General features: G+C 45.9%; 1 protein-coding gene and 1 long non-coding RNA gene across 4 annotated transcripts; both read left to right on the forward strand.

Moving 5' to 3' along the window:
- Positions 1–385: 385 nt before the first annotated feature.
- On the forward strand, positions 386–43738 carry LOC138728522 (uncharacterized). Of its 3 annotated transcripts, none has more exons than XR_011338714.1 (3): positions 386–516; positions 983–1141; positions 43330–43738. It is a non-coding gene; the product is annotated as an uncharacterized lncRNA (long non-coding RNA). The 3 variants fall into 3 exon arrangements; XR_011338716.1 differs by lacking the exon at positions 43330–43738 and adding an exon at positions 13394–13650; XR_011338715.1 differs by lacking the exon at positions 386–516 and adding an exon at positions 806–842.
- Positions 43739–70816: 27078 nt separating this feature from the next.
- SLCO4A1 (solute carrier organic anion transporter family member 4A1) lies at positions 70817–98909 on the forward strand. Its single transcript, XM_069872155.1, has 12 exons — positions 70817–70866; positions 83691–84667; positions 85622–85712; positions 86513–86634; positions 86916–87027; positions 92222–92376; positions 93028–93223; positions 93783–93948; positions 94557–94729; positions 95028–95092; positions 95608–95756; positions 96527–98909. Exons 2-12 carry the CDS (start codon positions 83845–83847, stop codon positions 96674–96676), a joined length of 2202 nt encoding a protein of 733 aa, XP_069728256.1. The 5' UTR covers positions 70817–70866; positions 83691–83844; the 3' UTR covers positions 96677–98909.
- The last annotated feature ends 21367 nt before the right edge of the window (positions 98910–120276 follow it).

Below are 120276 nucleotides of genomic sequence, written 5' to 3' on the forward strand. Positions count from 1 at the left end.
CAGTTTTTCCCCCTGGAAGGTGAAAATCAGGATCCCTCAACCTTTTCGCCTGGATACCTTTCTGTGGTGGAGGAAGAAATACAGATGAAAGAGGGAAAAGGGGAGGAAAAGAATAAATATATGAGGGAGCCAAAGGTCTTCTGGTACGGACAAGGTCTCCGCTCCTCATCTCCCAACGCCAGCGCTTACCAAACATAGCCAGGACCCTGCGAAACCTCGGGCCAGCGGAGAGTACAGTAAGATGAGCTCCCTCTTGATTTGGCCTGGCTAAAAATAGCAGAGGGGGATAAAAAAAAAAAAAAAAAAAAAAAAAGGCAGAGTCAGGACCCTGCAGGACCAGTAGTCAATGGGCTGCGAGGAGCGATTGAAGTCCAAATACTGCTCAGCAGCCTCCAGCTGACAGGCTATTTTTTGCAGTGCTTGACTAAATATGGTCAGGGAGGGAAGAGCAGGAGCAGGGGCCACTCGCCCAGTGCGTGTTTCGGATGCTTCGCTGGGTATATAAGCACTGGAAAGGTGGACTCGCCTTCTCACCGGCTCTATCCCCCCCTCCCCTCCGCACCTTCCCCCCCCCCACCCCGTGTGCATCCTCCGGGGTGCGTGTGCATCCCCCGGGATGGAGCTGGGGGCGGCGGGGAGGAGCGGGGTTGGGGGGGGTGGGGGGGGGCGCAGGCACCTCTGCAGGCGCATCCCCCTCGCACCAAGGTGTGCGGCAAGCCGGGCGGGCAGGGCTGCGTTAACCCCTGCCTCCCCGGAGCCCCGCTCCTCTCCCCCCCCGCCTCCCCCCGGCTCGGGAGGCGCCCGCGGGGGCTGGAGCCGGAGCGGAGCCGGCGTGGGGCGAGGTAAGGGTGGATGGGGAGGGGACGCCTTGCCTCAGCTTTTTTTTTTTTTTTTTCCCGATTTTTTTTTTTTTTTTTTCCCTCCTCCAAGTGAGGACTAATACCGTTCCTGGGCCTGCTCTCTTTTTCCCTTCCTGCATTAGAGATTGGCTATAAGGAGAAGGCTGACGGCTGCAGCATGAAGCGCATTATTACCTTGTGATTCCATGACCCTCCTCTATGCATCCCTAACTCTCGAAAGCTGATTCAGCTTTCAGCTAGTGCTCTGGTGAGTCCTCTGCTGCAACAGAAGCTCCTAACTGGTATGTCTTTTTTTTTTTTTTTTTTTTTTTTCTTCTTTCCTCTCTCCCCCTCTCTTCTGCTCCCTGCCTTGCCTTTAACCGCTACCAGCTCAGCTCGTTTTCAAACACTTTTTCTGGCCAACGCAGGACTGAGTGCCCATCCAACTTACCCGGGGACTTAACCGTGGGCTTTTGCATCCGTGTGACCGGCTCTGTGTGTCTGTGCGGGGATGTGCTGGGTGTGTGTTTAATCTGTGGATGGGTTAGGAGACCTTCCCCACAACCCTACCCCATCACCCTACCCCCCCACCCTTTTTTTTTTTCTTTTTTTTGTTCTGCTCTGCCATACTCTGCATTTAAAAAAAAAAAAAATAAAAAATCAGCCTAACGAACTGCAGAGCAAGCAGTGCACTAGAATAATCTGAACTGAAATGTTAGAACTTTGACATGCAACCGTTCTGCAAGGTTAAACCGGCCTTTAAATGCCTAATTCAGACACAGGCTGGTTAATGACACCTGGGGGGATCGGGATTTTATTTATTTATTTGCAGCAAACTAATGCTATGAGCTAATATCAGCCAGAGTAAAAGGGTGAAATGTGGTTAAACTTAGCCTAACTTGCAATGATCTCAATGCTGTGGTGATTAACTGTTAAAATGCCGAGAAATGAGCATTAATTACAGGCTTATGGTTTGTGGATGATTGGAAATGGAATATGAGGAGGAGGAGAAGTTAGGTTTTCCCTGCAAGGGTTTGGAATTCAGGTTACACTTCATACATCAATCGACTGTTATTGCTTCTGCAGCTCAGAGTTGACTATGGTCATTATATTTTATATGATAGTGGTGATACCTAGTCACATAAATATACAGACATCAGTACTGTGAGATGGATACTGTGGCACATGCCCACACGCATACAAATTTAGGTATTTTATAGCATGCATATGTATATTTTACACATCTTTATACATAGGTATATAAATGCTATATATAAGCAGGTGTAACGGATCAGCCAAACACAACACATCTCCAGGCTATGTTTAGGGTATGGATACATGCATATGTCTGTGTCAGAGAGAGTGTACGCTCAGCAATCGTGTGTAATTGTATAGGCAGAAATCTGTGATTTGTGCTGTCAGTTTAATCGCTGGGTTTCTCTCAAGTGGATGGTTGTGTCTGTGTCTCCCAAGGACTGAGTCCTGCGCCCAGCCCAGCCCCTCTGCCTCTGGCTGCACTGAGGTGAGCACACGCCTCTGCCTCGGCCACACTTGCCTCTCTTTTCTCCGGTGTCTAGCCTGAAATACGGTCTGTCTCAAAAGTCCCCAAAGTTTTGTGCTGCACAGCTCCAGCTTGACTTTGTCACCTGGACCTGAGCAGCACCTCGAGCCTGGGGCAGAGCAGGGATATGTCACCATGCTTCCCATCCCTCCCACCATCCTCCTTCCCCATCCGCCTCCAGGCAGTACCTCAGGCTCTTCCCTTCCCTTTTATTTGCTCCTTTGCTTCTGCACTATCTAGGTCTCCATCCATTTTTCTCCCCAGAAGAGCTACAATATTCTTGCGTGTGATTTCCTGCAAGCCCAGGAGCTCAGCAGGCTGAGGTGGGTTGAGGATGTTGGATGATGCTCGCCCACCACCGCTTGCTCTTGGTGGTAGCTGCGGGATGGGAACCACAGGATGCCTCTGGTGTCACTGTTAAAAGCACCATCACACCATTTCTCTGCTCCTCCACCAAGAGACACAATCCTGGAAAGCATGAGCTTCCACACAGCCTCAAAGCAAATTTAAATCTCTAAGATGAACTTTGCTGCTGTGGTTGTGTCATTGTCTTCAGTTATAGTCGGGATTTTAAAGGTCATTTTTTTAGATCTACCACAGCGCTCTCTTGAGTGGCCTACAGCCACTGTCCCACTCATCTGCCGAAGCTGGGGACCGTTCAGGACAGCCTATGCCAAATGCATTTGAAGAAAGCAAATTGGTATGATTTGCAGATATTTAATGGGCCAAGAAGACCAGTAGCTGTCCTACTGTTGTCTGTCTGAAGGAAATTCAATACCATGGAGGGCCTTGGCTGTGCAAAACCCCCCACCAGCACTTTGATTTCCATTCCGGATTTTTTTTTTAATCTTAAGCACTCAGACTTTCCCTTGCACTCCTCAGCTCTCCCTTTGCTTTAATTTCACTGCAGTCATGCATTACAATGGTACCACAGCTCCATCTCTCTTCCCCTTAATCCAAACTAAAGGTTGAAATTTGCCTTGAAATGAGAGAAATAATGGTGGTGAAAAGGGCCAACAGACTCTGGGAATGAGGAGGGGAGCTGCCCGGAGCCAGGACCGAGGCGTGTGCTGGTGTTGCACGAGTGGTATGAAGCCCTTTTGGAGGCTGGGTGCTGAGCACAGTGGATTTACACTCCGGTTCTGCGCGGCCTTTGCTTTTTGGTGGTGCGAGAAGTCGATGGAGCGCCGGGAAATATTTACTTCCCAGCTGGCAGTGATATTTTAAAAGCAGTGGAAAAGCATCGATGCAATTAGGTATTCCAAAGCGCTTAGTTTGCCACTTGCTAAGTTTACTTAAACCCTCTTTAAAGGGTTCATTAGAAGACTGGGAGAAACGGTAAAATTCATTAACACGAAGGCAGCCATTCTGCATTTGCCTGTAAATTGGTATCGATCAGCGGTGACAGGGCGAGGGGTGGTGGATGCAGGTGTGCGTGTCCTGCCCGCCGTGCTGAGCGTGCAGGCAGCGAGCAGGCAGTGCCCGGCGTGACCTCCCTGCCTAAATCCTGCCTATAATAGTCTCCTATTCAGCCCGGGCGGCGTTTGCAGCCCTGCCACTCGGCCCACATTGTTCATGGAGCTTTAAAGCTCAGCGCGGCTGCGAGGAGGCGAGGGAGAGGGGGAGAGGCAGTGGCTGCGTGCGGGACCCAGTCCCATGGGTGCACAGGCGTGCGGCAGCGTGCACGGGCGCGCATCCCATGGGGGCTGTGGAAATAACTCAGAAAGACTTTGGCCTGAGCTCCTGGCACCTGGCTCTGGCTGCCTTTTCTGTTGCATATCTGCAGGTGTCTCCATGAAAACCCTTAGGTGGCGCGGAGCTCAACCGGATGACTTATTAGAAGCGATTTTTAATTATTTTTGGTTTTAAATACCCTGAACTGCCCCAAAAGCGTGTGCTGTTTTTTGGCGGTTGCTTATCTGCGAGGTAGTGTCTCGCTCACAGTGACCAGTGGAGGAAAAATCATTGGATTCACTAGGTAAGATGCTTTCTTCTTCCTATGCTTTAATCTCTACTTACTGATGAAAGCAATTGCTTGTCTGGAGCTGATGAGTTTTCTTACTCTGGCAAATGGAGCAGTCCTTCCCAGTGTCATTTGTAAATCAGTAGCTGGGCATTTGATTTTTGGCTTTCTGAACACAAATTGGCTTTTTGTTTCCAAATTGCAGGATGGAAGCAACTGGGAATTAATATCATATTCAACTTTCCCCTATATGACTTTATCTAAAATTGTATCTATACGCATAGAAAGCGAATCCCTTCCACTGAACTGCATTTTGGTCTTTTTAATTGCTGAAAGTCTATGATTTTAAATGAAACACCTACTTTTTAGGTAGAGTGGGAGGTTAGCTTTTGACTCTGTGCCATTTACGTGACAAAGAGCCCCTGCCAGGGCAGCCACCGGACCGCTGCCGCTTTGCGTCCGCTGAATTATCCAGCTCCTCTTCCCAGCGACCAAAATCCATCACCTGCCGAGGGCAAAGCCTGGGATTACCAGCAAGGAGTGGGAGCCGGGGGGAGGTGTATGTCTCTGCACATGGGCTGGGCAGGAGGAAAGTCTGCTGGTTTAAACTGAGCCATAACTCACTCTCGGGCTGTAAATTGTAAATCAGCGCTATTTTTCCTCCTGTGACCATATAAATGCGCATATTGAAACTACCTGCTTGAGAGACATACTTCTTTATATGCCCATATGAACCTGGCAAGCTATGGAATGTAAAGAAGTATGTATTTCAGGTGGGAACCCTTCTCAGAGGAGCAATGTGTGACCCTGGGCAAAGCAGGGGAGAAAGACAGACAGATTATTTTATATTATTTTTTTTTTAACTGCCTGACCTGGTAGACCGACTGGGGAGTCAATTGATGATCTTGTTCCAGCGCGTGTATTGTTCTGTCACTTTGCCTGTGTCAGCAGGTGGAAATGCTCATCAGGACATTAAATATTCAATATGCTGACTGCGGCATGGGCTTTGAAAGGCGATGCCAGAGGAAAGCTGGCTGTCCACTCCTGGGTTTTCACAGGGATGCAGGCCAATCGTTCCTTTTTCCTGCTTTCCCGTCAACCCTTTTTTTCCTGAAAATAAGGCTAGATAGCAAGCTGAGCTGGCTGGTCTTTAAATCTAGGAAAAACAAAAGGAGATGGAGGGTGGGAGAAGAGAGAGGAAAAGGATACAACACTTGTGATCCTGGTGCGCAGTGTTTTAGCTTTGAATTAATGTGCAAATTCCACTTTTTGACTCTTTCCCATGTGAAAACTTTTTGTACTTAAAACTGGAGAGAGGGGGATCATCCTTGTTGGTGTGATGAGCCATCGAGTCAGCTAAAGGTAGAGGAGTGCTCTGAATATGCAGCTATTATTTTCCCAAAGGAAAAAAGGAAAATCAGCTCCTTTAATTCTGGAAGTCTTCGCTGGTTTTCGCTTTTCCTTTTTAACCTTTTCCAATGTGAAATAGTTAGCTGTTTTTCCAGGATCCTACAATAATTAAGCAAGGTGAAAGATACGCGGTTTAAGTACAAGTGTAATGTTCTGCCTAGATGGGAATCGTGTCTGAGGGTGTAAAGTTCTCAGCCCCAAACATCCTGTAGTGACAGGCAAAGCCAAACTCTTTGGAAAGCCACTCCCTATCTCCCCAAACTTACTTTCCCATCTCTTCAGGGAAGCTGAAAGCAACATTTTGCTTTTGAGGGACCTCCTTGCGATCGCAACACCTCTCTTCTCTTGGCTAATGGGCTCCTAAGGCGTCATTTGGAAGGTGTGATGCCTCAGCATCCCACACCAAGGTTAATCAAGTCTTACCACACGCAGCATCCTCTCCTGGGTGCGGAGATCGGGTGAGACACCGAGTTTAGATTTTGCAGAGACTTTATCCGGCTCTATTCATGGAGAGCGCGGTTGCCACTTGTTACACATGCGCCAAAGGGGATTTAACTGTAAGCAGGCACTCGTGAATAGGCAGACTGGGCGATCAGGGAGATTTCCTATGTGTAAGATTCAGTGGGGTTTATTAAGAGCTTTTTTTTTTTATTTATTTAAAGTAAATACTGTGGTTGGTGGAGGCATGGGAAGCACCGAGCCCCTTCTGAGCAGAGGAGCCTTTTCTTTGCCAGGTGGCTTTGGGGAGGCCAGGTTTGTGCTGGAGAATGGCTGATTTGCACATCATCCCGTTCGCATTTTAGGATGCTCTGGTTAAACCAAGCCCTACAAAGTGAGGGCTCTCCTGGCTGGGTGCGGTGGGGTCTCCCATGACCTGGCTGCGGGGATGCAGCTTCCCCTGTGCTCAGCCCCACCAGCTGCCACCCTGCACGAGGATGGTACCAACTCCCAGGCCCCCGCAAGGGTGGGTCCTGGAGGTGTCAGGCCCCATTTTTGGGGGCCAATTTAAATACAAAGCTGGTGGGTGCTGGAAAAAAAAGCTGAGTCTGAACAGGAAAGCTCTGGTGCCCAAACAGAGATGCAGTTTCACTCCCCTGTAAACCACCAATGTTAGCTTGAATTTCTGGATGAAAAATGAAGACAATTTTAACCATTCTGGGTATAACATTAAATTATATGTTCTATATAGTTTATAGATAAAATTTTCTTCCTTTCCTTGCTGCCCCCTTGCCACACCTCTACTCCTTTTCCTCCTTCTTTCTTCTCTTTCCTGCCTTCTTTCCTTGTCTTTTTCTTGCTTGGTTTTTTTTCACTTTCTTTCCCTCTTTCCCATTTTCTTTCCCTCTTTCCCATTTTCTTTCCCTCTTTCTTCCCTTCCTTTCTTTCCCCAGCACAGATTTTACCAAAACTCCTGTACCACTGAGCATTGCTCTCATGAAGGTGCTCGTGGTCTGATTTACAGCAGATACCTGCATTCCTAATGCAATTTTTATCTCTTCCCCCCCCACCACCTCTGAATTAATACGCCTGTTAATCACACGGAATTGCTAACTTTAGGAAGTCGCTAAGTGCTCAGATTTATTTTTTATGTAAATATTTTCAAAGCTGTAATTCTGAGCACTGTCTCGCAGCGTGGGAGCGGAGGTGGCAGGGGAGGCTTTGCCATGGAACATGTCCTGTGGCACCCAGGCTTGGGTGATGTTAAAAATGAAATGAGTTCACGTGTGGCCCCTGCAGAGCCATGATGTTGGTGTTGGTGGAAGCAGATGATGGCCTTCAGCAACTGGTTTGCGCCGTTCTGCTCTGTGGCAGCTTCTTCTTCCTTTTATACCTCTTTGGATTAAAGCTGTGACCATTACAATGCACTAGGTCTGCTCTAATTGGTAGCTAGAATTAAGCCACTTCTCTTTTGCTTTTTATAAACTGTTGATCCTCTCCTTGAGTGCCGTCGTGGGTGCACTGTGAGGAGCAGCTATGTTGGACCCGCTGCGCGCAGCAGCGCCGGGATGCTCAGGTGCGCCCATCCATCCATCTCGCAAAGCCAGGACTGTGCAGTGGCAGGTGTGGAAAGAAGAGCTTTGAGTATTGTAAAAGCCATAAATCCAGTGGACCAAATTAGTTAAATTTTTCTATTCTATGCCTCACAAAACCCAGCCGTTCTCGAGATGAATTCTCCGCATGTAAGCGGAACTACCGGCAGGTATAAGATGGATATTTTGCACACGCACACGAGAGCACAGGGACAAATTTGTGCCATGCTGTTTCTCCCAGCGGGTTTCTTTCTTTTTTTCAGTTTTGTGTGTTAGCTACATTGATGATCTATTCTTACTGTCGTTACTATTACTTAATATCAGAAGACAGGTGGTCCCATAAATTCCAGCACCCTCTTTTGAAAAAAAAAAAAAGAGGGGGGGAGGGGGACATGTTTGCAATTCAAGTTTAATAGTGCATTCATCAAGAGCAATAAAGCATTTTATTGCACAAGTATTTCAAGGGATGTGCTGGCCCTGGTAAAAGCATTAGTAAAGGGGTGCATCAGCAATCTCATTTAAAACTGTCGACCCAACGTGAAAAATGTTGCGTTGAAGAATAAACTGCTATTAAGCATGATTAGATTGACCTGCAGGACAGATATTTTAGCTGCAGCAGCACAAGTCGATCAAAGTGAGCATCGCTTAGATTGCAAATTTTTTTTTTTTAATGCCCTAAATTAAAAATGAAAGAGGCTCCGAATATTTAGGACCAGAGAGTGACTTTTGGGGGTGAGATTCGTGCATTCGATTCAAAGTGGTTTCAAATGGTGGGGAAAGGGGGAAAACGTATTAATTGCTGCCCCTTTAGCATACATTGAAAGTATGTTACTCAGATCAACCAATCAAAAAAGAAATTGTGCTGACTCAGCATTCGGGCTAGTCTGCACGTCCGATTGCAGGAGAGATCAGCACTGCACTGCAGTATCTTTCCCTGCCTTTGACACTAGCCTAGCTGGGCAGGGCTTCCCTTGTGTTTCCCAGGACTGGTTTAGGCCAAGAACAAGAGAAGGCCCTGAAGAGAGGAGGAGACAGTCAAGGTTGCACGAGCCTCAAGCTGCTAACGATCCTTTTTAGTCAGTAAGCAAGAGCTTCCATGCGAGGTTCGCCCTGCCAGATGCAAGCGGCATGAATTGCTTGGGAATCTATCTATTTTTAAAGACTTTCACCACATCTTGCACTTAGCAGTGACTGTGGGCGAGGGGGTGGTGTGTTCCTCGCAAGAGAAATATCCTCGCTTCTCAGCTCTGATCCCTCCTCTGAAAGCCCAGGGCTGATTTAAGTATGTAAAGATGGTAGCTTTAACATTTGCTGCTTGATGCTGAAGTTGCTCTTGACCTCGGCCAAGTACGCAGCAATGCTGTGAGATACTTTCCCACTGGGATGTGGGGGCTGATGGCAAGAGCAGCCCAGTGCTCCAAGGATGGAAGTCAAGGGCACGGGCTCCACTGCCTGCTTGCTGGGCTTACAGACAAGTTGTGTAGCTCCCCTGCCTCAGTTTCCCCCAGAGACAGAGTAGGTGCTCATCATTGAATTGCTGAAGCTGTTACTTGCCTTAAAGACCCGGAGGGGACCAAGCCAGGCTGATACGACTACCCAAGGATGAGCTCATTGTGAGTTTGTAAGGACTTCCTTGCTTTGCTGTTGGCTTGTACAGTGATGTCCAGTGTGTGTTTGGGGGAGATGGCACAGCCTGACTGGACGGTGCCCCCTCTGCCCTCATGCAGGAATGGAAGGGACTGTCTGGACTCCCCAACACCTCTGAGCAGGTGCAGGGAGTGAGGTGGCCAGGGCCAGATTGCAACCAGGGCCTCGCGGGGCTGCAGCTACCTGGGGGATATCCGAGCAGGTGCGAGCTGGGCAGTGCAGTCCATGAGATGCTCCAGTGCCACGGGGATGCTCACTGCCTCACGGATGCTGGTAGTCATTCTGGGTGCAATACTGCGCAGTGCCGCACTGCTGGTGACTCTGCCAGTGCCAGGGAGCTTGTGCAATGCCAGTGCAGCCCCTGGGCTGGCCCAGCCATGAGCGCGTCGATGGTCACCTGCATGGGCAGGTGGAGCAGTGTCCCCATGGGCCGCCTGCTCCTCACCACTGCTGCACCCCGTGATGCTCTGAAGGCATTTTTGCTTGCACTGTCTCACCAGGATCAGCGTACACCCCTGGTTTAGTTTGTATTTTTGCCTTGTGGTCTCTATGGAGGAGAGGCTGATGGTGGGTATCCTTGTGTGCAAGTGGAACGCCTTCAGACACAGATTTGCCTTGAATAAAGGACAATTTAACAGCTAAAGGTTTAAGCAGCTGGAGCGGTTGCTGGTAGTGCTCACTAGGCGAGCTCTGCGCTGGGGCTCAGGGGAAGCAGCGCGACTGACATCTCGAACAGATGCAGGGTTTTCCTTTTTTTTTTTTTTTTCCTTTTTTTTTTCCTGAAGCACACGGCCGTGCCTGTAAACGCCTCACCATGCCCAGATATGGCTTGCGCTCAGATCTGTGCCGCTATCTAAAAAAGCCCTGGGCAGACCGATGAGCCTGGGGAGACCAGGGAACAACTGCTATAAATAGTGCTCATTCTCAGCTGCCCTTCTGGTGGGACCGAATTAGGTGGCATCTGGGCAGCCAAGAGGCGCGGGACTCGTGACCACCGACTGCAGAAGTCACCCAGCAGCTGTAAGGACAGGAGCCATTCCCGCAAAGCCCTTACATAGGCAAGTCAACCCTGGCATTTGGGGAGCCGGATAAAGCTATGGGAGCAGGAATTCAGTGACCTAAGAGCAATCAAGAATAAAGTTCATCGTGATGGCTGGGGCAGCACTTCCAATCTGGGAAGTAACCAAGGTCAGAGGCAGGACTTGGCCTTCAGCTGTTGAAGCTGTTCAGTCCAAGCAAAGGAAGGTGTTGGGAGGGAGATGGCAAGACAGGAAGCAAAGCATCGCAAGGAGTTGCTGAGATAAAGTACTAGTGTCCCCTTCTGGGATGCTGGGGGTTAATTTGCTGGCAGTGAGATTATTGGAAGCTCTGATTTAATATTTGTATTTACTTCGGGTAAACAAATTAACAGAAAACCCACAAATCTTACTAATTTAAGGCACCGCTTGATTGAGGCTAGTAGAAAATAATGAATCTCATGCAGTAATTTCACTCCTAACCATGCAGAAGGTGCACAACGTGTGTAGCTTCTGTCCCTGCGGATGCAATATAAGTGGTCCCTATACACAAAGGGTGCGTGTAGTTATAGGCTGCAGGAATGCGATCCAGCTCCCATAACAGCAGTGGAAAAGGTCTGTGTATTGCTTGTATTAAGCTCAGCTTTGGGTATTTGAAGGGAAAAGAGGGAACAAGGGTAGTTTGGCTAAGCAGAGGAGATGGCTGTGCAGGCAGTACCTGGAGGGGATGTTCTGAAATATGTGCAACAGGGGATTGGCGATAAAAAGCAGGGAGTGATGCTGCAGCTTGTCCCTGAGCGGATCTGCTGTGGGACAGGGACAGGGTCCACAGGGCAGGCAGGGTGAGAGATGTATTTATACTGGGGCGTTGTCCCTTCCCCAGCGGTGGCAGGGCAGTGATGTACGGGGAGCTGCACCACTTTGCTTTCTTTAAATTAAGCCAGCTTTGTCCTAAAGCCTTGTCTTTGAGACAATAAGACGCACCCACTAAAATCTATTGTGCCATTTTTGCAAAGACCAGCAAAAGTCGCCTGTGTGCCTTCCCCTCCCTGTCCTCCACGCTCATTTGGCCTACTTGAAACTGAATTTATTCCTGGGAAGGTCCCCATCAATTTGCCTTGCTCTTTTGTTGACAAGTTTATTAAAAACCCGGGCAACTACATATTAAACTTTTATCAGTGTCGAGGAAGAATACGTCCTTTGAGCAGCCACAAAAGTTATGGATTGGGTCTTAACGTTTCTTGTTCCACTGTTCGGCTGAGTCAGCGTAACAAATAAAAGCTGCCACTTCTTTTTTTTCTGCTTTCTTGAGAGACAGTTCCCCTAACGTTGTAAGTAACAGTGTCCAACAATGCAAAAAGATTTAAAGTCTGGATAAACATGAGCTGGTTGGTTTTTGTGTGTGGCCATGAGTCTTTAGTAATTTGAATTATTAACTTAAAATGGGAATAAAACTTGAACTTCGGAGCACCTGCCACATGAGGCCGGGCTGAGAGAGTTGGGCTTGTCCAGCCTGGAGAAGAAAAGGCTCCAGGGAGACCTTTGAGCAGCTTCCAGTGCTGAAAGGGGCTCCAGGGAAGCTGAGGAGGGGCTCTTGATCAGGGAGGGCAGGGAGAGGATGAGGGGAAATGGTTTTAAGCTGAAAGAGAGGAGACTGAGATGAGATCTTAGTAAGAAATGTTTTCTTGTGAGGGTGGGGAGGCCCTGGCCCAGGTTACCCAGAGCAGGGGTGGCTGCCCCATCCCTGGAGGGGTTCAGGGCCAGGTTGGATGGGGCTGGGAGCCCCTGATCCAGAGGGAGGTGTCCCTGCCCATGGCAGGGAGTGGGACTGGATGGGCTTTGAGGCCCCTTCCAATCCAAACCATTCTATGATTCTATGAAGGTTATTACTTCTTAGCTCTGAGCCAATAGTTTTGGTAAAACAAGTGACACTTAATAGCATTTATATGAAAAAGTGCCCCCCTCAAATTAAAGATGTTTGTTGTACTACAAGTGATGTTCTTCCACCCTCTGTGAGGGTGTGAAGGGGCTGACGCGACGCTTGGCTGGGGATGTACCTTTTGTGCTGCTGCAATATGGGATCTTTACTCTTTTTCTTTAGTCATAAGATGAAACAAAGAGGGAGCCAATATGTTGCACCAAAGATGTTAAAAATAAAGCGTTAGAATCACATAACCTAGTTCCCATTTTGCAATGCAGCTGAGTTTTTAGGAGTTGAAAGAAGCCTGAAAAATAATTGGTGAAAAGGAGTTTGAACTGATATAACAACAGACAGGCAGGGAGAAAAGTATTCCTGGGACTGAGCCGCAGTTCTTAAATCCTGCTGGATAAATAAATAAATAACTGCTCCCAAACAGCATCTTTCTCTGCCTGTCACTGTGTCCAAGGATTTTTTAGTCCTTAAACAGGTTTGCTGGCATAATTTGTCAAGTCCAACAGGGAGGTTTCAGTGTGACAGAGGATCATTTTTCACCATGCACAGTGGTGCACCAAAGCAGTCCTGCAGGCTCAGAGCAACTCCATAATTAGATAACAGTTAACATACGTGTATTAGATGGATCATCATTCATCCTATAGGATACAGCAGAGCCCGCCACTGCCGATACCGCGCCGTGCTGAAAGCAGGCAGGGAGCATTCTGGACAAATACATCTTCCTCCAGAAGTTTATCTGCATCACCATTTGCTCCAATTATAACTAATTGGACACATATTGCATTTTCATAGCATCTAATTTTCTATTGATTTTAACGGGACTGCTGGTGTTTTGCACTATTAAGTGGTATCTCGTATCACTTGCTGTTTAAAAACGCTGAGTACACTCCCCTGTATGGAATTATGCAGTCAGCAGATGTTTTAAAACCTATTTAATTGTTTGGTCCATAAAATGCACGAACTGTATTAGGGAACGGCTTTGTTCTCTTTTCAGTGGGCGAGTTGAAAAAACAAAAATCCAACCCCACAACTATTTCCACTGCTGGTTTGGGGAGGTGCAGCTCCCAGAGACCCGCTCAGAACCTTGCATTTCAGGCAAACAGCTTCAGAGGGTTTGTCCCAGTCCTGCTTGGAGCCAGAGCAGTTGCAGCTCCCTCCAGGTATCGATGCTCTGCGTAGCCAGGACAGATCAGGTCTGTGCTCAAAATGAGATTTAATGAGGCCTAGGACCAAAATTTGAGTTAAAACAGAGAGTCTCCTATTAAGAACAAAGGCTTTGATAAGGGATAAGTTGATAATTGCAGGGTTTGGGGCTTTACTTTCTAACATGGATATTGCTGCGTACCTCGGCAATATATTCAAATAAAACGAGGCTATCAAATTAGCCATTGCATTTCACCAAGTACTCAGTGAAGCAGGATGAAGGCAATAGTCCTCTGTTCAGCATCATTTAAAGAAGATTTAAAAGATTTAGGGAAGGAGCAGAGAGGTGGCCTGGCAAAAAGTGTTTCCAGCAATGCGCGGTGGGTCATTTGATCATGGATATTGGATAATGGTATTAGTGGCAAAGAAGGCAGATAAAAGGTGATGGAAATGATGCTGTGGGGCAGCTGAGTTACCCCAGAATGTTGGTGACTTTGCCATCAGGGTGCTGCCTTCGCTAGCCGTTAGCAAGGACTATGTTGGATCTGTGGGAGACAGGTGAGTTCATAGGGATGTATAAATTAAACAGACACTTTATTAAGTTCAGGTAATAGTTTTGGTTTGAAAGACTGAGTGGCTACTGCAATGTCAGCAACTACTTTAGTGCACAAAAGAACTGAGTGCTTTTTAATTAAGTCAAATAAAATGCGAGTGGAAGACTCCCGAGCCTCGTCTGGAGTCTGCTTTTTGGGTTGAATATCTATAATTTTAGAAATGTTAATAAAACATGGTCCACTTTCCCTGTAATAATATAAGTGAAATTAATATTTGATGCCTGTAAGGAAAAGGATAAAAGTGGCGAGGTTGTATTTTCTGGTTTACAAATGGCACATTGTGCAGAATACAGCGACTGTGGCATTGATTTAAGCATCCTTGCAAAGACACCATGCAATAAAGTTGAATCATCTGCAGTACAAGTATGGCTGTTTGGTGGAAAAAATAGCAAAGCGAGGGAGGAAACATTTTCCTGCATTATCAAAAGCCACTTCATTTTGGGGAAATTTCCTCCAATTTAGCAACGTTTGGATAGAAATCAAATAACACATTAGCTCGAGGAAAGGGGGGAAAAACCTTCCAAAGCTAATTACAAAGGGAATGTGCACTTCATTAAGATAAAGCTGTAGGAAATCAATGTTCTGTATTGTTGTTTTTCCCTTTTGATTGGATTTTAGAATGATAAATTGTTAATGCATTTGATCTGAAAATGATTTGTTTATTCAGATGAAGAGCAACAGTACTTTGTCTCATTTGGCCTTTTAGCTTATAATGATAATGGCTTTGAGGGAGGCTCATTTCTCAAAAGGGTATTGGACTGGAATAGGCAGGAGATTTCTGGACTCAGAAGGATGGGCCCTATGTAAAGGTTCGTTGTAGGCTAATTCTATTGCATGTTGAATCTTCTGCTTCATTAGGAATATCGACAAATGCTGATAAATTCTTTGGCTTTTCTGTACTGTCTATAACACATCTTTATTAGAATATTGAGGCTAAAGCAGAAGGGTCTTCAACAGAGCAAATCCTTTTACGTTGCCTTCTACTGATCCTACTTGCAGGGCCCTGTGAAGGGTGGCACCAGCTCCCAGTCCTGGCCCCAGGGGCCAGAAAGGGGCTTCCAGTGTGAGACCCGGTTGCACGAGGAAATTACTGGACCCGGCTTCACTTTGGACAGCAAACCTGAATTTGGTGGCGTCAGCTGTCATGAGTTTTTGAACCGGAGGCATGGTGCTGTCACAGCCTGCACTTGCAAACATCAGCACAGGCAGGAAGGGAGAGGGACTGTTAGGGCTTGGTGAAGCTCTCCAGCCAGATCCCACCTGCTGGATCCTGCAGTGCTGAGCACACCGTACCCCGACATCATAGAATCATAGAATCACCAGGTTGGAAAAGACCCACGGGATCATCGAGTCCAACCATTCCTATCAAACACTAAACCATGTCCCTCAGCGCCTCGTCCACCCGTGCCTTAAACACCTCCAGGGAAAGTGACTCAAGCCCCTCCCTGGGCAGCCTCTGCCAGTGCCCAATGACCCTTTCTGTGAAAAATTTTTTCCTAATGTTCAGCCTGAACCTCCCCTGGTGGAGCTTGAGGCCATTCCCTCTCGTCCTGTCCCCTGTCACTTGGGAGAAGAGGCCAGCTCCCTCCTCTCCACAACCTCCTTTCAGGTAGTTGTAGAGAGCAATGAGGTCTCCCCTCAGGGCTGTGGGCTCACAGGCACTCAGGGGATGAGCACTGCTCGTAGGAGAGATCAGGAGTTTCAACACAGCTCAGACCTTTGAAACCTCTGTAATTCATCTCTCTGGGATGGCTTGTACAGCCTCAGAGCCCAACCTGGTGGTTACCTGGACTGGCAGAGAGCTGTGTTCTCCCTGCCGGGAGGCTACAAACCTGGTGTGTTACATCCCTCTCTAGCCGATAATGCAGGCTGCTCTTTCTCAGCTGCCGGGAAAGCCTCACCACCAGAGAGACATCATTAGTTTTGATAAATGGCATCCAGGAGAGAAAAACTAATTTTCTAAAAAGAAAAACCTCACTCATAACTCACTGCAGAGAATTTAAACAAAACGTTACAGAACATCCACGCCAACTCGCATTGATTTCAAATGTGTTCCTGGGCACCCCTCGAAGCTAAGCGGGGGGAGTGAGGAGAGCACTTGTCCCTGGCTGGAGATGCTTGTTGTAACCCCTGCATCGCTCTCCCACAGCACTGCTTTTAAATTATTCTCCCCAGATTGATGATGCTGGGACAGAGCAAGCGTACTGGGGGAGCAGAGTGTGTTTTAAGTGTGTGGTGGTGATGCTCAGGTGGCTTGGTGCATGCTGACCCCGTATCCATGTGTCCATCAGACTTCAGTTTGCAGGTTCAGCGCAACATCGGTCACAGATGGCACGTCCACCTACCCCAATCACCAGTAAATAATTACTTTCCCTTGCCTCCTGTAACTCACCAAAGGATGAATTTAATACTTCCAGGTCTTCACTGTCTAAGTTTCCATTTAGTTCCTTGGCTTGATTGTCTCTTGAAAAGGTACCTAGAGATAACTCGATTAAATTAATTGTTGAGCTCTTTTTAAAAAGCTATTCTCTCTCTTTCTCTCTCTCTGTCTCTCTCTCTCCATTTATTTATAGGCAGCTTAGAGTAACGGTTCTGGGCAGTTAAGTGATCTGCAGTACTTACTGTTACAATGCAAAGCCTGTATTTCTTGGGGAGCTGTAACGCTGGCCCGCTTGCACTATTCCTGCATGCAGTGGTTATAAGCGCAGGTGCTTTTTCCTACTATCATCTTGCAGCATGGTGGGCTGCGAGGAAGAGAGGGGAAAAGTCACCTTTGCCTTATGACGCATGTAAATTCTTTAAATAGGTTATGCACATGGCAATGTGCAATATCTGCGCGTGGCTCTAGGTTAAGAAGGAAAGGCCCGACTTTATTGGCTCCCACGGCAGAAGTGATCGGAGCTGCTGCGATTTTTAAATTTGATTTACCGAGTTATTTTTAGCAGTGGGGTGGTCATGCTGCAGGGCTCTCCAGGAGAAATCAACTCCCCAGTGCTGCAACACGAACCATCGCGTGAGTCACTTGGGCAGCGACAGCGTGTCCGGGGCTCGCTTTGGCCATTTGGGGACAAATTGCTTGATTATGAGATTGCAAGAAAGAAAAACCGTTTTTTCTCCATTTCTCTTCCCTCTTCCTTTCCCTTTCCACCTCTTTCCAGTTGGTTTCTGGTGATGGCAAATACAACCGTTGCTTTTCTTAAGCAGATCTTGAAAGCCACTGTTTTTAATGCCAGATGAGAAAACATGGGAGGCTGCAGGGAGGGGAGGCAGAGGTTGCTCATCTCTAAGAAAGGTTTCAGGTATTTCAGCCCTGTCCCCGGCCATTTTCCAAGGAGAGCCCTGAGGGGAGAAGAGCTCTGCAGCCCCGAGTTACTTGTCTGCAGTCTGGTCAGAGCAGAGAACATCTCTGCCTCACCTGCTGCTGCGTGTTAGGTGGCACTTCAGACACTGAAACACAGGGCACGGAGGAGGACAGCAGACCATAAAACACTGAAAGGAAGATGGCAGGAGGTAACAATTAATGTATCTGGATTAAAACAATAGCCTTTACTTATGTCATGCTGTAATAGCAAGGTGGCTCTCAACACAGACAGAGCCAAATATCAAGTTTAAAAATGCTCCAGGCTGGTGGTTACTGCTGCAAAGTGTTCCACTGCTATTAAACCTGCCTTTTTAATTCAGACCCGCTCTTCAGCTGTAGCTGCTAAGAAGCTTAAATAAATCCTGACTGCCTGAAAGTGCCATTTGAACCAGTGCAACGTCAGGCAGCAAGTTCAGAAGAGGTCCCAGCAGCTGGGAAAGAAAAGCTCCCGAGGAATTCCCCTCTTTGCTGGCCGCAGCTCATGAGGCCAAATGCTTTGCTAAAGCTGGTAAAATGGAACCAAATCAACTGTTCAATGGATTTGGTCCCCTTCAACCAGCTGTAGCTGTGCATTGATCTCTCAGACACACCTTGGACCAAGGCAACTCAGGTAGCAGAAGACAAACAGCCACGTGAACACTGCCGATAAGGAAATTATGATGACTGGCATCTGCAGATCTATCACTCGAGCTCTAAACTGGTGGGCTGAGCCTGAGTCATTATGTGGTTGCCAGTCAATTCTGCCTAACGGAGACCACTCAAGATTGATAATCTCTATCGTCCTCCCATATTGATCTCAGCTGTAATTCAGGACTGTGTATTTCACCTGCAAATGCTGTGCATTTTCGTATGTATTCACTCATGCCCACCCGCAAGCCCCGTGCCTCAGCATTTCATCTGCTGCAATGAAGAATAAATGTTTTGATCTGAAGTTCCCTCCTTGTGTTTTGTACCATGCGCCGAGCTGCTCGTTCAATAGGCTCTAGTGAAGAAATGGGTTGCTATGGGGCTACCAGAGCTGGGAATGAGTTGGGAATACCAGCTGCTTCCTAATTGCCCCTGATTGCATATATATCCACAGCCTGTACTAGCCAGGAACATAAAAGTTATGTTCCTAAATAAGGGTCCCAAGTTTGATTTTCTTGATCTAAAAGGCTTGTAAGGTGTCTACCCCAGTCTGGTCCTTATAAGCATTAACATCATGTTGGTGGACTTAAAGAAAATCGCTCCCTTTCCCATGTAATAATGATTGTGGGAAAGTAAGCCAGGCATCTTCTTTTCCTGACCATCGTAAATCTATAGGACTATCACAAACTGTGGTATAACTGTGCTGGTATAATGAGCCATTTGGATGCAAAAGTCTGATATGAGATTATTCATGTCCTTACTTCTTTACAACACATGGCCCAGGTTAACCCCTGGCATGACAGAGTGCAGGGATTTGTCTCTTTTCAAAGACACCTGAAATTTGGTTCACTTGATTCCACTTCTCTGGTCCTTCAGGTTCCATTTAAATGTTCTTACTAGGGCCAAGAGTGTTCACGTACTTTAGGATAAGGAGAAATTTGCTAGATCTGAGGCTTAACATGCATCTAATATTTATGTCACTGGATATTTAAAAGGCAAAGACACCAGGAGCAATGCAACTGCAGGAGCACCGTTCCCCAGCTAAAAGGAAAACAGTGCTTACTCAATTCTGCTAGCTCATTTTCCTGCACTATAACAGTGCCTAATCATCCATGCTAAAATCCTACTGAAGTCTACATGGGTTTATTTCCCCCACATACTTCAATTAGATCAGGCATATACCCAGTACTTCTGCCTGAGAGCAAGTTCAGATTGAAAAGCACGCATGGAGCTGAGAGCTCAGGTCTCCAGCTCTCTCTTTCAGATGCAGTGATCAGTTCTCACACTGAAAAGACTTCTAAGACGTCAAAACTTCACTAAATGTGACCCATGCCTCTACAGCTTCCATACAGTGAGACCATCTTCCACAGTGAACCCCCTTTTGCTGGAGCACGGATCTGTACGACAGAGATGACCGATATGTTTCCAGATTGCTGCTGAGAAGATGTAGGTACAACGTTGTTGTGTGACTTTCTTCTCTTCCTTTGATTCATCACTACTGAGGTGTTGAGACACCTGCAAGGAGAGGTGGTTGTGTCTGAACTGATCACAAATATTTCCTACTTTAAAACAAAAAAAAAAAGCAAAAGCGTGAAGCTATGGATGAGCTCTCAGAAAAAAATGTTTTTCTTCCTGCCATCAGTTGATTTCTTGGAAATATGTAAAAGAAATTACTGGCTTATTTATTTATTTGTTTCTCACAAACGCAACATCTTTACAAACTCCCAACAATGCACCCAAAAGGGCCTTGACCTGGCCTGATGGGAGAGGTGCGAGCCTTCACAATACGCATTTGCTGACATTTGTGCCTGCAAACACAGGAAAATGAGCAGCTCCACCAAATCCCCACAGTAGCATGGAGACAGTTTGTCACTGTGGGTAGTAAAGATGCTCATAGCTTTCCCGTTACAGCCACACAGCACAGCTCTGCCCTTGGCAAAGCAGCCGAGTGGCCACCACCTTTGTAGCTCCAAGTCACATCTTGACACATTGTCTTTCCCAGTCAATTATTTGTTTTGCAATTAGCAGTGCTGGTTTCTGAGCACTACCCAATCCCACCTCCTAATTTCCGTCTCAGAAGCATCAAGCGAAGGCATCGGCTGAGACAGGAATGACTGTGAACAGCAGTCGCTGAGGAAACATCACCTTAGAGTTGACATTGTCCATCCCGAGATTCAGGAAAAAGGAAGGATGGGGACAAAAGCACAAGGGAAGGAGAATCCTCAGCATAAGTCCCTAATTGTTTGCAGTCTGGGCTGTGAATGATATCGGGACTCTAGAGGAAAAGGTTGAGTAGAAACAGATGCTTCCAGCAGGCTGTGGCCTGGGTTTCCAAAATACCACGCTCCTCCCTCCTGCTCCCACAATCTGGGTTATTCTCTCTCATTCCCCAGGGCTGCATCCAATGTAAACAGCACCATTATTAAAATTCTTCCTTGGTAGTGATAATTAAGTTACTAAAAAAATGTCAGATGGGGAAGGTGAAAGCATTGCAACTTGAACAAATCACAGAATCATTTAGGTTGGAAAAGACCTTCAAGATCTTCAAGTTCAACTGTAAAACATTGGAATGTAAATGAAAATGCTTTGTCTTTAAAGAAGTGTGGTCCATATTGAGGTACCTTCAAAGCCACCTGAGCCTTGAATAGCACAAAAGCTTCCAGTTACCTTGAAGCAAGACAAGATGTGAACACATAGGGATGCTAGAAGTTGGGCCATGTATTTAGATGCTTAAATGTGGATCCCACCTTCAGGCACCCATGCTTGAAGATTTCTGCCAGCATTTTTATTACCTAATTATATCTTTATGGAATGAGAAATTCAATTCACTTAGCGAGTAATTTCTATAACAGCAAAGCTAGTCTAGCTGAGGAAATACAAGGTCTAAGGAGAAGGCAGCAGGTAGACTTAAGGAAAACTCTCTAGGGACTGCGAATATACGAACATACCTAAGGCATGGGTGAAAAATTACAAATATCCTTCCCAACAGTTTGTGTTTCAGCCCTGCTTACTCCCAAATCCTTCCTGATGCAACTGGAGGGGTTTGGAGCAAATGGAGCTTGCTCGCATCTGCTCATTTCAGCCAGGAGCTGCCCAGGTCGCAAACCTGTCCATGATCTGAAAACTGGATCTGCTTTCATCAGTTTCTCATAAAGATCAGCTCTGAGTGGAAGTTTTACTGCTGGCTTTGAAAACCCCAGGATCAGGTCCTCGCTAGGGCATTGTCAGCCTTTAGCCAACCACCCTTAACTATATCAAATCTAATTGTCCTCCATATCCACTAAGAGGCTGCTCTGGTGGCCACCAGAAACTGCTTGTTTCCTGGAAACCCTATTAACTTCTCAAACAAGGTAATCCTTAGGACTCAGTCCTGCAAACCTTTTGTGCAAGTATTAAATAATGGTGACTAATTAGCAGGAATAATCCTTTTTTGCTTGACCCTCTTCTGTAACAAAGACCTTTGTCAGCAAATGCAAACGTTATTTTGAGGAGCAATTCATATTCTAGAGCTGCTAAACACATCAGCCTAAATACACAAATACTCTAATATCCATATTTATGCAGGACTTAAGACAGATAAAAACAGGCACATTATCTGTCCCAAAGACCTGAGAGTCAAGTCAAGTGTAGGAAAAAAAGGTGATAAAAAGGTCATAACGAAGGGATCCACTTCTACCTTTGATACATCTTCAAGCACATCCCTGGGTGGATTCTGGATCAGCTGGGATGATTCTGGATCATCCAGATCAACTGGATTCTGTCTGTGGAGTTTTATTATGTGTGTCCTTTTCCTTCATCTGTTTTTTTCTTTTCCTGAGATGAGAGAAAAGAAAGGACAAGCAAACCAACAGGCAGATAATTGTTCTGTGCTGACAGTTCGTCAAGTGAAGGAAGCACAATTTTAGTCAAGAGATCTGCGTTACTGCGGCACTTGAGCAGAAGTCTCTCCTTCTCCTCCCAGATGGCATTGACATATAGCCTGAAGGGGCTATCAGGATACAAAGCTAAAGATGGTTAAAGACATTAAAAACTGTACAATCTGAGCAGCGTCTACACCAGGACCGTCATCTAGGACGAAGATTCATCCTGACGTATTGGGCAGGAGGCAGACCTGCTGGTGTTATGTATAGCTGTGGAGCCAAAGGTATTTTTGAGATAGACGAAAAAAAAAATATATTCCTGCTACTAACCGTGCCTTTTCTAGTGGGTCTTTATTGACTCTTGAAAAACTATGACAAATAAATGCAATGATCTGCCTTCTTCTTTCTTTCCGGGTGAATGATAGCTCCTGCAGGGTGTTTATCACTGAGTGCAATGACTGGCTTGAGCCGTTCATGTCTAACTCCACTTCCCAGAGAGCTATTCAATGCATCCTCTTCATCATAGGACCACCAGTGTTTCCCAGGTCCTGCCAGGGCTTCTGTTAATAATAAATATTGCACTCGGAATAAGATTGTAAATCTTGCAATAGAATGGAGGGAATTTGAATTTCTGCATTCCTTGAGTCTGGTGCCACATAAGTCGCTGTAATTTACTTGCACAGAGAATGGGCTTAATACTCTTGCACTTGTTTAATAAGCTGCACAGCCCTTTCATAGAGTGGGTGCAGCTGGAGGGATAAAGAGCTGCAAAGAGAGGACTTCACCTACAGGAAAATATCCTCTACTTCCCCCCAAAGTGATGAAAATGTCAACACTATTGACACAACCCCTAATTAAAAATGACTACCATAATAATGCATATGATAGCCGTAGGATATTAGATTGGATTAAACATAAACAGTGAGATGCACTGCACACGTTTTCCATAGGAATAAAGGGCAGGGTAATAGTATCATCTGTACATCCAAGCAAGAACAGAAGAAGGGCTCCCTGGCTCCTATGCATGAGCTGCTCCTTTGCCACCCAGCCCCGGTGAGCTGTGCAACAGCAACTGCCTGCACAGCCTGAGCTATTTGCAACCATGAGATAAAACAAGTCCACGTATATTTCTTTGGCTGAGGTTTAAGAGAACGTCCTTTACTTTGTGTTTGACGTGGCCAGACAGCACGTGCATGGCTGGTCGTAGCAGCTTGGCGGGTTCGTGCATTACCTCGGCTACTGCAGCAGCGCTGAGCTGTAGTAACACCCCAGATTGGGGTGTGGATAAGTTCTTTTTTTCCTCCTAGGGAATAAAATCCTTCTTTTTGGGGTATTCAACAAACAGAATTACAACGGGAAATAGCTCATGAATGCCCCATGGAAATGATTTTCTTATGCAACTGCTCTGCCTGGATCGGGCAGGTTATTTTAATGTTCATCTGCTCTTACCCTACGCTTGTGACATTAAGGTAGGCCCAGATGTCTCAGCTGGCTACGGGTAGTTGCCTTTTATTGTACAACACCAAAAATAAACACTGTGATGTTCTGTGTAGTCCCAGGGCAGCAAGGTAGGATTGCACCACAGAGATGGGGCTGGGAACAGAAGCACGATCTGTTACAGGTGGGCTACAACGAGCTGCATGAGCGATGGGAGCAGAGCATGGCCAGTCTTTGTCTTGAAGGTACAAGAGACTGAACACCAAGGACTTCTTTTCCACCTCCATCTGGGACAGGTATTTCACATCCCTTAATACCCACCTCTGATAACATTTGCTGGCCCTTCACAAGCGTAAGGATCCTGAGCCCAAAACCACTATTGTAGAGGCTTAAGAGTTGTATCCTTCTTCTTTCTAAAGTAGACAATGAAGTGTGAAGCAGTCAGTAAAAAGAAAGGATTTGGGTAAACCAGGAAACAGACAGAACTGTTAGCTGGGCAGAGACTCAAACTGACTCCAGACCTGGTACGTCTTAAACCTGGGAGAAAAGTTGAAGCTGGCTTCAGAGTTTTTGCATCGTGGCTCAGGTCCATCGCTGGCAACCGCAGGGGATTTATCCAGTGAATGTGCCCAACCTGACTATGCAGATTCCCTGTGGGCAAATGCCCCCCTTGACGTCTGAGGGAGCCTCACCATCTATCCAAGCTGCAGAGTTATTGCAGGATCTGTCTGATGCTCACTGCAGCCTTGCTGCCCCATCTTTGGGCTTCTAACAGGTTGTCACACTCTGTGGTGCAGTTAGGATAGAGCTGGCAGGTGTCTGGACTCTTGTTTTAGACACTATTGGTCTCCAGAGCTCTTCTGCTTGCAGTTGTTGGTGCAGTTTGCACTTCGAAATAGCCAGTATGAGGCTGAAAAGTTTCCTGCGCTGAAGTTGATGGATGCGATTCCATGACTTTACTAAGACAGCTTCATCTCCTGCAAGTGAAGCTGGAGTTAAGGCTGGTGTCACATCCTCGCTTCATTTTGGTGTTGAGCATTTCTTTCTCAGCTCTGCTGGAAGTGCTAAAGGCATCTTAATAATAAGCTTTCTTCATTTTAAAACTTTGATTGTTGTATCCAGCGTGCATTTTGACATTGAAAATTTTTATGTGGGGTGTCAATAGGTTTCCAAGCATGGACAAGTTGATTCATGAGTGGATTAATATGACAGATCTTTTAAACAGAAAACTAACACACATCTTCCATCAGAGACTTGCTAATGAAGCACATTTACTTGGGTAATCCATTTTTTTCTGTACTAAGTGCACTACATAAGGTATAAAAGTATCAAATCAATAGCCAAAGAGTATATAAAAAAGAGACTGGGTGATCAGAAACCATGTGTGAGCCACCCTCTCTTTGCCTTCTTGGAGGACTGCAATTTCTGTTTGTGCTGCTGAAAGTCTCATTTCCAAAGTCGCTCCAGGATGACAAGGCTGCAAAACCCCAGGTGTCTTTGCAAGTCCCAGAGGGGAGCGGGTGCAATGAGCCACCTGCTTCCAGGGGTCTCACAGCTTCGGCTCTCCTGCAGCCCTCTCTATTTTTAGCAGAAGCTGGTTTAAAGTCATTGGGCTTTTCTTCTTTGTTAGTTTCTTTTATTATTATTGCAGCAGGAGCTGGGGAGCAGGAACGTGTGTAAAAGACAACGGCATCTTCCAGTACATTTGTGCAGAGAGCCCATCCCAGCCTGCCTGGGAATATGCACAAACTCCGCTTTTTTATTTTTCCATTGGAGTACAGCAGTGTTATTTCAAAGAAAATGCCTGCACAGCCTTCTCTCTGCAAACACTGCAACCATCATTCGATCAGGGCAACTCTCTCGTGTGAGCTAATTTAACAAGCGGGTGCTTTGCAGGCTGTGGAGAATTGCCTCTTACCTAATAATTCTGCTAATTTGCTTAACTTTCCCAGATTGCAAACGGCCCTGCTGTGAACGAGCAGCTTTCTAAATGAACCCCTAGACAATTTCTTGACAAGAGAGGAAAGGAAAGGTGGATGGCTTGGGAGGTTGAAGCTCACAGGCTTTTATTTTTGACCTTTGGGCCAGCGTTCAGATTTGCTTGTTGGGAAAACTGCATTCAGGATCTATTTTCTTCAGGGATTTACGCTACCTTTTTGCTTGTAATTATTCTCACTTGATGCCTTCCATAAATTAAAGATGTTTCTGTTAGGGAGTTCCAGTCCTCTCAATTATCTTGCTAAAGTTTCTTTGTTTATGGTTGTGAGCTACACCACCAGCTTTGCCATCCTTTCAAAGCCCCTGGTCAGTGGCTGCAGGCAGAGAAAGACAGGATGTATGTGGGTAATACAAATATCTGAGTAATCACAGGAAGAAATGAAAACTGCAGTAAAGGTAAATGTCAGAGTATTTAAAGACAATGTTAACTATTGATTTTTCAGAGGAGACTACCTCTTCAAAGGATGGCAAGCACGCTGTCAGGTACAACCTAGATGGATGGAGGAGAGAGGGAGGCAAGTGAACTGGGAAGACTGATATTTTCCCAGAGAGCAAAATGAACCCTTTACAAAGCCTTCGGGATTAAAGAGGTGGCTTAGTACTTTCACAAAGTCTACCCTTCATCCCATTTAAGTACCATGCCTTTTCTAAGAACTGAAGGGCAAAGAAGCACTGATGAGCAATAAAGAGATAAGCAACAAAGTACTCGTTTCACCGGTGTTTTCCAGTGAGAAATGAACCCTCAAGCACACCCAGTGATTTGTTGTCTAAGTGGCAAAGCTCACCCAAGTTCCTGATTTAGCTTCCAGCAGAGATGCTCATTGCTCATTCTCACACCCTGGAGCAACTCAGAGTCATTACGCAGAGCTCGCTTTTCCCACCTGCATCTGCTTGTTGTATGTGGGGTGGGATCAGCATCACCGCAGCAGAGATCGCCGATGCGGAGATGCAAAAAGCGGGGAGAAAACTGTCTTTCTCCCTGTACCTATGACTTGGAACTTGTGGGAAATTATAACCAACCAACCCGGCAGTTTTTTTTATCCTTTGTTACAGTAGGATACACTATGATTTCATATGGTTTAAGAGAAAATCAAGCCTGAAATAAAAACATTTCTTTTTAAGAAATATGTGTGTGTGCGTATATATTAGAAATAATATCTATATATATCTACATATATATATTTACATATATATTTATATATATACCTGTCTTATGGCCCATGCTGTGATACCTCTGCCAAGGCACCCTGGAGCAGATACTCCTGGCCTCGGCTGCGTGCATCTGTTGGGGATTGTTCCTTTAGAGCTGTACTGCAGAGACAATTCTATACATGGTGCTTTGGGAAAATGGCATGACAAGAATTTAGTTGGGGGATTTAAAGGTCTTCCAGACCTGCATTTTCAAAAGGGGAAACTTCTTATCTCAATGGGTGTTTGGAACAAGAGGAGTGAAGGGTCTAATCCAGTCAACTATAATGTCAGCCTGGGCAAATTAATTTTGCTTTTGGATACAGTGCCTTTTTGAGAGGATAATTTGAGTTCTAGAAGAAAAATAATTATACATATCCATGGAACCAAGCAAGTGGATGATGCTGGGGAGTCACTGCTGACCATGGCAGGTTTTGAAGAGGGTATATGAGAGGAACAGACCCTCACAGTGGGTTCCCCTGAGTCTTCCCCCTCCCCAAGTCTTTTGGGTACTTCATTTTGAAGATACGCATAGGGCTTATAACCCCTGCTCACCTCCTTTGGCAGCCAGCAGAACCCCCCGATTCCTGGTAGATGCTAAACACAGCAAAATACAGTATTACTACCTGGGGTAACTTTTGGGTTAGATTTATTATTCCAACAAGGAGGTCTTCATACAGTGTCAAATGACAGATGATATAATTTTTGAATGTGATGTTCATCTGAATTTTATTTTCTGATGTTTTGACTCATTGACTTGATGTCTCTCCATTATGCACATACCTCTGGAGATGTTGCTGGCAATGATTATGCATAGCATTGAGTTAGTGAATAAAACCGCTCCAGGAACTGCTTTACAGATCACAGTATCATTTTCTCTATAATTGTCCCACAAATGGTGGAAGTTATATGGAGAGAGCAGTGTGCTCTGACAGACTGCATATTTTTGCAGTGTGCATCAGATCTCACTTTGGCTTCTGAGACTTATTTCTGATGGTTCTTGGGGATTTAACTTTAAGACCAATGTATTTTAGTATCCATATACGCTCCACTGTTCATGTCATCTGGCAGCAACTGAGGATGAGCTGTCTCCTTAATATGGATGAGACACCAATTTATCTAAGTTATCACCTCCCAATCTCTCATTCATCTGTGCTGTTAACTGCTGTGTTTCTGACATCCATACCTAAACTATCACCAACTTCTCCTTCAGCTGAAACTATAAGTAATTTTTGGCTGGAAGTTCTTGTTATGTGTATAATGGCTTCTTCATCTCCCAGCTGGAATTCAACCAGAAACAGGCTCCGGACACTATGTTTTAAACCCACAGCATTACACAGATACACATAGCAGAGTAAATAAAAAGTCAGGGTGTCTTTCCACCATCCGAAAATATATGACCAAATTAACATGTCCCAAGCTTACTTTGAACAACACTGCAGCGCCGGTTGTGAACAGCCCAGGCAACTGATTGCAAAGTCAGCAATACTTTCCCCCTTCCTAATGCATTCCCAAACCAGCAAAACTTAGCCCTACTCTTGGTATTCTCTTTATAGAAGGTCCCAGTGGTATTATGTATCAAATAAAGGTCTCATTACTTAGTTTCTGGTTCCTTCGTGCCACTGCTCTCATTAATCATTTTGTTCTTCAAGCCGGTGCTACAAGCCATTAGGACTGTCTCGCTCCTCACCATGCAGCTAGAGATTCCCTCTCCTGCAGCTCCTCTGCCTCTTCGTGCTGCACGTGCCATGGGAGCATCAACCTGCTGAGGACCATTGCTGCTGGTTGGGTCAGTACGGGATGGCTGAGGACCTCTTGACTCTGAGACTGGAGTCTTAGTGCAAAGAGGTGATCTCCCGTTTCTGCTCAGCCTCATCTTGGGGCACCTGGGGATGCTCCTACTTCTAAATACCCTGATGCTGCCAGCTCTGTGCCTTGTAGTGTGTCTAGAGGCAGCCCCCAGACCCAGGCAAAAAGGAAAACTCTTTGGTTGTGTCCCAAATCTGTTCACTTAATCCAAAAATTGTGAATGATTGAGGATATGGAATCTACATTATCTCCTCCTTCCCTCTTCAAGTTCTCATTTGGTTACATGTCCAGGGAGCTCCGAGGTCCAGCAATAAGATCAGTGCAGGGTCCCACTCTGCAGAATCACTGCAGCCCACACCTCCCACCCCGGCTCCCACCACCCGTTGACCTGCCCATGCCATGCAGCACCACCTCTGTTTGCAGAGTGGGACCCAGGGATTTTACTCCTTTCTCTGGGTAATATATTTTTCAAGAGCATAAATGACTTGCTTAAAGCACTGGAATATAATTCTCTTCATGCAAAAGAGAAATGAAGAAAAGTAGAGGAGCATAGGAGAGCAGATTCCCCTTCAGCTCCATGAACTCACCAAGTCCAATGGTTTATTAATTTTAATTAGCCTTGGAATTCATATATATATGTGTGTGTGTATATATATATACACACACACACACATATGAATTCATATAATGACACATAATTAATTTTGAGTTTGGCATTTCAGAACAGGTAATTAAAATAGTTCATTGTTGATTAATCACTTGCGAAATAAATTATTAGCAATACCACTATTAGTATTATGTTTATTACTACAATTTAGAGAAATTAAGGCAGTTCACTTACATTAAATTAAACATGAAAGCACGGATGTAATGTACCCTAGACAATATCTATTTACTCGGAGAGCAAATGTGATGTGTGCATTACAGTACATTTGCTAGGTCATACATCTTGGATGGCCTCTTCGTGTCACCACCAGAAACCTAATACCGACACACAGACGATTCCCATCTCTTTCCGTAAATATAAAAATAGGATCTGCTGGACTTTAGCACTTGTCCTACACTGCAATGTGCTCCAGGCAGCCCTGGCTCATCTGCGGATGCTGAAGGCAGCTCGGATCCATGTGGGATGTAGGGTGCAGCTCGGATCCATGTGGGATGTAGGGTGCAGCACGGCAGCCAGCCCTGGGGATGGGGGAGTTAATAGGGGCATGAAGGGTCATACCAAATGCAAGCCCTCAAAAATCAGAATTGGGAAGCAAATCAAATTTTTCACTCCTCAGCAGGACCCCAGGCCACAATTATGAGCCAGATTATCACCAAACTGCACAGAAATGGAATAAATCTCCACCTCGCTCTACGAGATGCTAAAGGCTTAAACAGATCGTTTAAGTATAAGTTCAATTTGATTTTTAAGCAGCTCTCTGCTGGGATGGGGAGAGATTATTTCCTGGGGGAAATAGGTGTCCCTGGCTTTTGACAAGTGTTTTGTCTGGAGGATGTTCAGCCTGGAGTCTAAGGGAGCAATAAGAAGGCAGTAGAGATGAAGAGGACACAGCACCTCACGACACATTTTCTGGATCTGCCTCTCTGTGGTTTTATAGCTATGGAAAATAATCTATAATTAGGTGTATAAAATAGCTCTCTGATCTCTTTGCTTCTGGCCCAAAAGAGCACAAAATTGATAACTCAATTATCGCTGCTGGAAATACAAATAAATTAAAAGCACCTGGTAGGAGGAACTCTAGCGGAGGGACACCCATGCAGCATAGCAGATACGGCTCTTTAATTGCAGGCTTAGAGGCAATTAAAGCCCTGATGCTCAAGCTGGAGCAGGAGTGGGACCAGACTGAGCCCTTCATTCTCAGGTAAGTGAGAATAGTCATAAAGTAGGGGCTTGATGGAGACAAATTGCCCTCCAAGCTGATGGCACAGGTTGGCAGAAGCACTGGGGACAGTGATATCACCTTCTCAACCCAGGAGAAAAGTCGAGGTGAGAGTTTTGGACATGGTAACATCCTCTTCGAAGAGGGGAACCTCTTGAATAGTTGGGAAGCTTAGCCTGGCTATGGGGTGAGGAAAAGCAGGGTTGGATTTTAGCCTTTATCAGCATAAGAAAACAATTAGTGCCCAATCCTGTTCCCAGAAAATTGCTGGGAGTTTTTGTTCTGAGGTTACAAGCAGAGAAACGTAGGATGTTGAGGGTCATCTTAATTTTTTGCTAAGTCATTTAGCATGTACAAACTCCCCTCTCTCCTCTGAGACTTGTTTTTAATGACTTCTGTGCTGAATTAACAGTCTGCACTGGTGTGACAATGACAACGGTCACTAATGACCACTCTGTTTGTCTAAGCCACATGCTGAGCACTGATTTCATTGCCTGCCACAGACCCTCTTGGTGAAAAGGCTTCTGGGTCTTTTTAAGCAGTTTAAAATGTGTAGGATGAGCTGGCCTGTCCACCCCTCCTCCTTTGATATTCCGCTACCTGGAAGTGTCCTTAAGTCAACAGGGAGCAGCTGTAGGAAGTGTGACCTGGAATGGTGTGAAGAGCAGGAGAAGAAAAGCCTTTGAAATTTCATGTCCCATTCTGATGATCCACTCAACAACCAATAATATTTAAACAGTCTGGCCTTTATGCAAGAGAGATTGGAAGAGAAAGTGCAGTTTCATAGAAGGGTGTGTTTTTTCTAGGTAACACATTTTGTGGCCCATGGAGAGCGTGTGATGGTGCAGACACATAGGATACATGCAGGTTTTAGTTTTAAAAGGAATGCAAAGGCAACTGCAGATGACCCCTGAAATCTCTTTGCCCAAACCATCCAACCATACCACATAGAACAGGACATTTTCATCCATGAAACTGTGTCTTGGAGAAGGGAGGGCATGGATTTACCTTTGCTCAGAGCCTTTGCACAGTTCAAGTGATGCAAAACCCCGCCGGGGTCACACACAACTTGTGACAGCCGTGCAGGGGAGGAGGCATCACCTGAGGAAGGTGCCAGCTCTTCTCATCCCAAGCACTGTTCCTCCCACTCCCTCTGCCCATAGGCAAGCACTAATTTTCTTCTGGGAAAAAAAAAAAAGGCAGCACAATAATATTCACTTTATACACATGTCAGGTTTTTATTTAGGCAGCATTGTTGCCCACAAAGAAGCCCAGTGCACATCATCCTTCCTCTGACCATTTCATGGGGCAGATGTTAGAGTAATTCTATCTGAAAGCTTTTAGCTCCTGTAACTGATGATTTATATTTGTGCTCTAATAGCCAGATAAGGCAATAATAGTAAGGATTTAATTGTTTTAATGAAAATAGCTAGTAGCTTTTTCTGCATTCAAATTAATTTGTTAAGTTTGGATGATGGAATATAAAACTGGATTTGGCTGTGCTTTTTGTATGCCCTCAACAAAAAGGCACAAGTAATTTCCAAAGAACCATCTTGGCATACTAAAACTTTTAATAAGTAATATCTGCATAACTAAAGGCAATAGGAACAGCCCAACCTGAAGAAAAAAGGGTTTTACAGGAATTAGTGTCTCGCTGTCACATTTGTAAAAGGGACACATGCATTTTTCAGATCTTTGCACATTAATGGCTGTATTTGATTCAAAATACAGTCAGTGAACCCTCAGTAAATGGAATTAAATGGTATGTGTCTGATTTGAGGGTGACAATCCACCAATTGTTTCTTGTTTGAATTACTACCTGCGTGGATGGGCACAGCAGTAATTGAAACTATAATGTTTCATTCCTCTTTAGCTATAATTTATCTGAAAAGTTCATTCACCGCTGTTCTGTTCTCCTTCCTGGAATCTTTCCCTTTACCATTATCATGCTGTCAGGGATTGCATCCTTTCTGCGTGCCCAGATTTCAGCCTGGCTTGGGTCAGCAATTCGAGCACAGGGGCAACCTGCATTTCACTGGACCAGCCCCATCTGCCCCTGCTTGCTCTGACCACAGGCGACTGATCAAGGGCTCGACTGCTCTGCAGGGCATGGAGCTCCTTTAATTCAGCCTCAGGTCTCTGCTTTGCCTTTGGCTCAGAGCTCAGGCGAGCACGTCCTTACAAGGGTCTTCAAATTTCCCTTCCAAACCAAGGTTTTGCAGTGGCTTTGTGGCCATCTCATTCTGTGTGACCGTGATTATCAACTGCAGGACATGGAGCTACTTTACGACAACAGCAGTAAATGGGGAGGTATCAGAGGTTACTCTTTCTTCCATCTGTGCCTTGTTTTGTTGCTTTACGTGGTTCTTACACGCTATAAAGAGGTGTCTGTGGCTGTGTCAGTGCCGGGCATGTGCTAGGGGTAACAAACAGATTGCTTCTCTCTTGACACTATCCATTTATGAGCAATTTCTTGTCTGTTTTCACCCAATATTGATAAACAGAAGAAAATTGAATGTCTTTTATTCACCCATAAAGTCTGACATTTCCAAAGATGGAATCAAATCATCTTCCTGCAGGTAGCAGGATTACTGGCTAGGTATGACTTTACGCCTGCAGAATAATGGCATCTAGTAATGACATCTAATTTCTGAGATTTCAGAATGAGCTGGTCTGAGAAAAACAGGGTTATTTTCCTTACAAATAATAAGAACCACAAAATCCAGACTCTGTGTCCCAGGATGATAACACTTCTTTGTTCTGTGGGACTAGGCTGGAAGACCCTGGGAAGCCCTTGAACCCTTTTGTCAGCAATGGGCAGAGGCATTTCTAGAAAAGCATTTGCATTGCCTTCAGTTGGTGCCACTGCCTGTGGTCTGGTTGTGATTCCAGAGTGATGAGCCTTGGATTTTGGCCTTGTTTTTGGGGTGATTTAGATGAAAATGCCATGTGGCTCATGTGCAAGTTGTCCAGGAACGTGGTGCTGCTGCAAGGAGTAGTAAGGAGAGGCAGAGCTCACCACTGCCCACGAACACAGAAGGAAGGAAGAAAAAAATGGGGGTCAGAGGAAAGAGGGTAAAGAGATTAAAAGGTTGTGGGTTCCCAGATGCTACAGCACTCATAGCTGGGCTGGTGAGCCCAGGGGAAAGACAAGTGCTGGAGTAAATCTAGCAGCTGAGATGGGGCTGCAAATCTGGAAGTCCTGCTGCAGGGAGTAACCTTAGCACATCTGGTCCTTCTCTCCAGATACAACATGTGCAGAGATGCTCATGCTCTGGGAGGCACTCATGGCATTGATCTACCAACCTTCACCTCTGCCAGGGGATCCTGGCACCTTGACAAAGCATCCGTGTTTGAAACTAAGCTGAGCTAAGGAGATGGGTGAAGAATAGCAATGAGCAAGGACAGACTGGCATCTAAATGTGGAAGGAGTGTGGCAGCGCATGAAGAGAGAGCTGGGGAAGGGGTGAGGATAGAGTGAGACAAAGCACCCGGAGGACAAGTGCTGAGAGAGGAGCAGTCACCCAAGGGCAGAGAAGGGCAGTTCCTCCCAGGGGAATTCCCTGCATTTCCATATTAGCATCAGAAGGACCCCTTGGTCCTGTGGTGATGGCAGATCCGGGGAAGGAAGTCTCTCCTCTATCCTCTTCTGAACACAAAAACTCGAGTTTCCCCTTCCAAAGCTGATGATGCCACATCCACCAGCACTGGAAAGTATAGTTCTCTCAGTGGGCTCAAATGTAGTACCTGTGATGGACAGAGAGAGAAATACCAATCCAGGTCATGGTGCTATTTTCTCTAACCAAATCCCCAGCAGCAAAAGTAAACCCAGACGCCTCAGACCCAAAAGAGTTAGTCTACAATGTTCTCCCACCCTTTCCATACCTTCACACACAAACCACTGCAGACACTGCAGACTGTCTTGGTTAGGGGTTGTACTTCACGCCTGGAATCTCAGAGCTGCACCAATTTAAACCACCCCTTGTCTTTTCAAGTTTGCCTACTAAATAAATTTTTTTTCACCTTAGCATGCAGGCTGAATAATTAGAGCAAGTGGCTGCATTTCTCAAATTAAAAATGGGATTTGTAAGTGCCAGAGGACATCAGCGGTGCTAGAAGGGGAAGGTAATTGACATTCCCTTCAGGAAACCTCTTCAAAAACTTGGGACCCAGTTGCTTTGGATTTATTGCCAGTGGTGCAATACAGGCAGGGAATAAGATAATCCTTGTGAGCAAACAAAGAGCACAACTAAAAGCAACCGATGCAGAAGTTCAGCTCCGTTGTGTGTCTGACAGCAGAGAGGCACTGGTTGTGACCTGGCTGATCTTACAGCTCTTTTGTACCAACCATGACCTTAGGACATTATAATGCGAAAAAAAGACAATAAAGTTCTTCTAAACGGGGCTTGGAGGTCTCATCAGTAAGCACAGGACCCTGCAGATGAAGCCCAGGAGGGTCTGAGCACTCAGGTGTCCCTGGGGTGCTGGGGGGGAATGTGGTTTTCTGGGCGATGGCTGCTCCAGGGCTTCCCGAAACACCGCAGTGAAGTCCTACTGCCCACAGCAGAGCACAGCGACGCGATGCTGATTAACTGCAGGCTTCCCTGGGCTTGCCAGGATTTCCAGAGAAGCGACGGAGAGAATTTGTGTGGCATCTCACACCCCACTGTGGTGAGAGGAGAGCCTGTCTGCTTCCCAGCCCGCATGGCACAGATAACTATATACCTGTATATGTGAGATAGATATAGAGAGATATATATACACACACCCCCACACACTGCTGCAAATGCGGTATATATGCGTGTTAGGTGCACAGCACAGCCTTGATTAACTCTCGCTTGAGTCACTCCTCCTCTTGCATCAAAATGTGCATTAAATGATAACTCTTAGGAGATGAGTTTGCACCAGCCTCTCAGCGATTTCTGCTTAAAGGGCAGCTCAGATGTCCTTGCTGTTGGGATATTTCCAAAAGGGAATAATGTTGTCCTTTATCCCAGTCGCCCTGTTACAGACCCCTTAGTCTTTTGGAGATGGGCAATTGCTATCAGCACTTGTACCAGGGCTTTGCAGTCCCTGATAATCCAGCCTTCACTTGCTAGGGCGTTTGCTCCTGGTTAGGTTGAAGGAAAGGCTCAGCTATTGCTCATGTATCTGGATTTACAGAAGCGCTCGCAGTGCCCTGAGCACTAAACTGTTGCAAAATGAATAAGGTAAGAGCAACCTAACGTAGTACCCCCTGTTGTATTGGAACTACAGCACCAGGGGCCAGGGAAGGAGGTTGCTGGGTATCGGGGTGCAGTGACATCACGGTGGGGTGGGTCGGGCAGGGAGTTAGTGCCTGGGGCTGTGAGCCTTTGCAGCAACTCCAGCTCCTCCTTCCCCAACAGCAAAGGCGGTGAGGGAGTTTTCTAGTCATTCCCCTTCAGCTGCTTATTTACCAGGGGCAGAGAATTGTCCTCCCTCACCTGCTTCAAGGTGCAGCTCCTCACCCAAGCTGCCCAAGCCTTTAACATTGCCACATCTTACAGCTTGACAGACCACACACCTCATTTCTGCCCAGCATCCCTCTTTCCCCATTCAGTGATTTCATAAAAGGGTATCTCCAAATCTCCCCTCGTTCTATCTCCGTTTCCAAATTGCAGTTGGGTGTCTTGTGGTTTAACTGCTGCTGAGATCACAGCAGCTCTGGTGCATCTAAATAGCTGATTTCTCAGGATCTGCTTCAGGTCTTGCCTCCAGTGATATCAGCCTGTCTGCTGCAGTGGGAACACACAGTTAAGTGTGTTGAAGGGAAGGAGAAAAACACCTGGGAATGTCAGGTGCAGCACAGGAAAGCGGCTAGTGAGCTGCACTGCGTCTCTTCTCTGTCCACGCTGCCCTGGACATAAAGGTTCCCTGGCCCTCCAGCTGCTCCCCATCTAAATTTGGTGCATGCCTTCAGCATGCAGCAATATCTGCTGTCCCAGGCAGCTGAGCTTCTGCTTGGGAGACAGTCAACACCACTCATCCTTGTTGGTGTTACAGACACCCCACTTTGCCTCCAGCTCAAATGCCAAGGCGCTGCTGTGATATCGTGCCCACGTCCCTAGATATTTTTCCATGCTCCAGAGGCACAGATGCACCTGTGATATCCCTGCACGCTATCACCTTGATCCGAGGACATGAAGCACTGTGGGTGCAGCTAAATGCCTCCTCATGCAGGACTGAGAAGGAGAGAGAAAGGGGCTGTCCTTAGCCATCACTGCCAAGGAGCAGGTCATCCCCTGGTGATTTGCCTTGAGCAGGATTTCCCTGCAGGAGACACAGCGGAGAGGGGGAGCCCAACACTTTGGGTGCAGTTGGTTCCCCATGAGGGTGCACTTGTGCTCACACCCAGGGAGAGAGAGTCCACCTCTGTTCTCCATCTGCCGCTGTAGCCCCAGGGGTGCTTTGAGAACGCAGTGAAAAGATTAGATTTAGAAACAGCCTGGGAGGCACTTAATTTGTGATTATCTGCCAGGCACTTATCCCATGGAAAAACGTCTGCAGGGAGCCAGGCGCGGGGCAGGGCAGCTCCAGCAACACTCAGTCACAAAGGTTGCCTTGAGAGCCTCCGCAAGCTGCAGGGACCATGACCTTCAGCTTCTTGCTGTGAGCAGAAAGGGGCTGGTCGAGCAGTGCAGACCCTGCTGAAATCAATGGGAGGTTGGTGCTGCGGGGCGAAGCCTCTGATGGGGCAGCGGTGGGAGGGCTGGTGCCCAGTCAGGACATGCACCAGCACCGCTGCCTGCAGAGCCACCGCGGCTGTCACCGGAGGCCACCAGGTCCTGCGGTGGCTGTGCTGGCTGGGGGTCTGGCCACCACATGCTCACACATAATTCCTGACCTCAAGTCGAAAGTATAATTCTTTCTGCCACGTCTGACATTTAGCTGTAGAGCAATCCTTGCCAGGAAATTGCCATCATTTCAGCTCTGCTCCCAGCTACCGTTCTGATTTATATTTTTGTTTTTATCCAATTTTTCTGACTTGTTTTGGTAGGGTGGACAAAATGTTCTCACTCAAGACAGATGACAGTTTGCCGATAAGAGGAGCAACTTATCACAAACAGCTCTGATTCTTTTTCAAATGCTTAGTCTGTTGGAACAGCTTTAAACTCTAATGTGATATTCTAGGTGAGCCCCAAATCTGCTTTCCCTCCTGTATTTCATACTTTATGGCTCCAAGCATCAGTCCTTTTATAACAGAACACTTCCATCTTTTTCAGATCATCCATGCTTTTCTTCCTTTTCTCCCCTCCCCTTAATTTAACTGTTTTAAAACTTCTTTTAGTGTGGCAAGTAAAATAAACACCGTAGATGAGTGACCTCTTGGAAGCTGGGTGTCCTTGAGTCTAACTTTAGAAATCATTTGTCACAGGCACAGAAATGTGCACTGCAATCAGAATTAGCTGCCAGATATTTTTTTTCAGACAATTATATTGTAATTTGAGTGGCATTCTTGATAATAGTTCAGGTTCCCCTGCCTTGCCCCCAAACTGTGCACTAAAAAAGAAAACTTCTCTCTTATTCTGTTTTAAAAATCTTTTTTTTTATTATTTATCATATGGAAAATAAATGAGAGGGAGAAAAGACACAAGGAAGCTGAATAGCTTTGAGCTCTGGAGATAAGCCCAGTAGGCTAAGAGGGTATTATACAGTTGGGTTTTGTTCAGCAAAAACAGGACATCCTGCTAGAAATTCTACTAATTTGCAATTAGTAATTTGGGCCAGAAAAAAAAAAAATCAGTTTATTTCAGTACTTGCAGCTTTACTGGGTGAAATGAGCTCTTCTGCTCATGATTTGTATGCTAGCAAAGCACAACTTACTCTGAGCAGGTGCTGTCACTGTTTGGCGCTGTAGATTTTGTAGCAAAATCACTTTTGGTCTGCAAATGTGTTATTTCAATGTGACCGTTTATCGCTAACACTCCAGCTGCATTGGTGCTTTGCACAGGACACGGGCTGTGCCAGTGCCCAAGGAAGGATAAGCCCTTAGGGCTGATGTACTGGCGAGAGGCTCAGGCACGTTCAAACCAGTGTCCGAAGCTCAATGCTCAAACCTCCTCCTCTGCTGGAAAGCGATGTGGCCGCAGGTCACTTCACATGCCCATCCCAACACTCGTGCTGCAGGTGCGTTTTCATTATATTCATTCCCGGAGCACAGGTGCTGGGGTGTGCGGGACAGGGCTAAACCGGGGCTCTATCAAAACTCACCCAGCACTGAGTCTTTGCAAATAATCTGTTGGATTGCTCCCTCTGCTCTCCATTAAAGAGTCTCAATGTTTACACATCAGTACAATATTGAGTTGAGGAAACCACCCTGTGAGTCTGCAGGCATCAGAATGACCCGGTAACTGAACACCAGAGATCTCTGCTGGGTGCACGAGGGCTGCAGGGCAGCCCAGAAGGACAGGGACCATCCTCCTCCTCAAGCTGCAGGACCTGTCCTTGCACCCAGAAAGCTTCTAAAACACTTTCTGGAGCACTCACTCCCTTCCAGAGTGATTGCAGGTGGGTTGACACCACCCCAGGGTACACAGCGTGGGAAGGACACGCTCCTGATTGCTGGGTCTGGATCACAGGTCAGAGCTGTACAGGGAAGTCACTTGAATTAATACATTTTGGGGGAAAGCCTCTGGATCTGTAGCATTAACTGAGAGCAGGAGAGTCAGTATCCTGAAACGAGGCTTGCTGAGGCTGCTACTCATCAGTTGCTTGGGGTTAGGTCTCTTGGAGGATTTTGGCAGTCCAGTTCAAAATCTTGAAAGACCTTTTTGAGGGGATCAAAATACAGCTGTAACGCCTCCATTGCCAATCACACCACTGCAAACACCCGTCACGTTTTTCTGGAAGGAAGGTGTTAGGTGAAAAGCAAAGCTGCCCGGTCCTACTTATTGCACAGCATCCAGGGAGGGTTCATTTATCAGACCTGCTGGAGCATCACTCCCAGATGTCACTGCAAAGTGGCTGCACCTGAGCAGCACTAACCTCCCCCAAAGGGGATTTCACAGCTGTGCCCAGCCCGGCGAGGAGCCAGGCTGAGCACATCCCGGTGGGCACAGCGTGGATCCTGCCGTCGCCAGAGACATCGCAAGGCATCACCCTGCACAGCACCAGCAAACCACTTCCAAGGTCAAATCCCCCCAAGCAGCACAAAGAGCCTCTAGGGACCCCTAAGACTAACGAAGCAGGAAATTCAGGTCTAAATATATGTACAGCCAACAAGGTGCCTCTTTCACACCCAGTTGTTGGCTGGAAATAGGGCACACAGTGTCTTGTAAGGGCACGAGCTTCATTCCCCCTGTGCTTGAACCCCCTGGTGTTGGCAGCTCCCCCTGTGGCTTCTTGGACCCCGTGTGCACAGCAGCAATTGAAGGAGACACGTTCACTTCTCCGAGTGATGGAGTTATCCTCCTTCCGGTAAATAAATGTCTGTGCGTGTACTTCTCGCTTGTATCTGAAGAGGAGATACCGTGTGCACGGCTCTTTCAATTTTTCATCCTCCTGGAGGGGAAATGTGATAGGAAAAGCTAAAAATTAAAAAAAGACAGAGTGAACAGCCGTACCTGGCACCTTTTTCAGCACAATCCACACAATTATTTTCCTTCCTCTGCCTTTTTAAATTTTAAAGCTTCCTCTGAATGTAGGTCCCAGGTCAGCAAGGCATTAAGGCGCTCCTAAAGTACCTGGACTTTAAACCATATCCCACGGAAAGGACACTAATCATCACTCACATCTTCAACTAGGGAAACAGCATTTTATCTGGGATTCAGAGTGTGTCTATAAATATCAGCCCATCTCGCAGCCAAGCGAGTGCTCGGTCCATTACAGAAATGGGTGATCTAAATCACAGAGCTGGCCGGGGCTCACACATGGTTAATCTTTGTAATAGGAGAGAGCTGGACCAAAATCTATGCATAGCTGAGAAGGCAAGAGGTCCAGAGGATGTATACAGTGCAAATACTAGGGAAATCTATTCCCATAAATATGTCCAGCATAATCCCATCTCCTCCAGACTCTCTCACAGCCACGTGGGCCACTAGAGGTGATGGGAGACATGGGCAAGAGGTGACGGCTGCTCCAGAGATGTGCAGCGAGAGGACACATCTTGAGGGGACCTTCAGAAAATAAGATGAACAAAGCTTTATTTCTTGGCTCTTCTGCTGGTGGAGGAGGCTGGAGGGGTGACCACGCTGAAGAGAACGTGGGCACATGCTTGCTGTTGTACTTTGTTTAGAACACAGACAGAGAGCTCCTAAAGTGCATCTGTACACCTAAATGCAAAACCTAATGGGATTTCCAACTCTTTGATTTTTGCTAGTGTTTTGCTTGTTTTTTATTATCCTAAATATGTAGGGTTTTTAAGGCACTGATCTCTCAGAGGAGACAACCCTGCACGACACCCAAACAAAAAAAGCCGTTTCAGAAGCAGAGTGAGCTGTGGGTTGGGCTGGAAAAGAAGGTTTCTCTTCTTCCCTAAGTGAAGCCTAGACTCTCACTGCAAACCCCAGGGTAGATTCTCACCTGCAAAGGCTGTTCTAAGGGACACGCTGTCATCAGCAGCGATGCTGCCAGGGATAATGCCAAGCCATAAGCGCGTACTCTGCTCTCTGTGTAGTCAGTTGATAGTTGTCGTTAGTAAGGAAAACTACCTAAGCTCAAAAAGGGAATCAAATAAGTCATTTTGAGTTAATTTGCTGGGGATTTTGTATATGATAGCAAGGCCTGTAAAAAGTTGCAATAGTTGCATGACCCTTCCGTGAAAAGCATCAGAAAGTTGTCAAACATGGACAAAGGGAGATCAAAGTGCAATGATCTCAAAGCTTTTTGTATGTCCATAGATCACAAACTGCCCAGCTCCCATCTGCCCAGCCCAGGAGCTGTTTTCTGCTTCGTTGGAAGGGGTTTTGAGCAAATCTCATAAGGTTGTCACGTCATGGGCTGGCAGCTCCTCAGCAAGGATTCTGTCCTGGGGACTGGCATGTATAGGGTGTGCTCATTCTCCATGATCAGCCACCGCATGGCCCCTGGCACTGGTCCTTTGCTCTTCCTGTTTCCCACATCTTGCAAGGAGATGCAGGGTGAGAAAGGTCCCCTTCCCATGGGATGTAGATCACGACAGTCCCTCCAGACCCAGAGATAAATTTCAAAACCACCACGAAAGACAGTCACATCCCATAAAGTGCTGGCTGCTCTTGGAAGCGAAATGGAGATTTCACCCGCTAATTATAAAAATGGCAGGTGAAACCCTGCACGATATGATTTCTTACATTAAACAAATTTTATGGCAGAGAAGACTTTTAGTGGCACTATTTGCAGACCTGGCCTTTGGCCAGCTCACTGTCATTAAATCTGCCGATCTTAAGTATCAGCAGCACTTATTCAAAGGGGCTATAAATAAAACCCTGAAGCCTATTAAAGGAGCTGGCTTCCTCGGGCTGTTTGTCAAGCCTGCGGACAGACTGACATAGTGAGCATTAGGGCAGCTGTGGCTGGTGCTGAGCACGGGCAGCGCAGATATCTCAGGACTGGTCTTTTACATGCTTATGGGTTATTCTTTCACATTGCAAGACACGACATTAAAAGAAAACCTCTGTTTATGCTTGCAACAAATAACACTTGTCCTGGTAGGGCTGGACAAGTTGACCATATGCCTGAAGCCTGAAGCTTTAACCTTCGCCTAGCTGCAGGTGTTAAAAATGAACAGGAGCGTGGGGAGAGGATAAGAAATGGAGCTGGAATATTTTATAAGACGAAGAGGTGTTCTAAAGTAAAACAGAGAAGAGTCAACCCTCCCAGGACATCTATATGCTATCAGCCACATTCACACTCAGGACTCACACTCAGGACTCTCCCTTGGGATTTGCCTGCTAAAAAATTGTCCAACCCAGAGGCTAAAGGTGCCCCCTGGCACCTTGAGAGACCCATGGGTTGCAGGCAGGATGCTCCAGGATGCAGCAGCCGCGCTCTGTGTGGCTGGTGCAGCCCCTATGAAAAATGGTTAGCAGTGCTAATGCGTGGTTAATGACCCATGCTTCAGAAATGACTAAGATGCAGGAATTAAATTTACAATCAACTTCCTTTTCCCTCTGAAACCTTGAAACCGAAGTCCCTAATCAGAAAAGTCCATGAAAGTACCGCTTCGCCTCCAGGCAGGGCAGGTGACTGCAGGCAGCCGCAGTCCTGAAGTTGGGTGCTGTCACCGTGCCAGGCGTGACACGGGGCCGCTTCAGCGACAGAGTAAATTGATGACACAATCTCAGGAGAGCTCACTAGTTGATGCCAGGTTTATTTTTGTAAGTGCAAAGTAATGAAATTTAGCCATTTTAATAAAACAAAAAAAAAAAAAAGGAAGTGGAAGCTACAATTTAAAAATGAGTTTCATAACTGAACTGAGCACCAATCACATTAAGGAAACGAGCAGCACAGGCTTTTTCCCAGAGCAGCCCCCACGTGTTTTTGGCAAGAGGCAGAGAGCTCCGGTTTGTCCCAGCCAAGCTCCTGCCTCTACTCAAGTGACAGACCAGGGCTGGGAGCAAGCAGGGGCTGTGTAGGGTTCCTGCCGACACCACACTGTCCGTCTGTCCTGTCCTCAAACAGAGCAAAACTACCGTGAGGGATGTGCAATGATCCTTGCCCTGCAGCAGGCACTGACCTCTTACTAGAGACCATTTATCCCCTTCCCATTCTCCCACCGCTCAGACAAGGGGGGACCTCACTCATCATTTTCTGAATTTTAAAAGGTAGCAAAGAAATTGTTTAAAAGGCAGGGAAAGGGAAGGAAAAGTAATGATAAACCCACAGCAGAGATGTCCCAGCAAATGAAGGTAAGTATCCAGGAGAAGAGCTGTTGAAAGCAAAAGACAACCTTGAACATCTCCCAACAGGAAGGATGCATAATTTAGAGCAACCTGGAGGCATTTTGTAGCTTGTTTATTTTACAGACTTTCTGCTCTCTTCTCTCGCATTTCTCCACTTTTCACTCACAGATTTGCCCCTAAATACTCTGCTGAATTGAAGAAGATGGAGAGCATTATTTTCAAGAGCAAGGACAGGTACATCCCCTGCCACTGACCCCAGCAAGGGCCAAACCTGGAGAATGGCTGTGGTTTGGTTTTGCTCTGAAACAACGATTCTCTAACCATAATACATTACCATGCACCAGCTGCAAACAAAATCACCCAGACAGGAGACTGTTCAAAACCATCAGAAGTCTCTGTTCCAGCCCTTGGCTGCAAACTCTTTAGGACTTGCAAGAAAAAGGGTTGTTTGTTTTTTTTCTTGCTTTCCAACAGAGCGCAGGGGTGTTACGCGGTCAGCACAGCTCAGCCTGGGCTGGATTCAAGCCAATAGAACTTGAAGCACGTGCCAAAGGCAGGAGATGAGCAGGTGAAAGGAAACCTTCAGAACTCAAGCCACGAGTGCTGGTGCCCTAAGCCCAGTTCTCCCTCCCTCGGCTGAGCCCTGTGTCACTAGGGTTTGCAAAAAATCTGGAAAGCCCCTGGGGACCAAAAGGCAAGAGGGATTGTTTTCCAAACGTGAAGTTTTTGTGGCAGCCCCGTAAAAGCGTTTGCGTGCACCTTTGGAACCGTCGCAGAAGGTTATCTGAGCAGGGCTCAGCACAGGAACTGGCTGCCAGGAGAAATCAGGAGATTGGAGACTGTCTAAGCAGACACATGACAGATTGTTTTTTGAGTCATTCTGGTTCCACCACTCTGATGAACCTGAAGGGCACCCATGCTGCAACCGGCAATGGCCAGGCCAAGGTTTTTTCTTCTGCTGTTCCTCCTGCCTTGTTGGGCTGGTGGCCTTTTGGAAGAAGAGATACTTGGAAAGTACAGACAAGAACAGGCACAGGAGAGCGTGAAGAAACACAGAAATCATTCAGCATCCATCCCTGGCCCAAGGAAGAAAATGAAGAGACTGAGAAGAGAGCTCATGGACACACCATGGGAGTGAGAAGAACATTAATTGTCTCTACAGCAGTGCGGCAAGTCTGAGCAATAAAAAAAATGGGAACGACTGATTCATGAGTGCAAATTCTATCTGGAGAGCATGAGTTAAACTTGGGGAGAAAATCCATGTGCCTGGAATATTAAAATCAATAGTTGTATCCTATTTAGAAAGAATTGAGTGGGCAAAGAAGGTGCAGGAGGGACAATCAATATCAGAAGTGACATTGCTGCACTCCGAGCACCACTAGAAATTTGAGAGAAAGTGACCTCAAATATAAATAAAAATCAAAATAAGACACCTCTTAAGACCATCAAACCTCACCAATGTCTTACTCATATATCTATATAATATTTAAGAATCTTTCCCTATGCTATCCTGGGGAACCTCAACTTGAATGATGTGAGCTGAAGGGCTCATGCTGCTGGCTTTTGGAATTTCTAAATGCCTTAGAAGAGCATTTCTTAACCAAGACCAGGAGGATCGTCTATGAGATCATCATGAAAGCTGGAGAACTGATTGCAGATCCAGAAACTAGCTAGAGTGAGCACAGAGGTGACCCCGTTTCATTCGGATGTGCTGGGCACAGAGATAAAAGCCTGAGCTGACAGTATGTCCCTCAGCTTTTCAGCATTGTCAGCCAGGCCACCTGGAGGATTTTAAACAGAAGACGTGAATATTTGGCAACTCTTTGTTTAAAAGCACTCTAGTTTCTAGGGAATCTAGTAAAGTCTCAGCATTGAGAAAGAGGAGGTTATTCTGACTGAAAACAAGCTCAAAGTGGAGTGAGAATAGGTCTAAATTCACAGAAAGGAAGGGAAAGTGAGTAGGAATGAATGTAAACCAGCCCCAAGCTGAAGGTTGTTAGGTGAAATCCATGGCTAGCAGAGCTGAGGGCAATAGGTAAGTGCTCTTTAGACGTAAGAGACTAAAAGTAGTTGTCTAGACAGAACAGCAGACATTAAAACAAAAGAATGCATAAAAGGCAGACGTTCAATATTTAATTTCTCTATTTGGGGGGAAAAAAGCTAAGTGAAGTAGGAGTGTAATATGATGATATGAAATATCTTCAGTTCAAACTCAGGATGTTAAACAGCTGCTACTACAGCTAGAGGGTTTTTTTCATCAGCAGTTCTCAACAGTCGGTGCCTGAGAGTTCTCAAATCTGTCCCAGGAGTGCCCTGGGCTGGCAGCATCTGCGGGGCCAGGAGTTTTCCAGAAGACCAAAGCAGCACTGACTTTATGCCAATGCATAAACGTCAATGAGGAGAATGACTCGTGTAATTATAAATCTGATTGTCTGATGTTGATTTTGTGAAAAATAATGGAAGAGCTGATAAGGGACTTGATTAATAACAATTTAAGGAGGAAAATTAATTACAATCAACATGAGTTAATGGAAAACAGATCTTATTAAATGAAATTTATATAATTTTTCAAGAATGTGATTATGGATTTGATTGATTTAGTACATTTCATCAACACTGTTACGTTTGACTTCTGTGAGGAATTTGCCTTAATGTTGTCTCATTTATTAGGAAGCTAAAACAATGTAAAATCAACACGGCATGTGCTAAATGGATGAAAACCCTGCTGATATGTTTAAACATATCAGAGAATCATCTCAAGCGGCTGTGTTTCATTTCATCATTTTTAACAAATGGTAGAAAAATCAGAACCCATCGCAATCAAAGTTTGCTGATTAAACTTGGAGAAGGATCATGGTCAGTACGTGGACTGGTCTTTTCCTACGACCTGCATCTTTTGTGAATGTACAGTAAGCAAACAGCAGCCAGTTTCATGAGGGCACACATGAAGCCACACTTCTAGGAAGCAGGATTTCACTGGGGGGAGAAGGGATTCCATTCCACAATGCTGGAAACTTGAAAAAATAGTGGAGTGAAATATCTCCAGTGTAACATCTAGTGGGACACTGCAGCTATTTCTGGTGTCTGCGCCTAAAGAAGGATGGTGATGAATGGGAGAGGGCACACGAGAATGACTGAAGCGTTGCAAAACATGCCTTATAGTGACAGATTCAAGGACCCCAATACGCTTAGCTTAACAAAGAGAAGGTTAAAGGGATGGCTTAATGACAATCCAGATGTATTCAGACAGGGTACAGAAATGCAGAAAGGGAGAGCTCTTCAATCTAATAGACAGAGCTATAAAAAGAGCCAGAGACTGGAAGCTGACACTGTTAAATTCAGACTGGGGAGGGTGTGTTTTTTAAAATGGGAGAAGTAACATCAGAACAACTTCCCAACAGGCAGTTTCATCATCAATGTCCATTTCAAAATCAAGGGGATTTTTTTTTATTGATTAAATCATATCCTGGCTCCACCAAAGATCACTGTGACTTGATATACGGACATCCACGCTGCATGGACGAGGTGGTCCCTCTTCAGTTTTATCTTGTAATAATGATGAGTACTTAAGCCATCATCCCTGAGCATGGAGTGGGATAATTCCGTTTTCTCAGAGCTATTGGTCTGGTCTTCCTGGAGACACACAGACACCTCAGTGTTATTAGTGCTTCATCTTTTCAGTGGAAAGGCTGGAAAAGCACTGAAAAACCAAATAAAACAAACCCAGGCTACACCCCTCTGCTATAAAAAAAAACCCTAAACACAGTGACAAAGAGAGCAGCTCAAAGCAAGTACATGAAGGACCTGCATTCCAGTGGTCCGATTAAATCCTGCCCATCCTTGTCTGCTAGTCTGATAGAATTTTCAGAGATGCAACACATCTGTATTCCTTAAAAGTTGCTAAAACTGTGAGTAAAAATGCATAGTTTGATGATACACTCATCTGAGCCTAGGAAACTGCAGAATGAGAACGTGTCACAATCTCATACAGCAGAGCTTCCTGCAGCAGCTCCCCAGGCGTCTCAGCTTTCTAGTTTGGGAGCTGCTGAAATTTCTGCTTTCATGGAAACTCTTCCGCAGGAGCCCTGGCTACAGACCTCTCACTTGGAGCCTTCCTTTGACATCTCCCGGACTGGTCTGCAAGCCCCAGCCAACACGTTACATTGCATCCAGATGCGCTGGGGACCAAACAGGTATATACAGATTTTTTTTTCTCTGGGTACTGGGACATTATTTCGGGGGGTTCTAGCACTGAAAATAGTGTCAGGAGAAAAAATTACTGCCAAAGAAATACCATGATGGGTGGAGTTGTCTAGATAAGATTTGGTAACTGAAAGAGGGACAATTAAAGTTGTTTCATAATTGATTTATATATAAGGGACTTTATCTTCTGGTAAGGTCTTTACCTTTAAAAGCAAGCCTTTACCTTATATAAAGGATATAAAAGAGATGTAATTTGTTATCCTAACTTGGAATGAAATCAACAAAGAAAAACTGCTAAGCCTCTCCACAGCCAATTCACGATTTCTCTGTGGTTCTTTAGCAGCAAATTCTAAATAGCTGTAAGTTCAGAGCCTCATCCCTGAAGCTGGGAGGCTGGGACCTTGTCTCATCCCTGCTTGCTACATTGAGGAGTTGGCTGCCCGTGCTGAGCACCATCAAGGGCTCTGGGTCCTGAGCTGTGCTTGGATTTCACTCTGATACGATTCAAGCCACCGTTGCTATCCCCGCCACCTGCCACCTCTTCGCTGCTGTGACCAGCACCCAGGAGTCACAGCCGATACTTCACATTATTAATTAGAGGCGGGGAGGCAGCACTATAGGATGCTGCTGACCACTGTATCTAACCCTGTGCAGGCTTCTGCGTCTCCCACTCGGGGTAGAAGGCATCAGGCAGCAACTTCTTCATCAGCTCCAATTCAGTCTGCAGGAGCCCTCTGCTCCAAATGTCATTTAATCCAGCTCCATTTCAGACAGCCAACAAGATTTCCATTGATTTCAGGTTTTGGCCCAGGAACTGTGAAGATGCTTTTGAACTGAACAACTTACAATGTTTATGTTTTGTCAGAAAAAGCCTGAAACAGCAGAAACTGTTTTAAAGCCAGGGCAACATCATTACCATAGAGATAAACACTGCTTTAATGTAGTTCACTGTAACAACAGACTGTTTATTAAAACACGTCACCGATTAATTTATCCAGCATTTTATATTGAGGAGTATTTTCATTAGGATTCCAGTGCAAAAGTGAAGAAGGCATTAAATCATTTAATATACTGACAGCTCACCTAATTTATTTAAGCGCAGGAGTCTAATTCAAAAAAGCAGACCTTACACAGTGCCCTGTTTTAATAGTCTTGGCATACAAGGTCCTATTAATTTCAGGACAGGGCATTATATGAATTTAGTCTGAGATGCTGTTACGTGCTTTTCTTTGGTTGGCAACCTGCTGCATTGCTGCATCTGCTGGAGCTGCCCTGTAGGCATTGCTGCTGCAGCACAGCAGCCCAGCTCCGTGCCTTTTGCTGCTATTACTGCTTGTGAGCATCTAGCCTTTTGCATTTGGCACCTAGCTTCAGCTGGTCCTCGATGGACCACAGAGAGGCTGCATGGATGGAGTAGCAGAGCTCAGCAGGGCAACCGCAGCAAATGCAGCAAGCCCTGAGGTTCCTGATGAAGTTTTAAGTTTTATTCTCATTGATTGGCATGACTGGCTCTGGAGCACTTGGCACGGTCTGGGAAATCCACTGCAGCGTACTCCTGTCTCAATTTGTATTGAATTAACTAGTGATACGCAATTGTTTGGCTCTGGGGTGATGTATGGTGAGGGTCCACCAGCCCTGCCCTGGGAGATGCTGAGCTGCATCAGGACTGTCCACAGCTGTCACATTGAAGTTGTCACATCCCGCCTGAAGTAAATCCACCACTTGGTATTCTGGGTGCTCAGCTCCTTGGACAGTCAAGCCCTTGTGGCTTATTACTGATGTTCTCAGATCTGCCGTAATAAATGGCAGAGAAGAAAACTGTGACCTGCAACGAAGCCCTAGGTGATATTGGGGTCCCTGCTGGCTCCTGGCTTGGCTGCTTTCCAAGGCTGGTGTTGAAGCAGAACCTCAGAAACAATAGCACATTGTCAATAGGATGCACAGGACATCATTAATAAACATTAGGGAGCTTGATATGATCTGGCAAAAGCAGTACAAAGAAATGAGGTACCAAAAGCAGGATGGAGAGGAGCGGAAGAGACCTGAACAGGGTGTTTAATGACTCACCGGACTGTGAAATGCAGCAGAGAGCAAGGCTGGGATAGAAAACCTTTTAATGAATTCAACATGAGTGCACCCTTTGAAGGCTTAGCTCCCTCTTCCCCAGTAATGTTTGACCCACCTGAAGATACTGATCATATAGAAAATAATAACCAGTAATAATAACGGCAATAATAGGAAGAGCAGGACCCTCATCTCCAATTCATATTTGCAAACCAGAAAATATCTCACCTAAAGCCAGAAGATTTATGGGTTTGCATCTATAATTAATATCCTTCCTTAAGCAAAAAAGGGTATATTTTCATTCAAATAAATCTGATGCTCTAGACCTGGATTTCGAAGACTAATATTTAAATCCCCAGCAAGACACAGCTATTGATTGTATAGATGTGTATACAAGAGAGACATGTCCTGCACGTATATACAGGTAACATTATATATTTCTATTTAAATAAATAGATATAGTTTCTCTTTTAAGTGCAATAGATGAAAGTTAAGCAGGGAAAAGGAGGAAGATGGAGAGGTCAGCTTCGCGTCTGCTTCAAACTGTCCCTGTTTCCCAAAGATTCAATTTGCATCAGGCCTGTTGCTAACAGCAGAGCTGTTCCCGGGTGCCAAGACACATAAAGGGCTCTGAGACAAAGGCAATCGATCTAGTTTTAGTTTTATGAGGAAAATAAACAGTTAGGCTGATATAACAGTAAAAGGGTCGAAGAGGGTCAGGGCTAATGAAGTGACTCAAGGAGGTTAAAATTAAAACGCCCTTCCTTTTCTCCATCCTCTCTTGCACACTTCTCCTCCGCAAGTGACCCCTATGACTGCCCAAAACCATACACATGGGTGACAGCAAAGCACCAGCAAAGGGTCAGGCTGGCTCGTTTGGGGCTGGGGGCTGGACTCGCCTTGGCTGAAGGTTTTCACCTCCAGCAGCATCCACTGAGCGATGGAAACATCCAGCCAAGGCAAATCTTGCTCTTCAGCTCCTCACCATGACCACAGCATGGACCACAGATCTGCATGGTGCCAGGGAGGCTCAAAGGTGCCCAAACTTGTCACTGCTGGTTGGAGGCTTCCTTTAAGGACCTGTGTTATAGGCTCAGAGCTTTACAGCCTCAAGGCTAGCTCAGGTCTCAATAATTAACCCCCTTGCTAGCCTACAGTCAGTAGGCTAGCAAGTAGCCACTTGTTCACCATCTGTGAGCTCTGGGGGCTTCTCACTCTCTAAATTGTCACTACAACCAGGTTTCAAGAGGTCTATTTGTTCATTTTATTTTCTCCGTGGTTTCATTTCTCCTTCCTGAGTTATAACTAGAAAAGTAGGAGCATGTGGGGTAAGCAGTCAAAGCAAAACGAGGAATGGGCAGCTACTCTGGTGCAAGCAGGGATTTATCTGAAAAATATTGAGAATTACTGGAAATTTAAATGGAGGCACTTTTCCAAGGTCAAGGGTGTAAGCATCAGCTCACTTAGTGGTGCACTTACCAATGAAAGTAAAGTACTTCTGCTGTTCTGGATCCAAAGAGTAAAGCTATGAACAAAGCCCAGACACTTGTGTTTATACTGGCCTAAGCTGTGTAACATCCTCGTTTAACTGAGATTTTAATTATTCATGTTTAAATACTACTCATCAAAAAAAGAAAATCCCTTATGCACTTGGTCGTTTAAGGAGCTCATCAGTGATTTTGTGCCAGTGCGAGAGATCCTTCCAGACCTCACAGCACAGGGCACCGGGAGTGGGGAAACGAGCTTCTTCCCTCCACATTAGGGTCTCTCAGAAGCAAGATTACACCCGTGGGAAGGAGCAGGGGGGCAATGGCAGTGGTATCGGTGCGGTGCAGCAAAACAGCAACAAGCCCCTGGGTAGGCTGGCTGCACCCTGCCTTGGGGTGTCAGCTCCATCACCCATGGGTGGCGTGGACAGGCAAGTTGTGTCCTTCCTGCAAGCATTACTTTCCAATGTCAGGCAGCATCTGTGGAAAGCAAAAGGGGGGAAAAAAGCAAAGGAAGCCTTCTGGCACGCACACAAAGGAACTGGTGCTGCTCTAAAAGCTGATCACTGCAGAAAAGCTTTCCCTATAAAACATGTTGCCTGTCGCACTCCTTGCATGACTTCTACCCCCATGAAGAACATGGGGTGCTTGGCCACTGCTCTCACCTGCAGTTGTGAGAGGGGGAATAAACTCATGGCTGTTGCTCTGCAAGGCTGAGTACAGGGGCTTGGGAAGCAGCAGCCAGTGCAGGGTACTTAGCCAAGGCAGAGCTTTGCTGCAACTTCGTTTTCATGATTTAGCATTCCTGCTGTAAATAATTGATACTAATGTAAGTGAGATAAGAGACAGACTGTCTGTGGGTTGGGAGGAAGTGGATCCTGGTGACATCCACCCGAAAATGCAGTTGCGGATTTATCTGAAAGAAAAATGTTGAAAAAGCCAAACACAAAATCCAAGGCAGGGAAGGGAGGAGGGATGAGAAAGGTAATCTGTGGATCAGCTCCAAGGACTCTCGTGCCTCTAAGAAAAAGCTCCCAATATTAATTTCCTTAACAAGAGAGCTCCACCGCTAGCTATCACTTTTTAGCTCTCCATAAACATCGCTCTTGCACTGGTCAATAAACTGCATTTGTGCATTGCCAAAGAGCTGAGTGGGTATTAGCATGTTTTAAGGAATCACAACATCATTACAGGGGACACGTGGAGTTTGCCCCTCGACATCGGAGACCATGCCGGCAGGAAAATGCCAGTGAGCTCAGTATATTTGATGCCTTTGGCTTAGTTTATCTACAAACCAGCTGAGTACCAGGAATGAGCTCTCCTGCATCTTAGTCTTTGAAACTGGAGAAGGCAAAAGTATATATCTGGTCCTGTGAGGGCAGCTGTGAGATGGGCGATGGAGACAGCCAGTGCCGGGATGGGGAAAGGAAGATTTCCTTGCTGGGACTGTTGGAATCCAGCGCATCCCAGGGCCATTCAGAGTATCCATTTCTAAATCCTGATTTTTGAGGCAGCTATTGGCATTTCACATCCTCAGGGCAGTCTGTGCCAGCACCAAACAGACTTTCACTTCATCTGGTATGATGTAATGCCCATTTTGATGATCCTGTCTACCTATATAGAAAAAGATACCATCAGCTGAAAAAAAAAAGAAGACGCACACACAAAAAAAAAAGACATCACCATTGAGTCATATTTACACCTCTCCACAGAACTTTCTCTCCATTCTTACACCCCACCTGTGTTCCTGGTTGCTCATCAGCCCAAGGACCTTCCCATATCCTCTATAAAAAGCAAGCCTAATGGTTTTAAATTGATGGTGAATTCCATGCATAAGTGGAAGAACTCTGCAGTGTCAACTCCTTCATTTTGAACTATTTCCTTGTAAACATAGCAAAGAGTCTCTCAGATTATGGGTCTCCCAAGCCTAGAGTGGGCAGGTTTGTTGTACTTGTGTCCCAAAGGCCATGACTTTACACGTCACTGTGCTAAGTATGTATTCAGAGCTCTGCATTGGATTCAAAAAAATGCTTCTTCACCCATGGATGTCATCCAAGAAGCCAGATGAAAAGAACTGCTTTGGAAATGCTGGGAAAGAGTAGCATTGACTCATCAGTGATACAGATGGAGAAAGCTAGAGAGACTTTCTCCTCTCTAACATGATTTTATCATTCAGTGAATAATGCATATTAGCATAACACTAAAAAAAATTCATACTCATCATTTACTATTAATTAGTTATCAACATTATCCTATTATTAATTATTAACATTTACACTATCAATCAGCCCCTGGCTGACTGATAGCTTAAAATCTTGCATAAAGATGGTTACAACAATAGCTACAGTACATCACATAATGTGCTTCGCAGTTGGGTTGTCATGTCCTCATCTATAAAGCTTTTTACTAATGCACTTTACAACGTATCTTACAGTACATGGATGAAGAATGTGGCTGCACCCAGTAATAATTCCATTAATTATGAATAAAGCATTTACAAATGACATCCTTATTTAAGAACAGTGATGAACACATTTTGTTTTAATGCAGATGCACTGTGTAATTTGTAATTCCATAAAAAGCAATGCTGGCAGCATGGGTCAGGGAAAAAGGGCCAAGATCTTATGATCTTTAAATCAGAAAGGGGGAAAAAAACAATGGAGAAAATAATTGGCAAACAACAAACATTGGGATAAAGCTGACCAGACTCCAAGGTGATGGTTGTAAGGAATGTTTAAAGGTGCTATGCAAAGCTGAAAGGTGAAAGACTTTATCCAGTGACCTTGCATTGCAGTTGTGTCAATAAAACTCTATCCTACATAAATAGTAAGTCTATATATTCCTTCCTTTCTCTCATTTGCAATGTTTTCAGCTGGCTGGCAGCTCACCAAGACTCGTTAGCCACATAGAGTTTGCCTTTGCAGTACCTTGGTACTGCTTTGTCCTATAGGCTTTCGGAGACAGCAGAATATTTATTACATACAATAGTTCAGCAAGCCTACTGACGTCAAGAGGCTATAAATATATTACTCCTCCTAGTTTACTTAAGGGATAAAAAGTGAGTAGCTAAGTTTGCAGATGAGGCTCAAGCTCTATTAATGTGTGGTCTGTTCATTTTCATATATATCTCAATAGTTTGAAATTATGTTCCAAATTATTCCTACAAGTGAGTGTTGATTTTCCGATCATTTCCAAGTGCTGCTGGTCGAGTTGTGCAGCGACTGTATTCAGGTTATTACATGTATTATGCAAGAAAGGTTGATTTAAACTCATGATGCTTTTTGGTAATGAAGCTGTGAATATTGATGTTGGTCATAGTTTTCAGCTGAGAGCTACGTGCCAGAAGTTGCTTATACCAAGGTTCAACCATTTAAATGTGCCCTAACAGGAGATGCAAAAATCCCAGGAACTCATTTCTGTCCACACCGGTGGGTGGCTGAGAGCACAAAGTCAGCAAACTCCTCCTGATTAGTTTTTTCCTTAAGTTCATCAGTGTTTATAGCAGTCCATATCAACAAGGTGCCTGGATAATTCACAGACCGTGGTGCCAAAGCCATGCATGGCAGGGAATGCCGAGTGCAGCCCAAGTGTCTGTGGAGCCAGAGTCCAGAGGAGAAGAGACCTGGATCCATCATGGAAATGTAAGAAAAAGCATTTCCTCAGGATGGATGTAGTTGTGGGTTCAGCCAGACCTTTTGGTAGGTGTCTTATGGAGCTGAGGCTGCAAAACAGGGCCAAGCCAAGCAGGAATTTCACATGGAGTATTTTCACACTCCTTTTCAACATCCCAGTCTGGCATTCATGGGTGACACTTAGGCAGTGCAAAGCATGACAATCTGACATGGCCCTTTCCCTACATTTTCAAGTCAATAAACATAGTAAGAATTTAATATACAGTGTTTATTGCCAGCAGTGTCAAAGAGGACATTCTGCAGCCCCCCTCTCCTCTCAAACCCAGAGAAAGCCAGGCAGCGTAGGAGAGGCTGCTGTAATTACAGGTCCCCTTCTGCAAGGCTGCTTTGAAATTCCCGATATTTCTCCAAACCACCAGCAAGTTGGTTTTCAGAGCTGGCTGACAGAGGATTTATTTATTAAGGTTTTGACTGTTTGCAGCAGCGGCTGGGCAGCAGCAGATCTGCAGAGTTATCAAAAATCTATTTCCTCGCCGAGTCACAAGTAAAATATCAAACCCCCTCTGAAAAGCCAAGTGCAACATTTACATTTTAATCTCACAAAACACTTTGGTTTCTGACAAACTGGGTTTTTGAGTCTGTGTGTTAAGGAGAGGAAAGGCATCAGGGTTACAGGAGAAAGCTTTATAGCCCTGGGAGGGAGTGCAGGCTGTTTCATATACCTGATACGGACAGAGGGGCACAGTGACCTCCCCTCCTCAGAGACAGGAAAGGCTGTCACCTTTCAACACTGCTGGAACCATATGAAAAATAAAAGCATCCTGGTCCCAAAAGCTAAGGGTGAAGAGGCTTCCATGCACAGTCACTTCAGAGCCAAGACAGAGGGTTTGCAGTGGGCTCCTGTGGGTTTTGCAGTAGCCATTGGCAGCTTTGGGTGCCAGTGACCCAAGAACAAAGGTCTCACGGGATGCACAGCTCTGAGCCCAGCTGGCCCTCACGCGATGCAGAGAGTTTTCTCCTACACACACTGGCAGCTCATGCTTCCCTGAACCCAGCCACAGCCCTTATCTCCCTCTCTATTCTCAACTTCGCCTACAGGGCAATTAGGATAAAGTGGACGTGCTGGTTGGACCCGAGCTCTACAGTTCGCTGTCTGGCAATGAAAAGCATCTCTTTCTTTGCCTTGTTATCACCAGTGCTGAGGTCCTGTATTGCCTCTGTAGAATCGCTGCAGCAAGATATGAATTATGGATGAAATGAAAAATCCCAGCCCTGTGCACAGAGGGAATATGCAAAGTGCAGAGCAATCACCTCTGTGCATGAGCCTCGCTGTGTGCTGCCTTCAGGTGTTCGATGCCCAAAAATCGCTGCTCAGCCTCAGCCCACGACTCCCTCATCCCACAGGTCCCAGGACTCCCTCCTCCAGAGGACTTTGGATTTTGAAACAATGACATCCATTAATTTGAAAACATCCCCTTATGCTTTGTGGGATCTTCGTGCGGGGGTCCTAAGGGTGTTGTACGGATAAGTTTTCTCTGGAATTTACTCACAGAGCACCTCCAGGATGGGTGTCTGCTCCCAGTGTGGGAAGGACTCGCTCTGGGGAAATCTGGCAGGGTGCAGATCCCCAAAGTCCAGTCTGGCTCCCGAGTACACGAACACACATTTGCAAGTGAGGTGATGCAGGGAGCTGTGGGCAAGAGCCTCCAGCGGAGGCTGGTTTGCAGGGGTCAGCCTGGCACAGCCTTGCCCTGGGCAGAGGAGCTCCCACGGGGATTTGCAGAGGTGTTGGCTGGTTCCTGCCAGGGGTCCCTCCTGCAGAAGCAGAGACGTGAAGGGTTAGAAAAGTGCTTTAAGGCAGTCACAGACTCTGGCATTAAGGGCCTTGTGATTTGGGGAAGCTCAGTCTCTCTACTCATAACTTTATCAGAGATGAAAATGCCTTTCAGAAGGCATTTTTTAAATGCCTTTTAATTTTTAAATGCTTTAATTTCCCCCTTGCAAGTGCAGCTCTGCTTTCGTGCACCATCCAGCAGCACATTGCAAATGTGTTTCCACGTAGCCGTTTCTGAGTGTGTAATATCAACATCTGTGCTAAAACGGAGCAGAAATTTTTCCCTGAAGCAATATTTTGCTCTGGATTATTGTTACTTTTTCTTTTTAACGGTTTCCATGTCATGGGGTCTCTTCAGCCTTTTAGATTCAGGAAATGAAGGCTCCCTGCTTCTCCTTTTGTCAAAACCAGCCCTGGCAGGCAAGAGCGACACCACCCTTGTCCCTTTTGCTAAGAAAGTTTTGCATAGTGCTCACTGAAATTATCCTGCTGAATTGGGGCTCGGCCACCCTCTTCATCATCATGCAGAGCCCAGGTTTGCGTGCCCAGGCATGGGAGAAGAGCCACGCACTGCAGCTGTACCAGACATCCTTCTTTAGAGCTCAGCTTTGCAGCAGATGAAGACTACTGGCTGGAGATTGACACGATGAAAAATAACTAAACAGAGAGGTTGCTGCTATAAAAAAACTCCACGGGAGCCAATGGTTACCCTCCTGCGGTAGCTGAGATGCTGCAGCTGCTGCTCAAGGTCTGGTTTAGTCAATCCTCGTGTGCTGCTATTCTGTCCTCGCTGTAAGCAAGCAGGATGGTCAAAGTTTGTCCTGTTCCAATAACCAGCGTGGGATCCCTGCGGGCAAAGCAGCACCCACCAACGATGCCAGCAGCACCTGTGCTGAAGGTGCTGATGAAGGTCACAAACAGCTGAACAAAGTGCTGATTGCAGCTGGGGAAGAACATTTAGGTGCCCTTATTTTACCAGAGTTCCCTTAGAGAAGCTTCAGTAGCCTCCTGTGTTTGTTCTGGCTCCTTGCCTGCACTCTTTCCTTCAGGAATTGGTTTTTCCAGGCCAGTTCATTGCCCCTGGAGCCACAGCCCTCCCTGTGCCTGCCAGCACACCCTCATCCAGTGAGGACCCTGATTTGGACAGGCTGTGGGATGCTGTGCAAGTGGAGATTGCTTTCCAGAGAAAGGGCTGATGTGCAGGATTGGCTTGGGACAGGGAAAGGAGTGAGAATTGCTTGTTATGTGCATCTGTAGCATTTCCATCGGGAGAGAACATGATCAGTCTTTAGCCCTCAGGAGCTGAAATGGGTCTGATATATGAAGAGTCCACTGTAAGTTTCTTTCTAATTTGTGTCCCTGTTGCCTTGCAAAGGGTTTGGGAGGGAGGTGCACCCTGATGGATGGAGCCCTGCCCTCCTGCACACCTCTCCTTGCAGGATTTCTGGTGATGGTGGTGGTGCAGGCAGCGAGGTCTTACAGGGACCTCCTGAGTGTCTGCAGCGGAACGAAAAAGGGAAGCTCCAAGATCACATTTGGAAATGGAAGCAAAGCAAATGGCTTGTGCCTGGGCAGGGCTTGAAGTAGATGGGCAGCACTGTCTGCTAGTGGTGACTCCAGCTTGGCCTTCTCTGCTGGCAGTTTGCAAATCCCTAGATAATTATCTTCTCACCCATCACCCTTCCCCTGCCTGATGCACAGCAGGCTGGCAGGATTCACTGATCTGTGTTTGAATTTCTCCTGCTAATAATATTACTTGTTATTTTCTATCTTCTATCATAACTGCAGTGACAAACATTCCCCTGTGCTTGTAGTTTAGGTATCCAATGCGGGCCATTATGTTCTTATTTTTGATTATTTTAAGAAGTCCTTTAGCACATCAAATAGTCTCCAAAGATAAGGATTTATAGGAAGGTCCTGAAAGCTGTCAGAGTCATGTTTTTCCAGCAGTGAAAACTTAACCTCCTCTCAGATCTTTATTTCTGCCTTGTCCTGGGTTTGCTGTGTGATGAAGAGCTGGTGTAGCTGCAGCGAGTGCTTGCTTATAGCTATTGCGATGAAGCAGATGTGTTGTCAGTTATTTTTGATCCCATTTTAATGTGTCAGTCAACTGCCTCAAATCAAAGAAAGTGAGAAGGAGCCTTTAATGGTTGTGATTTTGAAACTTCAAACTTACTCTTTTTATTTTTTTTATTATAGACACAAAGTAAATGGTTGGCGGGCTCTTGTAAATCATAACATTTCTGAATATATCAGAGAGGCTCTCAGCCAAGCTGCTGACGAATACAGTGTCTATTCTTATTGACTTCTTTTCCCCCTTCAGATTACTTTTGCATTGAATAATTTCAAATCATAATGCAAAAACTCAGGGACTCTTAACAAGACTAGATAACATTGTGATTAATTAATGTGAGCTACTGTACAGCCCTTCGAAACCAGCTAGATAATTAGCATAATCACAGAGGTGGAAATAATTAAGGGACCATAAAATAGAGGTAGCCTAATGCCATGATTTTCCCCTGACTCAGAAGTGGTGAGAAGAGGATGGTTTACTGGGTTGGGAACAGAGAGGAGTGGACATCGAAGGGTCTGAGAGTAATCACCGTCAATGAGGTCTTGGAGCTGGATCAGAGAAGTAGAAATAGAGTAGGTATTACAGCAGCGTAATCCAGTTCACAGCAGAATCCTCTGGCAACGGAGCTTCACATCACAGAGCTCCTCTCCCTTCCTTATCCTTTGCCATGAGTTTAGTGGCAAACTAATGAAGACACAGGTACTCATAGTGAGGCAGCATCTGGCTGGCTCTCTTTCTTACTATTTTTATCCTCTTTCTTCTTTCGCAGGTGATTAGCAAATAAAGTATTAAAACTTCATTCACCTTGCAGTCCCTCAGTGCTCCAGGTTTGATTTCGGGAAAGGGAGGAATCGGTGTCCTAAGGTGCTTAAGAAGAAAATCCCATTAAAAGATTCCCTATATTTATATAGCTTGTAGTGTATGGAAGTATATTTTTCACTCTAAGTTTCACAGGACTGTAGCAGCTGTTTGAAAAATCCCTTGCTAAGAGGAAAAAGTCTTCCTGGGCAGAGGTGAGCAGTGCAGTGACCCTTTGGACAGTACCAGCATATTACTGAATCCTAAACAGCATCCCAAAACGTGTCTCTGGTGCTTCACCAAGGGGTGTCACAGGCGGAACTGTTCAGATTCATCTCCTGTTAATGAGAGACAGGGGATGGTGTGATGAGCTGGATCTCACCCTTGGTGATTGGAGGTGACCTGCCTCTTCTTGCTAGATGAAATAGCTCCATGTAACGGGCTATAAAACCTCCTATTTGATAATTTTCCACTTTGGATGGGTCACCACTATGGCCGTCTCCATCTGCTCTTCTCATTTCTGACATGGGTTTGTGTGTGTTCCATTTGCCCTGGGTGTAATTAGCAAAGAAGAACAAAGTAGCTGCAGACACACAATCAACGATTATCCGCTGAAGCTGATGAATATGCTGAGACTGCTAAGTGGGTCTTCATTAGGTATTCACATACTAAGTTCAGTCCTTATTTAGTCTTCTTTCCTAGGTGCATCTATTTTTGAATATCTGTTTTACTGATCCTGTCTGGGGGGTGGGAGGTTGGGTGGAGGGTACCACCACTGCCAGCTAACCAGATTATTTTCATGAAAAAAACAGACCGTGACACCAACCTGGCAGCAAGCTGAAAAGAAGAAACAATGAGATGCCATTTAATGAAGGAAGGAATAATTTTCCCTGGTGACACCTCTAGTGGGAGGCAGAACTTTATCTTCTCTTTGCAGCTCAAATGAAGCATCACAGCAGTAGCATTAACTGTACTTCCACGTTTCCAGCACGTCTTTTCATTAACCTTTTTTTATTGCTGTAGCAGGGAACATGTTTCCAGGGAGGGTTTGCAGGGCCATCACTGGAGATGCAACCCCAAGATGCCCCACTTGCGTCCCCAGGCTGTGGCACATGTGGTGCCCCGTGGTCTGTGCTGCATGCAAATGAGCTTACAATGGGAAAGGGAAATATATATATGTGTGTGTGTATATATACACATAAGACTGTAGAAGAGCAGATTTTGGAGCAGCAAGTCATGGCCAGCTTTGTTCCAGGGGCCCTTTTGCCTCCCCAGCTCAGATGTGAATTGCATCCTAGGACATCCCCAAGGGTGCAGGGGGAACCATGCTTAACCTCCAGCAGTGTCTTCATGAGAGAAAGGTGCGTTTTCCACTTGCACAACCCACTTTTCCTCCCTGGGCATCATCTAAACTTTCTCATTTACACTTATCATGAAAGCCACAGCCCCTGCTGCGCTGGGGCGGCGAAGTGCAGATGCCTTTTGCTCTCCCAGCTGCATCCATCTGCGGCGAAGGCTGCCCTCTCCTGACACACGCAGTACCCGAGGGCTGCGGTGGCTGAGCTGCACCCCAGCACCCTCAGCCAGCACCCATCCCAGCCCCAGCTGCACCGAGCACAGCCTGACCATGTCCCCTCCCAGTCAGCACAGACCAGGACCACCTCATGCATCACCCCATCACCAGCTCCTGCCTGTGCCAGGTCCAACCTGCATCCCCTGCTCTTTGAGAAACCACCCTGAGCACCGCATTCCTTCTAGCAGAAGCTTTCCATCTCACCTGGCTCATTCCCGCTCTCCCAAACCTGCTCAGCACCCATTTATTTATTTATTTATTATCTCATGGTGTGGGAGTGAGTACCACACTCTGATTTGTCTTTTTCCAGCTGAGTGTCACCCATTGCAGACTACATGGGTGACACTCTGGGAAAGCCAAGTTTAGCAACGTGCGTCTCCAGGAAAGCCTTTTTTGTATGAACAGCGATGTGAGCTGAGCACTTGTACCTCTGGGGTTTGTAAGCAGCTGATCTAAGAGAGATTACTTTTTTTTTCCCCCCCTTTCTGCTTTTGACCTTATTTTCTGAAAATGGAACATCATCTAACCTTCCTGGAAATGCCACGATTCTTCCACTTGATGTGAAAACGTAAATCTTCTGTAAGAATGCACCTGTTCTGCATCTTGGGTCTCTGGAACTGCAGCATCCTGAACTCAGGAGAGCAGGTCTGAGCCCCACACCTCTCCAGCCCAGGAACCGACGGCCCCATCACCACCTGAGCTATTTTTGCACTGGTTCCTATGGAAAAATAGGAATCACTTGGGCCTGAATCACCTTGAGCATCTTGAAGTTCTGTGGGAGAGGTGAAACCCTTCCTGTCCAGTTCAGTGGGTCTGGCTGAAATAAACCACAGTTTAACAGCTCGAAGAAACCCAACTTGCCCTGCTTCAACCTCCCCATGTCGCCTCCTAGAAGAGATCTTAAAGGCTGCTGCATTATTGAAGTTTTGGGCTGTACGTGCTGTGTTCAGCGAGCTCAGCCCCATCTCACGTTTCTGAGAGCACGTTTTCTCTCAGTGCCTGCGTGCACCTGATCTCATCTGTACAATCAGCCTTTGTGGGCTGCGCATCCCACTGCTGTTTTGGGGGACCACAGAGCCTTTCGGGGAAGGCAGTGAGGTGGCCTGTGGCTTGGTGGGGAGCTCAAAAGCTGTGCCTGCATCAGGGCCAGAGCAGCAGTGAGGGACATTTAAAGGTAAGAGCTTATTTGTGGGAAGAGGCAGCTGTTGCACTGCTCTGCGGCTTTCTGCCTCCCACCCACCACGAGTGGTTTAGAAGACATTGTTTTGCTTAAGAAATGCATGCTTTTAGGTCCAGATTTTTAGTGGTTCACCTGCAGGGCTGGGGGGATATTCATCGGTGTGCAGGTCTCTCTCCTTCATGGCTTATTTTTGGAGCAGGGCCCCCCACATCCTACTGGACCCCGGGAAGGACTTGGAGCCACTTTGCATTTTCCTGTGTTTCCTTCTGGATCAAGTCAGTGACATTCCTGCACCACCACCCCCCCACCCCCCCCCGCATGCTTGGGAAGGTGGGTTTGGCTTGAACCTCCTCCAAAACCCCCAGAAAGTTGAAATCTTCCTTTCTGCTTGAACCTCTTTTCCAGATTTTACCACTAGATGGGAGAGTGAGACTGGGCTAACGCAGCTGCTCCCGTTCTTAGCCCGGTGGGAATTCCGAAGGGAGACGGGTCACTAAGAAACACCCACAGGTCACCCTGCAAATCCTCCCACCTCGGGAAGGTCGTGGATAACCCCCCAAATGCCTAATTATTGCCTAACCCCAAAAGTGCATGGTTAGGGGGGACTGATGCTTGCACGGTGCTTTCCCCGTACTGGGATGCTGGAGGCAGCCCCGCTGCCCTCGTGCAAAGGGGAATCACTAAACCCACAATTACTATTATAGTGAAGTACTACTTTTTTTTTTTTTTTCATATCCACCTGCCCTACAGCAGAGGGAGGTGGGGAAAACACTTCCAATTCAGTTGTCTCACCCACACTCCAAATCCTGCTTCCCAGGAAGCCAAGCGAATCTAATATAATTGCTTTGGGAGGTAAAGAATTAAGCAGATTTTCTCCTCTCTTCCACAACTTTATCCTCCAGGATTCTCCCAGTGATACCATTTTCCTGCAAAGATTAAAAATGGGCTGGTGCAATGACTGCACGTGCAGGAGGAGAACTCATGCCCTGGTCTGACACCACTTGTTTGGGAGCTGCCGCAGGCGAAGGAGGAGAGAACGCTCAGTTTATTAATGTCTTATTAAATTTACTTTCACTGCAGCACTTCCCGTGTCCTGAGACACTTGCCAAGGTTGCGCTGTGACTGGGTACCCTTGGAGATGACAGAAGCACTTTCTCAACCAAGTCAGTTGACTATGATGAAACTTGCTCAGTTTGGCTATTTTTATTATTACAAGCTTATAAAATTAGAATGTATGTCTTCCTGAGATTTCACAGGTTCTGGAAGATATCCCATGGTAGCCAAATCCTCTGACTGCCTGTAAGACCATGAATATGTTATCCTGTAATTTGGAAATTATTTTGGGGGGAGAGGGTGCTTCCTAATTTGCAAGCACTTCGGAGAAGTGACTCAATTTATTCCTTTAATGTCTGGCACAGTTGGGCAATAAGATGAAATAATCGTAACAGTTTCACTAACTAAAGTGCCCTTGTGGCCTCTGTTGATGTCTCCTGGCTTTTTCTTCACAGAAAATATCCTGTTAGAGAGAAATAACAGCTTCTTTGAAAGAGGAAGTTTGGGTTTTTTACTGGGCATAGCTACTATTTTGCGTAAACAACAGCCACCCCACCCTGTGTGTGCAATGATGCCACTGAGTCACCAGCTCAAAGCACTGACCGGCTCATGCACCTCATTAGGGAGGACTGAAAATCCCCTCCAAAGAAGAGAAGAGGGCTCTTTCTTCAGTTGATAATTACAGACTAAATAATGTTGCCTGGAAGCAACAGAAAAAAATAGACATTCCAGACCTAGAAGGTGCAAATGCAGCTGCTGGGGAGAGCCCAGGGTGACAGGGTGGGAGCAGCACCTGCTGCAGCCAGGGCTGGGGCTCACCCCACTCTGCATCCATGAGATAAAGGTAAGGGCAGCCATAGGATGTCTCTAATAGATGGTTATTCGTATCCCTGCTTCTGGCCATGGATGCTTGTGGGAGAAGTCGCTGCCCTCAGCCACCTGCCTGCTGCCCTCTGTGCTCCTCAGGTGCCAAGTGCTGAATAAGGATGTGGGGGGAAAATAATCTCAGAGACACAGGACCACTGTGGTAACTCTGACCATCCTTGTTATACCTCCAATCTTTACCTCCTCTCTTATCTCCCTCTCACCATCCTAGAAATCAGTTAAAAGCAAGAAAAAGCACTAATTGGGGAGAGGAGCTACAAAGCAACTGGTAGCCTGCTGCACCCTTGTGATGACACAGGACCGGAGGGACAAGGACACCAGAGAAGGATTTATGGCCTCTGCAGCTGCAGGAGGATGGAGGGCTCTGCGCCGTGGAGAGTGGCTGATGCTTGCTGGGATCCCGATCCACGTGGGCGTCTCCTGGCCAGGATGAAATCCAGCCTCATAGATGCAGAGTCCGATCTCTCCTGTAGGCTTTGATCCTGCTAGAGAGATGGATTTTCAAAATCAGTCAGAACTAGTAGGATCCAGGCCTTATCTGAATTAGGAACAGAATTAGCCACATGATTTCTTCTCCGTGTTTACAGGAGCAATATTTTCCCAAAGTTCATAGTCTTTCTCTGCAGGAAGCATGTGACGTGCTTTGCAGTCATACCATGGTTCTGGTGCTATGAACAATTAAAAAAATCAATTTCTGGAGCAATATTTTCTATGTTTGTAATCTCTGAACTAATTACAGGACTGGAAAATCAATAGCTATCTGGAAATCTTTCCAATACAGCTAACTAAGCATGTTACACATCCTGCTGGACTATATTCTTCACAAACACATGATGCTCATGACCAGCTCCCAGCCCATACGGGCAGATGATATCACTGTCAATAAACATCTGCACTTCATTAGACTGCAATGGCAACACTTATCGAAATCCGCAGGGGAGCTTGGGCAGGGCAAATAGCACAGTGTGTGAGATCTGGAGCGCCTTTTGTGCCAGCATTTGAAGCCAACAACAAAAGGAGTTGAAAGACTCAGTTAGTTCCACAGGAATCTTCAAGAGGATTATGAAACAAAGTCATTAAAAGTTCATGCCTCAGTTATAACCTTGATTTTTCATCAGGCTTTATTAAGGAAAAAAAGTAAAATCTTTGGTGACTGAGAATAACCTCTCTGTAGTCTCCTAGCAAGAGTAAAGCGGTGTTAAAATCGTAGAATCATAAGATGGTTTAAGTTGGAAGGGACCTTTACAGATCATCTAGTCCAACCCCCCTGCAGTGGGCAAGGACATTTTCAACCAGATCAGATTGCTCTGTCCCACCTGACCTTGAATGTTTCCAGGGATGGGACATCTACCACCCAACTATATCTAAAAGAGTATTTCAGTGGTGATTACATCTCAAAAACACATGTAAAGGGGAAGGGTGTTGCTCTGATGAACACGGTCTCCTCTTGCTGTACAAACACGCTGTGTTGATCATGGCAACTTGGTTGGAGCCAAAGCCCAAACCTCGGTGCCGATGCTCTGCACCACTTCCCGTGCACCACAGGCATTGCCGGGATCTTATCTGAGACGCTGCCACCTCACTTGTGTCCTGCAAGAGCTCAGCACGTGCTTCCTTGGTATGGTGGAGCTTGTGCTGTTGTTAAATGAAAAGTAAATATTCCCATTGGCCATGGTGCCAAAAACACACCAAATGGACAAGAAGCACAGCCTGCAGCACAAGTGATTTTCCACACAGTCCAGTTTGCATCGCTGCTTGGTACAACACAGTGATGGATTCTGAGCTGTCACATACCCACAAAAGATTTGCTCTCATTTTACATTCTTTTCTCTGACTACTTTCCATCACTTTTCCTCTCCTCCCCCAGTGAATCGAGCAGAAAAAAAGTGGGATTGAGGTGCATCTCTGCCCTTCCTCCCTCCCCCAGCCAGGGCATTCCTGCAGCTTCAATCACACCCACCGATCTCCAAGGTGGCTGATCCTCATCCCAGAGCAGAGCTTCAGGTCTAGCAAACCATGAAGGTAAGGTGCAGAGTGTGGTCTCTTCCAGCTCTCCTATCAGGACACAGGCCACAATTTATAGTCCTTTCTAAGTAAGAATGTAGCAGGTTACTATGCTCAAAGAATTTAAATTTTGAAGCTGGGCATGACCCATGTAATGATCCAGACTGTAATTATTTTTGTTATTAATTGCTGTTTGCATTTCTGTAGGACTCCTACACCCAGCTCAGGAGCTCCTGTGCACGGTGCAGCACATCAGCATGGAGAAAGGAGCCCCCTGAGCTGCTGCAGCCAGCGCTGAGCAGCAGAGCTGGACCCAAGTGTGGCTGAGATGCTTATGGTAACAGTGCTGCCTCGCTGGAACCCACAACATCCAATCCCATGGGGTGGTTTTGCTGATGTGGGCTGCTCCCAGCCAAAAAACAACTGTTACAAAAATATTGTGCTATCATCACAGTCACAACTGCCCTGTTAACTCCTAAGCCTGAAATGACCTTGATGCTAACTCAGAGCTGCCGGGTGCCGCGTACTGTTCCTAGTCAGCTCTGTGGATCTTTGAAAAACAAGGATCGTTTCATTTGAGGGGTGTTAATAACATTTGTGTCTGCACAGATTTAGCCCAAAGATTGTCACGATCACTTCAGGTTCCATGTGGTTTACAGGACTGAACTTTGTAGCAGACAGGAATTTACCAAACTCTGTTTTATCAGCCATTTAGAATTTATTAAGGCAAGATTGAAGAATTCCTATGAGCACTTAATAATCTATTGATTAGCAAAGTGATTAAAATGATTCACTATATGCAAAATAATCAAATTGATTGGCAACTTAGATTCAAAAATGAGATTTACTCCTATTTACAGTGTAATAATTCTATATGCAAGCACAGAGGTGTAGAGATATATGTGTACATGAAGATAGATTTGTATTTAGGCATAAGAGAAGTACAGGATCATAAGAGAGAGACAGGCAGACTAGTCTAAAATTTCCCTGCTGAGATTTGATGGGAATTCTCATGTATAATGAGGGTGGGGAGGCCCTGGCACAGGTTGCCCAGAGCTGTGGTGGCTGCTCCATCCCTGGAGGTTTTCAAGGCCAGGTTGGGCCTGAATATAAACTTGAAGAAACATCTTTCAACAGCCACTGGCAAAGGAGCGATTCCAGCTCTGGGAGCACCTCCCCTCCAGCTGACTGGCTTCCCTTCTGTGGCACTAGATTTGCATTCATTAAAATCAGTTTTAATGATTTATGGAGATTTATAAGAAATGGCAGCCCAGCTCCCGCCTGTCCCAAAGCTTCTGACAGAGGTACAACATGTCAGAAATCCATCTCTGTGTGGAATACTGAATGAAAATCATTGCAGGGATCTCTGCAAGGGTTAACATGACCCTTAAAATCAACATTTCAGCCTAACTAAAATGATTAGAGCCTTCCAAACCCGAGGAGATAGTAACTCGTATAATAACAATAATATGATTATGCTAGTAATAATACTACTAATATGATTACCAGTCTCCTTGTCATTGTTTATTACCATCACTGCCCTGATAATACTCAGCTCTGATGATGGACAGGGGCAGAAATGGCCTCATCCTTTCAGAAACCTTTGTGCCCCAGCCAAGGAAAAACTTTGTCCCCTTCAATTTTAAAAGAAAAGCCACCAGCAGCATCAGCTGCTAACAGAGTGCTGAACCCACCCTGGCTGGGCTTGACAGGTCAGGGGGTGAAAGAAGATGGTTCTGAAACCTTGTTGGCAGAGGTGAGGAAGATTTAGGCCAGATACTGTCGAAAAAAGCAGCATCCCAGGCAGTGAGGGGGACAGGGCTGCACCTCCCCATCACCGTTCCTCCACCAGCTCTCATTGCATCATACACGCTTCAAGCCTTTCTATAGCTTTGGCAAATTCCTTTCAGCTTCTCCTATGCCCTAAAGCAGCTACAAAAATCCTTTTAGATGAGGCCAGTCCTGTGAAGATGCCAAGCTTTGGAGGAGCATCCTGCCACTCAAGGTGTGCATTGGCTCACACTGAGCCCCACGGGCTTTAAAATGGATTTTAAAACTAATTTCCCCCTGGGACAGACTCCTTTTCATTTGCAAGTGAATCAGCAGAGATGGAAACTCTGATTTGCCATGCCACTACCTTGCATATTCAAAGATTTTTGTAGGATACAGATTTCTTACAGATGACCTTCCAGGTGTCCTTCCTTGCCATACCTTCTCCCTTGGACACATTATCATAGTCACCATTAGCTCATGCAGAGCCATAGGACAAGCCTCATATTTTTACACTTCCTTCACCAAAGAGGTAACATATTTTGAGATTCTGTACAAAAAAAAATTCACCCAAAATTAAGCAAAATAATTACTTTTCACCTCTGAGAACAACCTCACCAAAGGCAGGATGGACCAAAACATATGTGGAGAAGCAAGGAGAGCTGAGGAACAGCAATGCATCACTGTGAAGCTGGAGCCAATGATGAATGCAGTTTGGCATCGCTCAACAGGAAATGTGTGGGGTTTCCCCTACTCGGATGGTTTTGACGCACTGCTTCACTCTTGCACGTCTTCTGTCTTTTCCACCCTGTTTATTTAATGCAGAAACAGTTTGAAACAGGGTCTTACTCATGAGTGACTGTACAGCATCAGCCAAAAACAGTGCCCTTATTTCAGTGCACAGGAAACGATTAATATAGAATAAAGTAACATCAGTGTGTGTCTATGGAGCAAATGCTTCCTGGTTTTCCTGACCACAGCATGTTGCAAACAGCAGGCTCACCCACACTTAAATTTGCTCTAAAATCTCATTCAACAGTTCCAAATTTAGCTCAGTAAGTGAAAGCAAAACCCGCAAGAAGCTCATCCACCTCCAACAACCTGGGGCACAGCAAGGATGGGACAAAAAAAAAAAAGGCTTTCAAGCTCCATCCTGGAGCTACTGCTTCAGAGGATGCTGAAGAGGCAGTGATGCAAACAACACATTGCTCCGGACCAGAATGAGTCTCAGCAACCTGCAGGGTCTGCTTCTGTCTCAGCTCCTGCCCCAGCTCCCAGTTACCTTTGCGTACTTGAGTTCCAGGAAGGGAAAGGTGCAGCCTTTGCACTGAGCAGAGATGAGTCCCCCCGGCTCAGCAAAGCGGCTGGATGTCAGACCTCTGGCCATATCTCAGCTTTCCTCACTGCCTTGTGCACTGTTAGCTGGGGTTTTCCATTACCCAGGTTATCCCACGCACTCTGGATAATGGAGAACTGATTGCACTTTAAAGAGCTAAACATACAGTGCCTGAATTATTTATCTTTGAACATGCAGAAACAGGCCGAATTCCCAAGTGATGTGAAAGAGCTTTTGTAAGAAACACAAAGGGGGCTGCAAAAGCTGCACTGGCAGGCACACAAGAGTTGCATGGTTAGACCCTTCCACTTGCACACATCATATCTGCCAAGCTTCTTCCTGCTCAGGTGATCTATAGCCTGGAGTGCATGGAGTGCCCAGGTGTGGGTGCGGGCCCAGAGATTCACCTGTGTAACCGCTCAAGGGCCCCCTCTGTGCCTATAAACCAACCACTGTGACAGCGAGTCCCCAAACAGCAGAGGAAAAGGCCCAGGCAAATGTGTTGATGCAAATCAAAGGGGTTTGGGGTGTTCCCCCAGCTTTCCTTCACAGCTCCTTCAGCTCCGGAGCCGAGTTGTACTTCCCCTGCAATAATTAACCCAGCTTAGTGCCCAGCCCCACAGTGCCCGGCACTCTATTACACCAATAAAGATAACACCATGATAGCTGTTTTATGCTTCAGATAAAATAATACCCATGCATCTGCTCTCGTACTTTTTCTTCCTTTTACATGAGGTTGGCTCGTTGTGACAGCTGGAAGTAATGATTCAATCCCTGCCATTGCTCTCAGCCACCACAGCCACGGATGGGGCTCCTTCCAGCACAGTTGCCCCTCAGTCTGGTGTATGGATGTATCCCAGAATTTCTATGATTCTCTCTCAGCATTCCAAGGGTACATAGAGGCTGGGGAAGGACGGGCAACATCCCAAACCCTGCATGGGGGCTGCAAGGTGTGCAGCAGGATGGGAAATAGTCTGCCCCTACCTTCTTTATTCCCTTCCTTCTTGTTCCATCATCTCTCTCCCCATCCTCCCCTTGCTGCCCCTCACCCGCTTTCCTCCTCTATGGGACCCTCTCCTGCCCCATCCACTCCCCTCCACCTCCATCTCCCCCTCCCATCCTCTCATCTCCATCTCCCTCTCCCCTCCGTCTCCTCCTCTCATCCCCTCCCTTCCCCATCTCCCTCTCCCAGCCCCCCAGCATCAGACCCTCTCTTGCCCTCCCCTGCTCCTATCTATCCCTGCTGCTCTCCCATCTTCTCCCCTCCACCTCCATCTCCCTCTCCCATCCTCATCTCCCCCTCTCATCCTCTCCTCTCCATCTCCATCTTAATTTCCTTTTCCCATCCTCTCCCCCATCTCCCTCTCCCTCTCCATCTCCCCCTCCCATCCGCTCCTCTCCATCTCCATCTCCATCTTCACCTCCCATCCTCTCCCCTCCATCCCCATCTCCATCATCTCCCTCTCCCATCCTCTCCCATCCTCTCCATCTCCATCCTCACCTCCTTTTCCCATCCTCTCCCCATCTCCATATCCCTCTCCATCTTCACCTCCCATCCTCTCTCCTCCATCCCCATCTCCATCATCTCCCTCTCACATCCTCTCCATCCCCATCTCCCTTTGCATCCTCTCCCCTCCGGCATCTCTATCCCCATCCCCATTCCCATCATCTCCCCCCTCCTCTCCCCCGCCCCGCCCCGCTCCCCGCCGCCCATTGGAGGCTCCGCGCGTCGCTCCGGGCGCAGCGCCCGCCCCCGCGGCGGGGAGCGCGGAGCGCGGAGCGGGCGGCAGGGAGCGGCACCGCGGGATGCGGGTAACGCGGGGCGCCCGGCACAACGTCTCCCCCACCCCCAGCACACGTACACGCGGCAGGACCCGCCGGGCGGTGCCTGCGGGAGCCCCGAGGAGGCGGGGATGGGCGCGCATCCTCCGCTGGGGATGCGAAGCCGCGGGATGCGGGGTGCAAGCCCTGGGATGGGGGGGGATGCGAAGCCCTGGGATGAAGGGGGGGCGGGATGCGAAGCCCCGGGATGCAGGGGTGGGGATGCGAAGCCCCGGGATGCAGGGGGGGGATGCGAAGCCCCGGCATGCGGGGTGCAAGCCCTGGGGTGGGGTGGGGGATGCGAAACCCCGGGATGAAGAGGGGGGATGCGAAGCCCCGGGATGAAATGGGGGGGGATGCGAAGCCTCGAGATGAGGGGGTGCGAAGCCCTAGGATGGGGGGGATGTGAAGTCTTAGGATGGGAGATGCGCCTAGAATGGGGGGGATTCAAATCCCTAGGATGGGGGGTGCGCCTAGAATGGGGGAAATGCGAAGCCCTAGAACTGGGGGGATGCGAAGCCTTAGGATGGGGGGGATGTGAAGCCCTAGGATGGGAGATGCACCTAGAATGGGGGGGATTCAAAGCTCTGGGATGGGGGTTGCGCCTAGAATGGGGGGATGTGAAGCCCTAGAATGGGGGGTGCGAAGCCCCCGGAGGGGTCTTGGAGCCGGGATAAGCGGTTGGGTACCCGGTGGGAGGCAGCTCTCCAGCCCCGGGCGTGCGAGCTTTTGTGTGCGATTGATGGTTTGATGGCTGGAGCTCCTGGACCACGGCTTCTTGCAAAAGGGATGGGGAAAAGTCTCCAAAATAGCCAAACTCATTGAGATTTTCCATTTTCCGTCACTTTCCAGTGATGATTCAATAGCAGTGGTGCTCCTTTCTAACTGAAATTCAATAGAATTGGTTCACTGGGGGGGGGAGGGTATCTTTTATCAGAGTCTTCCTCTCTATGGGAAGTTAAAAAGATGCAGAGAAAAGGCAGAATGTAGGAAAAGCTAGTGGCATGGCAAAGTGATCCTTACAGCAAAAAAAAAAAAAACAACCCCAAAAAAGTATATTCATGATAAAACGATCCTTATTTCAAGAGGGTAGTAATCAAAGTTAGAGAAGGAAGCCACAGGCACCGTGGTGAGCTGAAATTGGAGCACTTTAATTGCCTAACTGACCTATATTACTTCTACTAACCTATTTGTTCAGATGACACAAATCAAAAGTGTTGTTATAATAAAAACGTGGGGTTTTTTTTCAGTTCTGAGAGCTTGAAAGGCACAAATGGGCATTAATCACGTGAGCTTGTTACGTTAACATTTTATTAGCATTTTATAGACTGTTTGGTTTTACCAAGCAACACGCTACAAACATGAAGATATCCCAGTCTGGCACATATTTTTTTTTTTTTTTTTTAAATTTCTTGAGTGCTACTTTCTCTAGTGCCACTTTGTTGCTAAAACAGCATTTGAGAGGAAACAAACACAAAAGAGATCTTTAGAGACATATGGTTTGAGCTGTTGTAAATGTGAGAAAAGGATGACATGTGCGGAGAAGAGGGTTAGTCAAATAATGAAACGGAAAAAAAAAAAAGTAGCTATTTTTATGCAAAGAGGTCTTGAAGGCTACTGATCAGAAACTAAGCAGCCACTCTCTGCTCTGGGCGGGCTGCAAGAACCAGACCACAGCCACCTGCCCTGCCCCAGCTCAGCTGAAACTCCTCAATGGCGTGTGATGAGTACGATAGCATCGTAAGAAGCCCTTTGAAACAGCCACTCCACTGATGTGACCTTAATTTGCCTGACATGTGAGCCAAACCCACAAAGTGACAGGGGCAGAAACGTTAAGCACGGCGCTGGGATGACAAATGAGACGGGAAGCAGCAGTTCCTGCAAGGTTTAGATATTCTCATCCAGTAAAACCAGGAACTACCTGAGCAAGTGCTTACTAGAAATCTTTACCAAGATTAGAGATGTACAGGCAAGGGGGAAGATGGGATCAGCCACTAACAAAAGAAATATCCACTGGCTTAGGGAGATCAGCATCCAGCTGCTGAGTGCCTCATGATTTGTGATTGCAAAGTCCTTGAGGCAGCTTTAATCTTTCTCTGTGTGTGTCTTTACAGCATGGAGCTTGCTGGGGAGGATCCCGCTCTCTGATTTGGGGCTTTGCACCCTACAGGGGAACAAAGAGTGAATGACTCCTTTGCTTTACACTGCTTATTTTGCTCACACTACCCCATACAAGCATTACTAAGCGCTTGGTTTGCTTTCCTTTACTTTAATTGAGAAACCTGCCTCTGCCACAGCCTTCAGGTGAAGATGCTTGTATGGCAGATTGCTAAATATTCCGCTTTGCCACTTGGGTTTCTTTTCTTCCTCAGCTAGTTCCTTCAGCTGCTGCTCATAAATTCATTATTTAGAGCCTGGGACATCTGTGTCTCGCAGAATCCTCTTAATGCAACAGTGAATGTTGGAAAAGCTTTGCAAGACATAACGCAAGCACTTAGCAGAGCTGACAGCTTGTTGCTGGTAGGTTAGTGAGATGCTGAGTATGATTTCAGAGGAAAAGTTCCCCCTTTGGATTTTATGCTTAATAGACAAAAATTGCTGCGTTAAAGCAGTATGCGGGAGGTGTTAACCATGCATCTGTCCAAGTCCTCTCTAGATGTAAGAGCTGTTCCTATCCTGGAGTCCCTCTTCCTTCTCAAAACTGATTTATTGCTAGATTTCCCTGCAATATAATTAGTTTTGTTCCATCTTGGCCTTGAGTGACCTCCTGGTATGGGAGTGGTGATGCTGAACTGGGGGATTTGAGAACAAAGAGTTTCTGCAAGCACTTCCTGTGAAAATGCTCTGAGAGAGGTCAAGGACTTCATCTGGCTTACGAATCCCAGACAAAAGCATCTATCCTGCATCAGTAGTTGTGATGAGTGGTTATAGAAAAGTACTCAGAGAGGACTGCTAACTTTGCAGTGGAGAGCATGAGATGAGGCAGTGAAGTGTTTAATATTAACAGAGGGATGTTATTCTAACCTTAAATCTCTCGTCAGGCAGAAGTACCCCTAAATCTGGGATACTGCTATGTTGCTGATTTAAAAAATAATGTCATTCCGCTTCTAGATTGTAAATGAGTTATATGTGCAATGGGAATATGTTAGCAGTGGGAAGTACTCTGTTTATTCTTGTTCACCTTGTCCAGCAGTGCTGAGCCTTTCCAGCAGTGTTTGAAACTCCTGGAGCAGCGGAGATATCAGTCCTATTTCTTCTCTTGTGCTATTCCAGTAACGTATGTATATTTACACTAAAACAACATTGTTAATGGGTAAGGTTTATTACTGTATGGCATCAATAATCTTCCGTCGCTTGAATTCTCCGAGCTTGGCTTGGTTGCTTTGACAAAGAAAATGAAATGACGACAAGCTTTTTTTATCATTGTCCAGTGGTTTGAAGGAGTTAGGGAGTCATTTTCATGTTGAGAAAGCAAGGCCAAACACTTTTCCCGAAAAATACTTGACTGTGCAATGTTCTGGCTGTAAAAAATCCAAGAAGAAGTACTTTTTGGCATCTTTATAGCTATGTGGTTTCAGATTTGTGAAATCAAGTGCTTTGGGTGTACTATGAGATAGAAGTTTATTTTTCTAGACGGCATTAAGAGATAAAAAAATATGTTTAGATTCTAGAGTTCTGATAAATGGTACACACCCATGATACAGACATAGAGTCCCCCAAATATCAGAAGGACACAGGCTCTTCTGTGGATTTTCTGTTCCCCCGTAACTTCTCCTTGGAAAACTACATCTTTTTTGCTTAATATGCTCCAGATAGATCTGATTTGAGAAGTTAATTCGAGATTTCTTTTGCTTAAAAGCCCCTCAGAAAGCAGCAGCTCAACCCTTATCCCAACCTGACGCCTTCCCACTCTGATCCTGCACCACTTCAGCCTAATCAGTGACAGGGCAGATGCCAGGGAGCTTTATGTTAGCATAAGAATTCCCCTCCCCCCCGCAAAAAAAAGATTTCCTTGCAGTGCTTTCACAGCAGCTCTGTGGTCATCTTTGTGTTGCTGGAGAGGATTGTCTTGCAGAGGATTTAGACCCTTCAACCCAGATGTGGGTCTTGGTTACAACAGAATCAGCCTTTTCTTGAGTCCCCCTATAACCCTGCTCAACCTGTGATCCCTTTAGTGTTGCGCGTTTCCCTCTTATTTCGTGGAAAACCTTGAAAAGAATATTTTAAGATGCTGAAGAAACAGAATTAAAAGGAGTGAAAAGTTGGAATCCTCCCTGTGGTACACTGGTTATCTGTCTCTAGTATTCTTGGTTTAAAATAATTTAAAACTTAAACTACTGCCTTTTTTCAAGAGGCAGTAAAAGAATATCCTTGCCTACTACCACAAACCGGTCGTTTCTTTTTCCCTTGAATTCCTTTTTACTTTTTGGGAGAGATCTCGGGAACCCTGCCGGAATGTGTGTGAGCAACTGCTAACGGGTGGGCAGCAAAGGCAGGGTCAGACCCATCATTTCTTAGGAAACACTGATCAAAATCGGTCCTCAGTGACCTCATTCAAGCTGATAACCAAGAACAGGGTTATCCTGCTGTGTCCACTTCTTGTAACACCGTGGCAGAGGCTGCAGGATGCGAGCAGGTCCTCAGCAAGGAAAATCAAAAAGTTTTTGAGTCCGACATGAAAACCCTATTCCACTGCTGCGTGGAAGCAGGGATCCCTTGAAGGCAATTTCCAGATTTCCAAGTAAATCTATTCTCTGCCAGCTGCTGCCTAAGGCTGTGGTTCCTTATGCGTGAGAAAAGGGAGGGTGCAAAGTAGAAACTCTCTGCACATTGTGCATGGACAGCAAACCCCTCTGCATTCCAGCAGATGTTTTGGGTTGACAATGGGAACATTATATGCCAGTTTATTCCTTTATCTCGGGAAGAAACACCATTTGGCAACAATTTTCTCCCTGGCTGTAAGAAGGGATTACTGACCTGATTGAGTGCTCTCAGATGAAAGATGTGCCAGCCTGCAAGAGTGGCAGCTTGCAAACTGCGTGGTGCCTGTGAAGAGTGTGTGTTCACCTGTGTGCTCACCTTTCTCTGTGCATTAGTATGTATTGATGTGTGTGTGTGTGTATGGGATTGCTCTTTCATACTGAGCTGGGTTTCTTAGAGAGGCCAGTTAGTGCAGAACGGCATTGCTCAGTGTTTTTCCATCAGCATCTCTCAAAGGCATCGGTGGAGTCTCCCCTCATTCGATTGGTGGGGAGTTTCACTTCATAGAATCACCAGGTTGGAAGAGACCCACCGGATCATCGAGTCCAACCATTCCCATCAATCTCTAAACCACGCCCCTCAGTACCTCATCCACCTGCACCTTAAACACCTCCAGGGAAGGCGAGTCAACCACCTCCCTGGGCAGACCGTTCCATTGCCTAATGACCCTTTCAGTGAAGAATTTATTTAGATACAGCCAGCCGTGAAGGAAGCAAGGAGCTGAGGACAACACAGCCAAGGTATACCTGCTCGTATGGCCATCCTTGAGATTTTCAGCGTTTCCTACGTTAGATATTCCCTGTAGCCATTGCAGGAACCTGCAGCATGAGAACTCACCATTGAGTCACCTTCCCTGGAGGTGCTTAAGGGGTGGATGGACGAGGTGCCGAGGGACATGGTTTAGTGGTTGATAGGAATGGTTGGACTTGATGATCTGGTGGGTCTTTTCCAACCTGGTTTCCAACCTGTGATTCTATGGAACGGATCTGAGGTTTCTAAGGAAGGTGGAGTTTCATGGAGGCTTCTTCTACTCATCCCTGGTGGCAGCAATCGATAGGTCTGCACACTGATCTCATGCTCTGTCCCATTTCCCTTTGGGTCTGGGTTCCTGCCCTTCATCTTGCAGTTGTTGTAGCTGTAGTTTGTGGTTATGGCAGTGGTTTGGGAATTTGAGTTGGAGAAGGAAGAGGAGTCATCCTTTTGAAAGTGGTCGTCATTTCCTCTTGATTATGCAATAAGTATGTGCCCTCTTCAAAAAAATCCCCAAATATGCACACCAGTGTGTCAAGAACTGGGGTGTTGCATGATCAAATGCAAATTAACTGCAAGATGACATTATGTTTATTCTAAGTGCATGAAATTCCATAGAGTATGATGCTTTTGCAATCTTTGGAGGGTGGAGGATGGGGACCACTTGGTGTCTGGAAACTTAGAGGCTGCGAACACGCAATTGGAAGTCCTACAGCTGTGTGAGCCCATGCATTGATCTTGTGCAAACTCCCTTGTGCCTCATCCCATTTCTGGTGGAAGGGTTAATTTTGCACCATCTGGCTTTGTGCTAGATCAAATATTGTTTGCGTTGTGGTAGCCAACACGAGGCCAGAATAAGCTCAGTGTAATATGCTTGGCTAATCCAACAGAAATATGATTATGTGCCTGTTCCTGCTCCAGATCTTATCTGTAATGGGTGATTTAGTAACTCACAAAATAGTGATTGTGGAGACATGGCTTGAGGGCTGTAAATAACCTGGATGTGGTGATCTCCTTGCAGTGGGCACCACAGAGACAGTAGGTATGTCTAACTCAAATTAAGTACTTAACTTTAAACATGTAATTAAGGGAGAGAAATCCCACTCTTAATGCAGAATGACTTCCTAGGGAGTCACCTAAGACCTAGAAATCAGGGTTATTTAACTTTGTATTTTGCATGTGCAGTGACTTCCTAGGTGCTAATCTGAGGTTAACCAAAACCCAAACAGCTGGAGTTCTACTGTATTTTGCAAAATGGCCCATTTCAAGCAGTGAGTTCATTTAAGTGCTGTCTGGGAGGCTGTGCTGTTCCTGTGCTTGGCAGAAATCTCAAGACTAATACCTAAGAGGATTAGAGAGCATCACTGAATGTTAAACAAGATCCAGGCTAAGCGGTGTGCACCAGTGAGCTTGTGCTCCGGGGGCTGTGTGGGGAAGCTATTACTTGCTGAGCTGGAAAAAAAAAAGTGAGTGTGTGTGGGAAATACTCTTCGCTCAGCTGAATCCGTCCTGTAGTCTCTGTTTCTCTCCTGCTCCTACTCGATGCAGCATTTCCACCCTCTGCCTGTCTCATGCATTCTTGTGCTTGGTGAGGACAGTGTATGTTGCAGGGAATGCTGATAATCAGCAAGTTTCTTTCTGTGATGCATTTAGATCTTCTAATGAGCTCTCTTCAGCACTGTGTTGTCCTGTTTAAGACAGGAATAGGTGGGCATCCAGACCACCAGCACAGGGTTGAGTTGGGGAACTTGTCAGAATGAGCTCAAGCTAAAGACTTGTTGGCTGGCAGGGCCATATAACTTCATGATACATAATTCTACCCAGCAAGCCCACTTACTGTGGAGAATAGGGGTTGGAAAGCAATCTTGTCTGAAGAAATAGTGATGTACAAGGTAATTTGGATGTTGACATTCAACCCCTGTCCAGAGCGTGTAAGAGAGGCAGCGTGGAGGCTGTGCCCCGTGCCAGATCTCTGCCTTTACAGCACTTTGTGATGCCCAAGATTTCACATGGATTTCTTGCCATGCTGCAGCAGAAATTGGGGTTTTAAGATTTGTATTTTATGTCTAAATTTTGATCTATTTGATCCATTTGAAAGAAATAAGGCACAAAGGCCCCATGAAAGAAAGGTTCTTCAACAGTGAGGGGTCATGTGGAACCCACTTCTAACATCTTCTTGTGGCATGTTTTCCACAAAGTTTCATGGTATCATTTCCTCTGGTTTGCCGTTTTTGATTTTACTTTCATAGTGATCAAACTGGGAGCATGAAAAAGAGTAAGTTTCTTTAAACCATGCTAGATGTCAGTATTATTCTAGTATATTTATCCTGTACTCACTGTCCTTGCATTGTGTAACTCAGGATGTTGCACTGTTTTGTGTTTTATTGCTTCTGTGTTTACAAGCAGCAAAGAATCGTGTCACACGTTCTTCGTTTGGGTTTTGCTCATTTTGTTGCATTTCTTGCATCACATAAAATTTGCCTGAATCTGCATCTTCTGCATGGAAATGAAGGGATTATGTGTAGGAGTGAACTGGTAATCATTGGGAAAAGCTAACTGATGAGTCATGCAGGGACATTATCTTGAATATTAAACATGCTTAAATGGGTTGTAAGAATCCAAATGCTGGAAAATAATGCTGTGGGCAGGGCTAGATGCTGGGAAAATGCTAGTGTTGTATCTGTGTTGAAAAAGCCACGGAGACACCCAGCTGCATGGGCAGTCGTGGTGGCTGGAGAGCACAGAACCGTGCCAGCACGAAAACCTTCTTGGCACTGATCAGACTTGTGAGTAGGAAAAAGATATTGAGGCAAGAGTGACATTAGGGAGAGGGAGTTAGGTATTATAGCATAAAAGAACCTTTTGTCTGGCTAATCTTCGCTGTGGCAGAATATAGTGGCCAGGATAAATCCGCTTTATGCATTGGCACTGCAAGTTTTTAAAGATGGTCTAAGGCAGCTGCAGCCAATTGTATTTGCACAGATAAGCTGGAACAAATAAGTAAGCTCAGAAAATCTGGCTGGATATATCTTCAAAGCATTTTCAAGCAGTTAATTGAAAATTATCCAAGCCACCTTCTTGGTTTCTTGAATATTGCATTATTTTTGCCAGCAAATGGGAAAACACGCAAAGGATTTGTGGCTGCTAAACTTTACTATTTGGAATTTGTTTAGTTGTAAATATATCCTTGCTGATGTGACAATTTAAAGCCAGTTTCTACTGCTCTCTTCCACACTTCAGACTTCGGCGGGGATGAATCATGTGAAGACATGTCTCTGACAGGAGGAGTGGGCCCAGGTATTCCTCTTGCCCTCTGCTTCTTAATAGGTTTCTCAAGCACTGGCAGAGGCTCCCCAGGCAGGTGCTTGAGTCGCCATCCCTGGAGGTGTTTAAAAGGCGGGTAGATGAGGTGCTTGGGGACATGATTTAGTTATAAGCAGGTACTGTTGGAGCTGATGATCTCTAAGGTCTTTTCCAACCTAATATTTCTATGATACTAGATTCCTTCTCCCTCGCAGCACTGATGGGTGAGCACAGCATTTGGTGTGTGGTCAGCTTGTTGCTCTTTAGGTGTGTTTTTCTTTTTCTGGAATGTTTCAGTGTGTGCAGGACGATGCTGTTCTTGTAGGAATTGCTTACAAAAGACTCCAGGCTGGTCCCAGCGCTGCTCCCAGCAATAGTAGCATCTTCTGTATTGCAGAACCAAAGGGATGCTTGTCAAAACTGTGCTTAAAAATGCAATGTTCACACTTTGTGTGAGCTGAGGGAAGTTCCTCAGCTGCCAGGACCACAATTCAGTGATGCGGTAAACAACCCAATCACCCAGTGCTCCCTTTCAACTGCACCAATGCCCTGAGGACAAGCCCTGTTCACAGGACCGGGACATGGATTTATCTCATTTCTGGGAGGTTTCCCCATTCCTAAACCAGCGAGTGGATTACACTTTATCCATATGGTGTTTATCAGCTATGACAGAAGTAATACTGATAATTCTCTGAAGCCAGGCTATCCAAGCAAAATTCACTATGTGTTACCAAGAGAAGTTAAGCATACAAACCCGGATGAATTTGCCTCTTTCTAGAGTGGCACAAGCTTGGTACTGGGGTGTGGACTTTCCTAAAGTCCAAGTATCTGTTTAGTAAGGTCAGGTTCACCCGCAGGTTGAGAATAACTGAGACCACCCTGCACAGCCACCAAGCATCACCTGGGGCTGCTCCTCCCTGGTTTACAGTACATCTGATAATTTTTTAATCCCCCATTCCTGCTCCTGAGCACATATCTCCATGTATGCCATAGAATTGGAAAAAGGATTTAGTCTACTCGTAAACCACATACTGTGCTCAGCTATGGAAAGCAAAAGTTATGAATAGATGTTATTTGCCATAATAATACACTATAAAAGTCAAAAACCATACAGTGAAAGGAAGATTAACTATTATTGAGTATGCTTCAGCAAATAGGATTATTTTGCATGTCAGTTATGAGTGAATTTGTAACATTAATCTAATCACAGTCCTCAGCAGAGATGCAAAATATTTTTAACTGGTCCTGTGACTTTTTAAATGATACCTGCTAAAAAGCTCGCAAGTTTTACTACTGATTTAATGCTAAACATTTTACAAATTTCATCATGAAATACAAATCATATGCTTTCATTGCCTTGCTACTTTTGTTGTGTTGACTTGGTAATATTGGCAGTCTGGAAGCAGCTGTACAGCTGAAAAAATTGAGTTAAAATCATGCAGCAAAATGTAAATCTATAGCTGGGAGATAATAGCATTGGGGCTGATTCAATGTAAGCAAGAAATCACCAGCTGGGTCATTAAAACCAGAGATGAATGTGAAGCAATAAATGGATGGCTCAGATGAATAAGAATGATTAGGAAGTGCATGAAGTTGGTTGGGTTTTATTCCCTAAAGATTGTATTTTCTCCTCTGAAGTGGCATATGGCTCCTAGGAAAGCTAATACTCCCAGTGAATGTGTCGCTGCCAGTTTATATAAATACTTGAAGAGATAAAAAGCAGCTCAGCGGACAGCACAGAGCAGGAACGGGTTCAAGTTGTTAGCCCAGGTCCATTGGGGTTTGGCCAGGACGTGGGCTTTGGGGACAGAGAAGGGTTCTGTGTGCAGGCAAACATCTGCCACTTGAAGGAAAGATTGCTTGCTTTCTTGGGCATGTTCCACTGTGTTTTTACTGTTAAGTAGGACTTAGGGTAACCAAAGTCAAAGGGGAGGATGATGCGGTCCTGTGGCCCAGCCTCCTGCTACTTCAAGCAAAAGAAAACTTGAATGAAGAGCTGTAATCTCTCCACTGACTCCTGAAATATTGAAGTATCAATACATAAAAGGAGATAGTCCAGTGCTGGTGAAGAGGCAGTAGGAGCGTTTCCTCCAGGGTGAAGGTTCACCACTTGGGGACGTCTTGGCTCCTGGTTGCATTGGCTAACTAACGGAGATGGGCTTTTTTGTCTGCTGAAAGAAGTGATAGCAGAATCGGTCCCCAGCCAAGCAACCTTCTTTACAAGTGCGATCAAATGAAACAGCAGACTTGTGCTTGATATGGGAAGCGTGCAGCTGAAGTCAGTGATTTATACCAGGGTAACATGACCAGTTCCTCCCCTTAGAGCCTAATCCAGTTCCTAATAATCACTTCTGACGTTAATAGAGTGCTAAAGCACACTTATTTATTGTTTCCAATATTGCGTCCAGAGATGAGAAAACAGATTTAAAGCTGTAAGAGTCATAAGAGCATCAGAGGGATGAAAAAGTGAAAAGATATCGTCTTGCATCCAAGACATTCTCCTTTTGTGCCAACACATTACGACAGTCTGTGACTGCAGCAGAGTTTCTATGCCTGCAGTTAGTTTTTTTACGTGTTATACATCAAAGTTATCCTGCTCTGTACACAACCAACTGAAGCAGAAGTTACCCAGAGGAGGCTAGCATGGACCTGAAAAGCCCTTCTGGCTGCCAAGCACTCCCTGCCCCTGCACAATCATCAAATTCGTACTAAAATCTGGACCCTGAAACATTCCATGTGCTCTTCTCCCCAGATGGGGTAACTCAGAATTATTTGCCTCAAAAGGTGTATGTCATTTGTTTAACTCACCTCGAGGATCAGACCTGTTGTAGCGCTACTGACCCAGATGTTTGAAGTTTGCTTGCACTACATGGTCTGTCCTCTGCTCTTCTGGGGTGGGAACAGGACCTTGATGCTGCATTGAGCATCACAGTCAGCCAGGTCCTGCCCTGGTCCCTGCAAGACCTGCTGGGAAGCACATGAATGCTCGTGCACACCGTTATCTACCAAGCAAATGTCAATAAATTTTTCCAGCAGCATATGGATCAGTTAGTTTATTTATCAAAGGCAGCAGCATTACGCTGATCTGAACAAGGTTCATTTTATTGGGAAAACAAGTGCCCGTTTATCCCATTCCCTGTTGATAAGGCTGGTTGTCATCTCAAGAGGAACTTTTATTTGGGAACCTCTCAAACATGTATTGGCAAAAGTATTGGGAAACGCAGAATGCTTTGAAGATGCTCTCTAATGGAACAGTTCTTGCCTAGCATTTGTTGAGCACTTAGGACCAGTGTTTAAGGGAAAGCCTTATTGTTTTCATATTTATAGTTCACCCAAGGTATTTGAGGAAAAAATGCTCTTGTTTGCCAGCTTGATCAGGTGCTGAAATGCACAGGAATGGTTGAAAGAAGGCAGTCTGCATCGGTAATCAGGTTAGAGTCAGCTGCCTCTGCCCTCCAGCTCGCTCTGCAATGGCATGTAGTTTAATTAGTTATAGAAAGGATTTTACTGAATAGTTGTAAACAGATCTGAGGGCTTGGAATAAAATCAATCTGACTGTGGAAACTTTTCAGGATAATTATAAACTGTTATTGGCAGAGTGTGAAAGGGAGACCAAAGGACTTTTACCAGTGGGAAACTTGTAGCTATACACACCAATCTCTGCAGGGGGAAGGAGAGGGACAGAGGTTGTGGCTGGTGGAGTGAGGGGCTGGTGTCTAACCAGGGGTTCTTTGAGAGGAGGGTTAGGGGCTTCAGCTGGCAGGGAGACTGCCTTTAGAGATGGTTTTTTAATGCCTTTGAGTGTTTTGGTTTTTTTCTGTAATATTCATGATGTCCTGGTACCTGGGGTACCAACACTCCCTGTGGTGGAGGGCACACATCCAGATGAACTGTGCAGTAACGTGGTAGTACTTATTTAAAAAAAAATATAAAAGAACGCTATTTGAAGGTTTTGAGCATGGTTTTATATAAAGCCGTGAGTAAAAGTTCTTTCTTCACAGATCAGAATGGTCTTGGCTCAAACCTTCACCATCTCCCTACTGATGTAAGCAACGAAAACTGCACCTCCCAGATAAGCAGGTCGTCACCACCCTGCGAAGCTGCGCTGGCCACCAGCCCCACCTCGACCTGCTGCTTGGCTCTGCGTTCCCGTTCATGGAAATGCCCCAGAATTCAACAGGAGAAAACAGCTTTTGTTTCGCTCAGACACTCAACTTCTCCCATCAATCTCCTCCTCCCGGCGAGGCTGGCTGGACCTGCGATGCCCCAGGTGGGCGAGAGGCATGTGGCACCCCGCTGAGCAACGGCACCGCGTCTTCCAGCGCACCCAGCCCCTCCGACTCGTGTGCCGAACCCCTCTGCTCCACCACCCTGGGACAGGAGACCCAGTTCAATGAAGGGATTAAATACGTCTCAGCCGAAGGGGAGGAACTGGCATGCGGCTGGGGGCGATTCACCCCTGGCTGCTTACAGCTTTTTAACACATCCAAGGGTATCTTGTTCTTCCTTTGCGTGGCCTCCTTCCTGCAAGGCATGACGGTGAATGGCTTCATCAACACGGTCATCACCTCCATCGAGCGGCGCTTTGACCTCCGCAGCTACCAGAGCGGGCTGATCGCCAGCTCCTATGACATCGCCGCGTGCATCTGCTTGACCTTCGTCAGCTATTTTGGGGGGAACGGCCACAAGCCGCGATGGCTGGGTTGGGGTGTGCTGGTCATGGGCTTGGGCTCCCTGCTCTTCGCCTTGCCCCACTTCACCACGGGACCATACGAGGCACGTTCGGCAGCAGAGTTGGGCATCTGTGGAGGGAACCAGAGCCTGCCCTGTGCCCAGGCTGCCTCCAGCCTCTCCAGCTACAGGTTCATCTTCATGCTGGGGCAGTTCCTGCACGGAATGGGAGCCACGCCGCTCTACACGCTCGGCGTCACCTATTTAGATGAAAACGTCAAGACTAACTACTCCCCTGTGTATATTGGTGAGTCGAGCCAGATGGGTGGCTCAAACCCACGAGCTGGGCAATGGGAGGGGTTGCTGGTCCATCTGTCTTGGCACCGATCAGGCCACACTGAGCAGTTTCACAAGAGGTGCCCTCAGTCTTTGATTCCCAACGACGGGTGAGGTGGTAGTCGGAGGGAAGTGGCAGCTGTTGGGGAGGTTTTAATTATTTACAGGCAGGAACTGTAAGTGCAGCTGGGTATTTTCACTTCTGCCACACACGCTGTGCAGATCAGGAGGTGCCTTCTGCTCCCAGCTATGTGCCAGCTGAGAAGAGCCCTCCTGCGTGCACGTGTGTGGCATTGACATCTCTGGCAAACAACCCTAAGGCCATGCCCAACTGTGTAAGAGGACACCACTCCTTTAGTGGCACTTCACTGGCCTTCCAGTAGTGAAATGGGCTATAGGAAAGCTGGGAGGGGGTTCTGTATCTAGTAGTGCAGGGACAGGGCAAGGGAGAATGGTTTTAAGATGAAAGAGGGGAGATTGAGATGAGATTTTAGGAAGAAATTTTTCCCTGTGAGGGTGGGGAGGCCCTGGCCCAGGGGCTGCCCCATCCCTGCAGGTGTCCAAGGACAGGTTGGATGGGGCTTGGAGCCCCTGATCCGGTGGGAGGTGTCCCTACTCATGGCAGGGGATGGAACTAGATGATCTTTAAGGTCCCTTCCAACCCAAATCATTCTATGATTCTGTTTTGCCACTGAACCAATTTTGCCTGCTCCGTGCTCTAAAAATCCCAAGGTTGAATGTGAAAGCTTCCCTGGGATGTAAGTGGGAGATAAAAACTCATTAAAACTGTCTGGTGTAGTTTCTCATTGGTTTAGGGAGAGGAGCGTGAGATGGCAGGAGGCTGAGCGTCCCGGATGCAGGAGGGAAGGGATCTGTGGCAGTGGGGTGGGGATATTCCTCTAACACTTCTTGTTTTCCCTTTCAGCTGTTTTCTACACTGCTGCAATCCTTGGCCCTGCAGCGGGTTATCTGGTAGGAGGAATGTTTCTAAATATTTATACTGAAATTGGCAGAGAGTAAGTTACTAAAAAATAATTTTGTTCCTTTTCCTTTATGCTATGTGTTTCCTTTGGGGGGGAAAATAACAATAATAATCTAGAGCAATGACCTAGTGGCTGGGTGGAAGGATGCCCATGGTGTTCAGCGGTGTTTCGGGGGCAAGGGGGGCTGGGGCTGGAAGGGTGGCTTGCATTAGTGCTGTTGCTGGAAGAAAATTGCTGACAAACCTGTCAGCTTAAATCCTTCCTCACGCTGCACTGCCTGCGCTAATGAGGCTCCGAGCAGCAGGTGAATTTTTTGAATGAGTTCCCTGATGAGGCAATGCTACCAGCAGTGCTGCTTGTCCTCCTGGTCATCCAGCCGGGATGCTTAGTCCCTCCTTGCTTTTTAGTATTTGTAATTTATTCTTGTCTCCTTACAGGCTTTTGGGCAGCTGAATAGGTTAAAAAGGGGGAACGGGTTTCCAGGGGATGGAATAGGTTAGTTCTATCAGTTCTCTTGCAAGGGTTGGCTCTGGGGTGGAACAAAGATCATAGGAAATGAAGTGGGGAGAGGTGAATGTGCAAGCTAGAGATTAAAGGAGAATTAAATGCTGTAATTCCCTGGGCTCGTTAAGTGTTGCGCTCTCCGCTAAAGCAGGCAGTGCTGTGGTGTTGCAGGAGGAATGGTGGATGTGGCGCCCCAGCAGATTGCCATGGGAGAGGCCAGAGCTTGGTTTCCTTCGCTGATGCCTCTACAAGAGTCACACCAAGCTGTTCTGCTCGCTCTCAAACTGCCTCCTCTCTCCTTTGTGTCCGTTTGGCTTCGTTTCTTACAGGATCGACATTGCCCCGGAGAACACGCTGTGGGTGGGAGCGTGGTGGATCGGCTTTCTCGGGGCTGGAGCAGCCTCCCTCCTCATCTCCATCCCCATCCTGGGGTACCCGCACCGCCTCCCAGGTACACGGCCCCACCAAGGGAAAGGGTGCTAGGGATGCACAGAACTCACACTTGCTTTGGGGCACATGCTTGTGCACCCATGTGGCTGGGGACATAAGGGCTGGGAGAGAGCTTCCAGGGTTTAAATTGTAACTCCTGTATGGATTTCACCCCTGCGGCTGCAGCCAAGCAATGGAGGGAGAATGTCACTTTGTATTTTCCACATGCAGGTCTACTGCTTTGGTAGCATCCCCATCCCATGTCTCACATGCTCCTTATTCCTTTTTGACTCTCATTTTCAGGATCCCAGCGGTACATCGTTATGAGGGTGTCAGAGGCTCATCAGCTAAAGGATGGGAGCCACATAAAAGCATCGGACCCAGACTTTGGGAAAACAGTTAAAGATCTGCCTCGGTGAGAAAACTGCTCCATGCTGATCTTTCTGTGGTGCTAGCTAAAAGGTTTTGCCCGTCTTCAGACATAGCGAATGACACTTTCTTACAGGGGAGGTTGTAAGGTTGCAAAATGCTGGTCCTGTCAGCAGCTGGGGGCTCTCAGCAGATGGGTTGAACTAGAAATTGTGCTGGGGATCGTGTGGAGAGCAAGGAACAAAGGGCTGGTCCTGCCTGTGGTTTTCAGAAGCTCACGTCCGTGTGAAGATCCACCTGCACTCATATGCAACATGCTGGGTTTCACTGAGAGTGGCTTGGTGCCAACCTTTAGGTGACAGGAGATGCCCAGGCATTGCCACCTCATGCCCTCTCCCCGTTATTTCTTCCTCTCTGCCTGTGTCTGGCCTCACCTGGCCCAATTAGGTGTTATCCAACTGCTCCTCCTCTCTGTCCTCTTGGGGCTTATCTTCCTTTCCTCCATTTTTGCTCATGTTAGATTCCGGTTTTGTCCTTTTAATGAGAAAAGACAGGAAACAAAACCCCCAACTCTTACAGCTCTATTGCAAAACCACAGAACAAGATATCCCGCACAGTAGCTTTCAGTTCCCTTTCTCTTTTGTACTTAGTTTCCTCTTTTTTTTTCCTTTTGCCTTTGCATCCTGCAGCCTCGTTTTATGCGTTCCCACTTCTTATCTCTCCTGCAAAACAGTGACACAGCAGCGTGCTTAATCCCAGGGCTACTGCTTGGGAAGCGTGCTCGCAGCGAAGGAGGTTTGGTAGGACATGGTTTAAAGGGATTCTGGATGGAACCAAGCAAAAGGCCAAAGTCGAATGTGGTCTTTTAAGCTGGAAACATTTGCTATGGGTCTTTGAAATCGTTTATGATTTGCTTCTGTGTTGAGTTGTATGGAGGGCAGGGGGAGAGCTTGGAGCAGGCAAAATCGGTTCAGTGGAAAAACAGAGTTATAGAATGGTTTGTGTTGGAAGGGACCTTAAAGGTCATCTAGTTCCAACCCCCCTGCCATGGACAGGGACACTTCGCACTGGATCAGGCTGCCCAAGGTCCATCCAACCTGGCCTTGAACACCTCCAGGGAGGGGCAGCCACCACTTCCCCAAGCAACCTGTTGCCTCACAACTCTTGTCATGAAGAAATTCTTCCTTATTTCTAGTCTAAATCTTCCCCTCTCCAGTTTATACCCATTGCCCCTAGTCCTATCACTACAAGCCTTTGTAAACAGTCCATCCCCAGCTCTCTTTAGGCTTGGGTTTTCTTGTATAGCTTGGGTTTAGGTGGTGCACAAGCTCTGGATGTTGCTGAGATACCTGGTTACCAATTCCTTTCAGAGCTTGCAGTCAAAAAGGTTTTTTTTCTTTTTTGCATTTCTCCCGGGACTGCTCTTAGGGAGGAGTTTGTATCCATGTGTGATTGCTGCCCAATGCAAAGGCAAACATTCAACGCTGCCAGACCCTGTGCTGCTGCCAGCAGTCGCTTCTGAACTTCAGTTGCGGTGTTTGCCTTTGCCCTGGCAGAGGAGCACTGAAGCAGGTGCTCACTACGGGAGTTTTCAGCAGCAGTTGAGCTGTGTTGTGTCAACACAAGTACTCACATTGGTCTGAAATTCCTGGAGTCTTCATAACCAGGGGTTAAGGCAGTTTTCTGAAGACCATTCCATTGAACAGGTTTCAATACTGTTATTAAATAGCATTCTTGACTGGGTGCCATTTGCCGAGGTCATGGCTTATTCTCCGCAAGGAAATTAAATTCAAAACTTGCATTTCAATAATGATAAGGTTATGACTAAGACCAATACAAACAGGGTAGCAGAGAGGGGTGGAATTCAGTGGTCGATGCTTTTCTTGCTTATTTGGAACAAAGCACCCCCTGTTTCTTGGTGAAGGTTGTCTGGCAGCAGGTACAGAGACACTACAGGAGCATCTTCTTTCACCTGTTGTTCCTGAAGACCAAGTTGCCGGGGGTGAGCAACTCACATCAAATAATTTGGATCAGTCCAGAACTTAGTGTGGTTTTCATTTGAAAACAAAAACCCAACAGACTTTTGTGTACCCTGGTTTTGATTAATAAAAGGGGAGTGCCTTAAAGGCTTGCTATTCTGGAAACTTGCATTAAAAAGGAGATCACATCTGTGCGTGCAGCTCTTGGGGACACGTGGGCCAGGCTGGAGAGCGAGGCCAAAGGACACTGTTGCTTTTGTTTTAGTAAGGGATCAAGTGCTACACATTTTCTCACAGCATGGGTAGTAAGAGTCTCACAAAGATAAGCAGAAATACTGATGAAATAAAATACTGTTCCATGCTATCAGGTCCTTTCTAAGTGAGCTTAATGAATTGCTGTATTCACAGTGCTCCCTAATAGCAAGAGCTTACAGGAATGCAGCCCATACAGCTTAATCCTCTGCTCTGAAGAGACTTCTGTCTTAATTCTTGGGTTGAAAAGGCCTGATAAAATAGAATTTTCCTTTCTCTGGCTCCATATGATTGCTTTCATGAAGTAACCCCTGCTGTCAGTGCAGAGGGATTCAGACAGAAGACACAGAGCTGTGCCAGGAGAGGATGCTTTGTCCTAGCAAGCTGTGCACTAGAATCTGTGGGAGGATTGCTCACCGTTCTGTCAGGCCCTGATCCTCAACCTGAGAAGCTACAGTGAATATTTCACTCATCACTCTTGGATTAGGTGGCACGGTGGAGCTTCAGTTTGTTGCATGGCTTTACTACAGCACCTGTGTGTTGTAAAGGGAGGTTGGTTTACATCCCTGTGGGATGTACAGGAATGTCCTCCCTTCACTTGGTGGTGATGACAGTAGGTGTCAACTTTGTGCTGCCAAAGCCCCTATTCACACGCTTTAAGATTGTATAAATATCTGTCTGTTGTTAATGACTCATTAGCTTGTGGCCATACTGTTACAGTCTGGGCTGTCCTGGGCATCCAAGCATTTCTCAGAGGAGCAGGCTTTGATAGTAAAGGTGGTCCCAACCTACTCAGCAGGACCATTATGCGAGGAAAAAGCACTGATATGTGCTCATATCAATAAAAGTTTACAGGATCAGGCTTTTATAGATGGTGAGATTCTTCTCTTGGCAGTGCTGAGCCTCCTGAAATCCCTTTGGCTGCAAGAACTGAGGACAGTCAAGACTATTCAAGAGTTAGGTGGTTTCTGACTGTGTTGAAAGTCCTGCTGATAGCAATGAAAAGGTCTGTGTTAACTTTGGTAAGGTTTTACGTGCCGTAGCTCCTCACAACTGCGTCTTCTGTCTACAAACAGATTAAATTACGTAAGTAAATCCTTACTGTTAGCACTGAAAGGAGTTCCTCTACGTTTTCCTACCTGCAAGTCTAACATGTAACCTTTGGCCAACAGGCATGAAGTCAGGCTAGTGCCAGGGTATGACTTCTCTCTTTTCTTTTGAATTGAAAAAATGTGAAGGCATTGTATATTTTCTACGTCAGCCACAAGGTCTACAAGTATTTTTCTTGCTAAGAGATTAGACTTTGTGCCTTTAAATAAAGCATAGTCAAAAAGATCATTCCTGGAAAATAGTTTAGCAAACTAATGCCAACAACTAGACCATGATCTGTATAAAGCCCCCTGTAATCAGAGTGTAGGAATGTGTGGTATTTCTGTCTTTCAGCTTCTTTGTTCTTTTGGTATAATGAAAACCTCCACTTTATATGGGTAAAGTTGCATAAGTCTGGTGCTGAGCCACAGCAAGGCTCTCACTCATTTGTACTACAGTAGGTTTCCTCTGATTTCACGTTGATTCCGAAGCAGTAGGTGCTAAGGGACCTTCCCTTTCAATTCAGCGAGCATCCCACAGCATCTCTGTGGTTGCTTTTGCTGAGGGTGATGGGTTTGTGTCTCTCTCAGAAATGGGGTGATCTGTAATACTGGTCTGGGCTAGGCTTAAGGAAAGTCGTGCCATGGCATTTTGTAACGAGATTGACATTCTCTCTGCAAAGCAGTGTCAACCCTCTTAGTCCAATATCCGAGATAGTGAGAGATAATTGAGACCATCCCATGTGCCTGAGGGTTTTTATGTGTCTCAGAGCTGGAATTGTTGCTGGATTGTCTTTCTGCATATAAATGACACATGGCAATTTTTCAGGCATATCTATGGCTCTACTAAATCCCGATGGGTTGAAAATAAAATGTATTTGCTCAACTTATACATTAAGCTTAAAGTAAAACTGTGCTTAGGTTATGGGAGAAAGATTGCTTTCTGTTTTCCACTGAGATATAAGGTGTCTTGGAGGTGTTTTCCATATAGAAGGGCTTGCTTGCTGTTTCCTCTGAGCTGCAAAACTCCCATGGTTATCAGAGATTGTTATTCTCATGGAGACACGGGTGCATGAGTAGCGTGTGCAAACGTGAGGATGTGACACAACTTTGTTCCTTGCTCTTAGCTGAGTCAAGAGTCCCACAGTAACTGCCATCAGAGACTAGTAAAACCTTAAAATGATTGCAGTTTGGTCAGAAGTAGTGTTCTTTCAGTGTTACCCTATTTAGAAATGGAAAATACTCAGCCTCATCTTAAATGTTGAAAAATTACTGCTGAAATCATCCACATAGAAGTTGTGGGTACCCTGAATGTGTGTTATGTCATACAGTGCTGGTATCGAGTTCCAGTTTTGAACATGCACATGAGATAAACTGACCCATCTGGTGCCCTCATGAGGTCCACAGAAAAGAGTCCCAGATTATTCCCTCCTGATTTAGATGTTTGGTTGATGTTCCTCAGATTCCTGAGGTGGTTGGCTGTAGCCAGCAGCACTATAAAAGATGGTTGGGGTAGGCATGTGTCCTGGGCACCTGAAGGTAGTCAGGTCAATGCCCAGTAGGAACAAGAACCAGAGCAGGCTGGCACATGGCAGACATTATAGATAAAGGCAGAGTTTGAGGACAAACACGTTGATCCCCACCCTCAATGGAGACACATCTTCACAGAGCAGCAACATCTACTCTGTGCAGGTAGATAGGGAGAGGTGAGGGTACCCTCAGCATCCTTCCTTGGCTGTTGTGTGGAGGAGCTCACTGATCTTTTAAACTGCAGTTAGCTCTGTTTTGGATTTTTCTCCCAGAGGAACACAGTGTGGCGGGGTGCTGCCTTGTTTTGTAGTTCTTCTGACTTGAAGGTAAGGGACAGACCTGGAATCAAAATGTCACAGTGACTCAATTGTAGCATATTTGTCCTTCCCAGGTCAGTACTGCTGCTTCTGAAGAACCCCACCTTCATCTTCCTCTGCTTAGCAGGAGCAACCGAAGCCACCCTCATTGCTGGGATGTCCACCTTTGGACCCAAGTTCCTGGAGTCTCAGTTTAGTTTAAGTGCCTCTGAAGCTGCTACGTTTTTTGGTAAGATAACAGGTTTTTGCTATTTATTTTCATTTTGCTTAGAAATAATAGAGCGCCATTTAGAATGGAGCTCATTTAGAATGGAGACAAGCACTCTTTGCAGTTCATTTACAGAGCAGTTATCATCTTCAGCTATTAGATAGGATCGTTTTGCGACAGCACATCTGTACAAAGTGCATTTTCAGAACTGTATCTACTGACATCAGGAAGAAATATGTCACTTCTGTAGCCATCTGTTACCCTCTAGAGGAAGGCAAAATAATTGTAACCTGTTCCTTCTAGGGTATTCTCAGGAAACCTTAACTAGTGGGATGTCTGAACTGGGGGACACATTTTGTCAGCATCTAGAAACTGAGATCCTCACTGCCGTACTGTAGACTGAGGAAGGGATGTCCAACAAGCATCATCATGAGCTTCTCAGAGTCTCTTTAAGATCTTTAAGTAGGAAAAGCTGCCTTACCGGGCTCCTGCCGTGTTGCTGAGCAGTTACGGAGGACCACCTACTGTAGTCCACTAAACTCCTACCAAGAAGCCATGCAGCAACCAAGGGGTTATTCTCACGTAGACACACTGCTGTTAATGTATTCAGACATGCAAACTCCTTGCTAACCACTTGCTTGTGGGTTTTGGGTTTTTTTTCCTCTTTTTCAGGTTATCTTGTCGTGCCAGCTGGAGGGGGAGGCACATTCCTTGGAGGATTCCTCGTGAATAAATTTAAACTCCGCTGTTCAGGAATCATCAAATTGTGTTTACTTTGCACAGTGTCAAGTCTGCTGGCTATTTTCATTTTTTTTATTCACTGTCCTAACGTGCCGATGGCAGGAGTAACCCAGATGTATGGGGGAAGGTAATAATCATCCCGTCTGTCGTGCGCTGCATGGCCCTGGTTACTAGGAGGATAACTCCAAATCCATGGTGCTGGTGGTAGTTGTGTCAATGTGGTGGTGGTGGTGGAGGATAATGTCCAGTCAGTCTTCAAGCAGATACTGAGGGTGAAACTCCCAACAGAGATGTCTGAATTTTTGCATCTAGCTGGAGTTTAGGAAGAGACTCTCTCTTTAGTGAAGGGAGGGAGATCAGCAGTGCCCAAGTGCACAATACTCCACTCTTCAGTTGTCTTCCTAGAGTCTTCCATCTCTGTCCAGTGGGATAAAATGGACTAACAGTGGGAATCTCATCTCCAAATGGAGGTGTTTAACTATGAGCTGGTCACTTAAACTCCCTAAGTAGCTGTGGTAAATAGCTCCAGGTCATGATTCCTGTTCATGGTTAAAATTGTGTGAGATGAAACCCTTCCCAAGCCTGACTTTATGCTACCTGGGACTCCACCACATCTCCTACCAACCTCTCCTCCTTGAAAATGCTGTTCAGTGTCTCCCCACTGACTGCTCCTGTGTTTCACATAGTGCTTTGTCTGGTGGCCACCTAAACCTGACAGCAGCCTGCAACGCCGAGTGTGGGTGTCTACAGGAGACCTACAGCCCTGTCTGCGGGAGCGATGATATCATGTATTACTCTCCTTGCCATGCTGGCTGCAGAAAAGTGTCTGAGAAGCTCAGGAATGGCAAGAAGGTATGTCTGAAAACACTATGTATTGACAAAGCAGTGACACTTCCTTTGCCAACTCGGAAAAGTGACTGCAGGGTTGAGCTTTGCTACAAATCGATGTAAAATCCCAGTACAGGATGGATGCTCTCAGGCACCACCTGGGATGAAGGCAGAGAGCATCCTGAGGTTGCCCTGCTTCAATTCCCTCAATGTGCCCAGCTTTGGTTTTGCCTCACTCTGGGTCAAACTGCTGAAATCGTGGTAAATCACCCAGGCAGGTGGAGGAAGGTCGGTAGGCACCTAAGTCCTGTCCCAGTGCTTGTTTTGGGTCTTCAATGAACATGATGGACCTCCTGATCTTTCCAGCATGCCACTCCTAAGACAGGCAAAGATTCGAGAAGGGTAATGATGGCTTTCAGCATTCAAAGGTTGCCTGGCAAAGTTAATCTCTTTTATTTAATAACCTGTTTTGAAACAGAGGTGTGTCAAGAATGCAGATTGATTTCTGCTTCCCTCCGCTGCAGGAGTGAAACCAGCTGGTTTCTACCTTCCCTGAATTTCTTTTTTTTTTTGAAGCTTTGACTATCTCCATGCTCTCCCTGGCAAATCACCCACTCACCTTTCTTTTTCAGGTCTATTATGAGTGTAGCTGTGTTGACAAAACCCCCCAGTCCGGCCCCGGCCATGCAGAGGCAGGGAAATGCACCTCCTCTTGTGCGAAAAAGCCTCTGCTCCTGTTCTTCATGTTCGTGGTGATCCTCTTCACCTTCCTGAGCAGTATTCCTGCCCTGACTGCCACTCTCCGGTAAGCATGGGATCACATCGTCCTCCACCAGCACTACAAAATCCACCTCTTTGCTTGCTCAAGCCACTAATTCCCTTCCCTGTACAATTCAGAAAGCAAATTTTAGCATTGACAGCTCTAAGCTCTGACATGGAACACACGTGTGTCCTAGTTTGCAGCAGTGTGTGGAGGGAACGTTGCACTTGGATCTCTAGAGTGGATGGAGGTCCCAGACCTGCTGGACCCAAGTGCATGACAGGCACAGGGAGGTGCCGTGCAGCCTGGAAGCATTTTTAAGCAGTCTCTGTTTGTTCCCCAGGTGTGTCTCCGACAGGCAAAGATCATTCGCGCTTGGGATCCAGTGGATTGTAGTACGAACACTAGGTATGGAGCAGTGAACTTGTGCTTTGTATGGTTTGTTGGCTTTGTGAGGCACGTGCCAAACTGTTACCTAGGAACAAAATATGTTGGGTTGGAAGAGAAGAGGGTAGGACATGACCTGTTGAAAGGAGGGTGCTTTCTCTTGTTTGCTGTCATTCAGAAAAACCTAATTCCTCTTGCATATCATTTGCAAACTGAATGAAGGGTTCTGTAAACATCATGGGTGGGGTAGAGGAGCATTGTGTCCTTCCTTTAAGAAAAAAGGAGGCCTTGAAGCTCTTGTGTACATCCCTTAGCTCTCGTGCAGCATGTAGATCAGGACAGTCAAAAGACCCACTGGCCTCTCAGATCTTGAAATTCAGTGTATTTTGGATGCTTTGTGGCTCTAGATGTTGCAGGATGAGTTTGCTTAATCATGGTAGCAGCAGAGCCTGATGCTTTTCTGCAAGCACCTTACGTCTTGCAGTGTTGATGAATAGGTGCCGCCTAAACTGAAGGTCTGCTCTCTCTTCCCACAGGTGGAATTCCTGGCCCCATTGCCTTTGGGTCCATGATCGATAAATCCTGCCTGCTCTGGCAGGACCAGTGCGGCGAGCAAGGTTCTTGCTACATTTACCAGAATTCAGCCATGAGCCGATACACCCTCGTCGCTGGACTGGTCTACAAGGTGATGCTGCCTGATAACTTCACTCTCTGACAAAGCAAGCAGGTCTTTAGGAGGTAGCTTTTTGGGAGAGAACTTTACAAAATTGGGTTGTCCTGATCTGCCCCCTGAGCCCAAAGTAGACCTTCACACAAGAAAAGTTTGCAGGGAAGGGAAAAGCTCCATTTGCTTCTTGCCAGGTAATGGTGCTTCAGGCACCATCGTTGTCTTAAATTCCCATTACTTTCTAGGCTTACAGCTTCTGTTGCACCATATGAAATATCTCCTGTCCCAACAGTTACCAATGTGTTTTTTGCTAGAAATGGAGTAAAATATATAACTGCAATGTGTTAGTGGGAGTGAGGGATGGCATTGTGGGCAGGCTGTAAATAACCATTCCCTGATTACTGCTAGAAAATAAGAGAGCTTAGCTCTGTGTTTTTTATTTATTAGCTGAATGCCATCATTTTAACTGCTCCCGAGCAAGTACTTGCCATAGATAATAGTGTCGCTGAGATAAAGAAGCTTTCAAAAGCCTTCGAGCAGATGGCTGAAGGGGTGTTGGTCCACACAGCACTGTGCTCCAGTTGTCCATGTGGGGCTGAACATCTTTCCCAGTTGTCACTGTCCCATTGCTGTGAGGCTGGTTAAGCTGAAGTTTTCACCTGCTCTGGCTCTGTGCCTTCAGCACCACCTCTTCCCCAAAGCTTGGTCTGCAAATCTCATAGCAAATGAGCGCTAGGCACATGGGTTTGGTGGGAGCGGAGAGTAATGAGATGTCTTTGTGGCTGCAGGTGCTTGGAACAACCTTCTTTATAGTTGCCTGTTTACTCTACAAACCCCCGCCACCAGAATCTGTTCCAGGCAGCTCAGATGCATCTGAAAACGGCAACTGTGACCTCCAGGAACACAAACCTTCGCTGCCAGCTGAAGAGGATATATAGAGCTTGTACGCGTGGAACTGACTTTCTCGGTCTCAAAGATAAGATGAGAAGACATTACAAAGTCCCAAGGGGTTTTTAAATTAGTAGTAATATCACTTTTGTAGTTCAAGAGAAATAATTTAATTAACCACTTATGTGCTTGCTATTTTCTTAACAGCAGGAGCACAAGGAAAATTGTGTGCTGACGCCATGTGCAGTTATTTAATTTTATTTAAAGAAAGGGCTACCTTAGCTTTATTCTGTCTGTGACAAGCAAGGACCTCATTCTCCACTTGTGGAAATAAGCACCGGTAACTCCAATGGAGCACGTGGGCTTTAAACCACCAGAGGACCTGGACCCTAACATCTCAATTATAAAGGCAACTGTAGCAAAACTTCTGTTGAGACTTCCCATGCCTGAAAATTGCTTTGCTGCCCTGAAGTCTGCATTACGAAGAAGACGACTGGCCCTTAAACTACTGTATGCAAAGCAGACAGCCCTAACAGGGTCCTCCTCCTTCCTGTGACATACAGTGTTGCTCCTTTTATTCAGGAGCAGGTTATTTCATTATGCAAATTCACATTACTGTGCATTGAGAGATTGGCTTGAGATGAGATTTGTCTAACAAATTCATCAGGACACTACAGGCAGCTGTCCCTGAGAGTTGCCAAGCACTGTGTTCACTGCCTCATTTCATTGCAGGGTTTACACCATGGTGGCACTTCTTTCTTTATTTTTTTTCTTGCTTTATTTGAAGGTTATGCCTTTTGTAATGTACTGTGCAAAACTTGAACTTCTTTCTTGCTGTTTGTTGGGTGCAGGAAGACATGAGATAGAGATCTATGCAAAGCTTTTCTTCACTTGCTCTGTAAAGACTTTTGAGTTTGGGTAGATGAGGAAACTCAGAATGAATTTAATTTGTCTCTAGACAGGTAGCTTAAGGGGTTGCTTGCCCTAGTGACAGACTGCCTTGCGGAAAGGGGATGCTGACTTGGAACTGGCCTGCTTGCAAGTAGAGAAGGCAGCATTCCCACAATGACCTTTGAATGTGCATTTGCAATACTGACCAGGACCTTGCTGAGGAGGAAAAGTGGAGTGTGGGCAGGTGTGATGTCTGGCTCCCCCCTCAACCCGGATCAGGCAAGGTTAGTGCTTAATCTACCTGTATTTGCACAGCCACGCAATCCAGGTACAGCTCTGGGGAAGGGCTGCGGCCAGCCCTGGAGTCCAACACTGTATAAACCATGTTCACAGGGACGGAACCTGCATTGAGCTGCAAAACTGGTGCTTCTTTTCTGGCAGCTGCTACTTAAAATTACTTTGTAGATGGTTTTGTATATTTTGTGTATTTATACTTTCATAAATGGGCACAGGATTAGCATTTGCTTCCTTCATTAGCAAAGGACCCACTCTCAGAGCAGAGGTGAAGCTGTTCCCATTGCAGATGGGGACAGTGGCACTGGGAGCCTGATTGATCTTCAGGCTGATCATTACTCCTTGAGCAGCGGTTGAGAAAGAAGCTTCTTCCCTTCACAGATTTCTTTCCATATACTGACCTTCCCATTTCCAAAGCCCTTGTTTCCCAGCCTCCATCAAGTACTGGGAGGGTCTGGAAAAATTAGAAGTGCTAAAGGTGAGATGGAGGGTGGCTTTTGGCTGCTGGAACATGGGTAGCTGGTGCAGCTTTGGGGCACTGCACGCCGTAGAGCCCTGTTTTTTCCAGGGAGAAGGGGTTATACCCACAGACACAGGAGTTAACCTCAACAGCACCCAGACGCCAAAGGTTTCTTCCTAATTTTCACCTGGGTTTGGAGCCTGTCTCCAAGTCCTGGCCAGTGATTGCTCTTCTCAGCTTACAGACATTTCAGGTACAAGCAGGGACCTTAGATGGGGAAAACGCATGAATGTATCTTGGAAATTTATTTTATGTATTGAGGTATTTATGAAAGGTAGAAGTTTTCCTTTATATATATATGGATATTGCAATGCAATTCTAGTGTTTATAAAATGAGCTTATCCAAGTGTGGTGTTTCGAGAGCAAAAGAAAGCTTGTAGATTCTGGGCATTTGTTATGTTGCTGTGGGACCAATAATTCATGGATTTAAGCAAGGAGCAACACAGTGTTCCTGTTCTATGAAAAGGTTATATAGGTGTACAGGTAACTTTAAAATATTTGAAAGTATGTTTCTCAGTCTCATATGAAGTATTATATTGCTATAAAAGCATAGAAATATAATCAGTATTTCACAGGTACTTGTGTGTGTGTTTTTCATCAGTCATTGCCCTTTCCTTGCTGCTCTCCTGGCAAGTGTGGGTTGGATCCGTGCTGCCTGGGAAGCTCATTCTGCAGGGCCTCCTGCTACTGGGGTCAGGGCCACCCCATGGTGGTCCAGGCTTCTCTACAGGTCATTGTGCTGTCTCCAAGGATGAGAATTTGGATTTAGGTTTGTGTTTAAATCATGGTGTTAAAGCCCTTTATGAATGCAGGAGCTGCAGGCAGCAGCATCAGATTGGTGGGACAGCAGGTGACATTGAGATCCTGTGAGCTGATGTCTCCTACTGAATTACACCTTCTTCCTGAGACAGGATAATTGTTTTTGAAGGCAAAATGAAGATTTTCATTGCTGGGGAAGAAGAACCAAGAGTGTAAGGTAATACCTTTGCTGCTCTAATTTGTCCACCCAATCCCATTAAAACCATGGAGTTTTTCCCAGACCTACGCTATGTAAACGAGGTCAAAGTCCTGTGTCACCTGTGCTTTGCTTACAGGGTGATTCATGCTTTTAAAGAATACAAACAAACAGTGGGTGGTATTGAGGAAAAGCCACAGGGAAGTAAAATGAGCACCCAGAAGGGAGTCCTAGCAGGAGGAACTGAATGTTTTTTATTGTAGACAAAACCCCAGGCAGTCAATGAGCTGTTTTTCACTCATAAAGAGATTATTTGGAAGCTTCCTGGAGGTTTTAAAATGACAGCAAATAAAAGCTCTGAATGCAATACAGGGATGGTTTTGCAGAGCTTCCTACCTCGTTCCCATGCTCCCTTCCCAGCAGCCTGGGCTTCCTTACTGCTGAAGATGGGAACAGGAGTCAATAATGATAAATCACTTTTTGTACTTAGGGTCATCTAATTCATGAAGTTAAAAAAACCCAACTGCTTGGCATGTTTGTGTTGCATCAAAAGAAAGAACCCCTAGACCCTTTTCCAGCCCGCAGGACCGTGGTCCCAGTGCCACTAGATGGCAATGGAGACAGCGGAGAGAGCTCCTCCTGCATCCTCATGCTGGGAGAGAGCGATTCTTGCTTTCTGGGAGAGAAAAGGCAGAGCAGGGCATTGGATTCCAGATTTGCAGCAGCAAAACTGCAGTAGTTCAGTGTAACACTAATGCACTAGGAGCTATGGAAACTAGGTCTAGGTGTGAACGTTCAACATACCAATGTGCCCTGGTTTGAAGCCATAAGAAAAATGAGATCTCTTACTAGTCTAGCCGTCTGGTTTAACAACACAAAATCTGTTCCAAAGGCAGCAACACTGAAAGCTGATGAAATCATGAGTTACCTGAGCCTTCATGGCATTACCGATAAAATCTGCCCAGCAGTTGTCACCTAAGCAATATCGATTAAAAACATCTTTAATAGAAAAGTAAATTACTCATGATCTTTGCATGCCTTCATTCCTGATGATGAGTTGATGGTGGATTTGTCTTGGGAGATGCATACAGTATTTTTTTGTTTTCTTTGGGGAATTACTCTGAGTCATGTAGACTCAGAGAGAAAGGCTGTTGGGCACTGTTCATTTTGTGCTTTTTTACATCGGTCAGGGTCAGTAATAGAATCATAGAATAGAATCATACAATCATTTGGTTGGAAAAGACCTTTGAGATTGAGTCCAACCGTACCTGTCCACTACTAAGCCACCCCTGAGTACCTCATCTACCACTCCTTTAAGCACCTCCAGGGATGGAGACTCCACCACCTCCCTGTCCATCAAACTCTCTTCTTAAAGTCTTGCTGCTCCCTCTGCAGAAGAGCAGCTTCTGCTGAGAAACAGCCCAAATTGCTAAAGAAACCTAGTCTGGGGCTTTTTGATGTATGGTTAATTGTTTTCACCAGTATGTTAAAACTTTTTTTTTTTTAAATATTTTTTTTTTACATGACAGTCTACAATTCTCAGCCAGCAAACTGGAAAGATTACTGGTTTTGTGCAATCCTTTTGACAGTAGATCTGGATCCACACTAAGAATGCTCTTTGGTGAAACAATGCAGAGTATTTCTTTCATTTTCTCTCTAGGCTGGGGAGCTGGGTGCTACTAAGCAGTATTACTTGCATCTGCATAAATCAGATAACCAGGATGGAAACTGATAAAGAATTGTGAGAGTTTATCAGTGTTTTTCAGAGATCCCACACTTTTGTAGGTCAATATTATCCTGGACTCGTGAGCGTTTCCAGCATCTTATCTGCTTCTTGTCTTGCTCTGAATCAAATGACGCTATTCTCTTAGAGATAAGCCTCACCTCATTTTTCCTTAGCCCTGTTATTATCGTTTCCTGGAGATCTCGGTAGCTTTGTGTGGGATGGCTCATGGGAATGCCCAGGTGGATTTTACATTTCTTGTGAATCCTGCAAACGCTAGAGAAGCAGGAGAGCATCTGGTCCTCCCTGAGATTCACCTAACGAGATGCTCCAGCTCTGTGGGTGCTGGGGCTTCGGGGAGTCCCTGCTGCAGCCCAGAGCGGACTGACAAGCTGTTAAACCTCTGCCTTCAGCATCAAAAAATTTAAAGCTGTAGGGAGAACTAGAAATCTTCCCAGAATCCTCTCCTGCCTGTCCCCAGGGTGGGCTGGGGCACTGCAGGTATAAGCATGACCCAGCTGTTCTTAGACTCAGGGCATCTGGGGAAATGCCTCCCTCTGGAGCATCCCAGAGCCTGAGGGGTGATGCTCCTTGGGATGCACAAACTGGAGAGCTGGAAGGGATAAAAAAAAAAGTGGCTGTACTCATGTTTTGCTAATCTAATTAGGCAAAAGAAACATCATTAATGCTCTGCGTGTCTAATTGATTAACATTTCCACTAAGCACGAGGTTGCTCTCATTAGCGGAGCTTCATAACTGCAAATGCCTGAAGTTGCAAATCTGTTGTGTATCTAGAAGGCGCATCTCATTTCTGTCTTTGTAAAATGCTTAACATTTTTATATGACTATTAGTGATGAGGGGAAAGGGAGGAGAAAAGCCCTATGTACAGAATAAGCAGAGGGTCTTACAACGTGAGAAACCGCAGCCATATCTAGCTGGTCCAGTTTACCCCAGCAGCAGAAAACAGCCTGCAAGCTACACGTGGCCCACCTGAGTCCAGCCAGGGCAAATAAAAGCCCAGAGCAAGGCCAGCAACACAAAAACCCCTCTGTAATCACAGCATGGGCATTGCCTTCCCTGGTTGTGTTTGGTCTCATCCCCAAGAACAGTGACAAATCCCATATGAATCTGGGTCACACCAGGACAGTGCAAAATGAGTGGCACAGACCGTGTGTGCTTCAGCTTTTGCTTGCAGTCAGCCCCTCTTCAGGTTGTGAAAAATGGGTTTAATCTTCAGGAATGTATATTAAAAAATTTGCGAAGGAGATTAATGCAACTGATAAGCGTTTTATGCTCACTTCCTACAAAGTTGTTGTTGAATTTTGTTTCTGTTTCCTTGAGGGGGTAAAAAATGTTATTTCAAAGAAGCATTTGCAAATAATTGCATTTGCAAATAATTGTATTTACAATCATTTTTGCATTCACAGGCTCTCAGGGGAAGTAGTGGGAAAGGCACCAGGACCCGGTACGTTGTGATCTGACTCACAGATAAAAAGCTCAATGGATCCACTCCCTTGGCTGCTGCTATTTTAGTTTGGCATTTGTTTATTTTTTCCTTTTATTTTGCACATTTCCTCTTCAACACCCGCCTTCCTGGCTTGGCCTGCACTTTCCATTTCAGCAGGAAAGAGAAACGAAAGGTTCAACAGGTTAAAGAAAGATCTTGTTGCAAACATTGCCCCAGAGGCAGCTGCAGGTTATTAAAATTTATTTTCTTTTTCTTTTCTAGCTCCTCGTTCCCAAAGTGATGGAGCTCACCACAGCAAAACACAGAGCTGGGAAAATGTTTTTCCTACCTGGATAGGGAATGTAGTTAGTGCATTAGGAGATGGGGACAGATGGGTTTCAAGGAGCAGCTTTGGGAGGTGCTTTATGCACCCTTCTCTGCTGAGGAGGATCCTGGAGGTCTCTTCCATCTCTGTCCCCTCCTGCCACGTCTCCATAGCCACAAGGCTTGGACTGTCCCCAGTGCTGTGTTAAAACAAGACAAATTCACGTTATGTCTCTGCAGCTCAGGAAAGCACAACATCTCAGACTTGAAGCCTCAGTTCTTTTAAAACATATATTTTGGATGTTTTCAGCCTAAAACAGGGCTTCTCTGGATTTGGAGATTCCTGCCTGCATCTATGCTAGCCTTGTTTTTTAAAGAAATGCTATCTTAGCTCATCCTGCCCAGGATCACAGCAAATCCCCTACCTCTTGAGAGCTTTAGTTACCAGCTTTCATGGAATTCTTACACAAATCCTGTCAGTGGATTAAACTCGGGTCTTGGCAGCTTATCCCCCCAGCACTGCAGGACCAGCACCCCTGGTCCTGAGTGTAAAGAATCCTTCATGTAGCCCAAGATGGGGGATGACCCTCTCCAAGCATCTTCCCCTCTTGTAGCACAAAGGAGGCTGCCTGGCTCTCGCTCTCACCTTTGCCTTCTTGAAGTCACTGGAAGCAAGAAGTTAGACAAGAGGTTTTCATCATTCCCTGGATTTGCTCAACAGCAGGAATAATTGCCATGACAACATGATTTTCTGTGTGCTCTATTAAGCCAACCTTGGGGGCTGTGGTCCCCATGAGGAATTGAGTGTCCCAAAGGTCTTCTGTCACATCTTCCAGCCCTTCTGGAAATGGCTCAGATACCATGGAGGTCCAAAGCAATACACATTTTATGTTCAAGCACCCGAATCCTTCCCCAAATGTCAGCTGCTTTTGGAAACTTCGCACTGCAAAAATCCACCTTGACTCCCTCTGGCACTAGGTTTTTGCTTTATATTGTGTATTATAAGAACCATGAGCAGGAATATACGTACACACACAGAGGAAGAAAGAAACACCTCAAATGAAAAATCCGGTTATGAACTCAAGGTAAAGGAAATGTAATTATTGTAGAAACCAACTGAGAGCATGCAAATGCTGAAGTGGAATAAGGAGGGAGTGCGTGCTGAGCACTGCCACGTTTGCTGGCATAATATCATGTTTATAGGTATAAATCCAACCACAATGCTCCATCTCGGAAGAGCAACATTTAACCTCCCCCATGCCAAGTGTTTTGATTTAGGCTTCTCTTAATGTACCAGATGTAATTAAAACTCCTAAACAGCTGTTTGAAGTGGTGGAAATACGTCCTTTCCTACCTTCAGCCGATCGAAGGGTATAATTGAAAGCAGGCAATTAATAACACACCAGAGAGAGATCATTCATGTTAACCTTTTCTCTGTGCACTGCTCTGACAACACTAATGTTATGGGCTTTCCTTACCCTTCTCTGCTCTGCAGCATTCCCTATCTCACTGCCTAAAGCTTTTTTTCTTTACACACATCAAGGCATGAAGTTCAGAGAGTGCTCTGGCAGGTGTCTCTGTGGGTAAATACATTGGTGCAGTCCTATTTTAGCAGAGCCACTGACAATAGGAAGAGCCTAAACTCCATCCTCTTGCTATCCCACTGGCTAATTACGTGATAAAAGCCTGGACGATGACTTTAAATGAACCCAGACTGAAAGTTACATTTTAAAAAGATCAAAGTGAGCTCAAAGCTAAGTTTTGACACAATATAAAATGAAGACCAGGCAGATTAACTTAAAGCTCTGTATCAGACCCAAATGCTGCCAAACCTTGACAGGTTCTTTTGAATTCAGATCAGATAATGCAAGCCTTTGTGCATTTGCTGAATTTTCAGAGCATTGGGTCTGAATTAAAATGCAAGGAGGAGTAGATCTTGCATCTCATTGCTCAGCACCTGAGCTACCTGGCTGAACAAAACCCCTCCTGCACATATGGGCTCTGCTCGGTCCAGGGCTGAGAGCTCAGGTCCATTCCTGACACCACCCCCAAGTTGCAGATTCTGCACTAATCTCCTGGGAACTGAAGAGATTTCCTGGTCTTTCAAAAAATTAACATGAGTGACAGAACTAATACAAGTCATTCTTCCAGGCCAACAACACCTATTTGGAAAACTGGCTTAATTTTACTAATTTGGATTTGTTAAGCACTATCCCTGTTGAAGAAAGTGCCACATATCAGAAGAAATGTGGTGAAACCAGTAGCTGAGAGGGAAATGGCTTCTTACTCATTCATGCCCTTAAGTTCCTACTGATCACACGTTCATCAGCTGCTTTTCTCCTAATTATTCCCCTTTGGTAGGTAAACCTTCCTCCCAATGTCTTCCTTATGCCCAGGTTCTTGTGAGGTGATCTGAATTCCAAGCTGCAGTTAAATTATGGTCCACATTTTTGGGGGATTGTGTAGCTGCAGGAAACAAGAAACTCCCCAGATCCCACGTGTTTTGTCCTCCTGTCTGTGACAGCACCTCACCAGCTCTTGGTGGGACTTGTCTCACTGCCATCACACCTCATCCTGCAAAGGTTCTGCTGTGTGTTTTGTGAGCTCTCAGCTGCTAATCTGGGTAATGGCATCACTGTAAATAGAAGGGGAAAAAAAAACCACACAGAAAGAAAAGAAATCCTAATGTGTGCAGGGAAAATGATGAGGTTTGTTTGTGATTTCTCATTGCTTACTTGATCTGATCAGTTGTTGCAGTAAATAAACACATGCGTACATAAATACACATAGTCTAGCTTTTTCCAAAGCATACTCTCCAAAGACAGAATATAAAAGCCATCATTATTTGATAGTATAAGTGGCATAAAACTACTTGACATTTTTCATTGTGAACATCAAGATTGTTTTCTTGCCACTGCAAATCCCTGAGGATACATTATGCCTGGTTATCTCTGTTCAACACATTTCACAGGGGGACAAGTTATAAGAGAGGAAAGATTGACAAAAATAAAAATTCACTTGAATGTAGAAGGCAAATCTATTCCTTGTTTGGCAGGTGCTGGCAACTGATGCTTAAACAGCTCTCCATGCATATTGGATACACACACGACACTTCAGCTAAGAAAATAGCTGCCTTCCAGTCTGGAGAAGAAACAGGCACTTTGCATTACTCGTCTGATCATGGATCATCAGAGCTAAAGATGCACAAAAGCTGCTTAAGTGCATTTCAGTCAGGGGAATTCAAAGCTGCCTTTGTGAACTGGCTACACAGTTTTTATTAAAGCAAATTGGTTTAAAAATAACACCCTTGCTGGGCTGGAATATGTCCTTGCCCAAGGTAAGGGAAGAGAGAAGCAGTGGAGTTGCTGCTGGGTCGATGTACCTTTGCGCACTATTTCTGGGCAGAGTTGCTGTGTTCCTCCACCAGGCATGGGAGATGGAAAAGCTAAAAACTGCTGTAGCACTCAAAATACTTCAAATTATCTTGCCCAGTGTTTCATTCTGGGGGGTACTTGCCTTAAGCAGGAAAAGAAAACCTAATGAAAGGTAGGTAAGAAATAGCTGGTGGGAGAGGCTGAATGTCACCACGCTGGCTGGTGGACTTTCATTTTTGTATCCTCCCTGGGTGCTTCCTTGATCACCTCATCTACCGAGTTGGCTGTGATGCTCTGCACTGCAGGAGCCAGGGTGATGCTTGGGGTCCCTCACCCACAGCCCCAGGCAGCTCAAAGCCAGCTGAATGGCACAGGGGTCACAACAACAGACACTCACCAACCTGTATCTGAATTTACAGAAGACAGAGGACCAGGCTGACTCCCTCAAGTCTGGTGGGCAGCGATCCCGATGCATTGCACTGAGTGAATCACAAGAACAGAGTGCATTTCATTAGAAGACCTCTCATAAGTGATTAATTATTATTTAGACTCAATACCAGACAGCAAAATTTAATCAGCCAGCACTGTGAAACAGCAGTAAGGGAAAACTCTAGCGAACAGCTACAAATTACCAAAGGCATTAGGAAATTGTTCCTGTGGCTTTAACTACTCATTTCACCATATGTGTTAGCAGTTGTGCTCTGCTTGGTTTATTTCTGCTGGAGGCATCACTCCTCTCCATCATTGCCCCTTGCAGCAGGAAAGGCTCCTTGCTGTCCTGCGCTGCCTCCAGCCAGAACTTCATGCGTAAGAACTTGTGGCTGGTGGTACATGGGACGGAGAAGTGTAATCAAGACTTTTTGATGAAGGATGTATAGACTCCATTGTGTTCACCTGCAAAGACAGCTCACCTGGTCCTTGAACATTTTAAAAGAGTAACTTTCAAAGTGACCTGCCCAAAACCACTGTTACATGGATTATAATGCAAGAATATTCCCAGTTCTTCCTCCTTCTAATCACACCAGTTCAAACTGGCAGCAGAACTTGACGGCCCTGAAGAAGACGTAGCTTTTCCCTTTATGTTTTTTTTCCTGTTTGCGTTTCAAGCCTGTTACCTTGTTCTCAAAGCTCCATTGACCTGACAGTAACATTGTTGTACTAAGATCGTCATTTGCAGTTCCTCAGTTTTTTCACTTTTCCCTGGTGCTGCTGTCATGGATGAACAAGAGAGTCCTTTAAAGTGAAATGGTGATTAATTATCATCGTTACTGAGAGATGCTGAATTTCTCACTCATAACTTCATGGCTAACTTGTTTTGTAGGAACAGCAGAATGGGCCGCTGGGCTCCTCTCACTTGCGTTTGGAAGGTGACCTTTTAATTAAAGTTAAAGGCACCAAAAGAGGATTAGCCCATCTGAGACGCCAGCTCTGAGGGGTGAGGACAGCAGATGTACAGGCAGGGGGATCAACAGAAGATCGCTGCTAAGCTGGTGGCAGAGAGCAGAGAGCACCAAGGGGTCTGTAGGGAGGGAGACACCCAACCTGCCCATCCAGGGAAAGCTTTGCAGCCAGACGTGGCTTCCTGCAATCCTTACTGAAGCAAAACTAGGATCCAGCTTCTGGATCTCCTGTGGAACCCTTCGGGGGTTGCAATTGCTTGAGGAAAGATTCTTCTTTCTGATATGTTCAGCAAATATTCCGAGAACTGTGCTCAAACTTCCCATGCTATTAATGCAAATGGATGTCATCACTGGTACTGCTGGTCTATATCTTATGAAAGATCCATCTGAATCCTCACAAAGAAGGAAAAGGAAAATGTTCTAATAATTGCTTTTAGTGGCTTGTGGCTATCCACAGCACACTCTGAGGCAACACTGTGAGTCTGAGAGCTTTGTGATCATTATCTGAGTCCTCTCTTCAGTTAAAATATTCCTTTCTCATTTGGCTGATCTCCTGGGCAGACAACAAAACCATATATTTCTTTCATACCTGTTGTTAATCTTGATAACAGAAGTCCCAAGCCCCCCAGCAGTCTGTTGTTTTCATTTGCCTTTTTAAAATAGAGGCACACATTAATTACTCCCAGGTCTCGGGAGAAGCTTCTTGCACACAATCTCAGGGTTGGTTCTCCATATCCACATCAAACCATGTTGCAACTCTGCAATAAAAGAAAACAGAGGGTAGTAAATCCCCCCGAGCCTGAGAGGCTAATGCACTAGCTTATTGCCTCCCCTACCCTCACTAACACCATAATCTGACGGAATTAGGAGAGATGGTCTAAAAACCAGGAGAGTGGAGTTTTTTTCCCCCCAAAGCTATAGGTACCCACAAACCACCACTGCACATCTCCATATCTCCATCTTTGCTGAGGATCTTGTCTGAGAAGTGATGCGACTGTATCTGAGCAGATGTATAGGAGCAGAGCCATATGGTTTAATGGGTTATGGTTCTCGGGGCGGGGGGGTTACTGCAGTCGCTGGCTCCTTGTTAGGAAAGATAAGACAGAGGCTGAGGCAAAGCCTGAGTCTTCACAGAATCATGGAATGGTTTGGGTTGGAAGGGACCTTAGAGGACATCCAGTTCCAAGCCCCTGCCATGGGCAGGGACACCTCCCACCAGACCTGGCTGCTCAAGGCCCCATCTTGGCTTGACAGGACATGATTTCACAGTTGTAAGAAAAGAGTGTTTAAGGTGTCTGTGAGTGCCTGGAAGAGGTGCCAGGGTTTTCTCACTGGTTTGGCCCCTATTCCTTTCTCCTATCAGCGCTTGGAGGGGCTCCATCCCACAGCTCCCTCTGCTTGGCTTCCTCCAGTGAGAGCTGCTCTGCACTACGCTCATTCACAGACAGCCTTCTGCTCTGCTTGCTGCTAATTAAGTAATATAGCTTCTTTGCCAGCCACTTGGTGCCTTTTTTAAAAGAGGAGTAAACCTCAAACTGTTCTCGGTTTGTTTCTAAGGAGAAAGATTGACAACTTTTCTCATATGAGTATGTAGGAAATCCAGAGACCTCCATCGGATGCTTGATCTCAAACCTGACCCACAACGAAAGACAGTCCTGCTGATAAATCATGTGTCCCAGTTCTTAACCACTGTGTATTCCATGCCCTCTCCCATGATCTTTGCCGTGTCCTTAAGTTCTCACTTGAGTTCACACTAAATGAATGAAATCATAGATGTTAATGCAAGCTGGGTAGGGCACCCAGTACCAAATCCAGGAGAGGTTTTATGAATATTTCATCATATCCTGACCAAGGTCAAATGGAAGAATAATGAAAATTCACAAAGCATACACTGTTCTAAGCGGGAGGTGATGGAAAGCTGGCACGAAAGGCTCTGCTGATGGCTGGAATTGCGTTGTGGTAATGGAGTGCTGCAGCTCTGGATACCACGATAGGTCATCTGCGATGTGATGGCCCCGGAGAGAAAGAGGTGTTGGAGAACAGAGCTGAATCACCTCATCCATCATGATGCAGAAGCAGTTTATAGATATTGTGAATCTCATGCATGCTCATGCTTGTGTCCCACATGTCTTGTATTATTCATGCTTGAAGCTATAGCCATTTGGCTGAGGAAAAGACTGTAGCTGGATCCTGATTTGCTCCACATCCTGCAGATAGTGGTTATGCTCCCTTGTTTTCTCCTGAGTAAGAGAGCTGAATGGCGCCAATGTGTTCTGCGTGTAGGAGTGACAATATACTCTTGGAGATCTTAGAGAGCTCTTGGCGACTGTCAAAGGACACATAGTGATGGAACTGGGAAATCATACAGTCACTGGAGAAACATTAGAGGATATCAAGTCTCCTGGGCCACAGGGCTCTTAAGGCAGTACCCCAAGCCATGACAGTACTAATTGTGCTTTGTGATTTGCTGGCTTTTAGGGAAAATGCTACACTAAAAAACTTGTAGGACCAAGGAACCAAGGAACCAACACCATTTGAACTGCAATGGCTTTCATTAACACATGAAAGGGCTCCAGTACTGTCACAGCCTTCCTTCTTCTCCATTTCAGGAGTTTTTCAGAGTCTAAATTCATATTTGTAGGTCTCATTGGTATCTGGAAACTAATGAATAAAGAAGAAACCAAAAGGAAATTAGTTGTTAAGCACATTACATGCATACATACCCAAACTAGCCCTTTCTGCAAGCCATGTGGAGAAAGAAGGTGTGTACACGCTAATTAGATGTGATCTTCTGGTTGCCAAAGAAATATAAATTTGCAATGCCATAAATTTGCCACTCTTCTTTTCTCTTGCTTTTTATTTTCATTTGCTTTTAAGAGAGTTTTAAATACTGATTCCAATGTAATGTGCTTCCTAAGTAGCATTAGTGCTGAGTCTAAACCAAACATTATCTGATTAAAGCTTGACCCAAATGAGTTTGTCTACTTTCTGTGCTTCTAAATACATATTTACCATATGTTGCCTCATATGCTGCTTTTCTTTTTTACTGATACTTTGGTCCAAATGTTGTAGCAATCATATGTTGCTTTTAGTCATGAGTCAAACAAAGTTTCAAATTCGTCACCCCTTTTGCAAGTCTGAAGATTAAAGAGCATCAACATCGTTCAGTGGCTCTCCGCTCCTGAAGTTTCTTCTTCTTTTAGCCATAGGGAGGGCAGGGAGAAAGCAGAGCAGCTCTTGGGAAGATGCAACCCACAGGTCAGAAGACCCTCATGGGCTCTCAACCCCTCCAGCCCAACAGTCACAACACCACGAGCCTTTCAGCAGCTGCCGTGCCTCCAGCCCCAGGTCACACTTGAATTCTCAAACTAAATAACACAGAAACGTGTCAGATTGGAGCGCTAATCCTGTTGGCAAACAGTCCTTCCCCAGCTTTCTTGTAGCCCCTTCAGGTACTGGAGGGTCAGTATAAGGTCTCCTTGGAGACTTCTCTTCTCCAGGCTGTACTAGGACCCTGAAACAAAACCTATGAATTAACACGCTACAGCTCCAAGGCCGTGTCGCAGCAGATTCAGTGTTGATTTTGGCTGCTACAGAGATGGTTCCATTACACACACCTACAAAAGCGCGTCTCAAGGGAGTGGGTTTCTGTCTGAATAGCTGAAGTTACTGTGTTTAATTTAAATGTTTAACATGCAACACCCTCTCACCCCACGCTTAGAACTGATTATAAACTTAGGGATTTACGTCTTTTTGTGGAAGAGAATCTTCAGTGGATGGAAATGGGGAGGGAAAGTTCCTCTCATGGACCTAAATTGACATGTGTTGGCCAAGCCATATTATGCATAGAATTTACATATATTATGTAAATGGGGGGGTGGGGAGGATGGCTATAAACTGGAGAGAGGAAGACAGACCAGACATTTGGAGGAAACTCTTCACAATGAGTTTGGGGAGGCCCTGGCCCAGGTTGCCCAGGGAAGTTGTGGCTGCCCCATCCCTGGAGGTGTTCAAGACCAGGTTGGATGGGGTCTTAAGCAGCCTGATCTAATGGGAGGTGTTCCTGCTGGAACTGGATTGTTTCAAAGGAGATTGTGTTTGAGGTGTTTGCTCAAAGCCAAAACCAAGCATGACAATTTGCTGCTGTTTTCTACGTTGGCAAAAAAACGCATAAACACAAGCTGCAATAATTAGCTCGAGACAGTGAGATACATGTGCATTGAGTGAGAGGAAGGTTATGGACTTTGGCCTTGCTATTTCTCCACTCATTTGGGTTTAGGTGGTGGCATGGAAAGGTTGAAACACAGTGGCGGTGATACCCAAACCCAGCCTGTTAGTCAGCTCCCGGAGTCAAGCTGGGAGATGGCAAAAAAGCATGAATTCCTGATTTCTGGAGCAGGTCTGGGCAGTCAGGGAGGCAGCATGGGGCTCACTTGTGGAGCCCCACTACTGATCCTGGATACAATGGGGACAAGCCATTCAATGAGACTGTCTTCACCCCCTTTCCATGAACTGGCAATTTTCGAACCTAATTTCCCTTGTAATGAGTTCCATGTAATGTCTTTAAAGAATAACAGCAAAACTTGTGATTTCCCAAAGAGAAAAATCAAAGATGCCTACAGGGGGTTCCTGTTATTATCGGCACATTTTGGGGCTCTGCCTGCATGATCAAATAAGACCATGAGAATGATGGTGATTATTGTCATCACTAGCAGTTTCTCTCCAGCACAACCTAATTATGATAAAAGCCAAAAAGTATTCTTGGACAACCATGCTCCTGTGAGCCCAGGCCAGTTCATCCACTGGGATGGAAGAACAAGGCGTTGCTGCAGGTTTGGATCTGCTCCTCCTTTCTCCTCCTGATGAGACACAATATGAATGAATCACTGCACATCCCTGTGCATTGATTTTGCATTGTTGTGCATTGATTTGGCATTGTTGTTCATTGATTTTGGCAGAGAGGGGAGAACAGGAGCACTGCATTCACCAGACATTGGAGGGGAGTCCTCATTTGGGGGGAATGCCCTATTGATCCAGCTGGAGGTGGCTAAGGAAAGCAAGGACACTTCCACTCATGGAGAAAGCCTCATCCTTCATAACCCAAAACCATCAGTTCGGACCCCTCTGCATATCCTGGACAGTGACTCTCCAGGAATTTGGGGACACGTTTCTTTGTCTCAAGCTTTAGCAGCACCTTGACACCAGCAGGACTGTTCCCCATGGATCTGTGATGGGGGAGCCCCACCCAGGAGGATACCCTCACAGCACCGAGGGCTGGAGGGAACAACTCCAGCAGCAGCTGCTGATTTGCCATGGAGCTGAGCAAAGCAGATCTCTATCAGGTGAGAGAGGAAGAAAAGAACGGTCTCTGTGAAATAAAAGGTCCCTGGAGGAGTTATAATAGTAGGCTATCACACGGCGAGGCTGGTGGGAAGGCGGGCAGAGGCTTGTCAGTGAAGAGTGATTCACCAGGTAGCTGTTTTACAGAGAACTTGCAGCACTAATCACAACTTCTCTGTTGCTAATGGCTGAAAAGAACTAAATGGAGAGTGAAAATAACTTCTTGCCTTCTGAGTCCTCCATGAGCATCACACTTGTGAGGAAGTTGGCAATTAAAACAATTAAGAATCTATAGAGAAATCTTCCTCCAGCCTCTCTAGCTGGCTTTTAGCACCAGAAGAAACTCAACCCGTTAGTAACTGAACATGAGACTATTGCACCTTACCTGGATTAGGAGCATCACTTTCTCCCAGATCCTCTGTGATTAAGTTCAGAAGCCAGAACAGGATTAGGATTCATCCCTCAAGCAAAAGCAGCTACTTGGAGTCCACATCTTCAGCTACCTTCTTCTTCTACCACTCTTTGAAGCTGGACAAAGCCAAGCTAAAGCTGTGAGCTGCCATTGCAGAAGCTGAAGAAGAGTTATGTGCAACATGTGTTGGATCATTCTCATCACGGCAGCAGGAGAGAAGGGACCAGCTGTGTCAGGATCCTGCAGCTGATGTTTGTGGAGGGATGATTGGTTGTTGAGGGTGGGATTTGCACACTTGCTCTCTCTCTGTGCTGTGCAAAAACTGCTCTAAACCAGTTTCACTTAAATATGCAAACTTGCTCTTAATATAATCCCTTTTAAGTCTTGAAGTAGGCATGCATTTCATCAAAATGTTTCTTTTAATACTACTTAGAGCTCAGCCTGAAACATGTCATGCAGCTAACTCAATCCCACAAATGCATTTTTACTCCAGTAAAAGATGAACGGATAGAGTGCTCTCCTCATATCATGACACGATGTGTATTTTATTTCTCATAAGTCTGCTGTTTTTCAAGTATATTCTCAAATCTCTCTATAAGGTAAACTATCAGATTCTTATTCTATCCGGTAGGCTAGGCTCATAATGAAACATGTTTGCATTCTTATCAGGGGAAGCAGACAGCCTAGCAGAGAGCAGAGGCATATTTCTAAGCTCCTTGGAGGGGCTTCTGGAGAGTGAATATCTCTATAAAGGTACAGAAATGAGCAAGTAGAAAGTACATAGCTTGCTAATGCATCCTAACGCAGCAAGTCCTCGCAAAGGTGCGTTTAGGATCTACTGCATGCTCAGCTCATTTACCAGTCGTTTCAGAGGCTCATAAAATGCTGTCAGAGTTGGCGGGTTGGATATGGCTCCTCATGAAGACTCTGCAAGGTTGGAGATAAAAACAAACTGCTATTTTAAATGGGCTTTGCACCAGTGAAGGACTCTTCCTTTCAAGACAAGAGGTGGATTGCCTTCTTTAAAAAGTAGTCTAGAAGAACCGGAGGAAAAGCTGGTACCATATTTTCTTTGCACCATCTGCTACCACCTTCCACAAGAGAAGCCTTCCCTCATCTCACACCTACAGCAGCGTGCCCTAAAGAGCAAAGGAACAATTCCAGCAAAGACACCATAGGATCACCCCCTTGCTTTGACCTTAACAGCAAGCAGAGAGAGGAGCTCTCTAGAAGCAAAAAGGAGCACATGCTGTAAAAGCAGACATTGTTTCCTATAAACTGCAAAAATCCTTTCTTTTCTAACAATGAAACAGTTGGAAATATATGCCCTTGGAGTCAGAACAGTTTGTGATTTATGAGAAAGTTTAGAAAGATAGCTATTGTCCTGAGAATTCTGCTTCTCGGTAAATATCTTTCCACTAAATCAACCCCAGATTTATTTCACGTGAGTTGGGCTTTTTTTCTCTACATTTCTTCAATATCTGCAGTTCCCCAAACAGCTCTGATCAGATTTACCAAAAATCTCAGACACTGAATGCAACTACAGTCAAACCCCAGCATCATGGTGAAAAGCCTTAACGAGCTCCTTCTCTAATGCAGCCTGGACTGAACTAGCCTTCCTGACCATTTTTTGTAGATTTTTTTAGTTTTCTCATCTCCTGTGTGTAAGCTGTTTTCTTCTTTTAATTGAGAGCTGTCCTAGGGCTGTCTCTGTGTTGCAGCCCAGGGCAGGGAGGGATTATCAGTGTGGGAGCCCTTTCCCTTGGGGTAGCTGCAACAACCACTGAGCCATAACAGAAGAAGGAAAAGAAAATCTCTCTCCGGGGACCCTCTGCTCGCTCTAACAGAGCTTAAACTACTTTTCTTCATCTCTGGACCAAGATGTTCTAACTGAGAAATCATCTTGGCAAGTCTGGCCAAGAGGAAGAAAAAAATCAGCAAAGCTTGAGGTGTGAGATTGTGGTTTGGGAATGTTAGACTGGGCCAGTATGACAACTCTGCAAGTGCCTTTGGAAAGAAATATCCTAAGAGCCCACAAGGAAGCATTTCCAACAGCTCCCTAGTCACAGAGGTGTGGAAAAATCCTTCCTCTTAGGCCATCGGAGCAGCGGGTCCTGCAGCAACATTGCAGAGGGAGCAGCAGGATAGAAATGGGACAAGCTGAGGCTGTATCCTTGCCTGGAGGGGCAGGGATGGAGCTCAGGAGCCTCTGCAGCCTCTTCTTCTTCCTCCTGGTTATTACTGGAGGAACCTTCTCATCACTTGTAGAGCCTGCAGGACAGTGTTGGTGTGCTCTCCTTGCAAAGCAAGGCAGATGCAGGCACGAGCTCAGGAGGAGCCCAGGCTCAGGCAAATCCAGGGTGGTGATCCAAAAAATGGGAGGATGTGGGCTCTTAGAGGGAAGAATAGCAGGAACGAGCAGAATACAAAATAATATGCATTACAGCAGGTCACAGTGTGCTTTGGAAGACACAAAGTGCCAAGTTTTTGAGTGTGCTGTAGCAGCACAGAACGACTCGAAGCCAGCATAGAGCGTCCCAGGAAAATTTCCACTGGGAATCTCTCTAGGGCTGGCTCTGCTGCCTCCTGCAGCCTTGGTCTCCCCTACGTAATGAAAGGACCTCTCTGGGTGTAAGGGACCAAGGCAGAGAGGAGCGAACAAATGTCCTGTTGGTCAGAGACATACGGCCAAGGAGAAAACCCTACCAGCCCATGCCATTTCCATGTTTAATAAAAAGACCCACACTAGGAAAGAGCACAAAGCATTCCTGGAGCTTTGTGTGTTTCCTGAAATCCAAGGCATTTATTAAGGATTTGGGAGCATTTCAAATGTATGGGAAGGTCACTGGGCAAAGGCAGGAAAGAGAGCTTGGCTGCCAGGGATTTTAACCGTGCCGCTTTTTCACTCGCATTTCAAAACTGCCAGGCATGCAGAAATTATATGGGGGTAGGGGGCAGTGAGAAAATGAGGTTAATCTGTGCCTCTTGAGATTCCGTGAAAAATGTTGGTGTGGTGCACGGGGAGAAGGGCTGGTGCTGAGCTGGAGCTGGAGCTGGAGTGTTCCCCAGCAGTGAGGACTGTGCTCTGAGCCCGCACCGCCGAGCGGAGCTGTTGGAAGCCGTGCTGGCAGATCCAGAGAGCCAGGGCTGCAAAAGCAGATTAAATCCTTTAGAAATAGAATAGCTGCACATCTGCATGTGCAGGGAGGGTGCCAGCACTGTGCTTGGGGCTGGGATGGAGGCTCCCCGCTGCAGCAAGAGCAAACTCTCCCTTTGGACTCCTCTGTCCCTTCTCTTTGTATTTGTTCCTGGAATAAAACAGGATTTCCAAAGGGAAACCCTGTGTGCAGTGTGAGCACAAATGCCTGTGTCTTCTACACTTATATTGCACATATGAAGATAAAAGTGCCTTTACTGTCATGAGGAGTCTGATTTGGGCTTGTTGCAGTAACAACTCGGGGGACCCAAAACCTACTTTCATCTCCAAACTAAAGCAGTTGCTGTCTCCTGTGTGTGTTCAGTTAATGCATCGGTCTTTGTCTGTTTGAGATAAATATTACAAAGTCTATCAGCCAGTACATCCATTAACTTTAAAGGAGTTTTGCCAAAGTAAAGGACTGAATTCAAACACATAGCACACCAAAGACAGGACCTGTGAAAGGCTGTCTGGACACCTCATTTCCCAGCTGTCCCATCCCAGAGACTGATCTACTTCTCCTACCAACACCATCATATGCATCCTGGTGTGTTCTGCTTTTTGGGTTGGCTTCTTTCTTCTCAAACCTGCCCAAGGACACAAACGCCAGGCTGTGTGATCATCGCTCTGCTCTGGATTTGGTCTGTGCACTTTGCCAACCCACACACCGATGTGCTCACACTCTGGAGGCTCAGCAGGTTCCTCTGCCATGAAAATCAGAGTAATAAATAGCCCATGTATCAACCATTTTGATTTAAAATGCTCTCCTGAAACCAGTTCAGCCAAAGGCAGAAAATAACTTGCAGCTGTTGGGAACGCTTTTATTGCTCATCCAAACTTTATTTTGCAATATGTTGAGTTTAGGAAGAGATGCACTTCCATGCCTGTAAGTACCGATACAGGCAATATTGTCACCAACAAAGCTAACATATGTCCCTTTTTCTATCACCTCTTTCTCCCTCCCTTCCTTGTTTTTCAAGCACAGCATCCTCAAAAAAGCCCTGTACACCTGTGGATTTCACCTTCCTTACCCACTGTAGACACTTCTGGCTTTTAGGGAGAGGCTGCCTACAGTGAGTCCACTGGGAACTGATTTTAACAGCTTGATCCAGATCAGCTTTACTTGACTTGGGGACTTGCTCTAACAGGTATTTGGGGCTGGGTGCTTGGACCTCAATGGGGAGAAGGCTGATGCTGTCTCTTAGCACTTGCCTGCTGCAGAGCTTTCTCTGTTGCTTTCCATATCATTCAGAAAAAAAAAACACCCAGTGAAATCAGGGGGGAATAGAATTAATATGAAAGGTTCCTACTGGTCCCCATTTGGAACTGGAAAAAGCAAAGATGAAAAACACTTAGGTCAATATAAAAGGGAGTGAGGTAACTGGTAGGTCTCTCACCTTGGGCACTGTGGGACCTCAGCTCAAAGTCCAGGCAGTTTTAAGAGATGAGGTCTTTGGGTGACATTTTCCTGCAAGATTTTAAGTAAATGCCTTGCTGTAACATTTGAGATCAGGCGTTTCTTGGTCTCCATGATTCTTTTCCTTTTTAAGCCACAGACACACACACATAAAATATATTAAAACGAGCCCAGCTTAGCTAAAAGGTCAGTGAGTTCCAAAACAAACAGTGGGGATTTAGGTTGGAGAAGCTGATCCTTTTTTTTTTTATGGAAACAGACAAGACTTTCTTTTATTTTCTCCTTTACAAGATGTAACCCACACTTCTGCATGGGGAATGGCAAGGCTGCATCCCAGAAGACAAACTCTTCGCTCAAACACAGCTCTATGAGAAAAACAACAGGGCAGAGCTCTCTACCCATGCTAGTGAGAATGCCTCACGTGTGGCTGAGACGAACTTGCCAAGGAATTAATTGAATTAATTGAATTAATTACTTCATAGAAATATGCTGCTGAAGCCTTTAACGATGGGAGCACCCAGGCAGTTCATTTGGTGGTTGGTGCTCTCCTAATGCACTTTTATGAAAGAAGAGATTTGGCTGAAATAAAAACTGCACCAGCCTGCTAACAGCATTGATTGCAAATCAATGGCCACATTGATTCCAGGTAGCTGATACGTTGGTGCATGATTAGAATTATTTTTCAACTACATCTCTTGACATTCCCTGCAAGTACTTGGCGTGGAAGGAAAGTGGAGGAGGCAGCACATAGAGGACTCAGAAACAGCTGTTGGGTCAAAGAAGGGAGATGAAACACTTTTCTTATTGGCAGCTGTGCTTGTGCATCGCATATGTGCAGAAAGATGAGGCAACAGAATCCAAAACAGAGCATTTCAGAGACAGCTACCGATATAAATGTGCACATCCAGACTGTAAAATTAGACCAGCAGATGAGTATCTTGCTTCTGGGGACAGCAACTGCTTCCCACAAGGTAAAACACCTCCCACTTGGAGGTGTTTAAGACCAGGTTGGATGGGGCGTTGGGTAACCTGATCTAATGGGCTGTCCCTGCCCATGGCAAGGGGGTTGGAACTAGATGATCTTTAAGGTCCCTTCCAACCCAAACTATCCTATGATTCTATGATTCTAAAAAAGCAGATACAGGATGAGGAAGAGACAATAACTCTTCATTATAAACAAGGATCCCAAAGGAACTCGCTGCCTCTGTGGGACAAGCGCTTTAGTCCAGAATCATGGGTTTGTACGTGAATCACGGGGCCATAAACTCCTCCCAGCTTAGGGGTTGAGGAACAGGGACACCAAGTACTCAGGAGAACACTTGCATCCCAGCTGCCGCTCTTCTTCAGACACCAGTAGGTACGTACAACCCACCACCTGTTCCATGTTCCACTTCCCTTCTTCAGGATAAATATTCTTCATCCATCCCAAGAACCCGTCCAAGAACCAGGAATAACAGGTGAGACCAGCTGGGAACATCAACCTTGACAAACTCCTCTCAGCTGATAGGAATCTCATAAAAGCAGCTTTTAAATGAAAGGAACATTGGTGTTAAGAGATTATTAGTCATTCTTTAAACTAGTGTGGGATGAGTGCTAGAAAACATTTCTCTCCAAATTTGTATGAATAATATGACTAAATAAATCTGATTTTGGTTAGTGTTCCATGGTGATCCTCTCAGATGGGTTTAAGAGGATGAAAGTTTGGGGAACTATTGACTTTTGGTGCAGAAAGTTCATTATTTGCATGCAGAGATTATTTGATTAACTGCAGGCTCAGACATCTTCTTGCATCAAATAGAAAAGCAGTCTGCAGGACCTCAGTACACACAGAGCCCGCTGGCCGTTGGGAACCAGGTACCCAACACCTCCTAACAAATACATGGGAGAAATTATGGTTATCTTCAGGTAAATCAGTGATTCCCTGAACGGTATTTTGCTACATCTCCTCTATGCGTTTGTAAAGACGTTTATCTTGAAGATAATTAAGTGGACAAGCAGATCACTGGAGTTTTATGGGGCAGCTGGCTGGCTCGGAGAGGGTAACCCAGAGAGGGTAACCTCAGCACAGACCGCTCGCCCTCGGGGAGCCCTTTCATCTGGGGATCCCCTTGTCCCCCTTGGCATCGCTGCGGCACCCCCAGCCCCCGCTCCTGCTATAGGGCAGCTCAGAGAGGACCCCACACCCCCAAATGTCAGGATATGTGAACCAAGGAAAAGTCACTAACGGGGCCCAAAGCTAAGGAGCTGGCTGCTATGACTGTGGTACTGAGGGTGCCCCAGGCAGATCAGGGCAGAGAGAGATATTTTTAGGTGTTTTTTTTTCCTCCCCCTTAAATGCTCTTCTCCTAGCAGTGGC

This window comes from Phaenicophaeus curvirostris, chromosome 18 (assembly GCF_032191515.1).
Source record: "Phaenicophaeus curvirostris isolate KB17595 chromosome 18, BPBGC_Pcur_1.0, whole genome shotgun sequence".
Classification (NCBI taxonomy): Eukaryota; Metazoa; Chordata; class Aves; order Cuculiformes; family Cuculidae; genus Phaenicophaeus; species Phaenicophaeus curvirostris.

Coding starts and splice junctions, on each gene's coding strand:
- SLCO4A1 (XM_069872155.1), top strand. CDS start 83,845: ATGGAAATGCCCCAGAATTCAACAGGAGAAAACAGCTTTTGTTTCGCT. Junction 95,093..95,607: donor GATTGTAGTACGAACACTAG/GTATGGAGCAGT, acceptor CTCTTCCCACAG/GTGGAATTCCTGGCCCCATT. Junction 95,757..96,526: donor TCGCTGGACTGGTCTACAAG/GTGATGCTGCCT, acceptor TTGTGGCTGCAG/GTGCTTGGAACAACCTTCTT.